The 144,179-nt window shown below is 39.2% G+C and overlaps 3 protein-coding genes, 1 non-coding gene and 1 pseudogene across 4 annotated transcripts; 2 read left to right on the top strand and 3 right to left on the bottom strand.

The window, feature by feature from the left end:
- Positions 1-31,807: 31,807 nt before the first annotated feature.
- LOC142521800 (uncharacterized) lies at positions 31,808-33,928 on the bottom strand. Its single transcript, XM_075624981.1, has 4 exons — positions 33,716-33,928; positions 32,977-33,490; positions 32,290-32,486; positions 31,808-32,152 (listed from the first exon to the last, which is right to left on the bottom strand). Exons 1-4 carry the CDS (start codon positions 33,926-33,928, stop codon positions 31,808-31,810), a joined length of 1,269 nt encoding a protein of 422 aa, XP_075481096.1.
- Positions 33,387-33,492, top strand: LOC142523508 (small nucleolar RNA R71). The gene has a single exon (XR_012814698.1). It is a non-coding gene; the product is annotated as a small nucleolar RNA R71 (small nucleolar RNA).
- Positions 33,929-46,139: 12,211 nt separating the features above from the next.
- Positions 46,140-104,172, top strand: LOC142523394 (IAA-amino acid hydrolase ILR1-like 6). The gene is made up of 5 exons (XM_075627176.1): positions 46,140-46,702; positions 46,990-47,115; positions 101,554-101,868; positions 101,972-102,100; positions 102,194-104,172. Exons 1-5 carry the CDS (start codon positions 46,184-46,186, stop codon positions 102,569-102,571), a joined length of 1,467 nt encoding a protein of 488 aa, XP_075483291.1. The 5' UTR covers positions 46,140-46,183; the 3' UTR covers positions 102,572-104,172.
- Positions 104,173-104,210: 38 nt separating this feature from the next.
- On the bottom strand, positions 104,211-105,288 carry LOC142521798 (SKP1-interacting partner 15-like; annotated as a pseudogene).
- A 13,340-nt stretch (positions 105,289-118,628) lies between these two features.
- Positions 118,629-119,594, bottom strand: LOC142521797 (uncharacterized). The gene has a single exon (XM_075624980.1). The coding sequence runs from the start codon at positions 119,592-119,594 to the stop codon at positions 118,629-118,631; it is 966 nt and encodes a 321-aa protein (XP_075481095.1).
- Positions 119,595-144,179: the final 24,585 nt, after the last annotated feature.

Below are 144,179 nucleotides of genomic sequence, written 5' to 3'. Positions count from 1 at the left end.
ACTATCTTACTCAATGAAATGCCTGCTTATACCTTATTTGATTGTGGTGCTACACACTCATTCGTGTCTAAAAGATTTGCTTAGAAGCTTAAACTCGAACATGATACTCTTAGTGAACCATTAAGAGTAGCAACACCGGCAAGTAAAATAATTGAGACCCAAAAAATGTATCGAAACTGTAAAATTTGTATCAGCAAACAAATTTTTGAAGCAGAATTGATTCAACTCAATATGGTTGAGTTTGGCATCATTCTTGGAATGGATTGGTTAGCTAAATACCATGCCATTGTGGACAGCCAAAAGAAAAATGTTAGACTCCAGACTCCTAATGAAGAAGAGATTTTATTCGATGGAAAATCAAAAGAAAGAAAATCTCTGTTATCTGCCTCACAAGCCTGGAAAGCCATAAGAGGAGGAGAAGAAATTTATCTGGCAGTGATCAATGAAATCAAAGAAGAAGAAGTCCCAAGGTTGGAGGATATTCCAATTGTTCAAGAATTTATAGACGTTTTCCCCGAGGAACTACCGGGAGAGATACCAGATAGGGAAGTAGAATTTGAAATCAATTTGGTCACTGGTGCTGCGCCAATATCAAAGGCACCATACCGATAGGCTCCAGCCGAATTAAAAGAGCTAAAGGAGCAACTGCAGGAATTACTAGACAAGAAGCAGATTCGCCCCAGTGCATCCCCGTGGGGAGCCCCAGTGCTTTTTGTAAAGAAAAAGGACGGAAGCATGAGGCTATGCATCGACTACCGGGAGTTGAACAAGATCACCATAAAGAATAACTACCCACTACCAAGAATAGATGATCTTTTCGACCAGTTAAAGGGAGCCAAGGTCTTCTCAAAACTAGATCTAAGATCTGGTTACCATCAGTTGAAGGTCAAAGCAGAAGACATCCCTAAAACTGATTTTAGGACAAGATATGGACATTACGAATTCACGGTAATGCATTTTGGTCTAACAAATGCTACTGCAGCATTCATGGACCTTATGAATCGGGTATTCAAACCATATCTCGATAAGTTTGTAGTTGTCTTCATAGATGTTATCCTTGTGTACTCACCAAGTGAAGAAGAACACAAAGAGCATCTACGTCTCACTTTGCAGACACTTCGAGAAAAGGAACTATACGCCAAATTCAAGAAATGTGAATTTTGGTTAAAAAGTGTGGCGTTCTTAGGGCATATAATTTCTGAATTAGGAGTGTCAGTAGATCCTAAGAAGGTAGAGGCAATCAAGGATTGGCCACAACCAAAGACAGTGACTGAAGTAAGAAGTTTTCTGGGATTAGCAGGCTACTATAGAAAATTTGTGGAAGGATTTTCTTCAATAGCCATTCCACTCACCAAACTTACTCAGAAAAATTCGAAATTCATTTGGAATGAAGCTTGTGAAAAGAGTTTCGAAACCCTGAAGACAAAACTCGCATCCACACCAGTACTCATTTTTCCCGAGGATGGTAAGAATTTCACTGTATACAGTGACGCATCAAAGGAAGGATTGGGGTGTGTGCTTATGCAAGAGGGTCAGGTAATCGCTTATGCCTCACGGAAATTGAAACCATATGAGCAGAATTACCCCACTCATGACTTGGAGTTAGTCGCAGTAGTATTTGCGCTTAAAATCTTGAGGCACTACCTTTATGGAGTAAAATGCAAAGTTTTTACTGATCACCAGAGCCTCAAGTACATTTTCACTCAAAAGAAATTAAACATGAGACAAAGAAGATGGATGGAACTTCTCAAGGACTATGACCTATCAATCAATTACCATCCGGGTAAGGCAAATAAGGTGGCAGATGCGTTGAGTCGAAGGAACCCTGGGAAGGTGAACTTAAATTCCCTATCAGTGCAACCAAACCTCCGAGAGACCATCAAGTTGAAGCAGAGTCAAGACACCTCCATCCTTAAAATTCAAGAACAAATCCAAGAATCAAAAGTTCCAGAATTTCAGATTGATGAAAATGGAATACTCGGGATGAAAGGACGATTGTATGTGCCAAACGTCGATGGAATTCGAGAAGAAGTAATGGCCGAGGCACATAAATCGAGATTTTCAGTACATCCAGGGAGTACCAAAATGTACAGAGACTTAAAAAATAATTACTGGTGGAACGGTATGAAGAAAGATGTAGTTGTCTTTGTTGCAAAGTGTTTGGTCTGTCAACAAGTCAAGGCGGAACATCAAAGGCCTTGAAGACTTTTACAACCATTGGAAATACCAGAGTGGAAGTGGGATAACATCTCCTTGGATTTCGTAGTAGGACTACCACGATCAAGGCAGGGTCACGATGGGATCTGGGTAATCATTGACAGATTGACCAAGTCTGCCCATTTCTTGCCAGTACGGATGAATTATAATTTGGATAAATTAGCCACTTTGTATATGGACAACATAGTGAGGCTACATGGAGTTCCAGCGAGTATTCTGTCTGATAGAGATCCAAGATTTGTATCAAGATTTTGGAAAAGTTTCCAGAAGGCTATGGGAACCAAGGTTACTCTCAGCACGGCCTATCATCCACAGACTGATGGCCAAACCGAAAGGACAATTCAAACCCTCGAAGATATGCTGATGGCATGTGCACTGGACTTTTCTAGAAATTGGAGTGAACAGTTACCCTGATCGAATTCGCTTATAACAACAGCTATCATAGTAGCATTGAGATGGCTCCGTATGAGGCTTTGTATGAAAGAAAGTGTAGGTCGCCCCTATATTGGGACGAGGTCGGAGAAAAAGCTGTTACCGGACCAGAAATCATTAAGCTAACCGTTGATAAAGTAGTAATAATCAAGGAAGGCAGCCCAAGATAGGCAAAAGAGCTGGGCCGACCTGAAGAGAAGACCCTTACAGTTGGAAATTGATGAGAAAGCTTATGTCAAGGTCTCCCCTATGAAAGGAGTAGTTCGATTCAGTAAATCCGGAAAGTTGAATCCGAGATATGTGGGACCATTCGAGATACTGGAAAAGGTAGGAACCTTAGCCTACCGATTAGCGTTACCACTGGACATGGCCAGAATACATAACGTTTTCCACATCTCACAACTGAGGAAGTATGTCCCAGACCCGAGTCATGTACACAAAGTTGCACCACTGATGATTGAAGGAAACCTCAACGAAGAACTCAAATACGAAGAAGTCCCTATTCGAATAGTGGACACAAAAGACCAAGTTTTGAGGCACAGGACAATACCTTATGTCAAGGTACAGTAGTCAAATCATACTGAAAGAGAGGCAACTTGGGAACTCGAGGACAAGATGCGGTCACAATACACTCACCTATTTGAATGATCAAGCTAATGCAAGTTTCGGGGACGAAACTTTTAATAAGGAGGGAGGGATGTGAGAACCCGAGATTTTACGATCCCAATTAAATAAGGTAAGAAATACACGAGCTTAAAACTTAGCTTAATCTAAGATCAGAATACTTTCATTCTAATTATAAACTTAATTATGAACTTAGATTTTCAGCTAGTAACTCGTGGAAGTAACTTCAAAGCTCAGGGATTAGCTCAACAGAAGGCCGAGCTGCAAATAACCGCATCCATCGGAGAATTGTCACGGAAGGAGTAAAACCCCAGCTCAAGGACACGATCTGTCAGCTCGAAGCAGCTCAACCAAGTTTGTCCTAACAAAACCAAAAAGGGAGCTATAAGTTGAGTCAAGAGTTCGGACAAATTAAATGTGCAATAAATGACCTTCGCGTTAAACCATGAAGGAGCTGCGGAAGGAGCTAAGAGCTAGGACATATTGATGATGCAGGAAATGACCTTTAGAAAATCAAGGTGACATTTAAGGATGCATGAATTTTTGAACCCACCATTATAACTAGTCTTGAACTTGGAGAACAAATGGAATTTTGGTCTACAATTAATCACACCATTATGGCATTTCTTGTGCTCCAAGTGGTCGACCAAGGCAAGGTGAAAGGGCAAGAATTTTCTATAAATACCACCTAAAGTCACATACAAGAATGCACTTCAAAAATCACTCAAAAACTCTCCCAAATTTTCGGCCCTCTCCTCAACCCTCAAGTCTCGGCCGAAGTCAAGGAAGAAGGAGGAAATATTTTCGTGCAGTCTAGTACGAAAACCTTGTGCCGAAGTGCTGCCCGATCAAAGAAAGTGTTTGTTAGAGTTGCGCCGAAGTGCTGCCGAAATTTCAAGAGAAAGCTTCGTACAAGAAATCAGTAAGTGGGCTTTTGATATATATTCGTTTGTATTTTAAAACTTGAATATGTATATCATGACATGCATGTATGTGTGTCTTCATTTTCGAAAATTGCTATCTGTTCTATTTAAAATTTCGATCGATTATGTGTTCTCTTTTATGCTTCGAAATTCGTTGATTCCGCTGTGTCCGTATGAAAACTCTGAAATCTGAAAATCTGAAAATTTCTGGCTGTTATTTCTGAATTCTGTTGCACTGTTACGATTTGAAGTTGAAATGGGACGAGAATTGTGATTCTGTCTGGCCCCCAATGGTGGGTATAAAATCATTTCTGTTTGGCCCCCAATGGTGGGTAGAAAACCATTTCTGTCTGGCCCCCACCGGTGGGTATAAAACCGAGTTCTGGCCTCACCCCTTAGAGGACTAACATATTGGGGACAATTTGACCATGGAAATGAGATGAGTAACAGTGTTTTTGTCTGTTATGAAATGATCTGAATTGTTTCTGTTTTGTTCTGAATCATTTGATAAGTTAGGTCTATTATTCGATACTTTTCTGTCTTGTCAAGTTAAGAATGTTAATTTTGAAAGTATGATAAAAAAAAGTTTTTTTAAGAATTAAGTTCTATATGTATCTTTGGAATCGATCGACCCCCACTTGCTGAGTGTTTTCCCAAAACACTCACCCCTTACAATTTCAGATAAAAATGAAGAGCAAGTAAACGAGGAGGAGCAAGAAGCGTTCTGGGGATGGTGATCAGATTTCGAGATCAGAAAATCGAGAATTGTACTCCTTTTCTTTTGTTTAGCTTCTGCAACTCTGATGTAAAAGTTTATTCTTTTGTCATTGTAAGACAAAACTCTATTTATGAAAAAGACTGGTTTGATTTGATACGAGGCTTTATTGTTTTTCAATGTAATTGTTAAACAATGCCGGATGCCACCGACACTTCGGACTCGGGGCGTGACAATCCCCCACTCTGAGATATATCACTGCCACGGTTAGGACACACTTGAGCATAGTGTCCCACCTGGTTACACAAGTGGCAAGCTCCCGATACTCCTCAACACTGATCGGTATAATTTCTACCACCACACTAACCACAAGTCGGGCCTGAATATCCAGTGCTCTGAACTGAACCAGATTGTCTCGATCCACTAGAACTCAAAAAATTAATGTCATGCCTCTTAAATTGCTTGCTTCTAGCCCTAAACTGCTCTCTTATGTTGCCACTATTACCGCCAATATTAGCCTGTCTGAACTGCTGTTGATTATGTAGCTGTTGCGGTCGTTGAATATACTGAGAACCTCTCTGCCTAATGATTACGGTTTCAGCTCCCTTAGCTCGATCAAGAGCCTCAAAAAATGTTAGGCCTTCCGGTATTAACCAAGGTAAATATATCAGGGTTAAGACCATTTATGAAGTGATCGGCCTTAGCTTCTTCATCGGATGCTACATGAGGTGCAAATCTCAGTAAATTTGAGAACTTAGCAACATATTCATCAACATTCAGATTTCCCTGCTTTAAATTTGCAAATTCGGCTCCACTGTCTTTCCTGTAAGAGGTAGGAAAGAAACGCTGATAAATTTAAGATTTAAAAATATCTCGGGTAACAGTCGTACCTCGACCCTCTAAAGCTTTCTTGGTCATGATCCACCAACTCTTAGCAACATCTAATAACTGATGAACAACTAACTTGATTCTACGATCATCTGGATACTTAAGAGATTCAAATAATTGATCCATATTCTCCAACCAGTTCTCACACTCTGATGCATTCTCGGTACCCTTCAACATTGGTGGGTGCAAAGACTGAAATCTGACTAACAGTATCTCCATCAGAGTCGGAGTTATATCCATCTGAGTATGATTAGCACTGCCCTGATCTTGTGCCACTTGTATGTTCTGTCTAGGTCTACCACGACCTCTACCTCGAGTAGCCATGTCTGATATACAATATATCAAACACATATAAAATCACAATATCATAATCATCTCAATCTTGTATCAATCATCTCTGGCTCTCGAGAATCAATAATCTCAAAAATCTCGAATAAAGCTCAACAAAATAATATCTCATGTCAAACTAAAGTAGTGAACCAAAGTAATCAAAAGATCATCAAATAGCTCCTAAGACCTGAGAATCCCACTCTAACTCGTATCTCCTCGCCTGGAGCTGGACTATGGCATCCCAAGTCTCGCCTCACCTACCGTCAAACACATGAAAACAAGAGGTAGCCGACTTGACGGTGAGTATAAACCCAGTATGACACAATCAATAATATATGAGAAGTGAAAAGACAAATAGCTCATATAAATTCATAAAGTTGCAATATAATGCAGTGCATGATCAGAAGTTAGGGCTATCAATAAATCTCAAGATCAAGTTAATCATATGGTCATAGGGTACCCAAGGAGACCTCCGCCATATCAAATCTGAATTGACAAGTGGCTCAATATGCAATGTAATGATGCAAATCAATATCATCATCTCAATATCACAACAAACTCATCTCAAGACAACAATCATCATCAAATCACAAGTAATTCATTGAGCCATAGAATTTTCAATTTAAAATAAAAATGATACTTTTACCTCGTATATTACCGATCATAACCTACCTTTCAAATATTACCAAAAGAGATCGAAATGTGTAGTTGAGAAGTCTTGAACCTCTGAAGTATACTATCTCAAGAACTCGAATTATTTATCATAACAGAGCAGTTTTTGTACAAAATTCATAATTAATTCAATACTACTTCAAATCAAGATCCGCAAATTGGATATGCAAGAAAACTCAAAGCCCAACAATTATTCTTCACAAACTTTTGTCAACAAAGTTATTTACTCAGTCGTTCATAATCTGAAACATACAACATCATTCCCACGAATTCTGCTTCAATGAATTTCTGGCACATTTTAGTATTTTGAGCATAACCTCCTCAATATCCAATGGAATCAATCCAATTTAGTATCATTATGAACCAAATTCAGAATCCCAACCGATTAACACCAGAATTCGAATAAACAGAAGACATGGACACAAACGCGGGATTCTAGATCAGGTTTAGGAAACATAGCATATTTCTTTCAGTGATTCATGGAACTGAGTGATTCTTGAACCAAATCGAAGCTAACTCGATGATATACATATTTGATGAAGACCCTAACTCCAAAATCCAAACACAACTGTATCATATACACGAAATACAGAAGTTGTAAAAAGTGTTCTTCACACATAAACAAGAAACCATTCTCATATCCCTTTTAAATTCAAACAAACTCAAATACAACATCTTCAACATTTTAATATCTCAAATATCAATTCTAAATTTCAACTCATTTCCAAACTTGAATAAAAATGGGAAATACTTACATTATCGTAAAGCCCGTGATGAGAGGATCACAAATCTACCTTCATTTCAAAATTTTCTTGAGCAAATCTGTCTTAGATTTAAGAAGAAATGTAGAGATGGAAGGAGAGAAAGGTTTTCGATGGAGAAGAAGGAGAAAATTGATTGGAGGTGTGAAGATAAGCTTACATAGTCAATTTTCATGTCTGCAGCGCCTCAGCGCCAAATTTGCTCAAAACTAGTGCCTAGGCGCTACTATTCTATCGCCGCAGCGGTTGAATAGTAACCTATGAACATTAACTTTTTTTCAGATTTTTTTTAAATTTGAGCATTACACTTGGAGTAGGTCCTCCAAAGTCTGAGCCATCCTCTCTGACTGTCCGTATGTGTGAGGGTGGAAGGCAGTACTGAATAGCAGCTTAATACCCAATGCCTGGTGTAGACTCTTCCAGAACGCAGACGTAAACCTCGGATCCCTGTTTGACACGTTGGATACTGGAATCCCGTTCAGTCTGACTACCTCTTTGATATAAATCTCTACGTAGTGAGTCATGGTGAAAGCCTTCCTGATCGGTATGAAATAAGCTGATTTGGTGAGCCAATCAACTATCACACAGATGGCATTAGATCTCCTAGTAATCCTTGGAAGCCCTGTCACAAAGTCCATGGTGATGTTCTCCCAATTTCACTCGATAATAGGGAGTGGTCTCAGCTTTCCTGCAGTCTCTGATGCTCTGCCTTGACCTGCTGATAAGTCAAACGCTCGGAAACGAATCGTATAATATATCGCTTCATGCCCGGTCACCAATAAAGAGTCTAAAGATCCTTATACATCCACGGGGCGCTGTGGGCCTCGCTCAAGATATCTGCTCTAAGGGAATGACTGTCAAGAATCTGAAGACGATCTTTATATCTGACTTTGCCGTCCACAACTGTGTACATTCTCTGGCCCTTAACCCCGTCCCTTTGTCTCGACTTCTGCAACTGCTCGTCTGAAGTCTGCCCTGCCTGAATTTTGTCTCTTAATGTTGGCTGTACTGTCAGAGTAGCAAGATTTGGGGCGTAGCCCCTGGAATAGACTTCAAGCTCAAATCTCTAAATCTCCGCCTGTAGCGGTCTCTGTACCAAAAAAAAAAAACAATCACTGCGTGCTTCCTGCTCAGAACATCTACAACCACATTAGCCTTACTCGGATGGTAGCTAATGTCACAATCATAATACTTTACTAGCTCTAGCCATCTCCTTTGTCTCATGTTCAGCTCTTTCTGTGTGAAGAAGTACTTCAGTCTATTGGTCAGTGAAAATTATGCCTTTCTCCCCATCCAGATAGTATCTCTAAATCTTCAAGGCAAATATCACTTCTGCTAGCTCGAGTTCATGAGTCGGCTAATTATTCTCATGTACCTTCAAATGTTTGGACGCATAGGCTATGACTCTGTCATGCTGCATCAGAACCGCGCCCAAACCGAGCTTCGAAGCATCTGTGTTAACCACGAACTCTCCCTGCCCTGATGGCATAGCTAGAACTGGTGCAGTGGTCAATGCTTGCTTCAGTCTGTCAAAGCTCTCCTGGCACTCAGATCTCCATAAACACTTGGCGTTCTTCTTTTTCAAGAGGTCATAGGCACCGCAATGGAAAAGAAGCCCTGAATAAACTTCCTGTACTACCCAGCCAATCCCAAAAAGCTACGGATCTCTGTCACGCTCTTAGGCACTGGCCAATCTTTGACTGGCTCGACCTTACTGGGGTCGACCTCAATACCATCCCGAGATACAATGTGGCTCAAGAACGCCACTCTGTCAACCCAGAACTCGCACTTACTGAACTTGTCATAGAGCTGTCTTTCCTATAGCGTCTGCAGTACGGTCCACAGATGCTGGCTATGCTCATCTCTGCTCGTCGAATATATCAGAATATTGTCAATGAAAACTATGACGAACTGATCCAAATATGGCTGATACACTCGATTCATGAAATCCATGAAGATCGCGGGTGCGTTAGTCAAACCGAAGGGTATCACCATAAACTCATAGTGCCCATATCGTGTCCTGAAGGATGTCTTATGTACGTCATACTCTCTCACCTTCAGCTGATGTTATTTGGATCAGAGGTCTATCTTTGAGAACAATGATGCTCTCTGAAGCTGATCAAACAAATTCTCGATCCTGCGCAACGGATACTTGTTCTTGACTGTGACCCTGTTCAGCTCTCGGTAGTCAATGCAAAACCTCATGCTGCCATCCTTCTTTTTAACGAGCAGTACCGGCGTGCCCCATGGAGAAAATTTTGGGCGAATGAATCCCTTATCTTGAAAATCATGTATCTGATCTTTCAGTTCTTTCATCTCGGCAGGTGCTAGATGGTAGGGTGCCTTAGAGATAGGCACGGTACCTGGCATGAACTCAATAGAAAAGTCCACCTCTGTCTGATGGAATGCCTGAAACATCGTCAGGGAAAACACTGGAGAACTCTCTGACCACATCGACGTCCTCTAGCCTTTGATTGACTGGCTTTGACACTGATACAAAGTTGGTCAAAAACGCCTGGCAGCCTCTCTTCATAAGCTTCCTCGCACACATGCAGGAAATGACGTGCGGCAACTGCTGGTGTCTGGATGCCTCAAATATAAACGGCTTACCACTTGGCCGTCGGACAGATACCAACCTCTGTCGAAAGTCTATGACAACTCCTTTCAAAGAAAACCAGTCCATACCCAGAATAATGTCAAACTTGGCAATGGTAGAACTATCAAATCTTCATGCACCGCATATTTCTGTAACCAAAGTTCCAATCCCTTCACTATCTTGAAGGTGAACATCTGATCCCCGGATGAAATCGATACTCTGAACCCTGAAGCCATCGCCACCGGTATGATTCCTAGTCTCTTTACGAAAGATTTGGATATAACCGAATGTGTAGCTCCTAAATCTAGCAATGCATGCGTGGCTACACCTGAAATATATATCCTTCTTGCGACAAAACATGCCATCAAATCTAATCGAGTTGAAACTTAAAAAAATTTCTGGCCAGTCATTATCCCAAAATCCTCAAAAATTCGTTGAATTAATCCTAAGTATCCCACAAAAAGTTCAAAATAATTCTCAAATTCGGAATTTTCATTTTAGCCCTTACAGTTTTGAAAATTGCACTTTGGCCCTTACCAAATTTTTTTCAAAATTTGCAGTTCGAGCTCCAAACATTTTCGAATTTTAACCCCAAAAATCGTAAAATTGTCGAAATATTAGAATTAAATCTTCAAAATTTCAGAAGTTTGGAAAATATCCCCCTAAAAATCTCGATTTTAGCAATTAGGTCCTCATATTATCAGTTATTACACTCAAGTTCTCAAATTTCTCAAATCACGTAATCAAATACTTAAAGCCAAACAGGTGGAACATGCACCCTAATCTTCTATGTTTGTAATTTCAGCAATTACTTCCCATAATAATCAAATCACTTAATGCATTCAAAACGGTAAACACATAAAACTTAAGCGTAAAAGTTATCGGTGATCAAATTAGAATCTGGATCTGCCTCTGCCTCCTTTGCATGCATCACATAGGCCATGTCAGTCTTAGGGCCCTTGTTCCTGGGCAATCAGCAGCCTTGTGGCCCTCCTCTTTGCATAAGAAGCACCAGAAGGAGCCCCACATGCATTTTCCGTAGTGCAATATGTTGCATTGCTTGCACACATGTCCCTCTACTGGCGTAGGAGCCCCGGGTGCCTGAGGTGGCCTCTGCTGTCCAGGCCTCTGAAACTGCCCCTGGGGCTTCTGCTGCCCCTACTGACTCGGTGGCCCTGAAAACTGCTTTTTCTGCGGCTGGGAACTAGACTGAGTCTGCTGTCTCTTTCGCTGCATCTCAAAATCAATGTCTCGCAGAGGTCTCGTCATAGCTCGTCGGTCTAATCAACGTAACAACTGGTTCAGGGTGTGTCTCAGTTCGTCCATAAAATTCTTCAGCTTCTGAGCGACATCTCTAGCGATAATGGGCACGGAATGGCAGCTCCTGTCAAACTTCCGGATAAAATCTGCCACGGATTAGTCCCCCTGTCGGAGACTCATGAACTCCCTCGTCAGGCGGCCCCTGACATCAGCTGGGAAATACTAGTCGTAGAATATCTCCTTGAACTTGTCCCAGGTGATAGTAGCCAAGTCCACTACATGAGCGGCTCCCTCCCACCATAGGGATGCATCATCCCTCAATATATATATGGCGCACCTGACCCGGTCGCCAATTCTCATCTGCAGATACTCATAGTGCAGCTCCAACGATCGAATCCATCCCTCTGCCAAGAATGGATCAGTGGCACCCCGGAACTCCTTCGGGTTGAACCGTCTAAACTGCTCATAAACATCAGCCTGAGGTCGGGGAGCCTGCTGAGTCTGCTCCAAAAGCCTAGTCATACCCTCAAGTACCCGGGTAGCTGCATCCAATGGCGGTGGTGGTGGTGGTACTCTGCCACCTCCAGGAATATCGTCCTGCCGGTATACGCTAGGGTCGCGTCTGCGAGGCATGATATCTGAACACAGTCCAATTGTAAACGTAACACATCAGGCTATTTAATCTAATTTTTAAAAAGGTAAATCCTTAAATCGTGAAATCATTTAAACATGTACTTTAAACCATTGTAAAAACGTAAATCATACAATGCAGGTGATAGCAGTAAAACATTTAAAACGTAAAAGCTTACAGACTTGATGCATGAAGACTGAGCTGCAGTAGCTGGCGGTGGCACAACCCTAAACAGGACCCTTGCTCTGATACCAACTGTCACGTCTGCTCATTTTAAAATTCAACTGAACATTTTTTTAAAGCTCGCATTATCAAAAATAAATATTCAAATATTTTGCATACATGCCACCCTACTGAAAAATATGCCATTTAAAAATAATCGTAAATTCTTTGCAGATAAAATAGTGCAGTTTAAAAAGATAGCTGACAAATAAAATATTACAGTTTCAAATTTGTCGACATGGACATAATACGTGTACGTAAAAATAACTCAAATAAACTTCCTGATAATCATCACCATAACAAAATCAACGTATCAAAATGTTCATGCCAACTCATACTCATAAAAAACGTGATGTGCGGAAAAGTGTGGTCCTCGGGTCGTGTGGGAACATCCAGCCCTGCCTACTCAGAATTCGGCACCTCTTGTCCCCTCATCGACATGCTCACCTACAACAATCACTCTTAGTGAGTCTAAAGACTCGACACACCTGTACCGTAAAAACAAATACATATACATATCATGCAGCAGTTAAAAATATCGGAATCAACATACATTTCATGATCATGAAAAAACGTATGCATAATTGTAACCTGTAAAAACATAATAATAAGCATAGTACATATCATCAAATCAACAAATATGTGTCCATTTTCTTAATTTGAGTTCCGATTATTAGTTGTGACTTTCGTATTATCATGTCAGTCGATGGATTCATCTACGTGTAACCGCGGTATCCGGCGGCGGGGACATAAGCGACAACATTACCCGCCCACTAAACCTTGGTCTTACATATCATCGTATTAACGTATTTGTATTAGTTACAACCAAATCCCTTCCTTCAAACATGTCATCATATTCATCACTTAATAAAACAATAAAACATGCATATACATAGACTTTTCATAAAATCAAGCATGCAACGTAATTTTCATAATTACATAAAAATCAGACCAGCCCTTACTGGACTCAGATGACTGTGACTTGCTGCCCCATGCAGCCCACACGACGCACGCACCCACTAGCTCCACCCAAAGCACACCCGAGCCAACACCAACGGCCCTCGCTCAAGCGGCCTCTAACCTAGTCCCAGCCACGTTCGAGCCACTCCAGGCCACGGTTCAGAGCCACCAGGGTCTGGTCCAGGGCTAGGGTTAACCCTTGCGTAGCCGGCACCCTAAAACCCTCCATGCTAGCCTCGCCGAGAACAACCCCGAGGCATACGCACGGCTCTCAATCAATCCTGGACTCCTTACTTGACTCCAGCCTATTGTGTCTTAAAACTTGGCATGATTCAGCCCCATAGGAACAGCAACCAACAGCCCCTTGCACCAACACATGAAAAAATGTGAGTTTGGAACTTGCAAAATGCGATTTTCGTGCCAAAACTTGAACAAAAACATAACTACATGTTAGATCAAACGTTGGACATGCATTTACATATATTTCAGAAATATTATGGAGTGAATGAGGAAAAAAACAAAATACAAGCATGCCTTCATATGTAGATGCTCAAAAACTCGAAGGAACGCGCGTCGGAGAAGCACCGGAGAAACGGGAAGAAAGCTTGTTTGAAGAGTAATGGAGGACCGAAATTTTTTTAGCAAGATGCTGCTGAAACTCACGAGAGAAGCTGCTGAAACTAAAGGGGATGGGCGGCCAAATTCTTAGGTTTAGGGTTAGGAATAGTTTAGGGTATATATAAATGTTAACATTGCACTAATGGGTCAAAAATAAAGCTTAAGAGATAACAAAAAGGTGTTGGGCCCATTAAGCACTAAATCAAACCCAACAAGCCCAAAAATGCTCCCGAAAATTTTTTTGTTTTGGTTTGGTTTTGAAATTATCGCCTGAGCCCTCAAAAGTCCTCTGAATCGTTAAATTTGTCTACCGGTCAAAATACAACTAGACAAGTAAAAATACCCACCAAAGCCCATTTTCGAAAAAACCCTTAAAAACAACTATATTAATTAATTAAAATTAATCATGTTATAAAAAATATTTTTTTCCCGATAATCACTTGTCTCCGTTGTTCGTCCGAGCGCGAAATGCATCTAGAAACCCTAATGCGTGAACTTTTAAAAATGTCATGAAATTAATCCTAACCATGCAATAATTATGCATTAAATGCATAAGAATAAATAAACACATGATTTAAATAAAATCTTAGATTGCAATCATTCAGGTTACGTAAATTTAAATTTCCTGGACCTTACAAAACATGTCATCATAAACGTATTAGTTTTCCCTTATTGAATTCAGATCATTATGTAACGTACCGTATTTTGAACTACTTGAAATTTGCGAAAAAATAAAAATTTTCTTAAATATAAAATAAACTTTCAAATTGTGATAGTAAATAAACTGTCCAACCAAAAGTAGTTGCAATAAGATAGATCACATATAAATTTAGCTAAAGAAAAATACTTGTTTAAACATCATAAACCAAAACGTAAAATCAGTGTAGTTGAAGCATTGCAATAAAAACTTAAAAACATGGGCGGTCCTCGGGTTTAGCCTCCCGCTCAGTCCAAGCCAGCTCACTGGTCCTCACCTCTCGTCTCCTCAAATTCATCCTCACCTGCATCCATCAATTCTAGTGAGTCTAAAGACTCAACATGCATAAATTGGAAATAACAAGTAATACGTAATAAAACCACATGCATATTTAAAATAAGACGTACATACTTGAAACTTGAATGTAATAGTATAAACGTACTTGAAACATGAACGTAGTAGCATAAACGTAGACGTGCCATCATCATAAGAACTTTCTTAAACAAACTTGCATCATACATACTTGAGCATACATAACATCATTTTGCGTAGAGATATATTTCAAAGCAAGTGACCCATACATAAATACGCCTGATCAGACTAAACCACAGTACTGGGCTGGCAGGGAAAGTCCCCGAGAACTCCGTAGGATTCATCCTCCTAAACCTTTCGTACACAACCCTTGGCCTGGGCCTCGCCCCCATGTCCACTGCCGCCTAGTTCCCCGCAAACTGTGCGAAGAACTGAGTCATACCTGCAAGAATCTGTGCCTGCATATCCGGCGGTGGAGGAGGAGGAGCGTCTCTCCCCTCCTCTCGAGCCTCTCTGTACTCATCCTTTGCTTCCCGGTTAATCATGCGTCTAGGAGGCATACTGTTCCAACAATTTACCCAACACGTAAAACCAATGTGCATGAATATAATATCAATAGCATAAGATGCACGTAATTTGAACTTAAAACATGGACATGCTGAAATCATGAGTTAATGCTTAATACATGGAATAATTCAAAACCTTAGAACTTACATACTTGAGGTGTGGCTTCGTGAGCTTCTCGCAACTGGCAGTAGGCATAACCCTTTACAAGAACACCGCTCTGATACCAACTGTAACGTACCGTATTTTGAACTATTTGAAATTTGCGGGAAAATAAAAATTTTCTTAAATATAAAATAAACTTTCAAATTGTGATCATAAATAAACTGTCCAACCAAAACTATTTGCAATAAGATAGATCACATATAAAGTTTGCTTAAGAAAAATACTTGTTTAAATATCATAAACCTAAACGTAAAATCAGAGTAGTTGAAGCATTGCAATAAAAACTTAAAAACATGGGCGGTCCTCGAGTTTATCCTCCCGCTCAGTCCAAGCCAGCTCACTGGTCCTCACCTCTCTCCTCCTCAAATTCATCATCACCTGCATCGATCAAGTCTAGTGAGTCTAAAGAATCAACATGCATAAACTGGAAATAACAAGTAATACGTAATAAAACCACATGCATATTTAAAATAAGACGTACATACTTGAAACTTGAACGTAATAGCATAAACATACTTGAAACATGAACGTAGTAGCATAAATTTAGACATGCCATCATCATAAGAATTTTCTTAAACATACTTGCATCATACATACTTGAGCATACATAACATCATTTTGCGTAGAAATGTGTTTCAAAGCAAGTCGGGATTTGACCTCGTTTAATCATTGTACTAAATCATAACATCAAACCCCAAAAAAATCCCTAAAAAAATAATAAAAAAAAAATTTTTAAATTTTTTTTAAAAGGGACACGGACCCCGTGTAAGGATCCGTGTCGGGGTTCAAGTAGATGCTGAAAAATCGCATTTTGAAGGAAAAATGGACACGGACTCCTTGTAGGGGTCCGGGTAGCCTCTGGACTTGTAAACTCGCGAAAATTCACTAACTTATTGATTCATTCTTCCAATCCAAGCCTAGGGACCATGAACCAACACCTCGAGACTCATCCTAGGATGATATTACATTGATTTAAACTCAAACAAACGCCCCAAAACAAATGCGCATCACAAACAACACAACTCAATCCGTGAACTCGACATTTGACACAAAAACACATCCTACCACTTCTAATGCAAAAAAGTGCCTATCGACGCGATCCGACACACCACAAACCATCCCAACATCATACTCAACATACTTAAACACAGCAGCGATCACCCGTCGGTCCCCAACGAAGCCTGCAACAATAAAACTTCAAGAACACATCAAGAACGTATTTTCCGAAAAACGCAGTTTGAGCAGTCCAACTAAAACAATCATAACTCACTCATTTCTTATCCAAATATTTCAAATTTACTGTCAAATCGAAGGTATCAAAAATTTCTACATTTTATATGTTGAAAGGTTTTCCAGAAAATCGGCCAAAAAGTCGCAGTATTTAAAATGACAGTAAATTTCGAGTTTTCAAATCTAAAATCGTTTCAAAACCGATCCAACAAATTTTTGCTCAAACTTTTTACAACATACATGGATTTTTACGCATAATAAACGTAAGGACATATAATATAACAAGATCGATGCAGAAACAAAAGATTATACATGTCTTTTGATATTTAAAAATACCGAAACGACGACATCGAAGCGGGATAGATGCGAGGGACGATCCGGGACGAACGTGGCACGATTTTCTTGAAGAAAATCCAACGAAATCGCTAAGAAAATCAGAGAGGAGAGGGGCGGCTGCTGAAGTTCTATGAACCCTAGGTTTTGTTCTCAAAAATTAAAACAACACAAATGACATATGTGTGTGTGTCTCTCGTAAGTTTAGTGTGTGTAAAAATATGTGTGTGTGTGTTTTTGTGTGAGTTAATAATAGGGTTAATTAGGGGCTAAATTGTGCTAAAATTAATAATTAGCAAACAATTAAAAATGCTAACCCACTTTTAACTTAATAAAATCCCTTAATTTAAAATGAAATGCACACTTGCTAAACTTTAAAAGTTTTAAAATCTTAAAATCACTAATTAAATCAATTAAGCTTTAAAAATGCTAAAAACTAAATAAACCTTTTAAAATACCCCAATCCTAACTTAAAATAAAATACCACATTTTAAAATCGCCATAATCGTCGTCGGTCTCTTTTCCTCGATCCCGCATCGAATAATCGCCTGAAATATGAACCTCAAGAAAATATTTAACGTGCATAACATAAACATAAATAATTAAAATAATGCAATTTAAATAGATCATGCATCGTTATACATCATTTTAAACTTAAATAAATAATTTAACAATTTAAATAAATGCATGGGTTTTACATGTACTGAATTTGGGCTCTACACATTAATTGTGACTTTCGTATCAGCTGTTGTTCGATGGATCCATCTACGTATAACAATGGTACCAGGTAGGGGGACATTTGCGACACTCTCACCCATCAACTGAGCCTGGGCCTTACATGTTTCGTGTTCTTATAGTCACGACCAAGTCACCTTCTTCAAACATGTCATCATATTCATCATTTCATAAAATTTTATGCACATACATAAATTTTCTTGAAAACAAGCATGCTACGTATTTCAGCATTTTTATAAAAATTCCATATTCATGTCAAATAAACATTTTAAACATGCATTACAAGGTGTCAGTAAACTAGCAGGACATCTTGAAAGCGGATCGGTTACGGTGCCCGGATACACAACGAAAGTTTCAAAACAAAATTTTTTACAAGAAAAACCGAGCACTCCTACATATAGTGTGTAACAAATAACATAAAACACAAAAAATGACATTCATAGTGTGTTTAGTATTTTACCTATCAATCACAAAGGATTGATGATGGCTCCAACTAAGTTGTTAAACAACTTAGCTCTTCAATGAATAGACAAATCTACAAGCCTCTTTTGAGCACTCCTTGCTCAAAAAGTAAGCCCACCACCAACTAGGAATATCCCCTCTAATTTTGCAATAGAAAAATTAAAGGATTTTTCTTTTGAGAATATTGTTCTATCCTCAACAATTGAAGAAGCAAATTTTTGAGGTAAAATTACATCAAAATTTTGGCCAAGGCTTGTGGCGAGAAGGGGAGGATATTTTCTTGGTTGTGTAAAAAGTTAAAGAGTAAAAATTGCATGTGCATGCCATGCCATTAACTCAAAAGTTACCTTCAACCATTCACTTTCCAAACATGCAATTTCTTTGAGCTTGTAACTATTACAAGGCACATGGACTTTTATTTAAATTTCTCAAACACATTTGAGACAATTTAAAGTTACTTGATTTTACTCAAACCCACTAGTTGAATAATTATTTCTAATTGGGCTTTACGAGGCCTAATGTTATGTAATTAATTCAACAATTGAATTAATTTAATTATTTGGACTCTACTAGGTCCACTAGTGTTTAATTAATTCAACATTTGTATTTAATTAAATTTAGTCCATAATAATGTTTATGAAAATCACAATTTTTAAATACATTATTTATTTGGCCAACCTTTAATTTAGGAACATTTCCACAAATTAAAAGTCACATTTCCCATAATCCTCTTATAGAAGTCATACTTCTATTTTGTTAGCGCTTATAAACTTCTTTATAAGCTGTTCAATACATTGAACTATTTTTCTTCTCAACGGGATCTAGAAAGTTAGTACTTGTGTGACCCTCAATAGTTCAATGATACAACTAGCCGTGGGTTCACATCTCAATGTGATTCGGAACTAAACATGTCGTTATATGAGCATACTCCAGTTGATCCATTCTTACTTATCAACTACTTGATAATAAGAACATCAGAACTCAAGTCTGATAATACCCAACCAATCATATTAAACACCTAGCAGCATCGCTTACATGATTCCCTAGGTATCAAATGATAGTGCCTGCAAGAACCAATCTATTATAGTTAGTGTACAGTACGGTCCCTTCATCTCATATATCCCAACCGATTCGACAACTATTGGTATATCGAGAGCTGTCAAAGAATCGATACTATGTGTCATGTCGTAGTTGCATCGATGGTGTAATCTATGAAACCCATTGAATTATTACCACCAACACTCTGATCAGAGATTTCAAACCACATACACATGAGATCACATAGGATATCCGGACCCGAAAGTAAGTGGTGAATCCCCGTACAATGCATCGACTCCTATATGTTTTAACAAAACACCCAACCTTGCCACCTGATGACCCCATGAGAGTCGGTAAACAAGTCAAAGTGCAATGCTAGCATATAGAGTTTCAATGTTATTCCGGGTCATAAGGACTAATGGTGTACAACCATAAACTAGGACGTTTCCACTCGATAATTGAGAACCACTTGGAATGTCCTTTATGGAGGGTTGTTCAGTGCACTCTACAAGAAGCACCTATCTGCATGTTCGGACATCACAATTTCCCCTACCAATGAAACATGGTACTCACATCGCAGATACTAGTCTCAAACTTGAGCAGCCTTTATCCTTCTTAACGGCGGCTGAATCGATTAGGAACTATTTAGAATATACAATATTTCAAATATGAGTTTCATGATACTCATCTTATGAGCATCTCATATTCTTTCTATTATTTATATATTCAAGGACTTTATCTATGCAACTAGCTTGGGTATATAGATAAAGATGTGTCAAAACAATAATTTCAAATATAATTAAAATAAAGATTTTTTATACATAGAGTTTCAACATGAATCCTCGTCCAACACTTGGCTCGACGAGCACCTACTCTAACAATCTCCCACTTGCTCTAGAGCCAACTACCCATATGCTTTAAACCCATCGATTCGCGATGCTTCTCGAACAATGGTCCAGGTAAAGGCTTTGTTAGTGGATCAGCAACGTTATCTGAGGATCCGACTTTGTCAATTGAGATTAATCCTCTTTCCACAATCTCTCGGAGGATGTGGTACTTTCTCAATACATGTTTGGGTTTCTGATGAGACCTTGGCTCCTTCGCCTGAGCAATGGCTCCCGTGTTGTCACAAAACACCGGGACTGGAGCAATTCCATTTGGAATTACGCCCAAATCTTGGACGAAATTCCTTAACCAAGCAGCCTCCTTTTCTACAGCTGATGCAGCAATGTATTCGGTCTCAGTGGTTGTATCCTCAGTACTGTCTTGCTTGGAATTCTTCCAACAGAGAGCAGCACCATTGAGCATGAATACGAACCCAGAGGCTGACTTTTAGTCATCGATATCGCTTTGGAAGCTAGAGTCGGTATAGCCTTCCAATTTCAGTTCTCCATCCCCATAGACCAAGAACAACTTATTGGTCCTTCTCAAATACTTGAGGATGTCTTTCACAACTTTCTAGTGTGGAAGACCAGGGTTCGATTGATATCTACTCACTACACTTAGTGCATAAGCCACGTCAGGACGTGTAGATATCATCCCATACATGATACTACCAATTTCGGGTGCATACGGAATGCGTATCATCGCCGCTATCTCTGCATCAGTCTTGGGAGACATAGAATTGGATAGGGACACGCCATGACACATTGGTAGATGTCCTCTCTTGGACTCATCCATCGAGAACCGCTTAACGATGGTATCAATGTATGTGGACTGGATGAGACCATGCAATCTTCTCGATCTATCTCTATAGATCTGTATTCCCAATACAAAAGATGTTTCACCCAAGTCCAGCAACGAGAACTTACTCGCTAAACATATTTTAGTTGATTGCAACATCCCTACATCATTCCCAATGAGTAGAATGTCATCAACATAAAGCACCAGGAATGTCACAGGACTCCCACTGACCTTCTTATACACATAGGCTACCTCAGGATTCTTAGTAATACTAAACTCTTTTATTGTACCATCGAATCTGAGGTTTCAACTCTTAGATGCCTGCTTTAGACCATAAATAGATCTCTTAAGTTTGCATACCATATTCTCACTTCCGACAGATGTAAACCCTTCAGGTTGAGACATGTAAATATCTTCCTTCATATCCCCATTAAGAAAGGCTGTCTTAACATCCATCTGTCATATCTCATAGTCATACCATGCAGCTATGGCCAACAATATCCTTATAGACTTGAATATTACAACTGGAGAAAAGATTTCCGCAAAGTCAACTCCTTGTCTTTTAGTATATCCTTTTGAACCCAATCGCACTTTGAAGGTCAATACATTCCCATCCATCCCAATTTCTCTCTTGAAAATCCATTTACACCCTATGGGAACAGTTCCCTCAGGTGGATCCACAAGATTTCACACTTGGTTCGAATGCATGGAATTCATCTCAGATTCCATTGCTTCTAACCTCTTGGATGAATCGGCGTCAGATAACGCTTCCTTGAAGGTTAATGGATCAATCCATTGTTAGGCTCATCACGGACCTCTTCATGAAGCAGACCTACCTCATAGGTGGTCTCGAGACTCTCTCGGATCTTCTAGGAGCTTGTATCTCCTCTCTTGGCTCTTCGAGCGTGGGTTCTTCAATTGTGAGTGTTTATCGAACCTCTTCGAATTCTAACATCTCCCCTTTTCTATCTAATAGAAATTTTTTATCCAAAAAGGTTGTATTCCTAGAAACAAACACCTTTGTTTCTTGATGATGATAGAAAATGTATCCAACTGAATTCCTTGGATATCCCAAAAAGTAACATAAATGGATCGACTATCCAATTTATCTCCCACTGTCTGCTTCACATAAGCAGGACATCCCCATATTTTAAGAGAAGAATATTTCGGAGGCTTACCCATCCTTATCTCATATGGTGTCTTATCAACTGCCTTTGAATGGTATTGTTCAACAACAGTGCCGCTGTCTCAAGTGCATATCCCCAAAAGGATGGCGACAACTCCGTGAACCCCATAATAGACCGAACCATGTCCATCAAAGTCCGGTTACGATGCTCCGAAACACCATTCAACTGCGGTGTAGTAGGTGGAGTCCACTGCGAGAGAATCTCAATCTCCCTAAGATACTCTTGAAACTCGGCACTCAAGTACTCACTACCTCGATCCGATCGAAGTGACTTGATGTTTACTCCCAACTGTTTCTCTACTTCACTTCTGAATTCTTTGAAGCTTTCAAAGACTTTAGATTTGTATTTCATCAAATACACATACCCATACCTCGAAAAGTCATCGGTAAAGGTGATGAAGTAGGCATGTCCATGCTTAGTGGTAATGCTAAGCGGACCGCACACATCGATATGGATCAAATCCAATAACCTTTTGGCTAGCTCCACGTGGCTCTTTAAGGGAATTTTAATCTATTTCCTTTCAGACAGGATTCACAATTCGTGAGATAATTAATATCAGACATATCAAACATGACTACTCCCATTATCTTGTTCATCCTTCTTAGGGAAGTATGTCCTAATCGAGCATGCCATAATTGTGCCGAATTTAGAGTATCTTGTTTTTGTTTGTTTGTTGTTGTTATTGCTTGGACATTTTTTAGTGGAATATCTTTCAATTTTAAGTTATAGAGATCGTTTTCAAGTTCTCCAGTACCAATTACACATTCATTCTTGTAAATGTTGCAAACACCTTTGCTAAATAAACAATAATATCCATCTTTATCAAGCATAGAAATGGAAAAAATGTTTTTAACCAAATCAGGTACAAACAAAACATCTCTTAAAATTAACTTAAAATCATTGTTCAAAAGCAAGAAACATCTGCAATATCCTTGGCAGCAAATCTTGCCCCATTGCCCATCCTCAAGAAGGTCTTACCTTCCCTTAGTCTTCTACTTCTTCCCATCACCTGCAAATCATTACAGAGATGTGACCCACAGCCGGTATCCAATACCCAAGAAGTAGAGTTAATTGAAATGTTTACTTCAATATAGAACATACAATTTCCAGAACCTTTCGAGGCAAGATATTCTCCGCAGTTACACCTCCAATGTCCAGGCTTCTTGCAGTGATAACAGATATCAGAAGTCTTGTCAGCCTTTACTGGTGTGGCGGCCACAACGGGATTCGGAGCTTGTCTCTTCAAGGGCACATTCTTTTTGGGGCGTTGGAAAGAACGCTTCTTTCCCTTCCCAGGTGGACCAGTCTTCGTATCAGATGAAGAACCCACATAAAGAACCGGCTTCTCTTTCTTGATGGTGGACTCAAAAGTAACAAGAATGTTGACCAACTCCTCAAGGGTAGGCTCTAGCTTGTTCATGTTGAAATTCACCACAAAAGGATCAAATGAGCAAGGCAGTGACAAGAGCAACACGTCGGTGGTCAACTCCGAAGGCAACGTAAGATCCATGCCAACGAGCTTGTCCACAAGCCCAATCATCTTTAGGCCATGCTCATGGACCGAGGCCCCATTTCGCATGTGTAAAGTTATCAGCTCCTTGACGGTAGCATGCCTAAGAGGTCGAGTCTTCTCACCAAAGAGCTCTTTGAGATGCAAATGAATGTCAGCAGCACTCTTTGCATCCTCAAAACGCCTCTGCAGTTCATCATTCATAGAGGCCTGCATATAACACTTAGGTCGCAAGTCATGGTCACACCAATCCTTGTAAGTCTGCAATTCCTCAGGAGTGCAGCTAGTCAGAGCCTCAACAGGGGGCGACTCAATAAGTGTATATGCTATCCTTTTCGAATTCAAGACGATTTTCAGATTTCTTAGCCAATTGAGGTAATTAGATCCAGTTAAAACGTGTTTGTCGAGTATTGCAGATAACGTATTGCGAATCGAAAACATTGTCAAAATTTGTACTGAAAAGTAAAACAGATAAATGTTAATAAATATTTTAAAATATTTAGTAAGATATAAAGTAAGAACTTTTACTTCATAAATTTTTGCTCCCACTGTATTGACATTTCTCACTACCCTCTAGTGAAAACGGGAAACTCCTTTCCTCAGTAGGTACGTAAGGTCCAATTAGCAAATTATGATCCCGAATAATATCAGTCAATCATAATTTCTAAAAGGTAGTTTTCAATTACATCTCCATGCAACCCTTTACGTAAACTTTTGTCTCACGTTTGATTAGGATCCAATAATATGACGTTGATCGAACAAAACTTGCACTTTGGAATACTTATTAAAAATATGATTTTGTATGCTCGAAAACTAATCGCAAGTACACGATGTCAAGTAATAGTATAATGTACGAGAGTACGAGTATCGTTCCACTAAAGACTGTATTTTACAATTATTACTTCCAGTTATCAAATCTTTAGCAACGAAATTTGAATGGTTGTTTATTACTACTATGCTCAAATAAACATGCAAATAAAAAGGTTCAGGAATTTAATAATGAGATATAGTATATAGAATGGTTTATTAAAATTTAATGAGAAATGAATTTGTTGGGAATTTCTGTTTACCGACCCCTCGTTCATTAATTAATTCGTTCGATAGTGATTTACGCTTCCGACGAGATTTCCTATTCGATTGAACACGCCCTCTCTAGCTATGCCAAACTAACTCTACTCAATGAAGTAATTAAATGTCTATAATTATTTATCAAGAGTGAGTCGCATGTCGATCTATGAAATCCCCTAGTTTTCGTCCTACCAGACTATGACTATCGGCGTGTATCCAATTTCATATGTCTATGTAAATTGTAGATCCACGGACTATGCTACTCGATCCTATCACAAGCTATTCTCCCGAACTCACTCGTAATATAAAATGTTGTTAAAGTTAGCTACACTTTAACAACACAATGAAAAACAGTAGCACACTCAAGAATAAAGCAAAAATCAAAATATAAATTAACTAAATCAAAGTTCGGGGTATGATCCCCTTAAATCCCAACAAATATTTTAGTGAGCTACTTGAATTCATAGTAAAAATAAATGAAACAATGTTTAAATGATGAATATTAAACAAGAAATACTAGACAAGACGAGATCTGTGAAGAACGATGCTCGGAAATCTTCGAATATTCAACTCCAAGCAATTTCTCCCTCTCTAGACTCCTTGGCTGCTGAATCAATCTAATTTTCATGCCTAGGGTTCTTCCATATCCTTCTCCATTCAGAAATAAGTAAAAAAATCGGCCAAGAATCTTTCAAAAATTACAAGCGCGCCCGGGCGGACATAAGTTTCCGCCCGGGCGGATGAATTTCGCAAATCTTGTTCCACATTTTAATCGACGCGCCCGGGCGGACATAAGTTTCCGCCCGGCCGGATGACCTTCGCGAAAATTTTTCTTTCTCACACCTTGCAGTCACCGAGCGGACATAAGTTTCCGCCCAGGCGGATGGCCTTCGAAATTTTCTCATTATTTTCAGTTCAGTAAGAATTACCTGTATTTTCAACCAAGAGCCTTATGAGCAACCAGAAAACATAAATTATGCTAAAATAACACAAAACGCATGTCATTTAAACGATATATGCAACACAATGAGCTATCACACAATATTGAAAACACGTAAAATCCACCTATATCAACCCCCCAATACTAACCTTTTGCTCGCCTTCGAGCAAAACAGGTGACATGACAAAACGGGACATGACACAAAGTAGCTCGACAGTGAATTCATAGTCATCAATTAGCCTCGGCGAAACTCAACATGTTTCCTTGTCGATCAATGTAAAAGCACAACTCTTCGCACTTTCCTTGGTCTAGACATTGTTTCAAATAAAACCTGAACGTGTATGTGTGTGTCGCTAGTCCTAGCATCAGAAATGACAGAGGGATCCATTCTGAACCATTATCAGAGATTTAAATCGGCCTGTTAGTGTGAATCTTACTCTCCTCTATTCCTCTGCAGTAAGTAATCACCAGCAGCTTCTCTTTTATCTTTTTTCTTTCTTTTTTTTGACTGAATTGGAATACAGTAATAAAAACACTACGTTAGAACCTTTCATTTCAGATTCAAATCCATGTGTTTTACAATTTTATCCAGGAATATGATTGCATTCCTCTATTCGGCTCCCCAACACCTTACATCTCCAACTTTAGCCAGGAATAGGATTCATTCCTTTATTCGACTCTCCCACACCTTACATCTCCATTGTTCTCTTTTTTTAACGCTGCTGATAAATACCTCGATTCAAGAGAATATATTCAAGCTCAATTCACACCTTCAAACCTCTTCGTTCCCCACTTTGGTTTTAAAATTTCACCATCTTATCATGCATGCTTCTAGTTCTAACATTCGTGCAAATAGAATTCAATGTTTTAAATAAAAGTTCATGTCTTCACCACATTATGTGATAAAGAAGTGCGAGTACACGACAGACAGGGCATGTCTCATCACCTCTTAATCATCCTTGGCTAACAAGTGCTACTTCGAACACTGTCGACTGACACACACACCAATGCAAAACGACTAAAACTAAATGCCATCAAATAAAACCAACAAAGCAAAAAAAAAAATTGAACACACAAAACAACACCCTTCGACCCCCCCAATACTAAAGTCGAGCAGTGTCCCCAATGCAACAGACGATAGAAAAAGAGACAGATAGTGCAATACAAAATGGATCCAAGATAACCCAAGCATGCAACATAAACAGAAATAAATAAAATGATCTAAACGAAATGCAAGAAATAAAAGAAGGGACAGAAGTGACTCCCCTCTCAATGATCATCCTCCTCGTACTCCTCCAGGGGAATGACGCCAGCTTCTGGCTCTGGTGCATCGGCATAGTGGAACTGAAACGGCGGTAAGAAGGCTGGCATAGGCGGTGGCATGAGGGCCGGGTCAATACCACTGTGGCTCAGGGACAGACGTAGCATGGCATCAGTAGCGGTCTGATAAGTCTAACTCACAGCCTGCCACTGTAACTGATGGTCAGCGAATGCAGCAAATCCATCCATCCGGTCCTGAAGAAGGCGACGTCGAGGTCGCGGGGCTGGTGGTCGGGGCTGCTGTGGCAGTGGATCGAACATCAAGCCGTCCCGTATAGGGCCAAACTGAGGAAAGGCCTTCCGCCGTACCGCGGTCTTCAATAGCCAGCTGGCGTCATCCAGGGCCTTGGTCAGTGGCAACCACTCATCGTCATCCTGAAAACAACCCCGGAGCCCGCACACAGCTCGGGGAAAATGTGGGGAAAGAATAATGCCACATTCGGGTTGTGGATACTCAGCTGGATCTGTGAATGAATAATTTTCCCCACATTGACTGGCATATGGGTTATTAGTGCGTAAAGCAACAGTCCCCTTTCCCTCTGTACTTCGCTAGTGTGCCCGACTGGCATCAATCGTGTGGCCAAAAATGCATACCACATCGCAGCCGGGACTAACAAATATTTCTCGGCAAAACAAGTGTACGATCCAGGTGTCTTTGAGGAGACCCCGGATAGCAAATTCTGCGCATCATCAAATCTAAGTCGGGGTCTGCAGCCCATTCCATATATACCGAATTATCCACAACCGGTGTCTCAAGCACCCTATTAATCTCCATTGAACTAAAATCCACCAAATTCCCTCGCACAATTGCTTTTTGATCGCTCCTCTCAGCCGCATTGGCGTAAAACTCCCGCACTACTGGCGCCGCCGCGGCTTGCGGTTGGCTACAAAATTTTCCCCATCTTCTATTTTCAATTTGATTTATAATAAAAATTTTTTACACAAGCTGGAAACCACGTTCCCGAATCGGGGCTCGATGTATCTTTGCATGTTCATATCGTTCCTTAGCAGCATTATTCACAAATAATTGGGAATTACGAGATGATGAGGAAGAAGCATCGTGACTTACTCGAGCTTTCTTAGGCGGCATAGTTTATGATTTGTGAAGAACAAGATGCCCGGAGTAAGTTGCGTGTTGCCGGAAGAATTACTCGCTGGAATCCGAAAGAGGAAGCGTCGTAGAATCACAGTGGCGGCTGGAAAGTTGCAGCGGTGGCCGGAGAAACAAAGGGGTGGCCGGAAAATTGACTTCTTGATGCTTGGTGAAGGTGGTGATGCAAGATTTTACCTGAAATTTGCACCAAACAAGTGATTTTAGTGACATTGAGAGAGGAGGTGGCGAAATTTTGAAGGAGAAGGAGTAGGGTTCGAATGGGGAGAAGAAAAGGGGTCTACATCTTAAAAAAAAATCGATACCCGCCGGGCGGACATAAGTTTCTGCCCGGGCGGATGACTTGTGACTTTTTGAATTTTTTTTAAAAGGAGGCGCGCTCGGGCGGACATAAATTTTCGCCCGCGCGGACCTCGTTCGCTGCCCCTCATTTTTTTTTGTAAATCGAAAAAAAGTAGAATAAATAAATAAATAACGAAATAGTAAAATCGAAATAAGTAGGGAGAAGAGGTGGTTCTCAATTTATAGTCGAGAGCTGGACTGTCGGTCAGTTTCAGTTCAGATTATCCTGGAACCGGGTGATTCCAAGTTGTGGCTCATTTGTTCCACCCATGTAGTGCTTCAGTCGCTGGGCATTGACCGTAAATGTCCCATCCTTTCCATTTTGCAATTCTACAGCTCCCGATGGGTACACTTTAGAAATCACGAATGGACCAGACCATCGTGACTTAAATTTTCCGGGAAATAGTCGCAACCGGGAGTTGTAGAGTATGACATTTTCGCCTTCTTTGAATTCCCTTTCGATGATTGGCCTGTCATGAGTCCTCTTTGTCTTTTCCTTGTATGATAGTGCGAGATCATATGCCAGATTCCGGAATTCTTCCAACTTATCCAATTGAAGAAGACGTCGATCACCTGCATAAGTAAAGTTAAAGTTTAGTGCTTTTGTTGCCTAATATGCCCGATGCTCTAACTCTACAGGTAGATGACATGCTTTACCAAACAATAACCTATATGGTGTAGTGCCTATAGGTGTTTTGAAAGCAGTCCTATATGCCCAAAGAGCATCATCTAACCTCATTGAACAGTCTTTACGACTGATGCCTATCATTTTTTCCAAAATCCGCTTGATCTCTCTATTCGACACTTCCACTTGACCACTCGTCTGGGGGTGATAGGGGGTAGAAATCTTATGTGTGACACATTATTTACTCAAAAGTTTCAAAGAGTTTGTTACAAAAATGGGTGCCACCATCACTAATGATTGCTCGTGGTGTCCCAAACCTGTTAAAAATATTTTTCTTCAGAAATTTCAGGACCACTTGAGCATCATTAGTGGCATATGCTTCTGCCTCTACCCACTTAGATACATAATCAACCGCAACAAAAATATATTTTTTCGTGAACGAAATGGGAAACGGTCCCATGAATTCTATCCCCCACACATCAAAAACCTCACATTCAATTATATTATTTAAATGCATTTCATGACGGTTTAGGATGTTACCTGTCCGCTGGCATTTATCACAGGCTAGCACACAAGAACGAGCATCTTTAAAAAAGGTTGGCCAAAAGAAGCCACATTCAAGTAACTTAGATGACGTCCTTGTTGGTCCGAAATGACCACCTACCTCAAGGCCATGGCAATGGTTGAGAATTTGACCAAACTCTTCCTCTGCAACACACCTTCTGATCATAGAATATGCACATATTTTTAACAAGAAGGGTTCCTCCCAAAAATAATATTTTAGGTCCGAAAAGAATTTCTTTCTTGGTGAATTGTTAAATTTGGGGGAGGGGTGAGCCTGTAACAAGAAAATTCACAAAGTTTGCAGACCAGGGACAATTTTTCACCACTAGCAGCTGCTCATCCGGAAACCAATAATCTATCTCATCGTTTTCACAATTTGTACTAACATGCTCTAGTCTAGAAAGATGATCAGCTACCACATTTTTTACACATTTTTTATCTTTTATTTCGAGGTCAAACTCTTGGAGAAGTAATATCCACCTAAGCAATCGTGGTTTGGCCTCTTTCTTAGCAAGCAGATATTTAAGGGCAGAGTGGTCAGTAAACACAATTACTTTTGACAAAACAAGGTATGAATGGAACTTGTTAAGTGCAAATACTACTGCAAGTAATTCTTTTTCAATGGTGGCATAGTTTAATTGCGCTTCATCTAGAGTCTTATTTGCATAGTATATAGTGTGAAATACCTTGTTCCGCCTTTGGCCAAGGACAGCACCAACCGCAGTATCACTGGCATAGCACATGACCTCGAAGGGTAGATCCCAATATGGTGCCACCAAGACAGGATCCGTCACCAAGCGCTCTTTCAAATCCTCGTATGCCTGTATACAGTCAGAATTAAAATCAAAAGGCACATCTTTCATAAGTAAGGAGGATAGAGGTTTGGCAATTTTTGAAAATTCTTTTATAAAACGCCGATAAAAACCGGTGTGGCCTAGAAAACTTCTAACTCCCTTTATGGATGTCAGAGGTGGTAAGTTCTTGATAACTTCCACTTTTGCCTTATCCACCTCTATTCCATGTTGTGATATCTTGTGCCCCAACACTATGCCTTCCTGTACCATAAAATGGCACTTTTCCCAATTTAGTACCAAATTCGTCTCCTCGCATCTCATCAACACCACCTTCATATTCTGCAAACATTCATCAAACGTTGCAACAAAGATAGAAAAGTCATCCATAAATATTTCAAGAAATGTTTCAATCATATCATGGAATATAGCAGTCATGCAGCGTTGAAATGTACTAGGGGAATTACAAAGACCAAAAGGCATACGGCGAAAAGAAAAATTTTCATAAGGACAAGTGAAAGTGATTTTCTCTTGGTACTCAGGTGCAATAGTGATTTGATAATACCCCGAATACCCATCTAGAAAATAGTAAAACTCATGCCCCGCTAGTCGCTCTAACATCTGATCAATAAAGGGAAGGAGAAAGTGGTCTTTACAGGTAGCATCATTTAATTTCCTATAGTCAATACATACTCTCCACCCCATAACAGTCCTCGTGAGAATAAGTTCATTCTTTTCATTAGTGATCACCGTAATCCAACCTTTCTTAGGCACACATTGAACAGAACTTACCCATTCACTATCTGAAATAGGATAGATAATACCTGCATCGAGAAGCTTAATAGTTTCGGTCTTCACTACCTCTTGCATCTTTGGATTGAGTCGTCTTTGAGGCTGCACGAGAGGTGAGTACTTTTCTTCCATTAATATCTTATGCATACAAACCGATGGATTGATCCCTTTGATATCCGCCACTTTCCATGCAAATGCGCTCTTGTGCGCTTTCAAGACTTTCAACAGTTTGTCCTCCATCACATCTGTCAAAGAAGAAGAGATAATCACAGGAAGTTTATTATTCTCGCCTAGATAGACGTATTTCAGATGTGGAGGTAATGACTTGAGCTCCAGAGTTGGTGGCTCCTCTAGGCTTGACTTCTGAGGGATCAAGTCTCTTCGATCCCCCAAGTCCTCTAATCTCATCCTTATTGGCGGCCTCTTCCATGGCTAGTTGGCATTGAGGTATGCCATTATCTCGGCTTTCTCTGCATCCAATTCGTCTTCTCATGATTCAGTAATGAGGGTGGCTTCTAAAGGGTCCCTAAGAGCATCCTGCACATAGTTGAACACAAGAGAATCAAAAGAATCAATTCTATAACAACTATCAGAATGCAGTGTGTGCTTAAGTGCATTAAAAAAGCCAAAAGTAATCTCCTCTTCTCCCACTCTCAATCTCAACTTCCCTTCCTGCACATCAATTAGAGCCTTGCTAGTTGCAAGGAATGGTCTCCCTAAAATTAAAGGCATCTCTATATCTTCCTCCATGTCGAGCACCACGAAATCTGCAGGAAAAATGAATTTGTCCACTTTCACTAGCACATTCTCAATAACTCCCCCAATCCAAGTTTCCTAAACACAGACAAAGGCATAAGATTAATACTCGCACCAAAATCACACAAAGCTTTATGCAAAACAACATCACCAATCATGCAAGGAATAGAAAAACTCCCTGGATCCTTAAGTTTCAGTGGGATCTTGTTTTGCACCAAAGCAGAGCAATTTTCAGTTAGATTAACCGTCATGTGATCATCCAATTTTCTCTTGTTTGCTAAGACGTCCTTCAGAAATTTAGCGTAGCTTGGCATTTGCATTAGAGTATCAGAAAAGGGAATATTGATGTGCAATTTCTTGAATATTTCTAAGAACATACCGAATTGCGCATCTAATTTCGCCTTTTTTAATGCTGCAGGAAAAAGTGGAGGGATAACAATTTTAGATTGTGCAGTGGGTGCTGGTGTAGAGTTAGAAGACTTACCTTTTGATGACTTAGTCTGTTCATCCAGTACTTGATTTTTTCTGGCCCTCTAGACTCTAAAATTTTTCCACTCTTCAACTCGATGGCCTTCACTTGCTCTTTGGATTGATCATTGTGTTACTTGGCAAGGTGCCCGGCTCTCTACTTGCTATCATCTTTGCTAACTGTCCAATCTGATTCTCTAGCCCCTTTATCGATGCATCTTGATTTTGGAGTCTAGTTTCGGTAGATGAGATGAATTTAGACATCATCTGCTCCAAATTGGACTTTTCTTCTATAGGAGGGTCAGATCTGTACATTGGTTGTTTTCCATATGATTGTCCTCCCTATGGTCGATTCTGACTATTTTGGCCACCCCATGAGAAGTTGGGATGTTATTTTCATCCAGGATTGTATGTGTTCGAATATGGATAATTACATGGACGATTTTGGACTCCCACTTGATTCACTGGTGCCCTTTCTTGCACATAAAAAGGACCACTGTCTTGACAGTCCTTAATATAGTGTTCTCCTCCGCATTTTTCACAAAATATCTCTTGAAGAGGCATAGCCGTGCAACCCATATTCAAGCCGTCCAATTTCGTATTCAAGACATCAAGTTGTGCAGTAATAGCGGAAATGTCAGTTACCTGATGAACTCCTGCACTTCTTCGCTGGTTGTTCCTTTCAGATTGAGGATGATAGCTGCTAACAGCCATCTCCTCTAATAACTCGTATCCTTCCTCAGCAGTTTTTCTCAAGAGGCTTCCACAAGCAGCAGCATCTATCATAGTACGATTAGGAGTAAGCAAGCCATAGTAAAAGGTTTGAACGACTAACCCAATTGGCAGTTCATGATGAGGGCATCTTCGTAATAAATCTTTGAAACGCTCCCATGCCTCATATAAAGACTCCTGCTCGAACTGAGCAAATGTGGTGATGTCTGCCCGCACCTTCATGGTCTTAGATGGAGGAAATTATTTAATGAGAAACGCTTTCGCCATGTCCTCCCATGTGGTGATCGAACCTACAGTAAAACAATTTAACCATGCTTTAGCTTTGTCACGTAAGGAGAAAAGAAATAAACGCAACCTAACAGCATCATCAAAAACTCCATTAAATTTAAAAGTATCGCAAATTTCAAGGAAATCTGCGATGTGCGTGTTTTGGTCATCTACTGCAGATCTTCCAAACTGGACTGTATTCTGAATCATTTGAACTATGGCTGGCTTGATTTCGAAGTGGTTTGCCCGCACAATAGGCCTCACAATGCTGGGGCGTGCACCATCCAAAGAAGGCTGGGCATACTCTAGCATCGGTATGCGGCGTGGCATCTCAACATGTCTGCCTTCATTGTGTTCCTCCTCATGCTCGTGCTCGTGCCTCTCCATCAGTTCCTTCAGTCTCTGCTGCTGTCTTCTTCTGCTGAAAGTTCTTTCAATTTCCGGATCAAACTGCTCAAGCTCCACGTCAAGTAACTTTGGCATGCACTGGAAAAGATATTTGAAATAGAATGTGGAGTGTTAGCTCAAGAAAAATAAAACAATGCTAAAGAAAATAACTAAAAATAAAATTTTGAATTAACAGTCCCCGGCAATGGCGCCAAAAACTTGATCGAGCAAAACTTGCACTGTTGAATCCTTAATAAAAATATTATTTTGTATGCTCGAAAATTAATCGCAAGTGCACGATGTCAAGTAATAGTATAATGTACGAGAGTACGAGTATCGTTACACTGAAGACTGTATTTTAAAATTATTAATTCCAGTTATCAAATCTTTAGCAACGAAATTTGAATGGTTGTTTATTACTACTATGCTCAAATAAACATTCAAATAAAAATGTTCAGGAATTAAATAATTAGATATAATATCTAGAATGGTTGATTAAAATTTAATGAGAAATGAATTTGTTGGGAATTTCTGTTCACCGACCCCTCGTTCATTAATTAATTCGTTCGATAGTGATTTACGCTTCCGACGAGATTTCCTATTCAATTGAACATGCCCTCTCGAGCTATGCCAAACTAACTCTACTCAATGAAGTAATTAAAAGTCTTTAATTATTTATCAAGAGTGAATCGCATTTCGATCTATGAAATCTCCTAGTTTTCGTCCTACCAGACTATGACTATCGGTGTGTATCAAATTTCATATGTCTATGTAAATTGTAGATCCACGGGCTATGCTACTCAATTGCAATATAAAACGTTGTTAAAGTTAGCTACGCTCTATCAACACAATGAAAAACAGTAGCATACTCAAGAATAAAGCAAAAATCAAAATATAAATTAACTAAATCAAAGTTCGGGGTAGGATCCCCTTAAATCCCACCAAATATTTTAGTTAGCTTCTCAAATTCATAGTACAAATAAACGAAACAATGTTTAAACGATGAATTCTAAACAAGAAATACTAGACAAGACGAGATCTGCGAAGAACGATGCTTGGAAATCTTCGAATCTTCAACTCCAAGCTTTTCTCCCTCTCTAGACTCCTTGGCTGCTGAATCAATCTAGTTTTCGTGCCTAGGGTTCTTCCAAATCCTTCCCCATTCAGAAATAAGGAAAAAAATTGGCCAAGAATCTTTCCAAAATTATAAGCGCGCCCAAGCGGACATAAGTTTCCGCCCGGGTGGATGACTTTCGCAAATCTTGTTCCAACATTTTAATCGACGCGCCCGGGCGGAAATAAGTTTCCGTCTGGGTGGATGACCTTCGCGAAAATTCTTCTTTCTCACACCTTGCAGGCGCCCGGGCGGACATAATTTTCCGCCCTGGCGGATGGTCTTTTAAATTTTCCCATTATTTTCAGTTCAGTCACGAATTACCTGTAAACTAACCAAGGATGATCAATCATCCCAAAAAACTAATGGCCCGTGTGAGCCAAACACGAGCCTAGGTCCAATCATAGGGAATGCATTGGATTCAAATGCACAATTACATAAGCCTCCAATATTTACATGTCTTCGATCTTCATAAGAATCATGGACACCATCTTCCAATCTTGATCTTCCACTATACTAATATTTACAAATAAATATCCATAGCAAATAGGGATACATCTCATGGGGTGGGAACGGGCTATAAACCAAGCCATTTATAAATTGATAATTATTACAATCATTCAACACAAAATATCCTAGCATACACCTAACAAATTGGGCTTGGGCTTTTGATCATCCTTCATGCATAATATCACATATCATACACCATCAATTAATTATCACAATAATTAATTGATCTAATATTATATATATTGCTCCAATTACTAACCGTCACGATTATAAATTAAATCAACAAAGTAAACAAACTCTTTTGCTTGATTTCTAATTAATTTATTTATAACCGAATTTCTTGTAAATAACAATTTATTATAAATAATTAAAGTCCAACTTCAATTATTTATTTTATGAGAAAATATATACAAATTTTGTGGATTTAAACTTAAGGGCCCAACAAGACATTTTTAACAAAAACATTTTGGCCCATTTAAATTCACAAATTGTGTTAGCCATCTAATGGTCCAACAACTCAAGGCCCATGACACTTTGATATTCAAAAATATTTTTGGAAACCCTAGTCGTCATCGCCATTGCCGGAGCTACGTCTCCGGATTCTGCCCGAAATCCTCCCAAAACCGGCCTTGATTTGTTGCGACGAATTTCTCATGCGGTTAGAAATAGGTTCTCAATATAATATCTTGTATTTGCTACACAAAATAGTAACCTTAGCTAATGATACCACTAGAAAACGGATCGGTTACGGTGCCCGGATACACAACGGAAGTTTCAAAACAAAATTTTTTAAAAGAAAACCGAGCACCCTTACATATAGTGTGTAGCAAATAACATAAAACACAAAAATGACATTCATAGTGTGTTTAGTATTTTACCTATCAATCACAAAGGATTGATGATGGCTCCAACTAAGTTGTTAAACAACTTAGCTCTTCAATGGATAAACAAATCTACAAGCCTCCTTTCAGCACTCCTTGCTCAAAAATTAAGCCAACCACCAACTAGGAAGATCCCCTCTAATTTTGCACTAGAAAAATTAGAGGATTTTTCTTTTGAGAAGGTTGTGATATCCTCAACAATTGAAGAAGCAAATTTTTGAGGGAAAATTACATCAAAATTTCGGCCAAGGCTTGTGGAGAGAAGGGGATGATATTTTCTTGGTTGTGTAAAAAGTTGAAGTGTAAAAGTTGCATGTGCATGTCATGCCATTAACTCAAAAATTGCCTCCAATCCTTCACCTTCCAAGCATGCAATTTTGTTTGGGCGTGTAACTATTACAAGGCTCATGGACTTTTATTTAAATATCTCACACATTTGAAATCATTTAAACATTACTTGATTTTACTCAAGCCCACTAGTTGAATAATTATTTCTAATTGGGCTCTACAAGGCCCAATGTTATTTAATTAATTCAACACTTGAACTAATTTAATTATTTTGACTCCACTAGGTCAACTAGTGTTTATTTAATTCAACACTTGAATTTAATTTTATTTAGTCCTTAATAATGTTTATAAAAATCACAATTTTCAAATACATTATTTATTTGGCCAACTTTTAATTTAGCAACATTTTCACAAATTAAAAGTCACATTCCCCATATTCCTATTATAGAAGTCATACTTCTATTTTGTTAGCGCTTATAAACTCCTTTATAAGCCGTTCAACACATTGAACTATTTTTTTCCCAACGGGATCTAGAAAGCTAGTACTTGTGTGGCCCTCAATGGTTCAATGATATAACTAGCTGTGGATTCACATCTCAATGTGATTCGAGACTAAACATGTCCTTGTATGAGCATATCCCAGTTGCTCCATTCTTACATATCAACTCCTTCATAATAAGAACGTTAGAACTCAAGTCTGATAGTACCCAACCAATCATGTTAAACGCCTAGCAGCATCGCTTACATGTTTCCCTAGGTATCAAATGATAATGCCTGTAAGAACCAATATATTATAGTTAGCGTACAGTATGGTCCATTCATCTCATATATCCTGATCGATTCGACAACTATTGGTATATTGAGAGCTGTCAAAGAATCGATACTATGTGTCATGTCGTAGTTGCATCGATGGTGTAATCTATGAAACCACTTTCATAATTACCACCAGCACTCTGATCAGATATTTCAAACTACAAACACATGAGATCACATAGGATATCCATACCCGAAGGTAAGTGGTGAATCCCCGACTACAATGCATCGACTTCTATATGTTTCGACAAAACACCCAACCTTCCCACCTCATGACCCCATGAGAGTGGTAAACAAGTCAAAGTGCAATGCTAGCATATAGAGTCTCAATGTTGTCCCGGGTCAGAAGGACTAATGGTGTACAACCATAAACTATGACGTTTCCACTCGATAATTGTGAACCACTTGGAAAGTCCTTTATGGAAGGTTGTTCAGTGCACTCTACAAGGAGCACCTATCTGCATGTTTGCACATCATAATGTCCCCTACCAATGAAACATGGTACTCACATCTCAGATACTAGTCTCAAACTCGAGCAGCCTTTATCCTTCTTAACGGCGGCTGAATCGACTAGGAACTGTTTAAAATATATAGTATTCCAAATATGAGTTTTATGATACTCATCATATGAGCATCTCATATTCTTTCTTTCTACTATTTATATATTCAAAAACTTTATCTATGCAACTAGCATGGTTATACAGATAAAGATGTGCCAAAACAACAATTTGAAATATAATTAAAATAAAGATTGTTTATATATAGAGTTTCAACATTAACTATCGGCCAACACTTGGCTCGATGGACACCTACTCTAACACATCTAACTCAATTCTAGTGCAAAATGACCATTTTTCTCTTGAAATCCTAGTTTAACCGTTTTACCCCTGGACCTTAAAATTTCGACTTGAATCCATCCAAACTTATTATAACACATTAAAACATACTTATAATCATTTCATAGATGTAAACTCGAGCATATGCATTACATTCAAACAATCATTTTAAAACATGGACCCTAGGACTTACCTGAACCATCCTGTACCGACCAAGCCCCTGGCTACAACCCCTGCTCACTAGATCGCTCGAAAGAAACAAGCATGACCTTCGCCCGGCTTACCCTTTTTGACCCAAGCCACACGTTACCACCAGCCGTACATGGGCTGTCTTGAGCCTCTGTCCAGACCCCCAGGGTCCGAACCATGGCTCCAGTCGGTCCCATGCACACTTACCCTCAACCCTTAACCGATTGAGCCCAAGAACGTGCCAAACCAATAAGATCCAATCGGCCACCTACGAGAACGTGTTCTAGATCTGATGTTCCACCTAAATCCATGATAAACCAGTTGTAAATCACCTTCACAATTCGATCCAGGCAGCCCATCCAACCATTTTAGAATAAATTCGACTAAAATTATTAAATTTTTTAGAATAAATATTTTCTTAACTAAAAATAAAATTTTAGTTTTAAAATCTTTAACATATTAATCATCTTCGGTCCTCCAGCCCCGTCCAACCATTGATATTCGTATGAAAATATTTAAATTATGGAATCAAACAAAATACACAATTAATAATTGAGTCACTCAAAATATATCATTCATACGTCCAAAATCATTTAATTAAATTAATTTCCTAATTTTATAATTTTCATGCATGGGGTCTACGTTGTTATACCTATATGTCTGCCCAAATATTTTCGACGATTTTATTTATTCCCCCAACAGTTTGCTGTTCCACGGAAGATTTCTTTTCTTTCCAAATATTTCTTCTGCAAAGCTTGTAGTTTTTCCTTTCATTGTACTTAATCGAAAATATCCATTTATAGAATTTTGATACAACTTAAACGAAAAGTTAACTTTGTCTATCTATGTGAGACAGAGCCATGATCCCCATGCTCGTCTAGTGAAGATGTCATCTTCAGTGAGTGATGAAACAAGAGGTGTTTAATTCTCCGGAGGATCCTTGATAAACTTCTGAATGTTCATATCTGGTCTTCTCAACTTGATGAAGTGAAAGGTCATGTGAGGCTTTCTTGGCTAGTTCCAGCGCTGTACTAAAAAAATAAAGCCCTCAAATATCTCATATTGACAAATAATGATTACAGATTATTTGTCCATGTTTCATAAACAGCTTCCTAGATTTTTGATAGTGCTGAGATTTCTGAGAAGTTGGGTGATGTAGTATAAACTAAGACAAGAGTCCCAAATTCATACCATGTTGTGAGTGTGAGTAAATCTAATTCTCAAAATATGGTGAGAGGAGAAAAAGATGATGAATATGATATGGAAGACGATATGAGAATAAGAATGAGAATTGGGTAAGGAATGGACGTGATCAGGGATTCGGGAGAAAAGAGGCTGTACGTGGGAGATACAACAAAGGATGTAGTGAACATGGTAACATAGGTAGAATTAAAATGAAGATTTTGTCATTTCATGGAAAATCTGATCCAGAAGCCTAATTAAAGTGGGAAAAGATGGTAGAGTTTTTGTTCGACTGTCACCACTACTCCAAACTCAAAAAGGTTAAGTTGACGATGGTTGAATTTTTAGACTGTGCACTTATTTGGTGGGATTAGCTTGTGATCACTATGAGAAGGTAAAAAAAAAAAAGACCAGTCAATACGTGGAATGAGATGAAGAGGGTCATGAGGAAGAGATTTGTGCCCACCCATTACTATCGTGAGATGTTTAAGAGGCTACAAAGTTTGATGCAAGTTACTAAGAGTGTCGAATATTACCATAAGGATTTCAAAGTAACCATGATAGAACCAACATATAGGAGGACGATGAGGCTACAATGACACGTTTTCTATGTGGTTTGAACATTGAGAGTCAAAGCCAAGTAGATCTTAGGCACTACATGGACTTGGATAAGATTGTGCAAATGGTGATCAAACTAGAGCAACAAATCAAGAGGCGAGAAGTTGATCTCACCAATCAAGTGGGAAGTTCATCATTTTCTTGGCGTCCAAACATTGAAAAACGTGAAAGTAAAGTGGTGACCAAGCCCAAATTCAAACCCAAGCAAGAAGAACCTATGCAAGGAGTGCAAGATAAATCTAAAACTCGTACAATAGTTCTAGAGATATTAAATGTTTTAAATGTAAAAAATTTGGTCATATTGTTATCCAATGTCCAAAAAAGAGAGTTATGACAATGACTGCCTATGAGTAGTTGGAATCTGAAAGTGAAGAAGATAATGAGGGTGATGATGATGAGATGCCCTAGTTAAAGGATCCTGATGAGGAATAAGAGATTGTTGTAGGTGAAGCACTTGTAATTAGACGTATCATGGGTACACAATTTAATGAGGAGGAGACTAATGAAAGGGAAAACATGTTCCATATATGTTTTGTGAATGAGAAGGTTTGCAAGCTTATCATAGATGGAGGGAGTTGTATCAATGTGGTTAGTTGTGAACTTGTGGGGAACTTGGGTTTGCCTACTTTGAACCATCCACAACCCAATAGATTAAAGTGGTTGAATGAATGTGCTGAAGTGAAAGTGAACAAGCAAGTTTTTTTATCCTTTTCGATTGAGAAGTATGTGGATGAGCTGTTATGTGATGTAGTACCAATGCATACTTTTCATATTCTATTGGTAAGACATTGGCAATACGATAGGAAGGTGGTACATTATGATTTCAAAAATAGGTACTCATTTACTCTAAAGAAGGAATCTATTACACTTCTTCCATTGTCTCGAAATCAAGTGTTAGAGGATCAAAAAAAAATTGGTCAAAAAAACAGTGACCAAAAGAGTGAGGTGACCATAGAAAGGAAAGAAAATGAGAGAAAAGAGGTCGAGAAAAATACTTATATGACCCAAAAAAGTGAGTTGAAACAAATCCATCACACAAATGATCCACTTGAGTTAATTATTTATAAGGAGTTTCTCCTAAACACAAGTGATATAGCTAGATTACTTCCGAGCATTGTTGTTTCCCTTTTTTGTAGGATTTTGATGATGTATTTCTGGATGAGCTATCACAAGGACTATCACTGTTGAGAGGAATTGAACACCAAATTGATTAGGTACCCAGAAGTGCCTTGACATACAGACCAACATAGAGGAGAAACCCGAAAGAGTCTAAGGAGCTTCAGCGGCAAGTAAATGAAATTTTAGATAGAAGATTTGGACTTAGTAATGCGCCAAGAATTTTTCTGAGATCGGTTGAATATGTTTTGTGTGCGCATATAGGAAAGTTTGTTGTGGTATACTTTGATGATATACTAGTGTATAGCAAAAACTTGAATGAACATGTTGAGCATTTGCAACTTGTTCTAATAACACTTAAAGTTGAAAAGTTTTATGCTAATATAAAGAAGTGTAATTTTTTCACAAACAAACTTGTTTTCCTTGGTTTTGTTGAGTTTACAAGATATACAAGTGTATGAGGATAAGGTAAGTGCTATTAGAGATTAGCCAACACCTATTACTATTGGTAAAGTTTGAAGCTTTCATGATATTGCAAGCTTCTATGGGAGGTTTGTAAAGGATTTTAGCACGTTAGCGGCACGCGTCACGATGGTGATTAAGAAGAACGTCCAATTCAATTGGAGCAAGGAGCAAGAGAAGTCTTTTAATGATATTAATTACAAATTAATTAATACTCCTTTACTTATTTTTCCTGAATTCGCTAATACTTTTGAAATTTAATCTGATGCATCAGGTGTATGTATTGGATGAGTGTTGGTCCAAGGAGGATGAATCATTGCATACTTTAGTGAGAAGCTGAATGGAGCAGCCCCGAACTACCCAACCTATGACGAGGAGTTATATGCTTTGGTGAGATCCCTTGAGACGTGGAAACACTACCTTAGGCCAAAGCATTTGTGTTTATACGGATCATGAATGTCTATATCACCTAAAGATGCAGCAAAATCTTAACAAGAGGCATGCCAAGTGGGTCATATTCATTGAAACATTATTTTACATGATCAAGTACAAAGAAGGTAAGGAAAATATAGTGGCCGATGCACTATCACTGAGGTACGTACTATGTTGGATGATTACTTTAAGGAGATTTTATAGACATGTATGCATGGTTCACATAATAAAGTTTACTTGCATAATGGTTTCTTCTTAGAGAAGATAGATTGTGCATTCGTAGATCTTCAATTCCTGAACTGCTTGTTAAGGAGCACATGTGGAGGTTTTATGGGGCATTTTGGTGTAGCTAAGACATTGAATACACTGCATGAGCACTTTTATTGGGCTCATATGAAACGTGATGTTGAACATGTTTGTGATAAGTGTATAACTTGTAAGCAAGCTAAATCTAGAACACAATCACATGGTTTATATACTCCACTTCCCCTTCCTAACGAACCTTAGGTTGACATTTCTATGGATTTGATTTTTGGGTTTCCTAGGACTAAGAAGGGGAGGGATTACATATTTCTTCTTGTCAATAGGTTTTGCAAGATGACACATTTTATAGCTGGTCATAAAACCGATGATGCGTCCAATATCACATACTTTTTCTTTAGAGAAGTTAGGTTGCATGTTATGCCTAGGACAATTTTCTCTGATCTTGATGCTAAGTTTTTGAGTTATTTTTGGAAAATTTTATGAGCTAAACTTGTAGTAAATTGCTAATTTCAAATGCTTATCATTCACAGACGAATGATCAAACTAAAGTTGTTAATATAACTTTAGGAACATTGTTACTTACCATAATTTTTAAAAAAATTAAAGAGTTGGGAAGAGCGCCACTAGTAGAATTTTTGGTTTTTACTTCGCCACTGGTTACTTCGACGATTATTAATTATATACCAATTAACTTCGGTAATAACACCGGCGAAGTAAAACATTATTTTTTATTTCAAAATTTAAAAAACACGGACTTCACTTCTAATTTTTTGTAACATTTACTTCGACAGAGTAGTTTTGATTAAGTAAAAAGTTAAAAAAATTAACATTTATATTTAATAAAGTAAAAAAATGAACCATACTTAACTTTTAATTTCTTTTAATTTCTTTTAATTACTTTGTAAAAGATGAACCGGTAGTTAACTTTTAATACAACCCAATAATTGTGAAGTCATTCTTTATTAATTACTTAACTATAATACAAAAAAAAGTCTGTCAAATCGACTAATTCGTCAGTAAATGTAAATTGTGAAGTAACAAAATACCAAATACATCAACAAATAAAATTATGGTGAAGTTATATAATATATTTACTTCATCATAGTTTCATAACAACGAAGTCGTTCGCATCAATTACTTCAGCATACAAAACCTATGAAGTTATACAAAACATTTACTTCGTCAATCAATGTAAACTATGAATTCACTACAAAAAAAATTATGAGGTAAAATCGGAAAATTTTGCGAAGGTTGTTACTTAGACGGTCGCTAATTAACGTACTTAGCTACGGTTAAATATAACCATCGCTATTTATAGCGACGATTTTTGGAAAAACCGTCGCAATTAGCGACAGTTTATTGAAACCGTCGCAAAATTTAGCAACAATTTATCGAAACGTCGCTATAATTAGCGATGATTTAATATAATTGTCGCTATTTGTAGCGACGATTTTTGGAAAAACCGTCGCAAGTAGCGACGATGTATTGAAATCATCGCTATATTTAGCAACAGATTATTTAAACATCCCTAAAATAACGACTGTTTAAATAAATCGTAGCTCATTGAGACCGTTTGTCCAAAAATCGTCGCTATTTTTTCAAAAATCGTCGCAAATTGTCTATAATTAATACCTTCCCACTAGGTTCATGTTCCTTCACACCACTTCACATCTGTGATAAATTTATCTTTAGGCGATTTTAGTTTCGATTTGCGGTAAGTTTTTTAGCTTCAATTTTTGGTAAATTTTTTATGTTGGAATCATGAATTTTGTTATCATGTATCCACTAATTATAAAATTAAATTTTTTATTGAATTATAAAACAAAAAATATTATATATATATATATAAAACCGTCGCTAATTAGCGACGGGTTTTGATATATTCAGTCGCTAATTAGCGATGGTTTATTTCAAAAATCGTCGCTAATATCTCTAAACCGTCGTTAATTAGCGATGGTTTTTTAAATAAATCGTCGCTTTGATTGCGACGGTGACTTTAAAGTTCCGTCGCTAATTACAAATTTTTTTTTGTAGTTTTATAAATGCTATTATTTCTGAACTTCACGAAATCGATAAAGTAAAAGACGTTGTTTTACTTCGGCACCTGTCTAATTCTGGACCGGTTTTCTCTCATTGAACCGGCCAAATACTTCGCTAATTTCTTGGATACGACTTCGGTTATAATGCGAAGTAAAATGGTACCATATTACTTCACGTGCGTCTACTTCGGCAATTTTCTACATATGACTTCATTGAAAATGCGAAGTAAATCAAAGATATTCTACTAGTGAGCATTTGACTTTTGTCGAGTTTGCTTATAATCGTAGTGTGCATTCTACTACGAATTTTTCTCCTTTTGAAATTGTTTATGGATTAACTCACTAATTCCTATGGACTTATTATTTTTTCTTATGAGTGAAACGTCAAACATGAATGATAAGAAAAATGCGGAGTTTATTCGAAATCATGAGAGAGTGAAGTCCAACTTTGAGAAGAAAAACTTGCAATACATGAAGCAAGCCAATAAAAGGAAGAGTAAGATGACTTTTGAACCGAGATACTGGGTGTGGTTGAACTTGAGGAAGGAAATATTTTCAAAAAAGAGGTGTTTGAAGCTCTTACCAAGAGGTAATGGACCATTCCAAGTGATTGAGAAGATCAACAAAAATACATACTGACTTGACTTACCAAGTGAGTATAATGTAAGTTCAATTAGTGATCTTTTGTTGTTTGATATAAGAGATGATCAAGATTTGTTGAAAAATCCTTTTTCAAGAAGGGGATGATGTTGCGATCATGGATGAGCCTCGAAGTGATCAAGCTTCTAAAAAGGCATGAGATCCATTTAAGTTGTCGGAATGACCAATAACGAGATGACGAAGCATAAAGTTTAAGGATGCTATTCAAAGACTCATGATGAGCATCCAAGAAGTGCCCACAAGCATGGCGTCGAGACTCGAATGGTTCAGCATTCATGAGAATCAATTTAGAGATCATTTAAATATCATTCAAGTAGTAAAAGTTGAAGAAGACAGCATGCCCCATGCTACCGCGTGCCCGGACCGCGCAGCCACGCACACATCACAAATTGGCTATCAAGACCGCTGATGCCTCGTAGTCGCGCACCAACGCCCACAAACAGTGTGGTCGTGTGTCCGCCTATCTGATGCAATAATTTCAATAACATCAACACACCTGAATGTTTCTAGGGCACACTGGCACACGATGACGCACAAAAAATATTTTTTTTATTTTTGACAATCTATACGATTTTACCTCAAAAATAAGAATACTAGAAGTGAAAATTTTAGATCTCAACGTAAAAGTTTTAACATCAAATAAAAATGTAATATAATATTAACATTTTAATCTGCACGTGACATATATCCTCGTACGATATTCTTTAATCTCTGATCAACACGTGTTTTTAAAGCAAATCCCCTTCCTTCCTTCCACCCTTAACCTTCATAGCCAGAATTTGATGATTAAAACTTTTAGCCATCTCCATTAAAATACTCCACAAATTTTCAGCCTTGTTCTTTTTCTCTCCATGCACAAGAGAAAAAATATGAGGATTTCCAGTGAAAAAGACCTTCCCATTTTCGCTCTTCTTCTCCTTTCTTGCATAATATCAGCAAAAACCCAGGAAAGATCCGCCGATCACGATGCTGTTTCAAGCGTAGAACACGCGCAAGCTGGCTCGATAAACCCCACTTTAAGTTCCAAGAATCTTTCAGCTTCTCTGGGGAAGAAGAAATCTCCATCCCCAGAAGTTGATCGCGCCGCGGATTGCAGCGTGTGGAGCGAGGCTTGTTCGGAAGAGATCCTGAGAATCGCGAGGAAACCCTGCAACGTGAAATGGATAAAGTCGATCCGGAGGAGGATCCATGAGAACCCTGAACTTGCTTTCGAGGAAGTCGAGACCAGCCGACTTATCCGCCGGGAACTCGACGAAATGGGAGTGCGTTACAAGTTTCCGGTGGCGAAGACCGGAATCAGCGCCTCGATTGGCACCGGCGGACCTCCTTTCGTGGCCATCAGGGCGGATATGGACGCTTTGCCCATTCAGGTTTCACTTTTTTTTTTTTTACCCTTTTTATGTTTAGGTTGTAATGGTCCATCAAACATAGGAATTTCACGAAAACTTGTGGATTTCCACTTTCCTTTCTGCTGTATGGTTGGCCTCTTTTGATGGTGTTTTTTCAGTTCTTTTTGTATTGATATTGATGATGGCTTTAAATAAGTAGAACACAAGGGGCCCATTAATGTACGTAATAGGAATAAAAGGACATTTACTTTGGTAAGTTTGGATGGCTGAAAATCGGGGGAATTTACTTTACATTTATGTCTTTCTAGGAAGAAGTTGAATGGGAGCACAAGAGTAAGAATGCAGGAAAGATGCACGCCTGCGGTCATGACGCGCATGTGGCTATGCTCGTGGGCGCGGCTAAGCTCTTGAAGACACGGGAAAAACACTTGAAGGTTTGCTCTCTTTTATTTTTCCATTGTCGATCATGCTGCGTCAAAACGATGTCTATCATGATGATAATATAGTACAAAAAATATAAAATAAAATAATCAATAAGAACAAAAAAATTCGCATTGTTCATCCAATATAGGCAAATAGCATCAACAGAGCTACTGCAAATCTTTATTAAAGAGAGAAAATTGCAAGTATATACAAAACATTCAATATTTTACAGTCTCGACCTGGGTATAACCGTGAACATAATTTCTCAAACTCAATGATAAATAAACTTATTTTTTTTCATTTGAGTTGCTCTCTTGAGCTTGAGATGCTTAGAAAGCTTGGATGAGATATCAAGCAAAATGATCAAATGAGCTATATAAGGCAAACTCCTCAAATGTGAAAACCAAATATAAATTCTAACTTTGCTAGTCACCATTTGGGTAGTAATGCAGATGTTCGCATTGGACGACATATGTGAACATAGACAAAATTTTCTTGCCTACAATTTTTGTAACGTACCGTATTTTGAACAACTTTAAAATTTGCGGAAGATTTAAAATTTTCTTAAATACAAAATAAACATTCAAATTACATTACAACAAATTTCTCATCTAAAACGATTGCAATAAAACAACCACAACCAAGTTTGTCAAAAGTAGTAATCGTTAATCGTCATAAACCACTTCATGAAATCAGAGTACTCGAATCAACATGGATAAAAACATTCTTAAAAACATGGGCGGTAATCGGGTTTAACCTCCTGCACAGTCCAAGTCGGCTCATTGATCCCCACCCCTCGTCTCCTCAAATTCATCCTCACCTGCATCAATCAAGTATAAAGACCCAACATGTATACACTGGAGATAGCAAGTACTAGATAATAAAACCACATGCATCTTTAAAGTAAAACGTACATACTTGAAACTTGAACATAATAGCATAAACGTAGACGTACCATCCATGCTTGCTTCATACATACTAGAACATACATAAACTTCATCATTTTGCGTAGAGATATGTTTCAAAGCAAGTCACTCATACATAAATGTGTCTGATCAGACTAAACCAAAGTACTGGGCTGACAGGAAAAATAAACTGCAACATACAAGAGATCTCCGGTCATGCTTTACCGGGTGGATTGGTCCCAGGTCATGCTTTACCGGGTGGATTGGTCCCAGGTCATGCTTTACCGCTTTCCAATCCTGATCTAAACCCGGTCATGCTTTACCGGGGTGGAGAGGTCCTTGGCCATGTTCACCGACTTCCAAACCCGTTCATTATTTGGTCACAAGACATTTAGCATACCACAAAAACATAAAAATATTTTCTTGTGCACGTCGAACATACTTGCTTGACGTGGAGAGATTCGTTGGATCTCGCTTGGGGCCACTGCTGCACGTACTAATATGAGTTCAAACACTTATCTTTCATAACTTAGACGTATTAGTCATGATCACACCAAAAATGACAAATTAACTTATGACGTTCTAAGTCTCTCGGGACTTGACCTCGTTTAATTATCGTACTAAATCATTACATCAAACCCCAAAACAGTCCAAAAAAAAAAATTATTTTAAAAAAGAATACACGAACCCCGTATAAGGGTCCGAGTAGGGGTCCGGGTAGGTTGTGGAAATTCAAGTTTCAAAGGAAAAAGGGCACGGACCCCGTGTAAGGGTCTGGCTTCGGGTCCGTGTAGGTGTTGGAATTGTCAACAAACGAAATTCCCTACACTTGTGACTTAATCCTGCTCACTCGATCATAAGGACCGTGAACCAACACCTCAAGACCCATCCTAGGATGCTAAGGCACTGATTCAAACTCAAACAAACACTCCAAAACAACTATGCATTGCAAACAACACAACCTAATCTGTGAACACGACATTTGGCACTAAAACGCATCCTACGACTTTTAATGCAGACAAGTGCCTATCGATGTGAACCAACACACCAAAAACCATCCCAACATCATACTCAACATACTTAAACGCAGCAGCGAACAACCGTCGATCCTCAACAAAGACTGCAACAATAAAACTTCATGAACACATCAAGAACGCATTTTTCAGAAAAATGCAGTTTAAGCAGTCTCACGAAAACGATCATAACTCACTCATTTCTTATCCAAATATTTCTATTTTACTGTCAAATCGAAGGTATCAAAAAGATCTACGTTTTAAATGTTGAAAGTTTTCCAAAAAATCGATCAAAAAGTTGCAGTAATTAAAATGACAGCAAAATTTTGAGTTTTAGATCCAAAAACATTTCAAAAATCGATCCAACATATTTATGCTCAAACTTTGTACATCAGACATGGATTTTTACGCATAATAATAATCACAACACATAATACGATGAGATCGACGCAAGAATAATAGAATATACATGCCTTTAATCTTTAAAGTTACCGAAACAACGACACCGAAGTGGGGAAGATGCGAAGGTTGATCCGGAACGATTTGTGGCTCGATTTTCTTGAAGAAACACAATGAAAATTGCTGGAAACATTTGAAGGGGAGTGGCTGCTGATGTTTTCTCTATGAACCCTAGGTTTTCTTTTAAGAGAATAAAATGAAATGGGAAGGAATGAAGTGTGTGTGTGTAGGCGTGAGTGAGTGTGTGAGATCGTGTGTGTACGTGAGTTGTGTAGTTAAATTAGGGGAAATTATTGCTTAATTACACAATTAAGAATGTTAATTAAAATACTAATTGAAATATTAACTCACCTTTAACTCTACTAACAAACCCCAAATTAAAGTTTAAAATACAAACTTGATAAACTTTAAAGGTTTTAAATTCCTAAAATCACCAAATGAATAAGTTTGAATTTAAAATGCTAAAAAACTAAATAAATCATTTAAAATGTCCCTTTATAACTTAAAATAAAATACCGCATTTTAAAATTGTCAAAATCGTCACCGGTCTCTATTCCCCGGTCCCGCATCGAATAATCGCTTGAAACATGGAGCTCGAGAAACATTTTAACGTGCATCACATAAATATAAATATTTTAAAATAATGAAATTTCAAAAATCATGCATCGCTATTAAAATTAAATAAATGATTTAACAATTTAATTAATGCATGGGTTTTACGTGTACTGAATTGGGCTCTACAATTCTTCCCCCACTTAAATAAATTTCGTCCTCGAAATTAAACTTACCAAACAGTTTCGGGTAACGAATTCTCATATCTGCCTCGGGCATCCAAGTGACCTCCTCCACTGCTTGATTTAGCCACCGGACTTTGACCAGCTTAGTCACCTTGCTCCGAAGTCTCCGCTCCTATCTGTCTAGGATTTGGATAGGTCTTTCCTCATACGACAGATCTGGTGCAAGATGCAACGGCTCATAGCTCAAAACATGCGAAGGATTCGCTAAGTATTTCTCAGCATCGAGACGTGGAACACATTGTATACACCGGCCAGATTCGGCGGTAGGGCTACACGATAAGCTAGTGTCCCAACTCTGTCAAAAATTTCAAACGGTCCAATAAACCTCGTACTAAGCTTGCCTCTCTTCCCAAATCTCATAACACCCTTCATAGGTGCTATCTTTACGAAAACGTAATCACCTATGGCAAACTCAAGATCCCTTCTCCTCTTGTCAGAATGACTCTTTTGACGACTATGGGCAGCCTTCATTCTGTATCGGATCTTGACCACAACATCTTGTTAGAGTAGGTGCCCGGAAAACCAACTTGTGGCTTGGGCTTTATTGACTATAATGTAAAACAATCTTTATTTTAATAATATTTTACGATTTTATTCGATTATGGCTTTATACTTTATCTGTATACCCATGCAAGCTGCATAGATAAAAACCTTGAATATACAATAGGTAACATGAGGTCTGCGTCGCAACGTAACATCATGAAACTCATTAGGAAGTGTATCGTATATTCTAAACAGGTTCCTAGTCGAATCAGCCGCCTAAAACAAGGATAAAGATCGCTCGAGCTTGAGACTAGCATTTGTGGTATAAACGCCATGTTTCATTGGCAAGGGCATAGAGATGTCCATTCACGCAGATGGGTGATCATATGATGATGCACTGAACAACCTTCCCTCAGACTATCCAAGTAGTTCCCACTTATCGAGTGGAATAGTCCGCAGTTATGGTTGTACACCATTAGTCCTTTAACCCGGGACAATGTAGGGGCTATATGTACTAGCATGCACTTTGATCCGTTTACCGACTCCATCGAAGGTCATCGGGTGGCGAGGTTGGGTGTAGTTTCGAAATACGTAGGTGAAAATGCATTGTAGTCGGGGATTCACCGTTCATCTACGGGTGAAGATATCCTATGTGATCTGATGAGTTAATAGTGCAAGGAGTCTCTGGCCAGAGCAAGGAGTCCCTGGCTAGAGCAAGAAATTTGCTTTAGGGAAAGTTGTTTCCCTAGTTGAACATGCAATGCCACTATTAGTAATCAAAGATAAATCACATCGTTATCGAATTCATATGCAACTCTCGATATACCAATAATTGTAGATTCGATCGGGATATATGTGTTGAAGGGACCGTACTGTACCTAACAATGACTAAAGGTTCTTGCAGGCACTATCAGTGATACCTAGGGGATCATGGGGCAATGCTACTAGACGCTCTTACCATGATCCGATGGGTGCAATCAGAAATGAGTTCTGACATTCTTGATCAAGGAGTTGATGAAAAGAATGGGGTTAACTAGGGTAAACCCGAATAAGAATAAATGTTATTCTGAATCACATGGAGATGTGAACCCACGACTAGTTGTATCCCTGAACCATTGAGGGTCACACAAGTATCGGATCCGTGTTCCCGTTGAGATAGTCGAATTTCAAGGAGTTGGAATTTGGCGACTATAGTTTGATGGAGATCAAACAGGAAGCTTATAAAGGAGTTTATGAGCTGATTCCATAGGATGGAAGAAGTGAAAGTTAACTTGATTGCTAAATAAGGAAGGAGAGTGGAACAGCCTGTTTTGTGAAGGAGTTCACTAAAACTAGCAGCTGTCAAATATGGTAACTGTCTTATATGGCATGTTCTAAATTTGGTAAATGAAAATTTTGATCTTCGAAATTTTCGATTTTCATTATATGAACAAGATTTGTATCCTTGGTACATCGGCGCTCTCGGATCGTCGTTCGGGGTTATAATGAGTTTGGAATCATTTTTTTAGTGAATTTGGAATTTACTAATTAAATTATTGTGCTAGTAGTGGTGACTACTAATATGCACAAATTCCCATAAATATTCTTGAAGAGTTTAAAATTAAATTAACCAAAAAGTTAGGTTATAAATTAAATAATAGTTATTTAATTAAATATACATATACATGTATATATTTTATATGGTGATATAAAATATGTGTATATGATATTATATAATGTATTATTAAAGGTTAATAAATACATTATATATTAATTATGTATGAGTTTAAATATAATAAAATTATTAGAGTTCTTGTGGGAGATGGACTCCTAATTAGATTAGGAGTCCCACTCTATAAATACACTATTAGGGTTCATTGTTGGGTGGTGAATTATTCTTCATACAAAAACACAAGAAAATTCCTTCCTTTTCTCCCTTGGAAGTAACGGCCAACACATAGAATTGTGGGAAGGAATTTTGGCAAATTGATTTGTTTAATTGTTGATTAAAATCAATAATTAATTGTTAATTAATTAATTATTGGTTAACAATCAATTAGCCAAAATCCATGTTTATGAACAATGATCTCTCGGCCATACTTTCAAAAGATTGAGAAAAATTTCGGCCAAGTGATTTTCTTCCACCGCCGTGCCACTTCGTCTCCGGATTTTGGAAATTCGGAGGATACAGTCTCAACATACAAATCGCTTGCAATTTCTAGTGCAATCCAAGCGAGGAACAAAGTTTTCGATCGTAGACCTAATTAGGCGATCAAATCTGAAGAAAAGCTCGTAGAAAATTACAAGAAGGACTATATCCGCTTAAACACCGGAATAGTTTGGAGTCCAAGCGTTGAGAACGCAAAGGTACAATTCTACACGCCCTATGAATGTTTTTGAACACACGACGCCCAAGCAAAAAAATTTTAAACTTTCGCTGCGTCTTGGGTGTGAGAATACGATATACCAACACGTCTGCAGTCTGCTGAACAATCTCTAGACCAAGTTCTAATCTCTCACTGACTTCATCCCAATGAATCGGTGATCTTCACTTCCTCCCGTATAGTGTCTCGTAAGGAGCCATACCTATAGACGATTGAAAACTGTTGTTGTAAGTAAACTCCACTAGAGGTAGCTTTGATTCCCAATTCCCATGAAAATCGATAACACAAGCTCTCAACAAATCCTCCAAAATCTAGATCACATGTTCAGACTGGTCATCTGTCTACGAGTGAAATGTTGTACTAAATAGCAACTTCGTCTCCATGGCTGCATTGAAACTCTTCCAAAAGGACGATGTAAATCTTGGGTCCCTGTCAGACACAATAAAAACTGGGATTCTGTGCAATCGGACTATCTCCCTGATATAAAGCTCCGCATACTGCGTTATGGAGAAAGTCGTCTTCACTGGCAAGAAGTGCGCTGACTTAGTGAGTCGATCCACTATAACCCAAATGGCATTGGATCCTCTGACTGACCTCGGCAAATAAATAACGAAGTCCATGGTGATATTCTCCCATTTCCACTCGGGGATAGGGAGCAGCTTAAGCATTCTTGCTGGCCTCTGATGCTCTGCCTTTGCTTGCTGACAAGTGAGGCATTCAAACACAAATCGATGGATGTCTCGCTTCATAACTGGCCACCAATACAGAATCTGCAAATCCTTGTAGATCTTAGTACCTCCTGAATGGATGGAATACGGAGATGCATGTGCCTCTGACAAGATATCTTCTCTGATCAAATCAACATTAAGCACCCACATTCTCCCTGTGTATCTCACAATACCATCAGATATTGTATAGAGTACACTGCCCTTTGCTTCATCCTTCAGTCTCCATTTCTGCAACTTCTCATCTGAAGGCTGACCTCCATGGATTCGGTCAAACAACAAAGACTAGACTGTCAGATTAGACAGCTTAGGAGCTCTGCCCTTAGGATAAACATCTAACCAAAATCTCTAAATCTCTGAATGAATAGATCTCTGTACTCACAGCTGTGCTACGACTGCAACTTTTCTGCTCAAAGCATCTGCCACAACATTAGCTTTCCCCGGATGGTAGCTAATTTCACAATCGTAGTCTTTCACTAACTCTAACCACCGTCTTTATCTCATATTTAGCTCTTTCTGTGTGAAGAAATACTTGAGACTCTTGTGATCAGCGAATATCTGGCATTTCTCACCGTACAAGAATGTCTCCATATCTTCAACACAAAGACGACAGTGGCTAACTCAAGATCATGGTTCGGGTAGTTCTTCTCATGCAACTTCAACTGTTTGCAGGCATAAGCTATGACCCGACCATGCTGCATCAAAACTGCGCCTAAACCGAGCTTAGAGGCATTGATGTATAGCACAAAATTTCCTTGCCCTGCTGGCATGGCTTACACTGGTGCTGAAATAAGAGCTTGCTTCAAAGTATCAAAGCTCTTCTGACATTCATCACTCCACACGAACTTGACATTCTTCTTGGTCAATGAGGTGAGTGGCACTGCAATCGAAGAAAATCCCTGAATAAATTTCCTGTAGTAGCATGCTAATCCTTGGAAACTGAAAGGATTGGTTAGAAGGTGATAAGTATTTAGAAGGGGAGGTTGAATAAACACTCACAGATTATGTATATTTTTCGAAAATTGGGTTCAGTTTAGTGACAAACTGACACTCGGTATCTCGTCAGTCGATAACAATCAGTTTAACTGAGAAAACAGTTGCGGAAGTAAACTGACTGAGAGATAGAATAACTAACTGAAAATGATAACTGAAATAAAATGTACACGGTTTGTTTCTAGATATTTGAATAATAGAATAACTCCTACGTCACCCCTTCTATCACGAATATAGGATATCCACTAAAAGACTTTGATCGAATACAAGAGTTGTACTGACCCACTTCAGTTTGGACTTAACACTACCAAAACTGAAACTCTTAGTTCACAAAATTTTTTACAGTGCGTGACTGAATTTAACACAATTGAATGAATCTATCAAAGATTTCAAAGTGTTGATAAGCTCGTAAATGTAGCCTCGATTGCTACTGATATATCTGATAATAGTGAGCTTTTGATATTTGAATACGAGTAGTGATTTTAGTAGCGTAACAACAAGCTTGAATAGAATAGTTGTTCGTTCTTATTTTCTCTGCTGCCTTCTTCACCAATTTATAGGCTTCTCTTCCAACGGTAACAATAAATATAACTTGAATTTTATATCCGTTGATTGACACGTAAATATTCTCTGACATTCGTACATTGTAGATTCTAAAACGCGACGTTCCACTCCGAATTGCAATCTGCTTTGTACTATTGTCGGTTGAATGTCCTTTTCAACTGATGACGTGTTGCAATAGCTTGTGTGTTTTCGACTGAATATATCGACTGATCGGTTTACGACTGATCAGTCAGTTGACTTGAAAATTCAGTTACGCTGGTATCAGTTGCCTTTAATATTATGCGCATTAATCTTCAGTTAGGCAACTGATAGTTGATTTGCGAAGCCTAGATACTTGATCAGTTAGTCCAATAAATACGATGCTTAGTTTGTCAAATAACTGAAATTTAGTTTCCAACAATTTCCCCATTTTTGGTGATTGACAAAACTTGGAACTTAATAAACTGATCAGCAGAAGTAGAGAGAATACTTTAAAACCTTGTAGATAAAATAATTTTTCTAGTGTACAGATTCGTACAAAGAAAACAAATATCCTTCAACTAATAACTGACAACAGTTGTCTCTGCAGTTATGATCCTCTCTTATTCCTTCATCAATCTAGCTGCTTCCCCCTTTTTGTCAAGCACATCGACTTTTCGAGATAAAATTCGACATCAGCTGCAATATCTTTGACAGCTGACAATACAGTGGTTTGCAGCAAGTCGATTTTATTTGAAACAGATATCTCCATAGATTCAACTCATTTGCTGATTGAGTCTTGAGATAGGGAGAGACTCTCAGCTAAGCCTCTGTTCCTTTTAAGTTCATCGATCGTAAAGGAGATAGAGGTCACAGCAGTTTGAATTGACTTCAGTTTCTCTGAATTAAATTCACTTGAGTAGTTCAGCTTCAGAGAGTGAGCAAGTTGAGTGTGTTGAATTTCCTTAATTTCTTTCATTATCTTTGACATGTTGTTCTGAATGTCCTGAATCTCTTCAAGTACTAAGTCCATTTCTGAGGATGAATGAGGAGATACAGATCCAGATGACCTTGGTTCTTGTTCGTTGGTATTTTGATCAAAGACCACCAAAGTCCTGTCAGAAACTTTCGTTTCAGCATGTATCAGCTCTTGTAGATTCTGGGGAGGAGAAGAGATAGTAGGAGGATCCAATGAAGAAGATGGTCCTTCAGTTTGTTGAACTATTGGTACATCAGTTTGCATATTTTCAGTTGAAACTGAGTTCAGTTGAGCCTCTTCTGTAGAACTAAGAACTGCCTGTTCAATTATAACCACCGACTGAATTGGTTCATAAAGTACTTCAAAATTAGCCATTTCGGCTTGTTCTTCAATTGCTTCAGCTTGAACATCTGCTGGTTTTTCAGTTGATGCAACATCTTCAGCTGTTCTGACTGTTTCAAGCTGAATGTCATTCGTAAAAGTTGAAAGAACAGTTGCTTTTTGAGAAGAAGTAGCAACGTCCCGAGGAGACTCTTGAACTGAATCTTCAGTTGAGAAGTCTTGAGTGGATGCTGGGATGATTAACTCTTGATTCATTTCCCAATGTTTGATTTCCATTTGTAGTCTGATAAGATCCCTTTCCAGTTGAGCATACACTGCTTTATCATTGAATGCGATTGGACTGGTCGGATCAAAGTTTTGCCGCAGCTTAGCAACTATCTTCTGTAGTCTCTGTACTCTCATAAGATCGAAGAAATACTTCTTTCTTTCAAGAACTTGAGTAATGGTCGATGCCTTTACTGTCTTCATCACCACTTTTTCAAGATCAATAAACCTCCTTAGTTTGGATTTCTTCTGAAGTTCTTTGGCAAAGACATGAGTCCTGAATCTGACCCATTCATCAAAAATTTTGAGCTTCTCTGCTGAAAATTCATTAATCTCCTGCCAAACGAGATCAATGTGTGCATGTATAGCATTTGTAGGTCTGGGCTCTTCTTGCATCTTTTCTTTGCCCTTTGGATCAGTCAGGATATGTGGAATGCTTAATCCTGAAGTAGGTTAATCGATACCTTCTCTGATCACTACACCTTTTGGTCTGGCAAAAGGTAAAGGACTATATCTGGAGATTTTGATCAGTGGAGCCGTAACTCCAACAAGCTTCTTCTTGTCACTAGATTCAGTGACTTTCTTCTGTAGCAGAATCTTGGATAGAGGTAACTGATCCTCAGTTGAGGGTTCAGCTGGGATTGCTTTCAAAGGGACAGCCTTGATGGGCTGTTGAGTTTCTGATATAGTCACTCTATCAGTTGGGATAGTGCCAACTATTTCAGCAGGCTTGGTCTTCAAAGTCCGTGGTTATTTGATGATCTTTGGAGATGGAGTCTTCTCAGATTCAGATTCAGTTACAATCAACTTGCGTTTGATTGTCTTTTTATGAACAGCTTTCTACTTTTGGACTGATTTGGGAGCTTGTTTAGTCCCAATCTCCTTCTTGATCTTCAAGAATTGTTCAGGAGACATTTCCAACTTTGATTTTGGTGGATGAACGTTTTTGGCGTTGAAAATTTTCAGTTTTGATGATCTCTCTAACTCGTCAGCCACCAGTCCTTTGACTTTCATCAAATAACTCAGCTGCACTGCGAATCCTTTGGACTTCTTGGTTGATTGAAACATATTCCTCAAGATATTGAAGATAAGATGCTTCCAGTTCAGTCTTCGACCAGCCATAATAACAGTAATGGCCTGAAATTTCTCCAAGGTTAGTGCAGCAAATGATCCTGCCTTCGCTAATAGCCCCTTGGCTACAATATCAGCCAACAAATGAACTTCTGGCTTCAGTTCCTTCTTTGGATCAGAAACTTTGATTTTCTGTCCATCAGCAGAAAGTAGAGTTTGCATCTCTTCGACATCAGATGCCTTAACTTCAGCAAGGTTTGCTAGCCCATCAGAAGGCAGCTGGAATGAGTCGCAGAAGAACTGTTCCTCGATGGCCAGCAACTGCCCATTCACAGTGGTGGTGATATGTCCGTTCTAATCGACGAAGCCATTAGCATAGAGATCTTGAATCTCTTTGGTATAAATTTCTTGGGAAGATAAACCCAGAAATTTCTTCAGTCTGGCCTATTCTAGTTTAATGAAGATGTTCTTCATTGCGTCATCAGGGACAGTCATAACTGAATCGAAGTCAATAGCCATTGCGTTCATGATGTGAGCTGGAATCTGATTTTTCATTATAACTGAATGATTTTCTGCGAAAAAGAAAGCTTGAATTTGCTTTTGCTCTGAGAATCTTAGGTAAGAGTAAGAAAGAAAAACTGAAATGGAGCGGGCTAAGTACTTATGTACGTGACTGTTCAAATTATTGGACACGTGTTAGTCCAGGAAATTTTGAATAAAAGACGTGTGTACGTGTAGTAAAAACGTGTGTTGAGAAGACATGGATTATATGGGTCCACATTTCAACCTAGTATTTGTTGAAAGACAGCATTTAATGCCTTGATAATCATTCACGTCACCTAATATAGAATATTTTTCGATTTATCAGTTAACGTATCGGAGAAGATCAGTTAAATTAGCTCCTGACTGACCAGTTGAGAACTTAGTCAGTTCAGCTGAAAACCACTGACTATTGTCTTCTCAGTTAACTTTTTAAATCGTCATTCCCCCTCAATAAATGCATATATAAATTACGAGAAATTAAACAAGGAGAATTAAAGTAAATCTTATGCTTAATCGTCTGCCGTAATGATTTCGTCCTTTCAGCTTCCTTGACCATGGGCTATAAATAAGAATAACTCGGTTAGTTTCAAACATATTAGCAAATAATTATCCAAAACTTATAATGGCATGTGCAAGTAGCTCGAAGACTCCTGATATGGCCGAAGCATTTATGAACGCAGCTCTGGAGAAAAGAATGACTGCTATTGAAGATGAGGTCTTCCACAAGATTCTCCGATACTGGGAAAAGGTTCAAGAACTTCAGTTCCTCCAGGAGTGTGGAATGGCGACCACCCTCAAACTGGTGGCAAAAATGAAGAAATATCGGCAGCGCTTGCACGTTGCTGATGAGGTGGACATCTTCGCAGATGACGGTGTCTACCTACTAATGTTCCAGAAGGAAAGGAAGATCTTAGAACAAATTGCTGAATCAGATAGCTTCCTTAAGACTTCCACCGGAGTTTTAACCGGTTGGTTGGCCAAGTGGAGGTCTGCTGTTGAGGAAGAATATTTCACTGTACTCCGTGCTTATTACTTTTAAATGAATAAAATGTTTATCTAGTTTATCTTTGTCTTTTATCTTCCTGCAAGAGTTAATCTCATCAGTTGATAAGTAAATCACGAACTGAACATAATAGCTGACAAATAACAAACTGACAAGCTGACATCAGTTAAAAATTAAGAACTGATGGATGACACAAATTAATTAACAATTGATATATTTGCAGTAAAACTGATTAGGATAAATCAATTAATACAAGTATATTGCGAAAGTGAGAAAACTTAGTCTCGGCCAATGGTTTGGTGAAGATGTCAGCAGCTTGTTGTTCAGTTGAGACATATTCCAGTCTTATGTCCTTCTTCAAGGCATGATCTGTGATAAAGTGATGCCTCACATCTATGTGCTTGGTCCTTGAGTGAAGAACTGGGTTGTATGTAATAGCAATCTTGCTTGTATTGTCACAAAATATGGGCGATTCTTTGGCACTAACTCCATAGTCTTTCAGTTGTTGCTGAATCCAGAGCAGTTGAGCACAGAAACTACCAGAAACTAGATATTCTGCTTCAGTTGTGGATGTAGCAATGGATGTCTGCTTCTTGCTGAACCAAGAGATCAGTCTGTCTCCTATAAACTGACATGATCCACTTGTACTTTTACGATCAAGCTTACATCCTACATAATCTGCATCTGAATATCCAACTAGATTGACAGAGGAGTCTTTAGAATACCATAACCCAACATTTTGAGTGCCTTTGAGATATTTTAAAATACTTTTGGCAGCTGAAAAATGTGATTGCTTAGGGTTTGCTTGAAATCTGGCACAAATACAGAAAGAAAATACAATATCAGGACGACTAGCAGTTAGGTACAATAATGAACCTATTAAACCTCTGTAAAGTGTCGCCTCAACTGATATTCCCCCTTGATCAGTGTCTAGTTTGACTAATGAACTCATGGGAGTACTTGTAGCTGAACATGATTCCATGCCAAATTTCTTCATTAACTCCTTTGTGTACTTAGTCTGACTGATAAAAATGTCTGTCTCCAGTTGCTTCACTTGTAGTCCAAGAAAAAATGTCAGTTTACCCATCATGCTCATTTCAAATTTATCCTGCATCAACTTATCAAATTTCTCGCATAATTTGGGGTTAGTTGAACCAAATATAATGTCATCAACATAAATTTGAACGAGTAAAATGTGATCATTCTTTGAAAATTTGAACAATGTCTTATCAACTGATCCAACAGAAAAATCGTGATCAGTTAGAAATTTTGAAAGAGTTTCATACCAAGCTCTTGGAGCTTGTTTAACACCATATAAGGCTTTGTTCAAATGGTAGACATGATCAGGAAAATGGTGATTGATGAAACTTTGAGGTTATTCAACGTAGACTTCTTCTTGCAACTGACCATTTAGGAATGCGCTCTTTACATCCATCTGGTAGACTTTGAAATTTTTGAATGATGCATAGGCAATAAATATTCTGATAGCTTCCAGTCTTGTAACTGGTGCATATGTTTCATAATAGTCAATTCCTTCTTCTTGCATGTATCCTTGTGCTACCAGTCTCGCCTTATTGCGCACAAATGAACCATCTTCATTCAGTTTATTCCTGTACACCTATTTTGTACCTATAACGGTTTTTGAAACTGGTCTTGGAACTAGGTTCCAGACATTGTTATGGGTAAACTGATTCAGCTCCTCTTGCATTGCATTTGTCCAGTTTGGATCAGCAAGAGCTTCATCAGTTTTCTTCTGTTCTAATTGCGATATGAAAGCTGAATGAATAAATAAATTGAGCACCTGATTTCTAGTTCTCACCGGATCAGATGTGTTACCTATTACCAATTCTGGAGGATGTGATTTCTTCCATCTGTATTCAATATTTGTTGTATCCAAGTCAGCAATTGCTTCAGTTTGCAACTGGGTGTTTTCTTCAGTTTCAGTTGCTGCTGTTTCAGTTGGTAATTGAATATCCTCAATAGGCTCCGCCAACTGATTATCAGGAACAGCTTCTTGTTCAACTGGTTGATCTAACACTTCTGGTTCAGGTGTTTGGAGGTTGTCTTGATTGATATGATTTTCTTCTTCATCATCATCTTCTAAATTGATATCTGTAAATCATCTTCTAAATTGATATCTGTAAATCTATCCACTAGCTCAACTGGATCAGTTGGCTTGTCAGTTAGTATAGTTTCATCAAAAACAACATGTATAGACTCTTCAACATTTAGTGTGCTCTTGTTAAAAACTCTATAATCTTTGCTGACTGAAGAATATCCCAGAAATATTCCCTCTGCAGATTTAGCATCAAAGGCTTTTAAATGATTTTTGTCATTGTCAAGAATAAAACATTTGCAGCCGAATATTTTGAAGTAAGAAACCACACTTTTTCGTCCATGCCAGATCTCATAAGGTGTTTTCAAATGATTTTTATTAATCATCGATCTGTTCTGAGTATAACACGCAGTGTTTACTGCCTTTGCCCAAAACCTTTGAGAAATACCAGAATCAGCAAGCATTGTTCTAGCAGCTTCTTTAAGGGTTCGATTTCTCCTCTCAGCTACACCATTTTGCTGAGGAGTTCTAGCTGCTGAGAGCTCATGCTTAATTCCAGCATTTTCTAAAAAATTTGAAAGAATTTGATTGATGAATTCAGTTCCTCGATCGGATCTGATTCTATCAATTCCAACTGATTTCTCATTTAATAGTCTTTTGAAAAGCTTGATCAGTTGTACAGCAGTTTGGTCTTTGGATTTGAGAAAAATAACCCAAGTAAATCTTGAAAAATCATCCACAACCATCAAGGTGTATTTCATTCCCCCTAAGCTCATGACTGGTATTGGACCAAATAGATCTATATGTAACAGCTCTAAGCATCGGGAAAAAGATTTACGGCCCTTGTTTTTAAAAGAAGATTTTACTTGTTTACCAAACTGACATACTGAACAAATTTTATCTTTGGTAAAATCCATTTTGGGCAAACCAGTGACAAGATCGTGATTACTCAGATATGCAATAGATTTAAAGTTCAGGTGGTTTAATCTCTTATGCCTCAACCAGTTTTTAGAAGATTTTGAAGCAATAAAACATACTGGTGCATAAGGTTGATCATTCCAACTGACTTTGTAAGTGTTTCCACACCGTTTGCCAGTTAGTATGACCTCATCAGTTGAGTCTTTGACTGAACAAAAATGTTTGTCAAACTGAACTGAGAATCCATTATCGCATAACTGACTGATGCTAATCAGATTATACTTGAGATTCTCAACTAATAAGACATCATTAATGATAAAGTTACCATGGATAAGCTTACTCTTACCCACAGTTTTACCTTTGGAATTATCTCCGAAACTGATGTTTGGTCCAGTGTACTTGATCAGTTGAGATAACAAGTTTGCATCTCCCGTCATGTGTCCTGAGCATCCACTATCCAAGTACCAGATTGATTCCTTGCTTGTACCTGTTATCTGCAATCACACACAAGATACAATTTTGGTACCCTTAGTTATTTGGGTCCTACACTGATTAGTCCTTTAGAAACCCAGACTTGGATCAGTCTAACTGACTGTCCAGTTGCTGTATTCCAGATGGTCTTTCTCGATTTGTGTGTGCTTGGTGTGTAGTGTGTAGATGAGACAATATGTGATTTAGCTTTGTTCAACTGATTGTTCAGCCGATATCTTTTCTGAACTGGCTTGTTGTTATAGTAATTGGAGTAGCCATTTGAATAATTCCTGCTGAATTTGTTTGACGACTGACTGCGTGAGTCAGTTAAAACTTTTAGAATATAACCAATACCATATCTTCTAGCCTTGTTCGTACTTTCAATAGGCTGTTAAACCAGTTTACTTGGCTCAGTTTGTTCTTGTACCACAACTGATTTGACAAAGTGAATGTATTTCCCTTTATCCATATTCAGTTTTGGTCGAGTATCATTGGAAGACATTTCATCTTGGTTACTGAACCCTAAACCAGTTTTATCAGTAACTGATTTCTATGAGTTATGTATTTCAGTTAATGCATCAGATGATTTGTTCCAAGCCTGAATAAGCTCAGTTTGCTTTGAATTCTCAAGCATCAACTTCTGAATCATTGATTGATTCCTGCTTCTTTCAGCATTGAGCTCAGCAATCTCCCTTTTTAGACTCAACACATCAACTGATTCATCAGTTTTAGTTTTATTTTCTATGGGATCAGTTTGCTTTGCTCTGGCCTTTTCAAAAGATAAGGCGAGCTTGTGGTATTCATTAACCATGTCGTGAAGAGTTGAAATAAGTTCTTCTCTAGTAAAATCAGGTGAGCTGAAGTCAAATACCTGTTGACTGCTTGACTCCACTTCTGTATTATCAGCCATTAGACACTTCACTTCCTCTTCACTATCACTGGAACTGCATGAGGTTTCTGGCTCTGACTCCTCGCTGTCAGTTTCTGCCCATTTGGACTTGCTTTCTTCAGCTAAGAGCACCTCATGCTTCTTCCTAAAAGACTTCTTATCATCCTTGGATCTCCTTTTGTGCTCATATGACTTCTTCTTTCTTTCAGTCGAGCCTTGACTGTCCTTCTTGATTTTGGGACAGTCAGCAATGAAGTGACCGGGTTTGCCACAGTTGTAGCAAGAATTTGATTCCTCTTTAGAATTGTTTCTCTGATAATGCTTCTGGAAGTTCCCTTGATTTTTCCTCATAAACCTTCCAAACTTTTTGATGAACAATGACATAGCATCATTGCTTAGTTGATCAGCAGACTTCTCGACTGAACCAGTTGGTTCTGTTCTGACAGCAGGTAAAGCAGTTGTGGCTGCTGGAGTAGAAGGTTCTCCTTCTCGAGTTTGCAGCTCAAACTCATAGGCCTTCAGATCAACAAATAGGTCATGAAGCTCAACCTTGTTTAGATCATTGGATTCCCTCATTGCCATGGTCTTAACGTCCCACTCCTTGGGAAGACCTCTGATCACTTTTAATACAACTTCTTTGTTGGTATACACTTTTCCAAGTGCATTTAGATCATTGATGATACAACTTACTCTTTCATCATACTCATGCATCGATTCTCCAGCTCTCATCTTGATGTTGTCAAACTTCTGAACAGCAACAGAAAGTTTATTCTCTTTCGTTTGTTCATTTCCTTCACAAAGCTGGATCAGTTTTTCCCAAATTTCCTTAGCTGTCTTACACATCTTGATTTTGCTGAAAGTTACTTTATCCAACGTTTTGTACAGTATATCCTTTGCCACATTGTCCAAATTTGCTTTTCTCTTATCCTCAGCAGTCCATTCATCTCTGGGCTTTACAATTCTATGAGGTTCCCCATCGGTGATTGCAACTGCTGTGTTGGCTTTCAATATTTTCATCGGACCTTCAGTGATGACATACCACATGTCATTATCTTGTGCAGCTAAGTGAGCCTGCATCCTGATTTTCCAATCATCGAAGTCTTCTCTGGAGAACATAGGGATTTTATTGAAAGATGCCATGATAATCAGTTTGAGTAGAAAATATTCTGAGACGAGATACAACTGCTCTGAAACCACTTGAAAGGATCGGTTAGAAGGTGATAAGTGTTTAGAAGGAGAGGTTGAATAAACACTCACGGATTATGTATATTTTTCGAAAATTGGGTTCAGTTTAGTGACAAACTGACAATCGGTATCTCGTCAGTCGATAACAATCAGTTTAACTGAGAAAACAGTTGCGGAAGTAAACTGACTGAGAGATAGAATAACTAACTGAAAATGATAACTGAAATAAAATGCACACGGTTTATTTCTGGATGTTCGGAGAATAGAATAACTCCTACGTCACCCCTTCTATCACGAAGATAGGATATTCACTAAAAGACTTTAATCGAATACAAGAGTTGTACTGACCCACTTCAGTTTGGACTTAACACTGCCAAAACTGAAACTCTTAGTTCACAAAAACTTTTACAGTGCGTGACTGAATTTAACAAAACTGAATGAATCTATCAAAGATTTCAAAGTGTTGATAAGCTCGTAAATGTAGCCTTGATTGCTACTGATATATCTGATAACAGTGAGCTTTTGATATTTGAATACGAGTAGTGATTTTAGCAGCGTAACAGCAAGCTTGAATAGAATAGTTGTTCGTTCTTATTTTCTCTGCTGCCTTCTTCACCTATTTATAGGCTTCTCTTCCAACGGTAACAATAAATATAACTTGAATTTTATATTCGTTGATTGCCACGTCAATATTCTCTGACATTCGTACACTGTAGATTCTGAAACGTGGCGTTCCACTCCGAGTTGCAGTCTGCTTTGTACTATTGTCGGTTGAATGTCCTTTTCAACTGATGACGTGTTGCAATAGCTTGTGTGTTTTCGACTGAATATATCGACTGATCGGTTTACGACTGATCAGTCATTTCGCTTGAAAATTTAGTTATGCTGGTATCAGTTGCCTTTAATATTATGCACATTAATATTCAGTTGGGCAACTGATAGTTGATTTGCGTAGCCTGGATACTTGATCAGTTAGTCCAATAAATATGATGCTTAGTTTGTCAAATCACTGAAATTTAGTTTCCGACAGAAACTGCGAATCTCTGACGCATTCTTCGGTTCAACCCATTCCTTAACTGCTGCTACCTTAACTGGATCCACCTCGATACCACTGCTAGATATTATATGACCCAAAAACGCTACCTTCTGCAACCAGAATTCAAACTTACTGAATTTTGCAAACAACTTGCGACTCTGCAAGACTTGCAAAACTGTACCCAAATGCTGACGGTGCTCCTCATGTCTTTTCGAGTAAATGAGAATGTCGTCGATGAACACTATGACAAACTGATCTAAATAGGGCTGGAATACTCGGTTCATTAGGTCCATAAATATAGCTGGAGCATTAGTCAGTCTGAATGGCATTATTAAGAACTCGTAATGCCCATATATGGTCCTGAAGGCTGTCTTATGAACATCTGTATCTTTTACTTTCAGTTGATGATACCCTGATCGTAGATCTATCTTAGAAAACACTGATCAAACAAATCCTCGATCCTTGGTAATGGGTATTTATTCTATCGTTACATTGTTCAGTTTTCGGTAATCGATGCACAGTCTCATGCTCCAATCTTTCTTCTTTACGAAGAGTACTGGTGCGCCCCATGGTGAGAAACTGGGGTGGATGAATTCTGTATCTAGGAGTTCCTGAATCTGCTGCTTGAGCTCTAACATCTCAGCTGGAGCTAAACAGTACGGTGCCTTTGAAATTGGCACGGTGCGTGGCACAAGGTCAATGGAAAACTCCACCTCTCTCTCTGGTGGAAGGACCTGTGACGTCGTCTGGAAAGACGTCAGGAAAATCTCTGACAATCGGTACCTCATATATTGACGGACTGGTTATGTCAGATGCGGAAACAATGCTGGCCAAGAAAGCCTGACAACCCTTATGAATAAGTCTTCGTGCCTGCATGCAAGAGATCATGCGAGGGAAACTCTTCCATCTATCTGGCTAAAAGAGAAACTGCTTCATGCCCAAAGGTATTACCAACACTGACCTTTTCTGAAAGTCAATAAGAACTCTAGTTCTTCGTCAGCCAGTCCATTCCCAAGATGATATCAAATTCTGGCATCGGCAGCACAATCAAATCGGCATACACTAGGTGGCCCTGCAGTTCAAGATCGATGTCTGTGACCACACTAGTAGCTGATAACTCTTCCCCTGATGGGACTATCACTGAATAGCTTACTTCGAGTCCAATATACTTGACTTCCAGATGATTAGCCAACGTCTCCGAAATAAAAGAGTGAATGGCCCCTGAATCTATCAAGGCCTTCGTGGCTACCCTCTTTATGAAAATACTTCCTGAGAGACGTTGGTACAACACAAAAACTTATATCCCAAAAATTTTAATCTTAACCTCAAGCACAGTAGAAAAATCTCTACCCAAGTCACCAAAATACTACTAGCACATTAATAATCCCAAATAAAATTCAAAACATGCATGACAAAAATTTAATATTCTCTGGGTTCGCCTGCTCTACCTGCATGGCAAACACTCTACCCTGGGTCGGCTGCCTCCACTGTGGGCAGTCCTTCAACATATGATCGTTGGCTCCGCACTTGAAGCATTTTCCCGATCCAAATAAACACTGTCCCGGATGCTGGCGGTTTCACTTCGGGCACACTGGGTACTCATCGAGTCTCTGAGGAGCCTTCTGTTGACGAATAGGACCCTTGCCTTTCGGCGGTCCCTGAAATGGCCTCTTCCCCTGCTGCCCCTGGAAAGGCCTCTTAAACTGGGTTCGTTGCTGTTGCTACTGCTGAGGTGCCTGATAGGGCCTCTTGCCCTGCCTATCGACCTCAATGTCCCTCTAGTCCTGCTCTGCCACCAAAGCTCTCGATACGGACAACTGCATAAGTCGTGGGACCAGCAACTCTCACATCACGGCGCAAGATCGGCCGCAAACCATCCATAAAATGCCTCAACTTCTCCCGGGCATCATTAGCAATCAGGAGTACAAAGTGACACCCCCTCTTGAACCTCCTCACGAACTCAGCTACACTGCTGTCTCCCTGACGCAACGTCATAAACTCCCTAGTCAGTCTGGATCGTACTTCCTCGATGAATTACTTGGAGTAAAAGACCTCCTTAAAGCCATCCCATGACAGAGTCTGCAGATTCACCGACACGACGCGCTCTCCCACCATAGCTGGCTTCCCCTGTCAACAAAAACGTGGCGCATCTAACCCTGTCTGCATCCTGCAGCTCCATAAACTCAAAGATTACTTCAATGGACTTAATTAATCCTTCAGCTATCATCGGTTCAGTAGTCCCCGAGAACTCCTTCGGATCCATCCTCTTAAACCTCCCATAGACTGCCTCCGGTCAGGGTCTCGCCCCTGTGTCCACTGCAACCTGATTCCCTGCAAGCGGTGCGAAGAACTGAGTCATCCCTGCAAACATCTGAGCCTGCATGTCTGGGGGTGGACAAGGAGGAGTGACCCTCTCCTCATCCTGAGCTTCCCTATTCTCATCACCTGCCTCACGCACAATCCTACGTCTGGGAGGCATATTGTTCCAATATTTACCCAACACGTAAACCCAACATGCATGAACATAATATCATAACATAAGATGCACGTAATTTGAATTTAAATATGCACATGCTGAAATCATGACTTGATGCTCACTACATGAAATAATTTAAAACCTTAAAACTTACAGACTTGAGGTGTGACTTCGTGAGCTTCTCGCAACTGGCAATAGGCATAACCCTTTACAAGAACACCGCTCTGATACCAACTGTAACGTACCGTATTTTGAACAACTTTAAAATTTGCGTAAGAATTAAAATTTTCTTAAATTCAAAATAAACTTTCAAATTACATTACAAAAACTTGCTCGTCTAAAACGATTGCAATAAAGCAACCACAACCAAGTTTGTCAAAAGTGGTAATCGTTAAACGTCATAAACCACTTCATGAAAATCAGAGTACTCGAATCAACATGCATAAAAATATTCTTAAAAACATGGGCGGTCCTCGGGTTTAGCCTCCTGCGCAGTCCAAGTCGGCTCATTGATCCCCACCCCTCGTCTCCTCAAATTCATCATCACCTGCATCGATCAAGTCTAAAGACCCAACATGTATACACTGGAGATAGCAAGTACTACATAATAAAATCACATGCATCTTTAAAGTGAAACGTACATACTTGAAACTTGAACATAATAGCATAAACATAGACGTGTCATCATCATAAAACTTTTCATAAACATGTTTGCTTCATACATACTAGAACATACATAAACTTCATCATTTTGCGTATAGATATATTTCAAAGCAAGTGACCCATACATAAATGCACCTGATCAGAGTAAACCGCAGTACTGGGCTGACAGGAAAAATCCACTGCCACATACAAGAGATCCCCGGTCATGCTTTACCGGGTGGATTGGTCCCAAGTCATGCTTTACCGCTTTCCAATCCTGATCTAAACCCGATCATGCTTTACCGGAGTGGAGAGGTCATCGTCTACGTTCACTGACTTCCAAACCCGTTCATAATTTGCTCACAAGACATTTAGCATATCTCAAAAACATAAAAATATTTTCTTTTGCACGTCGAACATACTTTCTTGGCGTTGAGGGATTTGTTGGATCTCGTTTGGGGCCACTGTTGCACGTACTAACATGAGTTCAAACACTTATCTTTCATAACTTAGACATATTAGTCATGATCACACCCAAAATGACAAATTTCCTTATGACGTTCTAAAACTCTCGGGACTTAACCTCGTTTAATTATCGTACTAAATCATTACATCAAACCCCAAAACTATCCCCAAAAAAAATTAATTTTTTTTTAAAAAAAGGAGTACATGGACTCCGTGTCAGGGTCCGAGTAGGGGTCCGGGTAGGTTCTGGAAATTCACATTCAAAGGAAAAAGGGCACGGACCCCGTGTAAGGGTCCGGCTTCGGGTCCGTGTAGGTGCTGGAATTGTGAACAAACGAAATTCCCTACACTTGTGACTTAATCCTGCTCACTCGATCATAAGGACCAGTGAACAAACACCTCAAGACCCATCCTAGGATGCTAAGGCACTGATTCAAACTCAAACAAACACCCCAAAACAACTACGCATCACAAACAACGCAACCCAATCCGTGAACACGACATTTGACACCAAAACACATCCTACGACTTTTAATGCAGACAAGTTCCTATCGATGCGAACCAACACACCAAAAACAATCCCAACATCATACTCAACATACTTAAACGCAGCAGCGAACACCCATCGATCCCCAACAAAGCCTGAAACAATAAAACTTCAAGAACGCATTTTTCAGAAAAATGCAGTTTGAGCAGTCTCACGAAAACGATCATAACTCACTCATTTCTTATCCAAATATTTCTAATAAACTGTCAAATCGAAGGTATCAAAAAGCTCTATGTTTTAAATGTTGAAAGTTTTTCAGAAAATCGACCGAAAAGTCGCAGTAATTAAAATGACAGCAAATTTTGAGTTTTAGATCCAAAAACATTTCAAAAATCGATCCAACAAATTTCTGCTCAAATTTTGTACATCATACATGGATTTTTACGCATAATAATCATCACAATACATAATATAACGAGATCGATCTAGGAATAATAGAATATACGTGCCTTTAATCTTTAAAGTTACCGAAACGACGACACCAAAGCGGGAAAGAAGCGAAGGTTGATCTGGAACGATTTGTGGCTCGATTTTCTTTAAGAAACCCAACGAAAATTGCTGGAAAAATTTGAAGGGGAGTGGCTGCTGATGTTTTCTCTATGAACCCTAGGTTTTCTTTTAAGAGAATAAAATGAAATGGGAAGGAAATGAAGTGTGTGTGTGTGTAGGCGTGAGTGAGTGTGTGAGATAGTGTGTGTGCGTGAGTTGTGTAGTTAAATTAGGGGAAATTATTGCTTAATTTCACAATTAAGAATGCTAATTAAAATACTAATTGAAATATTAACACACCTTTAACTTTCCTAACAAACCCCAAATTAAAGTTTAAAATACAAACTTGATAAACTTTAAAGGTTTTAAATTCCTAAAATCACCAAATGAATAAGTTTGGATTTAAAATGCTAAATAACTAAATAAATCATTTAAATACACCTTTCTAACTTAAAATAAAATATCGCATTTTAAAATTACCAAAATCGTCATCGGTCTCTATTCCTTGATCCCGCATCGAATAATCGCCTGAAACATGGAGCTCGAGAAACATTTTAAGGTGCATCATATAAATATAAATAATTTAAAATAATTAAAGTTCATAAATCATGCATCGCTAAACTCATTTTAAAATTAAATAAATGATTTAAAAATTTAATTAAATGCATGGATTTTACGTGTACTGAATTTGGGCTCTACAATTTTGGTCAAAAAACACATGTTCAAATCTTAATAATTCTCCCACAATTGAAAACTTGATTTCAATCATCTTCACACCATCAATGGAGTAGCTCATATATCATTTTTTATACTTGTAGTCCAAACTTCAGTTTGTCAATAGTCATGGACTTTGATATCGGCTAGATTCTTACATTCAGGAATCTTTTCAAGCATCATGATTTCAACTTCCTGTACTGATATAATGAAATTGTACCAAACCTGTATTTGATTTGTCCGAGCATGATAGACAGGATTTTTTCCTAAATGAATAGCACTCTGATTTTCACAATATAAATTGCTATTATTAAGCTTCTGACCTAGTTCCTCTAGAAAGTATCTCAACCATATCATCTCCTTGCTAGCTTCTGTAATTGCAACGTACTCAGCTTCTGAAATTTCTCTTACCTTTTACTCTAAATAAATAATACTAGAAAAAAATTTCTTCATTAAGACTGAATCATACCAAAGCATACATCCATATTTTTAAAAATCATAATTTTCGATAAAAATCCATAAATTATCGATCATAAAAAAAACATGAGTTAAACATACGAACTCCGGCGTCTAAACTTCTAAAAACGTAACAAAAATTCTCTATAAGAAAATCCTCAAAATCTTAATCAAAACTTTAATTATCATACTATTACAGAAAACGTAAGGTCTTCTGGAGTGTATTGTCATGTCCGATCAGCTTAAACATCCGCGCCTCCCTCCATATCATCATCATCTGCGACCATTCAAATCTAGTGAATCTAACGACTCCGCACGTCCAAACCATACATAACGAGTAATATATATACAGACACATGCATCTTTAAAAGAATACTTTTAATAAAATAAGCTGGCATAAAAACTCGTGAACATATAAACATTTTCGTAACTCATTTAAGCACATAATATCATAAAGAATTTCCTTATCATAAATAATTTTAGTGAAGTTAGATTCTTGAAAGTGACTATCCTTAATCCTTTATCATTTATTATCTGTTCGATTGATCAATCCATACGCCAAGTACCTGGGGCGGGGCTTAGCAACTCTCGTCACTAGGCCATGGTTAGAAAGTAAGTTTACCGCCCCTTCTTAAGATGGATCCACCCAAATCCTCTGTGTCGCAGTTAATTCACATCCTTCAAAATATTTTTCTTTTCTTTTTAATTTATAAAATATCATATCCTCCAAAAATCGTAAAATAAGCATTTTCAAGAAAATCGCTTAAATGTAGCATTTATCGTAACAATATCATAAATTCCATTTTAAAAATCACTTGACATGTATTATGACCCTTTGGGACACTGCAGGGCATTCAAACTACCCGGGACATAAAATAATCATTTTACCCGTGATCCCCGAACTTCACGTCTTTGACTTTTTTCCTACGTTTCTTGACTCGAGCCTATCTCAAACCATCATATAACCTTATCTTTTACTTCTACTAATTTTCTTAAACGTAAAATTGCACCCTTCGATTTATTCAACTTAATCGCTAAACCATAATTCCGTTTTGTAACACGCTTTAACTCAAAACTTAACAACTTTTTCCCAAACTCGAGACATGACTTTCTCGACCATAGACTACCTCCGTGAGCCACAATCCAGCCCCCATGAACCCACGGCCAGCCTCTTCCCTCAGCCCTAGCCAAACCGCACGTTTTTCCCATGATTTGCGTTGCGGCCCAACTTTACCTCGAGCCACCTTTGACCAGCCCCTAAATACACCAACTCTTGCCCCTTAGACACCCTCTTAGGACCCTACTAGATCTCTCATGCACCAGCTCCCGTACACAGCCCACCATGCGTCGTCTTTCTCCCTTTCTTTTCCCAAAACCGTGTGCCCAAGGCCCCAACCGAGCTCTCAACGCTTCCCTATCATTCTACCCTTGTTTCAAACCACACTAGGACTCTCTAGGACCATGAATCGACCCAACACAGGGCCTTGATCACTTCTGGACAGCCTGTATGTAGCCTTCCCTTGTAGGTGCCAAAACCGAACCCTTACATGCAATAAACCTTAACCGAGCGAGGCTCGGCACTTTCCCATCTCGTTTCAGCCCTTTTCTAACCTACATGGGACTCCCTTTAGAACTTCTAAACATCATCTTCCTTCCCCTTTGAAAGAGGATCGGTTACGGTGACCGGAAGCGCAACGGAAGTTTAAAAAACGAAATTTTGCTTGGAAATTTTCGGCCACCCCTTATAATGTGTAGCAAATACAATAAAATACAAAAATGACATTCATAGTGTGTTTAGAATTTTACCTATCAATCACAAGGATTGATGTATGGCTCCAACTAAGGTGTAAACACCTTAGCTCTTCAATGGTAGAAACTATCTTCAAGCTTCCTTTGAGCACTCCTTTCTCAACTATTAAGCCCACCACCAACTAGGTAGATCCTCTCTTAATTTGCATTAGAAAACTAAGAGGATTTTTCTTTGAGAAGTGAGTGTTTTCTCCAACAATTGAAGAACACAAAAATGAGAGAAAACTTGAGAGAGTTTTTTTTTTCAAAATTTCGGCCATGAGAGATTAAAAATTGGGAGAGGAAGACTTGTCTTGGTCTTGCAAAAGGCAAAAGTAGCATGCCAAGCCTTGATATTTGAAAAAGTTGTCTCCAACTCTTCACCTCCCATGCATGCAATATTATATGGTGTTTTTAACAATTAAAAAACATGGACTAAATTTAATTATCTCAAACATTTTGAGAGTAATTAAACATTACTTGAATTTACTCAAGTCCACTAGTTAAATAAATTATTTAAATTGAGCTCTACAAGACTCAATATAATTTAATTAATTCAACACTTGAATTAATTTAATTATTTGGACTCTACTAGGTCCACTAGTGTTTAATTAATTCAACACTTGAATTAATTTAATTTAGTCCATAATAATGTTTATGAAAATCACAATTTTCAAATACATTATTCACTTGGCCAACTTTTAATTTAGAAACACACATAAATTAAAATTTACATTTCTCTCATAGAAGTCATACTTCTATTTTTCTTTACGCTTATAAACTCATTTATAAGTCGTTCAACACATTGAACTAATTTCTCCTTTATAGAAGTCATACTTCTAATTTTCCTCACGCTTATAAACTCCTTTATAAGCCGTTCAACACATTGAACTATTTCTCTTCTCAACGGGATCTAGAAAGCTAGTACTTGTGTGGCCCTCAATGGTTCATTGATACAACTAGCCGTGGGTTCACATCTCCATGTGATTCGGACTAAACATGTCCTTATATGAGCATACCCCAATTGCTCCATTCTTACTTATCAACTCCTTGATAACAAGAACGTCAGAACTCAAGTCTGATAGTACCCAACCAATCATGTTAAATGCCTAGCAGCATCGCTTACATGATTCCCTAGGTATCAAATGATAGTGCCTGCAAGAACCATGAAATTATGGTTAGCGTACAGTACGGTCCCTTCAACTCATATATCCCGACCGATTCGACAACCATTGGTTTATCGAGAGTTGTCAATGAATCGATACTATGTGTCATATCGTAGTTGCATCGATGGTGTAATCTATGAAACCCCTTTCATAATTACCACCATAATCTGATCAGAGATTTCATACTACATACACATAGGATATCCATACCCGAAGGTAAGCGGTGAATCCCCGACTACAATGCATCGACTCCTATATGTTTCGACAATACACCCAACCTTGCCACCTGATGACCCCTTGAGAGTCGGTAAACAAGTCAAAGTGTAATGCTAGCACATAGAGTCTCAATGTTGTCCCGGGTCATAAGGACTAATGGTGTACAACCATAAACTGGGACTTTTCCACTCGATAAGTGAGAACCACTTGGAAAGTCCTTTTATGGAGGGTTGTTCAGTGCACTCTACAAGGAGCACCTATCTGCATGTTCGGACATCACAATGTCCCCTACCAATGAAACATGGTACTCACATCGCAGATACTAGTCTCGAACTCGAGCGGCCTATATCCTTCTTAGCGGCGGCTGAATCGACTAGGAACTGTTTAGAATATACAGTATTCCAAATATGAGTTTCATGATACTCATCATATGAGCATCTCATATTCTTTCTACTATTTGTACATTCAAGGACTTTATCTATGCAACTAGCATGGGTATACAGATAAAGAAGTGCCAAAACAATAATTTCAAATATTATTAAAATAAAGATTGCTTATACATAGAGTTTCATTGTGAACACTCGGCCAACACTTGGCTCGACGGGCACCTACTCTAACAATCTCCCACTTGCACTAGAGCCAACTACCCATATGCTTCAAACCCATTGATTCGCGATGCATCTCGAATAATGGTCCAGGTAAAGGCTTAGCTAGTGGATCAGCAACATTATCTGCGGAGCCGACTATGTCAAAAGACACTTCTCCTCTTTCCACAATCTCTCCGAGGATGTGGTACTTTCTTAATACATGTTTGGACTTCTGATGAGACCTTGGCTCCTTTGCTTGAGCTAAAGCTCCCGTGTTGTCACACAACACCGGGACAGGAGCAACTCCATTAGGAATGACGTCCAACTCTTGGACAAAATTCCTTATCCAAACAGCCTCCCTTGCTGCATCTGATGCAGCAATGTATTCGGCCTCTGTGCTGGAATCCACAGTATTGTCTTGCTTGGAACTCTTCCAAGAGACAGTAGCACCATTGAGCATGAATACAAAACCAGATGGTTGACTTCGAGTCATCGATATCACTTTGGAAGCTAGAGTCGGTATAGCCTTCCAATTTCAGTTCTCCACCACATAGACCAAGAACAATTTATTGGTCCTTCTCAACTACTTGAGGATGTCTTTCACAGCTTTCAATGTGGAAGACCAGGGTTCGATTGATATCTACTCACTACACTTAGTGCGAAAGTCACGTCAGGACGTGTAGATATCATCTCATACATGATGCTAACAATCGCAGATGCATAAGGAATGCTTGTCATCGCCGTTATCTCTGCATCAGTCTTGGGAGACATAGACTTGGATAGGGACACGCCATGACACATTGGTAGATGTCCTCTCTTGGACTCATCCATCGAGAACCGCTTCACGATGGTATCAATGTATGTGGACTGGGTGAGACCAATCAATCTTCTTGATCTATCTCTATAGATCTGTATTCCCAATACAAAAGATGCTTCACCCAAGTCCTATATCGAGAACTCACTTGCTAACCATATTTTAGTTAATTGCAACATTCCTACATCATTCCCAATGATTAGAATGTCATCAACGTAAAACACCGGGAATGTCACAACAATCCCACTGACCTTCTTATACACACAGGGTTCCTCAGGATTCTTAGCAAAACCAAACTCTTTGATTGTACTGTCGAATCTGAGGTTCCAACTCCTAGATGCCTGCTTTAGACCATAAATAGATCTTTGAAGTTTGCATACCATATGCTCACTTCCGATAGATGTAAACCCTCCAGGTTTGTGACATGTAAATCTCTTCCTTAATATCCCCATTAAGAAAGGTTGTCTTGGCATCCATCTGCCATATCTCATAGTCATACCATGCAGGTATGGCTAGCAATATCCTTATGGACTTAAACATTGCAACTGGAGAAAAGGTTTCCTCAAAGTCAACTCCTTGTCTTTGAGTATATCCTTTTGCCACCAATCGCGCTTTGAAGGTCAATACCTTCCCATCCGCCCCAAGTTTCCTCTTGTAAATTCATTTACACCCTATGGGAACAATTCCCTCAGGTGGATCCACGAGATTCCACACTTGGTTCGAATGCATGGAATTCATCTCAGATTCTATTGCTTCAAGCCATCTAGATGAATCGGCATCAGATAACGCTTCCTTGAAGGTCCTTGGATCACATTCAAGGTTAGGCTCATCATGGCCCTCTTCAAGAAGCAGACCATACCTCATAGGTGGTCTCGAGACTCTCTCGGATCTTCTAGGAGCTTGTATCTCCTCTCTTGGCTCCTCGGGTTTGGGTTCTACAACTGTGGGTGTCTCTCGAACCTCTTCGAGTTCTATCATCTCGCCTTTTCTATCTAATAGAAATTTCTTTTCCAAAAAGGTTGCATTCCTAGAAACAAACACATTTGTTTATTGGGGATGATAGAAATGATATCCAACTGAATTCCTTGGATATCCCACAAAGTAACATAAAATTGAACGACAATCCAATTTATCTCCCACTACCTGCTTCACATAAGCAGGGCACCCCCATATTCTAAGACAAGAATATTTGGGTGGCTTACCCATCCATATCTCATATGGTGTCTGCCTTTGAATGGACATTTAATGGAATATCTTTCAATTTTAAGTTATAGAGATCGTTTTCAAGTTCACCAGTACCAATCAAGCATTCATTCATGTAAATGTTGCAAACACCTTTGCAAAATAAACAAGAATATCCATTTTTATCAGCATAGAAATGAAACAATGTTTTTCACAAAATTAGGTACAAACAAAACATCTCATAAAATTAACTTAAAACTATTGTTCAACAATAAGTAAATATCTTCAACAGCCTTGGCAGCAACTCTTGCTCCATTGCCCATCCTCAAGAAGGTCACATCTTCCTTAAGCTTCCTACTTCTTCCCATCACCTGTAAATCATTACAGAGATGTGAGCCACATCCGGTATCCAATACCCAAGAAGTAGAGTTAATTGAAATGTTTACTTCGATATAGAACATACCGTTTCCAGAACTCTTCTGGGCCAGATATTCCTTGCAATTTCGCCTCCAATGTCCAGGCTTCTTGCAGTGATGACTAACATCACTAGTCTTGTCAGCCTTAACTGGTGTGGCTGCCACAACGAGATTCGGAGATTGCCTCAACAAGGGCACGTTCTTCTTGGGACATTGGAAAGAACGCTTCTTTCCCTTCCCATGTGGATCAATCTTCGTACCAGATGAAGAACCCACATAAAGAACCAACTTCTCTTTCTTGATGGTTGATTCAAACGTAACAAGCATATTCACCAACTCCTCAAGGGTCGGCTCCATCTTGTTCATGTTGAAGTTCACCACAAAAGGATCAAATGAGCTAGGCAATGATAACAGCAACACGTCGGTGGTCAACTCCGAAGGCAAGATCATATCCATGCCAACGAGCTTGTCCACGAGCCCAATCAACTTCGAGCCATGCTCATGGACCGAGGCCCCATCTCGCATGCGCAAAGTGATCAGCTCCTTGACGGTAGCATGCCTAAGAGGCCGTGTTTGCTCACCAAAGAGCTCCTTGAGATGCAAATGAATGTCAGCAGCACTCTTTGCATCCTCAAAACGCCTCTGCAGCTCATCATTCATAGAAGTCAGAATATAACACATGGCTATCAAGTCATGGTCACACCATTCCTTGTAAGCCTGCAATTCCTCAAGAGTGCAGTCAGTCGAAGCCTCAACAGGGGGCGACTCAGTCAGTGTATATGCTACCCTTTCCGAATTCAAGACGATTTTTAGGTTTCTTAGCCAAGTGAGGTAATTAGGTCCAGTTAATATGTGTTTGTCGAGTATTACGGATATCGGATTGCGAATCGAAGACATTGTCAATTTGTACTGAAAAGTAAAAACAGATAAATGTTGATGACTATTTTAAAATATTTAGTAAGATATGAAGTTTGGACTTTTACTTCATAAATATTTGCTCCCACTGTTTTGACATTTTCACTACCCTCTAGTGAAAACGGGAAACTCCTTTCCTCAGTAGGTACGTAAGGTCCAATTAGCGAATTATGATCCCGAATAATATCAGCCAATCACAATTCCTAAAAGGTAGTTTCCAATTGCATCACAATCCAACCCTCTACGTAAACTTTTGTCTCACGTTTGATTAGGACCCAATAATATGACGTCGTTCATCTTCACGTGTCAAGCCTTACCCATCGATGTTGAACCTTAATGGACGGTCGCCATGAGTTCCCCCAATAATATGAGCCGAAATCATGGGAGTTCCACGTAGTTCACATTACCATGTCAATGGATGTCACAGCTTTCCGGCACCCAAAGCTCCCCCAATAATATGAGCCGAGCCCTGAGTACGGGTAACGTTCATCATGCACCCATTGTCGATGGAAGACAAGAAAATTATAAACAAATTTATAATTCCCCTTTTCGGGCTTGATATTAATTTTGAATCTTATTCAAATTGAGGGTTTTTAATTTTGAAAGGTCTCATCATTAATTTTATTTAAAAGCTCGCCATGTTTGATCGTATGTTTGCTGGATTCATGCAACTTTGTTATTATCATAATAATAACGCACATACTCATTATTTATAACATATCATGCATATATTATAAACAGTAAACAAAACAAGGATGATCAATCGCCCCAATACTAACGGACCGTGTGAGCTAAACACGGGCCTAGGTCCAATTCTAGGAAAATGTACGGGATGCAAATGCAACTATTACATAAGCTTCCAATATTTACACGTCTTCGATCTTCATAATCATCATGGCCACCATCTTCCAATCTTGATCATCCACTATACTAATATTTACAAATAAATATCCATGGCAAATAGGGATACATCTCATGGGGGTGGGAACGGGCCATAAACCAAGCCCACTTTATAAATTGATAATTATTACAATCATTCAACACAAAATATCCTAGCATACACCTAGTAAATTGGGCTTGGGCTTTTGATCATCCTTCATGCATAATATCACATATCATACATCATCAATTAATTATCACAATAACTAATTGATCCAATATTATATATCTTGATCCAATCACTAACCGCCACGATTATAAACTAAATTAACAAAGTATACAAACACCTTTGTCTACTTTCAAATTAATTTATTTATAACCGAATTTCTTGTAAATCACCATTTATTATAAATATTTAAAGTCCAACTTAAAATATTTATTTCATGAGAAAATATTTGCAATTTTGTAATTTTAAACTTAAGGGCCCAAAAACTCATTTTTCACCAAAAACATTTTGGCCCATTTAAAATTCACAAATATGTTAACCATCTAATGGCCCAACAACATCAAGGCCCATGACACTTTGATTATCCAAAACACTTTTGGAAACCCTAGTCGTCATCGTCGTCGTCGGAGCTCCGTCGCCGGATTCCGGCAACAAAAATTTTTTTATTTTATTTTCGATAGAGGGGTTCGGGCAGCCTCTCGGGCAGCCAGGCTGCCCTTGCTGCCCGAAACGGGCAGCCCGAGCTGCCCGAAATACCCCTTTGTCATGCCTTGATTTTTGTTGCAAATTTCATTCTCATGCGGTTAGAAATCAATCTCAATATAATATCTTGTAAATGCTACACAAAATCGTAACCATAGCTCGGATACCACTTGAAAGAGGATCGGTTACGGTGACCGGAAGCGCAACGGAAGTTTAAAAAACGAAATTTTGCTTTGAAATTTTCGGCCACCCCTTATAATGTCTAGCAAATACAATAAAACACAAAAATGACATTCATAGTGTGTTTAGAATTTTACCTATCAATCACAAGGATTGATGTATGGCTCCAACTAAGGTGTAAACACCTTAGCTCTTCAATGGTAGAAACTATCTTCAAGCTTCCTTTGAGCACTCCTTGCTCAACTATTAAGCCCACCACCAACTAGGTAGATCCTCTCTTAATTTGCACTAGAAAACTAAGAGGATTTTTCTTTGAGAAGTGAGTGTTTTCTCCAACAATTGAAGAACACAAAAATGAGAGAAAACTTGAGAGAGTTTTTTTTTTTCAAAATTTCGGCCATGAGAGATTAAAAATTGGGAGAGGAAGACTTGTCTTGGTCTTGCAAAAAGCAAAAGGCAAAAGTAGCATGCCAAGCCTTGATATTTGAAAAAGTTGTCTCCAACTCTTCACCTCCCATGCATGCAATATTATATGGTGTTTTTAACAATTAAAAACCATGGTTTAAATTTAATTATCTCAAACATTTTGAGATTAATTAAACATTACTTGAATTTACTCAAGTCCACTAGTTAAATAAATTATTTAAATTGAGCTCTACAAGACTCAATATAATTTAATTAATTCAACACTTGAATTAATTTAATTATTTGGACTCTACTAGGTCCACTAGTGTTTAATTAATTCAACACTTGAATTAATTTAATTTAGTCCATAATAATGTTTATGAAAATCACAATTTTCAAATACATTATTCACTTGGCCAACTTTTAATTTAGGAACACATTCATAAATTAAAATTTACATTTCTCTCATAGAATTCATACTTCTATTTTTCTTTACGCTTATAAACTCATTTATAAGTCGTTCAACACATTGAACTAATTTCTCCTTTATAGAAGTCATACTTCTAATTTTCCTCACGCTTATAAACTCCTTTATAAGCCGTTCAACACATTGAACTATTTCTCTTCTCAACGGGATCTAGAAAGCTAGTACTTGTGTGGCCCTCAATGGTTCATTGATACAACTAGCCGTGGGTTCACATCTCCATGTGATTCGGACTAAACATGTCCTTATATGAGCATACCCCAATTGCTCCATTCTTACTTATCAACTCCTTGATAACAAGAACGTCAGAACTCAAGTCTGATAGTACCCAACCAATCATGTTAAACGCCTAGCAGCATCGCTTACATGATTCCTAGGTATCAAATGATAGTGCCTGCAAGAACCATTCAATTATGGTTAGCGTACAGTACGGTCCCTTCAACTCATATATCCCGACCGATTCGACAACCATTGGTTTATCGAGAGTTGTCAATGAATCGATACTATGTGTCATGTCGTAGTTGCATCGATGGTGTAATCTATGAAACCCCTTTCATAATTACCACCATAATCTGATCAGAGATTTCATACTACATACACATAGGATATCCATATCGAAGGTAAGCGGTGAATCCCCGACTACAATGCATCGACTCCTATATGTTTCGACAATACACCCAACCTTGCCACCTGATGACCCCTTGAGAGTCGGTAAACAAGTCAAAGTGTAATGCTAGCACATAGAGTCTCAATGTTGTCCCGGGTCATAAGGACTAATGGTGTACAACCATAAACTGGGACTTTTCCACTCGATAAGTGAGAACCACTTGGAAAGTCCTTTTATGGAGGGTTGTTCAGTGCACTCTACAAGGAGCACCTATCTGGATGTTCGGACATCACAATGTCCCCTATCAATGAAACATGGTACTCACATCGCAGATACTAGTCTCGAACTCGAGCGGCCTATATCCTTCTTAGCGGCGGCTGAATCGACTAGGAACTGTTTAGAATATACAGTATTCCAAATATGAGTTTCATGATACTCATTATATGAGCATCTCATATTCTTTCTACTATTTGTACATTCAAGGACTTTATCTATGCAACTAGCATGTGTATACAGATAAAGAAGTGCCAAAACAATAATTTCAAATATTATTAAAATAAAGATTGCTTATACATAGAGTTTCATTGTAAACACTCGGCCAACACTTGGCTCGACGGACACCTACTCTAACACCCTTAACGGCAGCGAGTCCCTAGTAATCATAACGCGAATCAAACATGCATTTAAAACTTCAAAACTTTAAAATAAAATATTCAAAACATTAATAAAACTTTATTATCGTGTTTTCATTCAAAATATCACAAATATACCTAATATGATTTGAATGATGCAAAAAGAAAGGTTTAGAACGTGCTTTTGCGTTTAAAACATTAGAAATACGAATATCGAAGCGGTGGAACGTCGGTGACGAACGGGGGACGATTCTCTATCTTTTTCCTTGACAAAAACCAACCAAACACCCATCGAAAACCCATCTTGGGATGCAAAGGTGAAACGTCCTGCTCTTTTTATTACTTTAAAAGCACTAGAAATTTTTTTTTTTTTTTTAACCTCACTTAGCATCGGCCGAACCATAAAATATTTTTGACATCATTTTAAAAATAAACATCCAACTGCTATTTAAAAATCCAAAGGAAAATATTTTAAAGCATAAAATCGTCAAACATTTACCAAACCTAAAAAGCAATAATTTGAAAAGTAAAGCACATACTAAACCTCTCAAAAATCTCTCAAAAGCATAAATAAATAATCTTAAAAATCTTTAACTTAAATCATAAAGCATAATGCGGAAAATGTAGCGCTGGTCCTCGGGTTGTGTGCGCCTTCAGTCCAGTCAAATCACCCATCAAGTTCCTCCCTCAATACCACCTGCATCCATCACACCTAGTGAGTCTAAAGACTCAACACACCATAATCTTGATAACGAGTAATACGTAATACAGTCAACATATAACGGTGAAAAATATTTGTACTTAAAATATCGTTTTCATGAAGATGCATAAACATAAACATTTCCATAAAATACTTTTTCATGACATGCAATCATAAATCTTAACTTTTTCCTTTTTTCCTCAACATGACATGACATAAAACATTTTAACTTGATCATAATCATTTTCCTTTTCATTTTCCTTTTCCTTTGTTGAATTCAAATCGTTAATTGTGACTTTCCTGATCATGTTTATGAGGGTCGATGGATCCATCTACATGAAACCACAGTACTGGGCGGCGGGGGACACCAGCAACACTCTCATCGGTCAACTGGGCCCTGGCCTATCATGATTCGAATAGAAATACGATCGTCGGGGCTCTCTCTGGGGTCTTTTCCCATAAATGGGCTCCATCTGGGGCCTTTTCCCCTCACGATATTCCCATTCTTCCGTTACCACAAAACCGTTACCACATCGCAATGATGGAAACACGATCGGCCGGCTCCCACTGGGACCATAACCCTCACGACGTCGCCAACATTAACGAATTAGTCACAATTATTTCACATCCTTCAACATTTTTCATTCACATCACTTTAGAAAAAAAAATCATGAATATCATTACGTTTTTCATTTTTGAAACCAAGCATGCAACATGTATTTTAAATGTCTTCTTAAGTCATAAAAATCCCTTAGACATTTAAAAATCATCATTTAATCATGAAAAATTCATAAACATTTAAAAATAATCATATTATCATAAAAATAGCATTTAGGGCACTGCCATGACGTTTACTAATTTTCTAGGTGCAAAGAGACTGTTTTACCCCTAGACGTAAAATTTTACCTTTTCGACTTTGTCCTTGATTTCATGACTCTAACATGTCCCAAATAATTATTTAAGCTTACGTGAATTTTTTTCATAATTTTATTTGGCTTAAATGTTAGACTTTTTCAATTATCTTTTCTTAATTATTTTGACGGTGTTTTAATCCCGATAAATCCCAAACTTTAATATAAAATTCCTAAATTCTAAATTTAGTCTTTTATATTATTTTAGCCCTTATGGACCCTGACTCGACCCCCGTGAGCCGGTTTCCAATTTTTTCTTCTTTTAAATACCCTATTTGACACCTAAACTTTGACCCCGAGCCAACTTTCGATTTTCACGAGTTACACCCGAACCATGTCGAGCCAAAAGATGCCCAACATGTTAAATTAACCCATTGGACTCTAAATTTACCAAGAAACCACCCCAAAACCCAAAAACGAAGCCCTCCCATGAGACCCATAGCTGGCCGAGAGTCCTTAACATACTAGGACTCTAGTTTCATGCACCTAAGGCCCTAGCCGTCTACCCAGCACCCGAGCCAACCCCTAGTGCTTCTTCCTAGGACCCTAATGAGTCACCCTAGCCCAGCCCACAAGCCCTGGACCGAGCCCCTATCCTATACTGATCGCACGAATTCTGCACCTCAAGGTGCAGCTTCTCGGGTGGGAGTCCTTGCTTGCAAGGACTCCTCCCTGCCCTTCCAGACCGACTCCTAGCATGGCTAGGAATCTCCCCTTGACACCATCAGACCCTAGGCTAGCCATGAGCCCCAGCCCAGGCCAGCCCTCCCATTAACACAAGAACACCGAACCCCTCAAGCTTCTTGACAGCAAAAACCGATTTTCTGTGTACAGCTTGTGTGTGCAGCAATTAACGTGGGTCTAGGACCTTCTAAATTCATGTAAAAACATCTCTTGATCATGTCATAACATCATGGCAGCCCCCTACATGCATTAAACAATTTGTGGGATTCAAAGTCATGAGTTCAACATACAATAGTGCATAAATCCGAAAATTTCACAAACTTTCTATATAATTTTCATGCATCCAATATTTAAAGAGTTATATGATATGATGGATGAGAAAATGAGATTAAGGTGTGCCTTTGCGTAGTGTACGCTCGAATATACGTTGAGGACGAAGAACGGGACGCGACGATGGCTTGATCTTGCTTGCCTTTTCGAAATCCTCTCCAAATTGAGTGAAGTGCCGTGAGGTTGTGTGTGTGTGGTGGAGAGTTTCAGATTATTGAGAGTTGGTGGCCGATTATGATCATGAAGTAGAATAGGGTTTTGATTTAATTAACACTTTAAATACTAATTCATTAACTAAGTAGGCTTTAGGCCTATTAAGCCACAAAATTCATGCCCATTAGCTTTAATTAGGATTAATAAAATTTTAACCAAAGTTTTGATTAATTAAACATGTGAATTTATTAGCCGGGTTGCCAAAAAGCTCGTATTTTAGTTGAAAAACCAACACCGATAAAATTTACGCCCCGGCGTATAAAATCACCTCAAAACCCTTAATTTCACAAAAATACTAAAAAGCATCGACCATCTTTTAAATAATTAAAAATAATTATTTAATAAAAAATATTTTACGTTTTCTTCAGCTCATCGGTCCCCGTTCCTCGATCGTCACATGAATATTCCTAAAAATACATTTTTTTATGCATGATGACAAATAAATCTCATTTAGCATATAAACAAGTACGTCACATAATTAATTAGCAACTAAAATCAATTAATTACTCAATTTTTCATAATTTCCTAGATTCGCATGCAGTTGGATTACGTCGTCTTAATTTTGGACCTTACAATTCCTCCCCCACTTAAATAAAATTTCGTCCTCGAAATTAGAACTTACCGAATAGATCCGGATAGCGACTCTTCAAGTCCCTCTCGGTTTCCAAGTAGCTTCCTCTTCCGAGTGATTCAGCCACTTGACCTTGACCATTGGAATGACTTTGTTACGCAATCGTCTTTCTTGTCTAGCCAGAATCTGGACAGGTCTTTCTTCATACGACATATTTGGAGTTAGTTGAAGAGGTTCATGATTAAGCACATGCGACGGATTAGACATGTACTTCCGCAGCATCGAAATGTGGAACACATTGTGAACTCCAGAAAGTGCGGGTGGCAATGCCACTCTATAAGCTAGTGTCCCAATCCTCTCCAAAATCTCGAATAGGCCAATAAATCTAGGACTAAGCTTGCCCTTCTTGCCAAAACGCATAACACCCTTCATGGGTGCTTATCTTCACAAACACGTGGTCGCCTACTGCAAACTCCAAGTCCCTTCGTCTTTTGTCCGCATAACTCTTTTTTCGGCTTTGTGCAGTCTTCATTCTATCACGAATCTTGACTACAAGCTCAGCTATTTCTTCAATCACATCTGGACCAATGTCTCTTCTTTCCCCAACCTCGTCCCAATGAATAGGAGATCTACATTTTCTTCCATAGAGTGCCTCAAAAGGAGCCATTCCTATTGATGATTGATAGCTGTTATTGTAAGTGAACTCCACTAGAGGTAATTTTTGTTCCCAACTGCCTTGGAAATCAATAACACATGCTCGCAGTAGATCTTCCAAAGTCTGTATAACTCTTTCTGACTGACCATCGGTTTGAGGGTGGAACGATGTACTGAACAATAACTTGGTCCCCATCGCTGCATGCAAACTTTTCCAAAAAGACGACGTGAACCTCGGATCCCTGTCAGAAACGATGGATACAGGAATCCCATGCAGCCGAACTATCTCCCGAACATACAAGTCGGCATACTGAACCATGGTGAATGTCGTCTTAATAGGTATAAAATACGCTGATTTCGTAAGTCGATCCACTATCACTCAAATGGCATTGAATCCTTTAACTGTCTTTGGCAATCCCACAACAAAGTTCATGGTGATATTTTCCCATTTCCACTCGGGAATAGGGAGTGGCTTCAATTTTCCCGCTGGTCGCTGATGCTCTGCTTTGACTTGCTGACAAGTCAAACATTCGGATACATATCTCATGATGTCTCTCTTCATGCCTGGCCACCAATATAACAACTGCAAATCTCTATACATCTTTGTATTGCCCGGATGAATGGAATATGGTGTGTCGTGGGCTTCCTTCATAATAAGATCTCTCAAAGAATCGTCACTAGGAACCCATAGACGGTCTCGATAACGGACTAAACCATCCACCACTGAATATAAATTCCGGCCCTTGGCTTCATCTCTTGCTCTCCATTTTTGCATCTGCTCATCAGTAGACTGCCCATCACGAATTCTATCTCTCAAAGTCGACTGTACTGATAATGTGGCAAGATTAGGGGCCTTGCCCCTACCATACACTGTAAGTTCAAACCGCTGTATCTCGGACTGCAACGGTCTTTGGAGTGATAAATGAGTGATAACTGCTGCTTTTCTACTCAATGCGTCTGCCACTACATTAGCTTTCCCCGGATGGTAGCTAATGTCACAATCATAGTCCTTTACCAATTCAAGTCATCTGCTCTGTCTCATATTCAACTCCTATTGGGTGAAGAAGTATTTCAAGCTTTTATGATCGGTGAATATTTTGCACTTCTCCCCATAAAGGTAGTGTCTCCAAATTTTTAGTGAAAAGACTACTGCTGCAAGCTCAAGATCATGAGTAGGGTAGTTCTTTTCATGAATTTTCAACTGTCTTGACGCATAGGCGATAACTCGGTCGTTTTGCATCAGAACTGCACCTAAACCTAGCTTAGAAGCGTCGGTATAAAGAACATACTCCCCTTGCCCTGAGGGCATGGATAACACTGATGCTGATATCAAGGCTTGCTTCAACTTGTCAAAACTGTCTTGACACTCGGATCCCCAAATAAACTTAGCATTTTTCTTCGTCAAAGATGTCAAAGGCACTGCAATAGATGAGAACCCCTTGATGAATTTGCGATAATAGCGAGCTAGTCCCAAGAAACTGCGAATCTCGGTGACACTCTTCGGTACTGACCACTATTTTACTGCCTCAACTTTACTCGGATCAACTTCTATGCCATCACTAGTAATGATGTGGCCTAAGAACGCCACTCTGTCAAGCCAAAACTCGCACTTGCTGACTTTGCATATAGCTTTCTCTCTTGTAATACCTGCAGTGCTGTCCTCAAATGGCGACTATGCTCATCTCTGCTCTTGGAATAGATCAATATGTCATCAATGAAGACAATAATAAACTGTTCCATATACGGCTGAAATACGCGATTCATGAGATCCATGAAGATCGCTGGCGCATTGGTCAACCCGAATGGCATGACCATAAACTCATAGTGCCCATATCTTGTGCGAAATGCTGTCTTGTGCACGTCAGACTCCTTGACTTTCAACTGATGGTATCCAGATCGCAGATCAATTTTAGAAAACATCGAAGCTCCTTGCAACTGGTCAAATAAATCCTCAATTCTTGGCATTGGATACTTATTTTTGATAGTGACCCTATTGAGCTCTCGATAATCAATACAAAGACTCATGCTACCATCTTTCTTTTTCACAAACAAAACCGGTGCGCCCCACGGAGAGTAACTAGGGCGAATAAAACCTTTGTCTAGCAATTCTTGAATTTGATCTTTCAATTCTTTCATTTCAGCGGGTGCTAGACGATAAGGTGCTTTAGATATAGGAACAGTGCCCGGCATAAGGTCAATAGAGAACTCCACCTCACGATCGGGTGGGATGCCAGAAACGTCTTCGGGAAAGACGCTAGGATAATCCCTCACAACATCAACATCCTCTAACTTCTGGCTGATGGATTCATGTGTAGTAGTGACACATGCTAAATACGCCTGACATCTATGCTTAATAAGCTTCCTCGCACATAGACAAGAGATAATGTGCGGCATTTGCTGGTTTCTTGCCGCCTCGAAAACAAAAGATTTACCACTGGGTGGCCTAATAGATACTGATCGCTGACGAAAATCGATCGACGCTCCATTCGCTGATAACCAATCCATCCCAAGTATAATATCAAATTCGGGCATAGGAAGCACAATAAGATCTGCCCGAACAACATCTCTGAATAAACGAAGCTCCAAATTCTTAACAATCTTAGATGTGAGCATCTGATCACCGGAAGGAATCGAAACTTTGAAACCCAAACCCATATCTTGAGAAGTAATATTCAGTCTTTTGATGAAGGTTTCTGATATGAAGGAATGTGTAGCTCCTGAATCTAGCAAAGCATAGGTAGCTACTCCTAGAATGATGATCCTCCCTGTGATGGAAAATGTCTTGTAAATCTTTTCATGTTGAAACTTAAGGATTTACTATCATTAATTCCCAAAGTTGAATGAAGATTTCGTGTTGAACTTTAACATTTCTTGGAGAAGTTTCGCTTTAGTCCCTCAATCTTTTAAGTTTGCATTATTGACCCATAATTTTCGAATTATTGCACTTAAGTCCCTTAAATTTTCGAAAATTGCATATTGGCCCCCCCCCAATAATTTCGAAACCCCCTTTTATGGTTTTCTTTAATTTTGGCCCTTAGAATTTTTATTCTGAATCATAACATCCTTCACATAAAATAAGGCACAAAAATTCGAATCATTTTTCAATGTTTTCTAAAATCATCGCTTAAGTCCAACTAAGTAGAACATGCAACCTAATTTATTCTAGGTTGAAACTTAATCACAATTCAATTCTAATAACCAATTTAACATTTCATGCAGAAATAAGCAATATAAAAATGTTAAATGACTAGGTTACCCGTGATGAGTGTAGTGTCTGCCTCTTCCTCAGCTTCCTCGGCATTCATAACATAAGCTCGGGCCGTAGTAGCTGCTTTCCTCTTTGGGCAATCAATAGCTTTGTGACCGGCCTCCTTGCAGTAGAAACATTTATATGATCCCAACTCGCATTTGCCAAGATGTAGACGGTTGCACTCCTTGCATGGTTGCCTCTCAGCAGGCTTTGGTGCTCCCGGATTCTGTGGCTTTGGTGGCGCTGGCTTCTTGACTTGACCTTGGGGCTTTTGAGGCCCTTGAGGTCTAGGAGGACCCGTATTTGGCTTCTTGTTGGGTTGATTGTTATTCTGATAGTGCTGCCTCTTGCGCTGAATCTCAAAGTCGATGTCCTTTAAGGACTGCTCATCCTGATATGCACAAGTAACTGCCATAGCATAATTCTCCGGACGCATCATCATAACTTTATCCCGAATGGTAGGTCGTAGGCCATCCTTGAAATGCCTAAGTTTTTCTTCCGCGTCCCCGGCAATAAGGGGTACAAAGTGGCAACCCCTATCAAACTTCTTCACAAAATCAGCAACAGGTATGTCTCCCCGACGGAGAGTCATAAATTCCCTCTTTATCCGGCTTCTGACGTCAGCAGTAAAGTATTTCTCATAGAATTTCTTCTTGAACTGTGCCCAAGTGAGTGTAGCAAGGTCAACACCATGCTCGGCTCCTTCCCACCATAAAGAAGCGTCGTCCCTAAGCAGATAAGTAGTGCACCTCACACGGTCGGCGTCTCCCATGTTCAGATAGCGAAAATGTACCTCGAGTGATCGGATCCAACTCTCAGCGGCAAATGGATCGGTGGTGCCAGAAAATTCCTTCGGCCCTAGCCTCCGGAACTGCTCATAAATATCCTGCGGTGGCCTAGGTGGCTGCTGCTGCATCTGCTGTAACTGCTGCTGTAACTGCTGCTGCTGTAACTGCTGCTCGAAGAGGCGAGCCATGCCCTCTAATGCACGAGTAGCAGGATCCCCAGGTGGAGGAGGTGGTGGTGGTGGTGCATTTCTTTGACTATTCCCTCGGCGATTAACACTGTTCTCTGCCTGATTCTCGATAACGGGTACGCGTCTAGGAGGCATTTTATCTGAATGTTTTCCAAATTCTAACGTAACCAACATGCATTTAAATCTAAGTTATCTAATCATGTAACACATCCTGACTTAATTAGCATTTTAAGCATGCAAGGCAATACTACTCAAAAAGCTATTAAACATGTATCATAAACATAATATCCATAACGTCATGCAGGTTAAATTATATAGAATCACATAAAGCAAGTAAATCTTACAACTTGAGGCTTGACGACTGATCTTCCCGGCGCTGATGGTGGCACAACTCCTTACAGGACCTTTGCTCTGATACCAACTGAAACGTCCTGCTCTTTTTATTGTTTTAAAAGTACTAGAAAATTTTTTTTTTTTTTTTAACCTCACTTAGCATCGGCCGAACAATAAAATATTTTTGACATCATTTTAAAAATAAACATCCAACTGCTATTTAAAAATCCAAAGGAAAATATTTTAAAGCATAAAATCGTCAAACATTTACCAAACCTAAAAAGCAATAATTTGAAAAGTAAAGCACATACTAAATCTCTCAAAAATCTCTCAAAAGCATAAATAAATAATCTTAAAAATCTTTAACTTAAATCATAAAGCATAATGCGGAAAATGTAGCGCTGGTCCTCGGGTTGTGTGCGCCTTCAGTCAAGTCAAATCACCCATCAAGTCCTCCCTCAATACCACCTGCATCCATCACACCTAGTGAGTCTAAAAACTCAACACACCATAATCTTGATAACGAGTAATACGTAATACAGTCAACATATAACGGTGAAAAATATTTGTACTTAAAATATCGTTTTCATGAAGATGCATAAACATAAACATTTTCATAAAATATATTTCATGACATGCAATCATAAACCTTAACTTTTTCCTTTTTTCCTCAACATGACATGACATAAAACATTTTAACTTGATCATAATCATTTTCCTTTTCATTTTCCTTTTCCTTTGTTGAATTCAGATCGTTAATTGTGACTTTCCTGATCATGCTCATGAGGGTCGATGGATCCATTTACATAAAACCACAGTACTGGGCGGCGGGGAACACCAGCAACACTCTCACCGGTCAACTGGGCCCTGGCCTATCATAATTCGAATAGAAATACGATCGTCGGGGCTCCCTCTGGGGCCTTTTCCCCTCATGATATTCCCATTCTTCCGTTACCACAAAACCGTTACCACATATCCGTTACCACATATTCGCAATGATGGAAACACGATCGTCGGGCTCCCACTGGGACCATAACCCTCACGACGTCGCCAACATTAACGAATTAGTCACAATTATTTCACATCCTTCAACATTTTTCATTCACATCTCTTTAGAAAAAAAAATCATGAATATCATTACGTTTTTCATTTTTGAAACCAAGCATGCAACATGTATTTTAAATATCTTCTTAAATCATAAAAATCCCTTAGACATTTAAAAATTATCATTTAATCATGAACAATTCATAAACATTTAAAAATAATCATATTATCATAAAAATAGCATTTAGGGCACTGCCATGACGTTTACTAATTTTCTAGGTGCAAAAAGACTTTTTTACCCCTAGACGTAAAATTTTACCTTTTCGACTTTTTCCTTGATTTCATGACTCTAACATGTCCCAAATAATTATTTAAGCTTACGTGAATTTTTTCATAATTTTATTTGTCTTAAATGTTAGACTTTTTCAATTATCTTTTTTTAATTATTTTGACGGTGTTTTAATCCCGAAAAATCCCAAACTTTAATATAAAATTCCTAAATTCTAAATTTAGTCTTTTTATACTATTTTAGCCCTTATGGACCCTGACTCGACCTCCGTGAGCTGTTTTCCAATTTTTTCTTCTTTTAAATACCCTATTTGACACCTAAACTTCGACCCCGAGCCAACTTTCGATTTTCACGAGTTACCCCCAAACCATGTCGAGCCAAAAGGTGCCCAACATGTTAAATTAACCCACAGGACTCTAAATTTACCAAGAAACCACCCCAAAACCTAAAAACAAAGCCCTCCCATGAGACCCATAGCTGGCCGAGAGTCCTTAACATACTAGGACTCTAGTTTCATGCACCTAAGGCCCTAGCCGTCTACCCAGCACCCGAGCCAACCCCTAGTGCTTCTTCCTAGGACCCTAATGAGTCACCCTAGCCCAGACCACGAGCCCTGGACCGAGCCCCTATCCTATACTGATCGCACGAAGTCTGCACCTCAAGGTGCAGCTTCTCAAGTGGGAGTCCTTGCTTGCAAGGTCTCCTCCCTGCCCTTCCAGACCGACTCCTAGCATGGCTAGGACTCTCCCCTTGACACCATAAGACCCTAGGCTAGCCATGAGCCCCAGCCCAGGCCAGCCCTCCCATTAACACAAGAACACCGAACCCCTCAAGCTTCTTGACAGCAAAAACCGATTTTCTGTGTACAGCTTGTGTGTGCAGCAATTAACGTGGGACTAGGACCTTCTAAATTCATGTAAAAACATCTCTTGATCATGTCATAACATCATGGCAGCCCCCTACATGCATTAAACAATTTGTGGGATTCAATGTCATGAGTTCAACATACAATAGTGCATAAATCCGAAAATTTCAGAAACTTTCTATATAATTTTCATGCATCCAATATTTAAAGAGTTATATGATATGATGGATGAGAAAAGGAGATTAAGGTGTGCCTTTGCGTAGTGTACGCTCGAATATACGTTGAGGACGAAGAACGGGACGCGACGATGGCTTGATCTTGCTCTCCTTTTCGAAATCCTCTCCAAATTGAGTGAAGTGCCGTGAGGTTGTGTGTGTGTGGTGGAGAGTTTCAGATTATTGAGAGTTTGTGGCCGATTATGATCATGAAGTAGAATAGGGTATTGATTTAATTAACACTCTAAATACTAATTCATTAACTAAGTAGGCTTTAGGCCTATTAAGCCACAAAATTCAAGCCCATTAGCTTTAATTAGGATTATTAAAATTTTAACCAAAGTTTTGATTAATTAAACATGTGAATTTATTAGCCGGGTTGCCAAAAAGCTCGTATTTTAGTTGAAAAACCAACACCGATAAAATTTACGCTCCGGCGTATAAAATCACCTCAAAACCCTTAATTTCACAAAAATACTAAAAAGCATCGACCATCTTTTAAATAATTAAAAATAATTATTTAATAAAAAATATTTTACGTTTTCTTCAGCCCTCGGTCCCCGTTCCTCGATCGTCACTTGAATATTCCTAAAAATACATTTTTTTATGCATGATGACAAATAAATCTCATTTAGCATATAAACAAGTACGTCACATAATTAATTAGCAGTTAAAATCAATTAATTACTCAATTTTTCATAATTTCCTAGATTCGCATGCAGTTGGATTACGTCGTATTAATTTTGGACCTTACAAAAGGAGTTGGGTGATCGTGGCTGGAAGGAAGAACGAGGAAGGAAAACTGAAGAATGAAAGAGAAAAAAATTCAAAACTTATTTGGCTTATAAAGAGGAATCGGCCGTTGTTCCTTCAATTCTTACGTGAATTTGTGTGTGTGTTTTGGGGTGTATGTGTAGGTCTTAAGGTTTTCTTTATTTTAAAAAACAAACAACACCTAATTTTACATAATTAACCCTAATTTTTAATTAATAAATTAGCCCATTAAGATAAATAAAATTAATATGCCTCAATTTAAAAGATTTAAAACACCTATTTCCAAATAAAACTCGCTTATAAATTACATAAAATTCATTGTCCCACAAATTAATTTAAATTTGACCTTAAAAAAACTAAAATTCTTAAAATATTTAAATTAAATATTTTCTTAACTATAAATAAAAATTTAACTTTTAAATCTTTAACATCTTAATCGTCTCCGATCCTTCGTCCCCGGCCAACCCTCGATATTCGCCTGAAAAAATCTTTAAATTATAAAATCAAGCAAAATTACACAATTAATCATTTAGTCAATCAAAATATATCATTCAAGAATCCATAATCATTTAATTAAATTAATTTAGCAATTTAATAATTTTCATTCATGCGGTTTACATAACTGAATTTTTGGATTTTACAACTTCAGTGGTCAAAAGCGCAACTATTTTTGCAACTTAGATATTCAGCTTACTTCGTACCACCTCGTGTGAACACCATGTCGGCATCAAAAAAACCTTGTAAGCTCAAATTTGACATTCCGAAGCATAAAGATAAACTAGCAGTACCTTTCAAGTACATGAGAATCCATTTAACTGCTTCCTAGTGTTTTTTTCCCGGATTGCTCGTAAACCTGCTCACAACTCTCACTGCATGTGCTATGTCTGGTCTTGTGCACATCATTGCATGCATGAGGCTTCCGACAACAGAAGCATAAGAAATCTTGTTAATATAAGCTTGGTCTTGCTCTGTCGATAGTTATTGTGCTTTGGTTAGTTTAAAATGACTAGACAAAGGAGTACTCACATATTTAGCTTTATCCATGTTAAATCTGCTAATCACATTTTTCATGTACTCTCCTTGAGATTACTTCAAGATTCCATTCATCCGGTCTCTTAAGATCCTCATTCCAAGGATTTTCTTTGCAGCCCTCAAATATTTCATAGCAAATTCTTTTGATAACTCTTTCTTGAGTTTATCAATCTCCTTTAGATAAGCTCATGCTATAAACATATCATCTACATATAGCAATAGAATAATAAAAGAACCATCAAACTTTTTCACATCAAACTTCAGCGCCTCGAATCTCCTCATCGATATGCTCACCTGTATCATTCACATCTAGTGAGTCTAAAGACTCAACACATCATAAAAGTTATACAAGTACATATACATAACATGCAATAGTGAAAAGTACTGTAATCAACATACATTTCATGATCTTAAAAACGTGAACTTAAGCATATTGTAACAAAGCATAACTTGTCAAAACATATCTCAACATATCATCATATACATGTTTATTTTCTTTAATTGAATTCAGTTCATTAGTTGTGACTTTCGTATCAGCTCTATCGTATCATCTCTATTCGATGGATCCATCTACGTATAACTATGATACCCGGCGGCGGGGACATCAGCGATAGTATTACCCATCCACTGAGCCATGGCCTTATATGTCATCTTATTCGTATTAGTAACAATCAACTCACATCCTTCAAAACATGTCATCATATTCATCACTTATAAAAATCATACATATACATAAATTTTCCTTAAAATCAAGCATGCAGCGTATTTTTCATATTTACATAAAAATTCGGGCTCATGATAACATATACATTAAAAACGTGTAGTTTTGTGATCGGGGCACTTTCAGAACTGCTAACTCGACTCGAGTGCAAAATGACTATTTTGCCCGTAGAAACCCTAATTGACTATTTTACCCTTGGACCTCAAAATTTCGACCCGAAGTCAACCAAGCACCTTAAAGCACCTCAAAACATAATTATAATCGTTCCTTAGACATAAACTCGAGCTCATGCAAGAACTTCTATAATTCGTTTTAAAACTTGGACCAGAGTCCCGGTTTTAATCCGAATTAATCCGAAACTCAACCGAAACTTTCCAAACTTAAACTATGTCTTAACCATACCCTACCAGTCCCTAAAACACCTAGATCAGACCACATAAGACCCCCGAACAGCCCCTGGAAGTTACTGGATTTTCTACACTTTGCTTTCCTACAAACCCTAACGCGTCAAGCCTCCTATATTTCGATCCTAGGGCTAACCGACTCGAACCAGCCTTGAGCCAATGCCAATTAGGACTAAGATCATGCCAAGGACACCTTACTGAATCAACCCTAGCCACGCATACTTCCCAAGCAAGCCGTTCCATGCTATTAACTCGTGACAAGCCCAACCTCAACTCTACTCGGCACAAGCGCAACGACTGACGCCTACAACAAGACCAGCCGCTGTTGAGCCCTTCTAGGCCACGTCTCAACCCCCTTAGGGACTGCATTGTGGCATGGATAGGCTCTCCTACAGCCGGTTCTCAACCCCAAGCCCAAACTAGCCGCAAACCTAACAAACATAGCCTATGTTCGATCGGACCCCACCATGGTTCATCCAACTCTCGACTCCAGCACTCACATACCTTAACCCTCGACGTGTTCACTCCCTAGCAACACAAACCGGCAGTCCCTTATATGACAACAAGAAAAACGTGAGTTACCAGCCAAAAATGTGCATATTTCATGTTAACCCTTAAAAAAACGCTACCACACTTGATTAAATAATTTCTCATGCAAACACACACACATCAGCAATAAGTAACGTGAATGATGAGCAAAACAAGATTTATGGTGTGCCTTTGCATTTAAAAGCTCGAAACCGTGTATTACTACGCGTAAGAGGAGCACCGGAAAGACGAGAATGAATTTCTTTGCAAAAACCAAGGGAGAACTCGAGTGGCTGCAGAAGATTATTTTGAAAATGATGCTGCTGCTGAAGGGGAGGGGTAGCCGAATGCTTGAAGTAGGGTTAGGGTTTGATAAGGTAGAGTTTAAGTAGAAACAATTATGCACTAATGGGCTTTAATGAAAATTAAAGGGATAAAAAGGGTTTTGAACCCATTAAGCAATAAAATAAATTCTTCCAGCCCAAAAACACTCCCGAAAAATATTTCGTTTAGGTACATCTTTGAAAATATTGTCCGAACGCTCAAAAATTCCGTCGACTCGTTAAAATTTACGTACCGATTTTAAATACAGTCCGACGAGTAAAAATATCCAACCAAGGCCCATTTTCGAATCTCTCATTTAATTACACCACATATTAAAGAATTCAAAGTAATTATTTAATAAAAACATTTTTCCTGATTATCTTCGATCTCAATTCCTCGTTCGAGTGAAAAAAGAAACTTAAAGCCCTAATGCATGAAACTTTAAATAAAACATGAAATGACATACATGTTCGAATTTCCTAGACCTTACACTGGAGTTTGTGGGTCATCTCATCTAGTGCAGCTGCTTCTTCATTTTTCTAGTTACTGTTTTTCGATTCAATCATAGAAATATTTGTCAATGACACTTTTTCAGTCTTCTTGTTTAGGACATTCATCTCCATCTCAAATGCTTAACTTGTCCTTGTATAATACTTTCTCATTGAAGATTGCATATATGTTCCGAATGATCTTCAGATTTTGGTCATCCCAAAAACAATAACCAAACTCATTATTTCTATAATCAATAAAGAAACACTTTTTGATTTCGGATCAAGCTTTGTTCTGATAGTTGAGTCAATATGAATATAGGATAAATACTCAAACACTTTCAGGATAGAATCCACTGCTACAGTGCCATAGGCTTGACTTAGTTTTAGAATCCACGGCTGCTAAAGTATCTCTGCAACTAGAAGTCGTATAAAGAGTCTCAGTTTTCTTCATCGAGCAACAATCATGGCTCCTTTGTTCACTTTCCATAAACTATCACCAAAAGTCACATTATGGCCTCTGTCATCGAGCTGTCACATTGAGATCAGATTATGTGTCAATTTCGGTACATGCCTAACTTTGTTAATTATTCAAACAGATACATTTGAAATCTTCATCCGGACATCACCCATACCAATTATTTTCAAAGATTTTCCATCAGCCAGGAAAACGTTTCAGTAATTGAAAGTGATTTAATTATTGTACATCACGATTATCAGTGGAATAAAACGAATATCTTGAGTACATAAACCAAGAATCAATCGGGCTTTCCATGGATAGTAATAAAGCATCATGTACCTCCTCAGTAATAACATTTCCATTAATCTTTGTTGATTTGCAGTTCTTTTTCAAGTGAGCAAATTCGACACAACTCCAACACTTCAAATGCTTTCCAAAGTTACTTTTGTCTTTTCCATTTTTTGGCTTCGACCTATCGCGCCATCAATTAGAAATCTTTTTCACTCCTATAACTTTCTCTGTTCTCGAGGTTTAAAGCAGATCTCGATGATGTTCCTTCACCCGAATCCATCCATTGAACTTCTTCAGCAAAAATTTGATATCTGACATTATTGAATTGTATCTTTCTTTTTCCAATAGAAATGCTAAATGCTGCTCGCATTGGTTCCCAAACATTTGATAAAAAGCCAAAAAAATAAGTGCACGAATCTCATCATCAAAATTAATTTCAACCAATGTTAGCTAAAAAATAATCATAATGAACTTATTGATGTGTTTAACTACCGAAGCACATTCTCCCATTTTCAATTTGAATAACTTTTACATCCACTTTTTTTTTGTTGGTGGCTTTTCGTTCATGTCCGATAAAATGGACATCATCCCTTATGAAGTTTGTGACTCCGCCACATTATGTGTCACATTCTTCATTAGGGTCAATCGTATTACACCTATGGTTGTCTGTTAAGGAGCTCCTAGTCATCATCCTCCATCTTTTTCGATTTTTTTCCTATAGAGGTTGATGCAACTTCTTGCTATACAAATAATATATAACCTGTAACCGCTAGAACGAAAATCTATTATGTTAAACTTGTTGATTCTCAGTCCCAATCCATCATCTCTGACATCGCTTCTCTAACCTTAGCAAAAAATTGAAAACATATTTTTTGATGTGGAAGAAAAAGCTGTAAACACAGAGCATACTCAAAATTATAAGAAATTTTACAACAAAGCTCTGATACCAGTTGTTGGATAATAAGCCAAAAAGATGACGATCACGATGATAATAATACTACCAAAAATGTGGAATAATCAACAAGAGTACAAAGATTTACATGGTTCACCCAATATAAGCTACGTCTATGAAAATACTACAAAAAACACTTAATATCTCATAATCTCAACCCGTGTATGACCGAGAAATAATTTCTCAAACTCACTCAAAAATAACATTCAATTTTTCTTCTCGCTTGAGTTGCTCTCTTGAGCTTGGAATGCTTAGAAAACTTAGATAAAATATCTAGCAAATGAGTAAATGAGTTGTATATATAGCAAGCTCTTCAAATGTGAAAGCCAAACATAAATTTAAACTTTGATATCCATCATTTGGAAGGCAGCGCGGACGTTCTCATTAGACGACATATGTGAACATAGGCACAATTTTATTGCTTACAATTCTGATTAAAAAAACACATATCCAAATCTTAACAGAACAAACTGGGTAAGAGTTACTTCACACGGGAAAAGAATCTGAGTAATAAAGTTTAACCATCAAATTGTTGAGCTTACTCTCCATCTATATGGTCAAATCTGCTGATCTTAAATGCCAGGGGTATCTTGTAGGGACTAAGAAATTAAAGGAGGAAACATGTCTTTTTAGTTTGCAAAAGGCCTCCATGGCATTAAGTATTCCGGGCACATGGTCCAGGAAGGAGCCAAACCACGCTCACATAATGATACCATATAATCAACGCACCCGCGGATTTTTTGTGATATCAGGCAGGGCGTTAGATTTTGACATAGGTGTGAATCGAACTCGAGTTCAAATCATTTTACCCAATAATGGGAGATATCAAATACTTTATGAATAAAATATAATTATGTATTAGATAAATATATGTCTGAATCTTTTGAGTATTTATTGTCGAAATCAAACTAGAATTTGAGCTAAAATTTTGAACTACCCGATCATATTCGGGATGTAGTGTATAGTTGGTTTGCACACAGCCAACAGCCGGGAGGACCACCAACTTCAGATGCAAACCTTAACACAAGATTTTTTTTTCGAGTCTCGCTCGGGATGTCATTCTAGTTTCTATTACGAGAAAGTAGGTAAAATAATGTTCCTAATCTGCTATGAGATGAAAAAAGTATCGACAAGCCCTTCCAAAAGTTTGATTTGGCTGCATGCTCGATAATAGGTGGAAAAGAAAACAGCTGGCTTTCTTGAAAGATTCCTTGCTGAAACTTCCATCACTGTCATATCCAAAATTTGGGTGGATTACGGAAATTGAGACTCAAGTTAAGGTACATAGACCACTGATATGGAGATCGGAATGCCTCTTTTGGCCTGCGTTCTTGTCCAGTTGGTGTAGTGTAAATAACCGGTCCCTAGATATAAGGATTGTTCATAATCTCAGGCCCGTTTACATCTTTGGTGCTGGTAAGAACTTTAGCTGCCGATACACATAGATCCAGTCGACCTATTGGTGCGTACCGAGTCATTGTATGGTCTTGATAATTGGTGCATTTATAATGAAACGTTAAGAGATATACATGTTTTACTGGAACTTGATAATGCCAATGCTTAAATGAGGCAAAAGCAGATTCACATACCTGGAGAAGTAAAATTTCTTGGTTCGTTCTTCTCATTATCAAAACTAAATTGATTCAACTTGCAGGGGACTGTAGTGTTGCTGTTTCAGCCGGCAGAGGAAGCTGGGAATGGAGCAAAAAGAATGATTCAAGAGGATGCTCTTAAAGATGTTGAGGTCGTATTTGCAGCGCACGTATCACATCTGCTCCCGACCTCTGTCATTGGGGCAAGACCTGGCCCTTTTCTGGCAGGTTGTTGCTTCTTCAAGGCAGTTGTTACCTGCGAAAAGTGCACTTCCGGGAGCTTCCATGACTCAGTCAACCCTGTCTTAGCTGCCTCAGCAGCAGTGATCAGCCTACAGGGCATTGTGTCCCAAGAGATGAATCCGTTGGACTCACACGTAGGCACATACTCAAACAGTTTCACATTACATCGAATCAGCTTCCATTTTCGAGAAACGTCATTTAAAATTATTTGTCAAGTATTTTTATTTCCCATCTTAGGTGATCTCTGTAACTTTCTTCAAAGGAGGCGATGATCTTGATCCGATGCCAAACCGGGTTGAATTTGGTGGCACTTTGAGGGCTTTTTCTAATAAAAGCTTCGACCAACTTCTTACAAGAATAGAAGAGGTAAGACATTTCATTACTAGTTATGTCTACCTCTGTTATCCCTTGACTAAGCAAACAGGATCGATCATTAAATACCTTGAACATTTTAAACAGATTATCGTAGCTCAAGCTTTGGTTTTCAGATGCTCGGCAACAGTTGACTTCTTCAAGAACTCAGATTCGATTTACCCACCTATGGTAAACGACGAGAAAATGTACACACACTTGAAGAAAGTTGTCGACGATCTAGTAGGACCCACAAATTTCCAACTTGTCGAGCAGATAATGGGGGCAGAGGACTTCTCATTCTTCTCGGAAGTGATTCCTGCAGTCTTCTTCTTCATCGGAATCAAGAAAGAATCTCTAGGATCAGTACACTCTGCCCACTCGCCTCATTTTTCTATAGATGAAGACGCGCTTCCTGTAGGTGCGGCAACTTATGCTGCCATTGCTGAGAGATATCTACTCGAGCGAGTAGTCTCACCATTATAACTAAGGAATTCACAGAACTGAAAAGGGATGCAAGTAAATAAATCTTCCTTTTGTAGTAGAAGTATTCCACACACAGAAGAATGAACATTAGTTCATCTATGTTTTAGGAGAGAAAATGAGAATATTCTTTCCTCCTCTTCTTGTATATACATGCTATCAAAGAGAAATCCACAACAATCGAATGTGATGCTCAAATTGCTATCCGAAGACTCAGAATTGTAATATTACTACTTTGAAATTGTTTTTAATACAACTAATTTGAAGTTCAACAGGCATTATAATGGAACTTAAATTCAAGATGAATGTATCTCCTCTCCACACCTGCGTTGCAGAGCAAAATAAGTGAGAATAATATTTGCACCTACCCTGCGAAGACAAATCAGACTCCATCATCACTTTCTCCTCGTCAATCATTTCAACAACACCTCCAGCCTTAATCATGGAGTGTTTACCAGAAACCTATGTAAAATAGAACAAAAATGTTAATTCAATCAATCAAATGTTAAAAATTGGTGTTCCGAGTATTTTCCCTCCACCAAGTTAAGAGGCTCAAGTTTAAAGTTTCTTTTTCCATTTCAAATCAGAATATAAACAGTGTCTCGTATTTATGCACAAGATTCTAAGATCATGTATGGTGGAGAAGGATGCAAGGTAGAAAATTGGTGCCCAATAGTCTCCTACTGCGTTTTTCTCTCAACTAATTACATAATAAAGATAGCAAATGCGTGTAAGATTTATTACAACAGAGAAGCTCCACGTGGCATGATTTAAAATGTATCATTTTGGATTTGTCATTTGTAGGATCACTCATGTACCTCATTACCAAGCTAGCTGGCAGTCACAATTTAACAAAAATGTTTATGACCATTCAACAGTCCAAACTCCAAATGCTATTTCTAATATGTGTTACATATATTACTGCACATGACAGTGTGGCCAATTGTTCCTTCTCAACAATGTCCATTCCAACAACTGTACCAACTTGAAACTCATATAAACCGACACACCGACATTTAACTTTGTAACAATCACAGCAGCCTCAAACACATTCATCACTCAATCCCATCTTAACAGGCCTGTATTTCCTTTGTCACAGGTTCTTAGTACCAGCACCCGCCGCACATTTTGGTTGGACGAGGGCCAACACAAAAGGCATCCCAATGCACCTGGTAGTGATGCTTTACTATCCCTGCAATTCCATGAATTTAGCATCGTCGAAGCCATAACCACAATCCTGTAAGGCTGTAATGATCTGAAAGTACCTGAACAATGTGTAAAAGAAATGGGGTCCAAAACCATTGTTTAATTCAAGAAAATAGTTCCAGTAAACTGTTGGGACTTTAATATAAAGGTGAATGCTTGAAGCTTGGAGAAGGAATAACTTATTAGTTATTCAAGGAAATGAAGATATCGTAGCATCACATATGAATAGCTAAGGTAAAGAAATTTATCACAAATCTAATCTAACTCCCCAAACATGTGAAATCAAGCAAATTCAGACTCAGTGATCGGAGACTTAACTAAGATGACCAAAACAAAAATCATATTTTTTCGACCAGTCAAGACAATCAAGCGAAAAGTATCCACAGCATTGATTTTCAGACAAAAACAATAACATTAATTACAAATAACTTGCACCCCTCGCTCCATCACGGCACAGCTTCGAGCCTCGCAACGAACACGAATCCTCGGCAAAGCCCGTCTCCATCGAAGGGAACGCCTTTCGCCCACCTCCACTCCGCCTTTCTATCCGCATTATGTTTCCACAGAGTCAATCTCCTAACCCTTTTCGCTAAACTTACTACTCTTCAAGAAACACCGGTACATCTCCACCTGCATTCGGCTCGCCTCCTCCCACTCGAGGCCCTCCAAGTCCAACCTCGATATCAAGATGGCCGAGCATCTGCAGCACGTTGGAGCTCTTCAATCCCCCAACCACGTACAGTTTCCTCTCATTCCCAGCATTCACCATCCGGGGGCGTCTCAAAATGTCGAAAATATCCCCCCATTCGCGCTTTTCCAACCGGTCTTCGCTGCTTCGACGGCAGACTAGAGGAAAACTTGAGCCAGTTATTCAACACACTGGAGCTGAAATTGTTACACTTCAGACTCCGATTCTCTGAATAATGCAGAACCGCAAGCTCTGTGAGGACTAGGACAACACTAAGCGAGCTGGCTAGCACAGATCCATGGCGGGACCAAGCGGATCCGAGCTGAGGAAGGATCTTGTACTGACTAGTCAAAGGGTTGCAGACCACAAGGGCTTTCTGCGAACTCTACGCGAGGGTGGCACAGGGTTCCTGCGACTTGGGTTGCGAACACCAGAGGTAGAGGAGCCCACGGGAGGAGGTAATGGGGTGGAACGAGGAGAACCTGAGCCACTGCTTTGACGAAGGGTCGGGTCGACAGCAAGATTTAAATCAAGCCCAAAAAATTTAAATTAACAAATAAAAGCAAAGATGGAAGCGTGCGAGTACGAGGACATCGTGTGAAGATCGTGACTGGAGAAATCGTTTAGAATTTAGAAGAAAAATGAAAGACATACAACTCAAACACGTCAAACTCAAAAAATGAAACAACATCAACTTTACAAATTTTAGTCCGTATTTTCAAGTTTTTTCATCTTTTTATTCTCATAAAACTGTGCAAACAAAATACAATGAAATCTGAGGGGGATAATACCCATTTTCTTCCTTTTCGTTAACCGTTTTTCCCATTTCAGTCCTTCATGATTTTTGACTGCTAAAATAATCCTTCATGTTTTCAAAATATTCCCGAATTGATCCCTACCGTTATCCTGACGTTAAGATTAACGTTGACTCATATCACGTGCCACTCACATGATCATTTGTTTATGAAGGCAGTCAGTCGAGCACATGATCATTTGTTTATGAAGGCAGTCAGTCGAGTATTTCTTTTCAAAATTACTCCCCCACCTGTACAAGAACCCTAATCCCCAAATCAAACGATGGAAGGAAAGGGAATGTCGAACTCGAAGAAAATGTAGCAATTCCAGATTCATTGATTCCATTACAACATCTGCCATGGTAAAGGCTTTTAATTATTTTCCATGATTTTGTTGTAGCTTCTCGATTATTATGTTCGTAGCATTCGTATTTTGTGAACTTTTATGTAATTTTGAAATGGAATATGTATGTATATATTGTATCTCAACATTTTCGAATTTAAATTTTGAAGGTGGTTTATCAATATTTTGGTAAATTGTTAGGATAATGATGAGGACCAACTCGAAGGTGGTTTATCAAAAATTTTAGGATATTTGTTAGGATATTTTTCTAATTTCGAAGGTGGTTTATCAAAATTTTTGAACAGAGTAGTAGCATTATTATTTTATTACAAATTTAGTTTGTATTGTATAACTTTCTCTGTGATTTGCTTACGTGATTTTCATGTTTACTTTATGATTTTTTTTTTTGCATTTGAAATTTCTTATTTAATGTAGAGGAAAACATATGTTGTATTTGTTGGACGAAAACCCGGTGTTTACGAGAATTGGGAGGAGGCTCAACTTCAAGTGAATAAATACAGTGGAGCTTCTCACAAATCCTATTGGAGTAGAGAAGAGGCAATGAAATCTTTTGATGAGTACATGAAAAAACAATCTGGTGGAGCTGCTACTTTTAACTCTTACGAGGCAAAATGTTCAAGTTCAACATGTGATGCAAGTTCGAGCGGAAAACCGAAAGAGTATGAAAGAATAGCCCACTTAGTGGAGGCTCAAATGGAATCAGAACGTGAGAATCGAAAAAATGCATTGAAAATGGAAGAGTTGTCTAAAGAGCTCAAAGAAATACTACAGTCTCTACACCTTGGTGAAGATAAATAGAGTTGTTGTTGCTTCTGTTGGTGGCGCAGCTAGTGAGGCACAGCTAGTGATGCATGTGTTTGTATCATTTTCGATTATCCTGCTCTTGTGTAAACACTGAAGCTTCTTTTATGTATTATGGGATTTGAATTAACAATGCAACAATCTGTCTTCAACAATGACTTGAGTAAGATGTATAATATTCATCTTGTGTTTGCAAGTGTGATTGTTAATTATTTGTGTCCATGTGAAGGCCCTAAAACTCCTTTCTTGGAAATTTGCGGAAAAATTTAAAATTTTCTTTTTAAAAGAACTTAAATGGCCTCATTCATAAAATCACTGGTGAATCAAGTCCAATATTTCAAAATATTGCAGCGGAAGAAAATCAAAGTTTTGCCAACAACAACGATTTAAAAATATCCAACAACTGATAAAAATTGTTTGCGAAGAAAATAACAACTGCTGCTCTGAGGTCCTCGGGTGCCACTACTGCCGACCCAAGCTGGCTCACTGGTCCCCGCCCTCGGCCCTGGCCTCATCAGTACCTACAACAATCAAGTCTAGTGAGCCTAAAGACTCAGCATGCATAAATCGCAGGTAACGAGTAAAAATCTGAATTTAAAATATGCATGAGATAAAATATCCTGTCCTGAGGCATACTGAAAATAATCTGTACTGAGCAATTATAATACGTGCATAACTGAACTGGAAGTCACTGTAAAAATATTTGCTCCTTGGAGCCTGTACTGAAATATCTGATAAAATTTTCTGTTGAGATTATGTTTTACGCCTGTGGCCACTGCACTAAGCTGAACTGATCGGTAACTGGCTACCGGGGAGGCTGAAACTGAACTGAGCTGGCCGGTCACTGGCGACCGGGTGGTACCATACTGAACTGATCGGTCACTGGCGACCGTATAAAATAACACTCCCACATAGTGAATGAACCACAAGCCATATCGCATAAATCTCAAAAATAATCATTTTCTATTTAATGCACGTAAAATAATTAACTGGCATAATGAAAATTCCTGTAATTTTACCAACTGGAGTGGATTGGATCGTTCCCAGGCTCGCTGCAACCTAACTGTGCCATGAAAAATATGCAATAGCTTAAACATGACCAACTATGCAATTTACGTTCAAAAGATGCGACTATGACGCCTAATGACTTCGCATTTAATCATGACTCCGAGCCAACCTGAACCGACACTGAACCGACGTATAGTCATGATTAAAATACGCTGAAAAATCATAAAATAATGTTCCTAAAATGGTAGGGTCGAAATCTAGGTGGAATGGAGGCCAAAACACGAAACGCTCTTTCGAGAGTCAATTTGGCACATTGCACCGTAAATTCTCGTACGACCTCAAAAATGATCCAAATGACGAACGGTCAAAAACATGACCTTCCCAACTCAATGAGGCACTGTCCAGTCCAAGGCCATGGGCTAAAAGCCAACCAAGAACTCAAACGACGCTTCTGAACAGCAGCATACTTGCTGTCAAAAAATACAGCAGCTGCGCACTACAAGACTTGCATTGGTTTCGAGACTATCGGCCATTAGGGGCGTGAACCACCGACCAGAGACTCTTACCAACATCCCAAGGAATGATTTGAACCATGGCTAAGGGCCCTAGGCCAGCCACAATCCGCATCACACCAAATCTTAACCGAAGGGTCCAACCGAGAGCAACGTGCATGCGTGTGTAGTGTTTATGCTATGATCGATGTCTTGCGTCGTTCCAGTGGCCATTTGATTGACCATGGCACGATCTAGACATCTAGGAGCATGATATGAACCGTGGCTAAGGGCCATAGGCCAACCAAGATCCACACCAAGCCACAAAAGAAACGAACCATATGCTGAAAAATGGAAGGGCCGAATGGGGAAAGGGGCTGTTCTTGTGGATTATTTAAAAACCGATGAGCCATGGACCAAGCCACCAAAAGGGCGACTTAGTCACGTCTTAGACATGCTAGGGAAGTGATCCAACCATGGCTAAAGGCCCTTGGGGCAGCCAAGATCAGATCCACAACCCTTGACACAAAACTGAAATTTTCGAACAACATTTCTGCACTTATGGGGAACTTGCTGTCATTTCGGATTTTCCAGCAAGTATGGGGCTGGTTTGAATGGACCAACATGGTCCTAATGCATCCTACTACATGTATACAAGCCGCCTTGGGAGCCTGGAATCGAACCAATCACCTGAAACCACAAAACTCAGAAAAACGTGAAGCTTGTCATGAAAGGGCCGAAATTCTGCATGTGTGTTCCAAAAATATTTTGACATGTATCTCGGTTTTTGCTTGCTAAAACATGATCATGTACTGAAAAATAAATGATAATATGACTTGATTGAGGTTTGAAAGAAATCTAGACATGCCTGGTTTCGTTTCGAAAGAAAACGAAAAGAAGAGACGAGACGGCGCGGAGGAGACGGAGTGGCTTGCTTCTCTACCTTTCTTGGCTCTCGATTTTTCTCCCTTTCTCCCTAGCTGCTATCCACGTTTTTTCTACTGAAAAGGGGTCTTATTTTCGGTGGAGGTGGAGGGGGGAGTGATGGTTATGAAGGTGAGGAGAAGGGTGCACAAAAATAGGATCATATCAAGACCAAGTCCACTCCCCTTTTGAATTTGAATTTTGAATTGATATCAAATGAGTTGGTGGATGCTTCTAGGAGGTGGTGGCCGAAATTTAGCTTGATTCTAGACTAGGATATGTCCATTTATTTAATTAAATTGTGCTCCCAAAAATCCTAGAATTATCCTACTAATTACATGCAAAGAATTGGTCAAAGTTGGTGAGTTGGAAAATGAATCTTCTAGCACTAAGGGTGGCCGAAAAATGCATGATAAAATAAAGGGAAATGTTGATTATCTAGTCAACTAATAATCCTTGAAAGCCTTACTAATCCTTTAAATAATTTAGTGAGCTAACCCCTTAATTTAATAACTTAAATGAGTTCATTTCTTAATCACCTCAAATAATTAAATTAAATCTTCAAACCTTCCTTTCTAACTTAAATGAACTTAGTTACTAGCTAAATTAACTTCTGGAAATATTTCTCAAATCTTAAATTCTATCTCAAAACTCCAACTCCGGTCCGGCCTCACTGAAAATACTGAAATGCTAAAAATCAAACTGCTGAACTGAAATAATAAATAATTAACTTCAAACAAATGCATTTAAAATAATCATGCAATGAAGTCAATTAAATTTAAAAATCTAGAATTATGCATGGCTTATACGTCTACTGACTTACGGGTTCTACAATCCTTCCCCCCTTAAATAAATTTCGTCCTCGAAATTAGAACTCACCGAATAACTCAGGGTATCGACTTCTCATCTCCGGCTCAGACTCCCACGTAGCTTCCTCCTCTGAATGGTTGAGCCATTTGACTTTGACTCGCTTAACCAACTTGTTCCGAAGTTTCTTCTCCTGTCTGTCTAGGATCTGCACGGGTCTCTCCTCATAAGATAAGTTCGGAGTAAGCTGCAACGGCTCGAAGTTCAGCACATGCGAAGGATTTGCCATATACTTCCTCAGCATGGAGACGTGAAAGACATTGTGTACTCCGGCCAGATTTGGCGGAAGAGCCACACGATACGCTAGCGTCCCAACTCTGTCGAGGATCTCAAACGGTCCAATGAATCTCGGACTGAGCTTCCCTTTCTTGCCAAATCTCATGACACCCTTCATAGGTGCCACTTTCACGAAGACATGATCGCCCACTGCAAACTCTAACTCTCTCCTCCGCTGATCGGCATAACTCTTCTGTCGGCTCTGAGCAGTCCTCATCCTATCACGGATCTTGACTACTACATCTGCTGCCTGCTGAACAATCTCTGGACCCAACTCTGCTCTCTCTCCTACTTCATCCCAATGAACAGGAGATCTACACTTGCGACCATACAGCGCTTCATACGGAGCCATACCTATAGACGACTGGAAACTGTTGTTATAGGTGAACTCTACCAATGGTAAGTTCGACTCCCAACTCCCAGAGAAATCAATGACGCAAGCACGGAGAAGATCCTCTAAGATCTGAATAACTCGCTCCGACTGTCCATCTGTCTGCGGATGGAAAGCTGTGCTAAACAGCAACTTCGTACCCAAAGTCGAATGCAAACTCTTCCAAAACGAGGAAGTGAATCTGGGATCTCTGTCGGATACGATAGAAACTGGAATACCATGGAGTCGGACTATCTCTCGGATATACAGCTCTGCATACTGAACCATGGTGAAAGTCGTCTTAATAGGCAAGAAGTGCGCTGATTTGGTAAGACGATCTACAATCACCCAAATAGCATTCGATCCTCTGGCTGACCTCGGCAATCCGGTCACAAAGTCCATGGTAACATTCTCCCACTTCCACTCGGGAATAGGGAGAGGCTTGAGCAAACCTGCTGGTCTCTGATGCTCGGCCTTCACTAACTGGCAAGTCAGGCACTCGGATACAAAACGCCTGATGTCCTTCTTCATTCCTGGCCACCAATACAATAGCTGCAGATCTTTGTACATCTTCGTACTCCCAGGGTGAATGGAGTACGGGGACGTATGGGCCTCTGATAAGATGTCTGCTCGGATAGAATCACTGCTGGGAACCCATATCCTATCTCGGTATCTCACAATACCGTCGCTGACTGAATACAAAACACTGCCCTTAGCTTCATCTCTCTTCTTCCACTGTGCCAACTGCTCATCTGCTGCCTGACCGCTGCGAATACGGTCAATAAGAGAGGACTGGATAGTCAAGGTAGATAAACGAGGAACTCTACCTCGAGGGTAAGTCTCAAGATCAAACCTCTGCATCTCGATCTGAAGAGGTTTCTGAATCGTCAAATGAGCCATCACTGCGACTTTCCTGCTCAAAGCATCCGCAACTACATTAGCTTTACCCGGGTGGTAGCTAATGTCACAATCGTAGTCTTTCACAAGCTCCAACCAACGTCTCTGACGCATGTTCAGCTCCTTCTGCGTAAAGAAATACTTGAGGCTCTTATGGTCGGTAAAGATCTGGCACTTCTCTCCATACAGATAGTGCCTCCAAATCTTCAAAGCAAAAACTACGGCCGCTAACTCCAGATCATGGGTAGGGTAATTCTTCTCGTGGATTTTCAGCTGTCGAGAAGCATACGCTATCACTCTCCCATGCTGCATCAAAACTGCACCTAAACCAAGCTTCGAAGCATCGGTATAAAGGACAAACTCACCAGATCCTGACGGTACAGCCAAAACGGGTGCTGAGATAAGAGCTTGCTTCAAAGTATCGAAGCTCTTCTGACACTCCTCGCTCCACTTAAACTTCACATTTTTCTTTGTCAGTGCTGTGAGTGGAACGGCAATAGAGGAAAATCCTTGGATGAATTTCCTGTAATATCCTGCTAGCCCAAGAAAACTGCGGATCTCTGATGCATTCTGAGGCACAACCCAATCTCTTACTGCTACAACTTTTGCCGGGTCTACCTCAATGCCACTGCTAGAAACAATGTGGCCCAAGAACGCCACCTTCTCTAACCAGAATTCGCACTTACTGAACTTTGCGAATAGTTTATGTTTCTGCAATGTCTGCAACACTGTGGTCAGATGCCTGCTGTGCTCCTCCCGACTCTTGGAGTAGACGAGAATGTCATCTATGAACACTATCACAAACTGGTCGAGGTACGGCTGAAATACGCGATTCATGAGATCCATGAAGATCGCTGGCGCATTCGTCAGACCGAACGGCATCACAAGGAACTCGTAGTGACCATAACGAGTCCTGAAAGCTGTCTTCGAGACATCAGCATCTCTCACCCTCAACTGGTGATAACCGGAACGCAGATCTATCTTGGAGAAAATCGAAGCTCCCTGCAACTGGTCAAACAGATCCTCAATCCTCGGCAGTGGGTATTTATTCTTCACTGTAACCCTGTTCAACTCCCGGTAGTCAATGCAAAGCCTCATCGAGCCATCCTTCTTTTTCACGAATAAGACTGGCGCGCCCCATGGAGAAAAGCTCGGGCGAATGAACTCCTTGTCGAGAAGTTCCTGGATCTGCTTCTTAAGCTCTGCCATCTCTGTCGGTGCTAGTACGGTACGGTGCTTTGGATATCGGAGCCGTACCTGGCATAAGCTCAACTGGAAAACTCCACCTCTCTCTCTGGTGGCATACCAGAGACGTCTTCGGGAAAAACGTCTAAGAAATCTCTAACAATCGGAACATCTGAGGCTGACTGGCTGGGTTCCTCGGGGACAGATAAAAGGGTTGCTAGAAATGCCCGACACCCTCTATGCATGAGCTTCCTAGCCTGAACATAAGGAATAATGCGCGGTAAGGAAAGTACCTGTCCGGCTCAAATAAGAACTGCTCCATTCCAGGCGGTCGGACAAGAACGGATCTCCGCTGGAAGTCTATCAACACTCTGTTCCTCAATAGCCAGTCCATCCCTAGGATGATGTCAAATTCCGGCATCGGTAGCACAATCAGATCCGCATAAACAAGATTACCGTGCAGCTTAAGGTCTATATCTCGGATAACATTGGTGGCTGCCATCTCCTCGCCTGACGGCAACACTACTGAAAAGGCTGTATCTAGCCCAATGGTCTGGATCTTGAGAAAGTTTGCAAAGACCTCCGAAATAAATGAGTGAGTGGCCCCTGAATCTATCAAGGCCTTGGTAGCGGAACCAGATATAAAAATTCTCCCTGAAAGAGCGGAGCTCTAAGTTGAATCCCACTACAAGATCTAAACTTATAGACATGCAAAGGTCTAGGTTCCTCTAGCTTAATTCCTCGAAATAAATCTGAGTAGAGCATGCAATCCTATAACAGTTCTAAGTTCAAAATCTAAATCCCGATTCCCAACATGCGGAAATTCAAATAATAACTTAAAGTTTAAAGGTACCTGTCAACAACATAGTCTCCGGGTTGGCTTCCGCGGCATGGAGAGCAAAAACTCTGCCTTGGGTAGGCAGATTCCTCTGAGGGCACTGCAGCAACATGTGGTCTGGACTGCCACACTTAAAACACTTTCCTGAGCCAGCCATACATGCTCCAGGATGGCGACGTGAGCACCTGGGACAGACTGGGTGCTCCTGAGTCCTCGGGGCTGGGCGTCCCCGCTGCTGCTGCTGCTGCTGCTGCTGGCCTCTGTTCCTGGGCGGTCCATGAAAAGGCCTCTTATTCTGCTGCTGATGCTGAAGAGGAGGAGGGCGGTGCGGTGCCTGGACTGGGCGCTTGCCCTGGCGATCCCTCTCGATATCCCGCAGATCCTGCTCTGCGGCTAAGGCCTTGGAGACGGCAACCTCATAAGTAGCAGGGTCAGATACCCTAACATCCCGGCGCAAGATCGGCCGTAAACCCACCAGGAAGTGCATCAGCTTGGCTTTGGCATCATTCGCTATCAGGGGCACAAAGTGACAGCCCCTCTCGAACTTACGGATAAACTCCGTAACCGACATATCCCCCTGTCTCAGGCTCATGAACTCGGTGGTCAGCCTGGTGCGAACCTCCTCAGCAAAATACTTGGAGTAGAAAACCTCCGTAAAGCGGGTCCAAGAAAGTGTAGCCAATGTCAGGGCTACCGAAGCTCCTTCCCACCATAAGCGGGCGTCTCCAGTGAACAAGTAGGTGGCACATCGGACTCGGTCTGCGTCCCCCAGCTCCATAAAATCGAAGATAACCTCGAGGGATTTGATCCATCCCTCGGCAACCATGGGGTCAGATGCCCCAGAGAATTCCTTCGGGCGCATCTTCATGAATCGCTCATACACAGCCTCGGGCCCTGTCGGCCTGGCTGCGGCTGCGGCTACGGCTGCGGCATTGCCCCCCGCAAACTGTGCGAAGAACTGTGCCATCCCAGCTAACATCTGGGCACTCATGTCCGGTGGGGGCGGTGGAGGAGGTGGTAGGTCTCCCTCCGGTCTATGCTCCTCTCTGTCCTCTCGGCGAGGCTCCACCTCTCTGTTGCGCTCTAAAATGCGTCTAGGGGGCATACTGTTCCAACATAACCCATACGTAACTAACATGCATAATTCCATACTTTATTTTAAATGAACTCTGAAATACTGAAAATCTGGAAGCATGCTGACAAAATAATTCATGCTATAACTGAAATGCTGAACAAAATGCTGAACTGAAAAAAACTTACAGACCAAAGGCGTGGCTTCGTGAGCTTCTCACGGTCAGTAGTAGTGAAACCCTATACAGAACCACCGCTCTGATACCAACTGTGAAGGCCCTAAAACTCCTTTCTTGGAAAATTTGCGGAAAAATTTAAAATTTTCTTTTAAAAAGAACTTAAATGGCCTCATTCATAAAATCACTGGTGAATCAAGTCCAATATTTCAAAATATTGCAGCGGAAGAAAATCAAAGTTTTGCCAACAACAACGATTTAAAAATATCCAACAACTGATAAAAATTGTTTGCGAAGAAAATAACAACTGCTGCTCTGAGGTCCTCGGGTGCCACTACTGCCGACCCAAGCTGGCTCACTGGTCCCCGCCCTCGGCCCTGGCCTCATCAGTACCTACAACAATCAAGTCTAGTGAGCCTAAAGACTCAGCATGCATAAATCGCAGGTAACGAGTAAAAATCTGAATTTAAAATATGCATGAGATAAAATATCCTGTCCTGAGGCATACTGAAAATAATCTGTACTGAGCAATTATAATACGTGCATAACTGAACTGGAAGTCACTGTAAAAATATTTGCTCCTTGGAGCCTGTACTGAAATATCTGATAAAATTTTCTGTTGAGATTATGTTTTACGCCTGTGGCCACTGCACTAAGCTGAACTGATCGGTAACTGGCTACCGGGGAGGCTGAAACTGAACTGAGCTGGCCGGTCACTGGCGACCGGGTGGTACCATACTGAACTGATCGGTCACTGGCGACCGTATAAAATAACACTCCCACATAGTGAATGAACCACAAGCCATATCGCATAAATCTCAAAAATAATCATTTTCTATTTAATGCACGTAAAATAATTAACTGGCATAATGAAAATTCCTGTAATTTTACCAACTGGAGTGGATTGGATCGTTCCCAGGCTCGCTGCAACCTAACTGTGCCATGAAAAATATGCAATAGCTTAAACATGACCAACTATGCAATTTACGTTCAAAAGATGCGACTATGACGCCTAATGACTTCGCATTTAATCATGACTCCGAGCCAACCTGAACCGACACTGAACCGACGTATAGTCATGATTAAAATACGCTGAAAAATCATAAAATAATGTTCCTAAAATGATAGGGTCGAAATCTAGGTGGAATGGAGGCCAAAACACGAAACGCTCTTTCGAGAGTCAATTTGGCACATTGCACCGTAAATTCTCGTACGACCTCAAAAATGATCCAAATGACGAACGGTCAAAAACATGACCTTCCCAACTCAATGAGGCACTGTCCAGTCCAAGGCCATGGGCTAAAAGCCAACCAAGAACTCAAACGACGCTTCTGAACAGCAGCATACTTGCTGTCAAAAAATACAGCAGCTGCGCACTACAAGACTTGCATTGGTTTCGAGACTATCGGCCATTAGGGGCGTGAACCACCGACCAGAGACTCTTACCAACATCCCAAGGAATGATTTGAACCATGGCTAAGGGCCCTAGGCCAGCCACAATCCGCATCACACCAAATCTTAACCGAAGGGTCCAACCGAGAGCAACGTGCATGCGTGTGTAGTGTTTATGCTATGATCGATGTCTTGCGTCGTTCCAGTGGCCATTTGATTGACCATGGCATGATCTAGACATCTAGGAGCATGATATGAACCGTGGCTAAGGGCCATAGGCCAACCAAGATCCACACCAAGCCACAAAAGAAACGAACCATATGCTGAAAAATGGAAGGGCCGAATGGGGAAAGGGGCTGTTCTTGTGGATTATTTAAAAACCGATGAGCCATGGACCAAGCCACCAAAAGGGCGACTTAGTCACGTCTTAGACATGCTAGGGAAGTGATCCAACCATGGCTAAAGGCCCTTGGGGCAGCCAAGATCAGATCCACAACCCTTGACACAAAACTGAAATTTTCGAACAACATTTCTGCACTTATGGGGAACTTGCTGTCATTTCGGTTTTCCAGCAAGTATGGGGCTGGTTTGAATGGACCAACATGGTCCTAATGCATCCTACTACATGTATACAAGCCGCCTTGGGAGCCTGGAATCGAACCAATCACCTGAAACCACAAAACTCAGAAAAACGTGAAGCTTGTCATGAAAGGGCCGAAATTCTGCATGTGTGTTCCAAAAATATTTTGACATGTATCTCGGTTTTTGCTTGCTAAAACATGATCATGTACTGAAAAATAAATGATAATATGACTTGATTGAGGTTTGAAAGAAATCTAGACATGCCTGATTTCGTTTCGAAAGAAAACGAAAAGAAGAGACGAGACGGCGCGGAGGAGACGGAGTGGCTTGCTTCTCTACCTTTCTTGGCTCTCGATTTTTCTCCCTTTCTCCCTAGCTGCTATCCACGTTTTTTCTACTGAAAAGGGGTCTTATTTTCGGTGGAGGTGGAGGGGGGAGTGATGGTTATGAAGGTGAGGAGAAGGGTGCACAAAAATAGGATCATATCAAGACCAAGTCCACTCCCCTTTTGAATTTGAATTTTGAATTGATATCAAATGAGTTGGTGGATGCTTCTAGGAGGTGGTGGCCGAAATTTAGCTTGATTCTAGACTAGGATATGTCCATTTATTTAATTAAATTGTGCTCCCAAAAATCCTAGAATTATCCTACTAATTACATGCAAAGAATTGGTCAAAGTTGGTGAGTTGGAAAATGAATCTTCTAGCACTAAGGGTGGCCGAAAAATGCATGATAAAATAAAGGGAAATGTTGATTATCTAGTCAACTAATAATCCTTGAAAGCCTTACTAATCCTTTAAATAATTTAGTGAGCTAACCCCTTAATTTAATAACTTAAATGAGTTCATTTCTTAATCACCTCAAATAATTAAATTAAATCTTCAAACCTTCCTTTCTAACTTAAATGAACTTAGTTACTAGCGAAATTAACTTCTGAAAATATTTCTCAAATCTTAAATTCTATCTCAAAACTCCAACTCCGGTCCGGCCTCACTGAAAATACTGAAATGCTAAAAATCAAACTGCTGAACTGAAATAATAAATAATTAACTTCAAATAAATGCATTTAAAATAATTATGCAATGAAGTCAATTAAATTTAAAAATCTAGAATTATGCATGGCTTATACGTCTACTGACTTACGGGTTCTACAGTCCAAATTTTAGATGTATGAGTACCAGCACTATTACGAATAGCAGTGTCAATTCAAATGCAAGCACAACCAGCACCATTAAAATGCTGGATCAGCACAACCAACACCATTAAGAGATTTACCAATTCAAATACCAGCACCATTAAAATGAAGAGATTTTCAAAACTACAACATTTACTTCCACAACCATTAAAATCCAACAAAAAATAAATAACGTATCCACAACCACTACTTCCATAAAATGTAGAATCCAACAAAACAAGATAACATGTCATCAACCACTTGTTCCAAAACCATCCTAGATTTTGATGATGATCCAGTACTTTCAAGATTTTGATGATGATCCAGTACCCTTTTCCTTTGCGGCATCTTTCATTGAACGAGATCCATTTGATTCTGTCGGTGTTTTTTTCTTTGATCATCCAATGAAGCTCTCAAACTAGACACAGTTACGAAGTTTCTTCCGCCTTTCACAATAACATGTGTTTGTTTGTTGAGTACTTTATCGACCTGAAAAAAAGATAAATAAACTCAAACATATCCAACTCACGAAAATAAATGTAAAAGGTTTATTTGCACTTATATTAACTGATGAGATTCTGTTAGAGCTGCCAGTAATTGTTACTCCACTTGCTCGTTGTCGTACTACCTGAAAATAAACATTTAAATCCAAAAACTTTTACATAAATTATTGTCACTTAAAATAAACATAAATACACAACAAGTAGTTTATAACTGTAATTTTTTCCTTTTTTTGAATGCTGCTTCAGCACGTTCAACAGTTTTATTGGAAATGAATCTTTCGCTTTAATCTGACGTTGTGTTGCCTTGTCCAGTCGCAACAAACTCGGCTTCATTGCATGTTTGTGGTGCAGATTCAATGTGACCTATTAAATGCTCAATATTATTTAGATAAAAATTAAAATACGAAACTTCAATATCATAAAAGTAACTCCAGAACATCACCTATATCCATTTCATTGTAATTTTGGAATCGTGCTGAAGTATGCCTTGGACCAGTGTTGTTCAGGTTTTTTACTCAACCAGATATAGGCATCATGATTGATCTTCTTCAAGTCTTCCATCCGCCTTTTGAACTCTTCAACTCTTGTTGCCCTAGCCGCAGCCCAAAGAGCATTTTTAATCCCCACACCTCTGAAACCATCGTGTTTCATGTTGGTGTATAGATGCCTAACACAAAATCTATTTTCGGCATTTGGAAACAAATTCTCAAAGGCAGGAATCAAGACTTTTTGCTTATCAGACATGAAGGTCCAACCATCTTCATTCTCAAAGCCAATATCGTTATTCAACAACTGCAGAAACCACATCCAACTATCCTTTGTCTCTCCTTCCACCAATGCATAAGCAATAGGAAAAATGTTGTTATTTGGATCTAGGCCAACTGCTGTCAACAACTGCCCACCAATATTGGTTTTCAAAAAACATCCATCCACTCCAACCACAGGTCTACAAGACTCCTTAAAACCTTGTTTACAGGCCGAGAAGCACACATACAGCCTCTGAAATCTTGGCGCATCATCTCCATCAGTCAGTTTCAGAATCACAGATGCACCTTCATCGGACCTTCTCAGTTCAGCACAGTAATTTCTTATTTGGCTAAATTGTTCCGCTATGCTGCCATCAACTAGCTTTAATGCTTTTTTCCAACCCAAATAAGCTTGTTTATATGTGAGGGATACATTCAAAGTAGATTTAACCTCTTCTCGGAACTCTCTGGTACCTAACTTAGAATTTGATTTCAATTTACTCACAAAAGTTTCACCTAACCAGCTTGACTTGATGTTTTTGTTCTTAACATTCCAATAGCAGTTTTTGTGCTCAGGTTTAAATGTCTTTATCTGCCAGCAACTGTCCTTATTCACTAGTGACACATGAATAACCCATTCACATCCTTCATTTTTGCACACACCTCGATGCATCTATCTCATTTATTGAAACAAATTCATCATGTTCAATATAAATTTCCACTTCAAAGTTTTTGGGGACGTGGTTCCTAATTTGAACCACATCAGCATCACTTTCCAAATATCTACCATTGTTCAAAGATTTACCGATTTTGTGCCAAAATCTGAACTTATCTTTCTCCACGCATCCTACTTGCTCAGCATAATCCCAGAGTTCAATCAAGTCTATCTTATCCATAACCACAAAATCAAAGTATTCAGTACTCCCACCTTTGTACGTTTTCCTCTTGCGATTGCTGTCCATTGAACCATTGTAGTACAATTTAATTGTAACAAGAGTGGGTTCTCGCATCCAGCCTAAAATGCATAAGAGTAACATAAGTAAATGTGATAAATCTCAAAACATTTTTCCTCAAATTCAGCACATTAAATAAGAGAAACATTACCATAATTCGGGGTGAATTCAAGAGACATTATACTTCTTTTAGCCATTACCGACTTCCACATTAGCAAATATACCAAACTGTAATTTCAAAAAAGAAATCGGTGGTGTTTCTTCGAGTTCGCCATTCCCTTTCTTCGAGTTCGCCTTTCCCTTTCCTTCATACGTCTAATTTGGGGATAGGGTTCTTGTAGAGTTTGGGAGTAAAAGGTAAAGGAATCAACGTTAATCTTAACGTCAGGATAACGGTAGGGACCAATTCGGGAATATTTTGAAAACATGAAGGATTATTTAAGCAGTCAAAAATCACGAGGGACTGAAATGAGAAAAGCGGTTAACGAAAAGGACGAAAATGGGTATTATCCCAAATGTGAGGGGAGTGAAAGTTCTACCAAACATTAAAAAAGATATGGTTGAAGAAAGTGTACAAAAATATCTGTTCAAGGCATAATTTAACAGCTTGAATGCCAACATCATATTCATGGTACATTCAATAAAATTCACAAGCTTGAAATGAGTGTAGGAGGAGGTACTGTAATTGAAGTGAAAGAATCATCAAAGCTTGTGGTTGATGGTATTTGTAACGCCTACTAATTTAAAAGTGCGGAAATATTTTTTTTAATAAAGCTCACATTTTGAAAATAAGAATTTGATTGAATTGCATTCATGCAGTCCTATTTAAAATATCTTTAAAAAAATAATCATTAGTAATTGCCAATAAAAATTTAACGGAACATAATCGAGTAAAATCTTAACATCCAACAGTGAAATAAATCAGCTAATATAAATACTCATATCCTCTCAACATCATAAAATCATAAATATGCGGAAAACATGCGGTCTCGGGTCGTGTCGCCCCACCAGGTTTGCCTACTCAGAGTTCGACACCTCCAGTCCCCTCAATATCATGCTCACCTGCATCACACATGCCTAGTTAGTCTAAAGACTCAACGCGCCTGTACTAGAAATAACAAGTACATATACATCGCACACAGCAGTGAAAAATACAATACACCATATGGATCGAAACATTTACATGCATTAACACACATTTCTCATAATTATGGCGTGAATGATACATAGAAGAGGATACATGTGTGCATTGATGAATTATACGCAAGAAGATCGAAGAACGAGCATCGGGAAATTGCCGGGTGAATTTTTCTTGCAAGAGAAGAGCTTGGCCAAATCTCGCTTCTATGGAGGTGCTGAAACCGAGAGAATATTGCTGAGTGGAGGGGGTGTCAGCTGGTGGGGGAATAGGTTTAGGTTTAGGGAGTGTTTAGGTATTATTAAATAGATAAAAATTATGCTAATGGGCCCTAACTTTGTTTTAAAAGGGATTAAAAGAGTTTTGAGTCCAATTTATTGCATGTGTCACATATTAGAATTAAGTCGCAGTAAGCCTGGGAACGATCCAACTCATCCGGTAATAATAAGGCTATAATTATATTACGTGCATAAAAATATAAAATGTTTATTTTTGAGATATATGCGATATGTCTTGTGGCCACCTTAAGTTATGGGTTTGGAAGTCGGTAGGCGCAACCGAGGACCTCTCCACCCGGTGACTTACGACCGGTTTGTGATTATGTATGGGTACGGACATCCAGTCCAAGGGCTGTGATTGATCTCTACCGCCCAGTATACTGTGGTTTAGTCTGATCAGGCACTCACGTTATATTATGGGCCACTTGCTTAGAAACATTATCTCTACCACAAAATTATGATATGATACGACAGAGCTCTATTGAGCAAAACTTTTACGTATGATTTTCAGATATGCACGTAGATATAATTATTCATGATACGATTTTCATCATACGCTTTACGATACTTTAATTTTTACGTCGCATGCGATTTTATGATATATTTACTTGTTATTCACGATATATACATGTTGAGTCTTTAGACTCACTAGACTTGATTGTTGTAGGTATTGATGAGGTCAAGACCGCGAGCGGAGACCAGTGAGCGATCTTGGGACAGCAGTAGTAAACCCGAGGACTTCATGATTTAATTTATGCACCTTTTATCATTCAAACTCGATTTTAACATGTTGGATTATTTTTAAATTGTTGTTTGAAATACAATGTTGACTTCCGCTGTTATTTTAAAGTTAAAATTATTTACATGTTTATTTTATAAATTGGGCAAGTTATTTATTTATTTAGAAAAATTTTAATAATTCCGCAAAATGATGAATACGAAATACGGGTCTTTACAGTTGGTATCAGAGCCTATGATCTTGTAAAGGGTTGTACTACTACTGCTCTCGGGAAGCTCATGAAGTCACGTCTTCGGTCTGTAAGTTTTACGATTACGCATTTATTTTAAAGCCTGAAATAATTCTTACATCATGATTGCATGAAAGATTTTATGTCAAGATTACGATTATGCATTATTTATTTAAATTTAAAGAAATAGTGAAATTATGCATGTTGGTTACATATGGGTTATAATTATGGAACAACATGCCTCCTAGACGCCGTGTTGGACGCCCGAGAGGTGATGATGAGCGCTGTCATGAGGACGGTGAGGATCAGAGACAAGGGGAGAACGAGGAGAGAGATTTACCACCACCCCCTCCACCAGACATGAATGCACAGATGCTAGCTGGGATGACTCAGTTCTTCGCACAGTTTGCAGGGAACAATGCAGTGGGAGCCAGACAGACGGGACCGGAGGCTATCTATGAGCGGTTCATGAAGATGCTACCAAAGGAGTTCTTAGGGACGTCCGATCCTATGGCTGCCGAGGGCTGGATTAAGTCCCTTGAGGTTATTTTTGAGTTTATGGGGCTTGGAGATGGAGATAGGGTTCGATAGGCGACCTATCTGTTCGGATGAGACGCTCGCCTATGGTGGGAAGGAGCATCAGTGGCTTTGGATTTGACTACTTTGAGCTGGGCGCGCTTCACCGAGGTATTCTACTCTAAATATTTTACTGAAGAGGTGCGTTCGAGGTTGACCACGGAGTTCATGATCCTGAGGCAGGGAGACTTGACTGTTACGGAGTTCATCCGTAAGTTCGAGAGGGAATGTCATTTTATACCCCTAATTGCTAATGATGCTGGAGCCAAATTGAAGCATTTTCTGAATGGTCTGCGGCCGATCTTACGCCGTGATGTTAGGGTGGCTGGCCCTACTACCTATGATGTTGCTGTTTCCAGAGCTCTAGCGGCAGAGCAAGACCAGCATGATATTGAGAGTGATCGTCAGGTGATACGAAACCTCGTACGAATGAAAAGCAAGCACGAATATTGAAATCGCACCCTCAATTCAATAATGAACAAGAATCGATTATGTTGTCCCGATGTTTTGAAACAAGTAACGATTTGTGATATTCACCTCTAAGCGATTATAACTTAGCAACAAATATCAACGATAATAACAATCGAATTTCAAACGAACCTTCAAAGAACTTGTTTTGACAATCCGTGCGAAAAAAAATCGACAAACGCCACAAAGATACAATCTTTGATAAGTTTGATTTGTGTTGAAGATCAAAGCAAAATGCCTTGAATATTGAGAGAAATCTCCAATAATATGTTTAAAGTCTGAAATTATTTCGTTCATGGTCTGATACAATGCATAAATAATCAATAAAACATGAAAAAGTAGTGTAAAAAGGATTAATTAAGATAACTAGCAAATTTGACACGGAAGTGAAGACCGCGGGTGCGCTGATGATTCGACCGCGGGTGCGGTGCAGCTTCGGGAATTTTTTTTAAATTCGATTATCATGGACCGCGGATGCGGTCCCTGTTTTAGCGCGGGTGCGCTGGACCTTCGGTAATTGCACTTGAATAACATTCCAAAGACCTCCAATATTATTCCCATGATTCCCAACCTCCTCTAATTTAGTCACCCAATTTGTAGATCCTCCTTGGAAGTTCATCATGAGTCCTTGAATTGCTTCTTTAAACTTCTTGCTACGTCCCCTCGTTATAGGTCCTTCGGGCAACTCCAACGACTCTCATGCTTTTTTTGGTGCTTGATCAACCACGTTTGCATCATTCTCCCCTTCTTGAAAAGGATTTGTCCTCAAATCTTGATCATCTCCTACATCAAACAACGAAAGATCATTAACATTAAAAGTAGAACTGACATTGTACTCACCTGGTAGGTCTAATTTGTAGGCATTTTCGTTGATCTTTTCAAGCACTTGAAATGGTCCATCACCCCTAGGTAAGAGTTTCGAACGTCGCTTTTTTGGAAATCTTTCCTTTCTTAAATGCAACCACACCCAATCTCCCTTTTCAAAAACCATCTTTTTCCTCCCCTTATTGGCTTGCTTCGTATATTGTAAATTCTTCTTCTCGATGTTATTCTTGACCTTCTCATGCAAACTTCTAACGAATTCAGCTTTCTTCTTGTCATCCATGTTCAACCTTTCACTCACAGGCAAAGACATCAAATCCAAAGGAGTTAAAGGATTAAAACCATAAAAAATCTCAAATGGTGAATAATTTGTAGTAGAATGCACGCTACGGTTATAAGCAAACTCAACAAATGACAAACATTCTTCCCAATTTTTCAAGTTTTTGAGTATATCACGCAAAAGTGTTCCTAGAGTTCTATTAACAACTTCAGTTTGTCCATCCGTTTGAGGATGACATGTAGTAGAAAACAACAATTTTGTGCCAAGTTTAGTCCACAAAGTTTTCCAAAAGTAAATCAAAAATTTAACATCACGGTCAGATACAATAGTCCTAGGCATACCATGTAACCTAACGACTTCCTTGAAGAACAAATCCGCAATATTTGATGCATCATCGGTTTTATGACAAGCAATAAAATGTGCCATCTTAGAAAATCTATCAACAACAACAAATATTGAATCCCTCCCCTTCTTAGTCCTTGGCAAACCTAAAACAAAATCCATAGAAATATCAATCCAAGGTTCACTAGGAACAGGAAGTGGCGTATACAATCCATGTGGTTGTGTTCTAGACTTAGCTTGTCTACAAATAATGCATTTTTCACAAACACGTTCAACATCACGTTTCATATGTGGCCAATAAAAATGCTCATGCAAACAACTCAAAGTTTTAGCCACACCAAAGTGCCCCATCAAACCACCACCATGTGCCTCCCTCACAAGTAATTCACGAATTGATGACTTAGGAATGCACAATCTATCTTCTCTAAATAAATACCCATTATGCAAATAAAATTTATCATGTGGACCATGCATACATGTTTCAAATACTTCCTTATCCATCGCATACAATTCTTTCACATGTTCAAATCCCAAGATTTTTGAATCCAAGGTAGATATTAGTACGTACCTCCGTGATAGCGCGTCGGCCACTACATTATCCTTACCTTGTTTGTACTTGATTATGTAGGGAAATGTTCCTATGAATGCCACCCACTTAGCATGCCGCTTGTTCAGTTTCTGTTGTCCCCTAAGGTACTTTAGAGACTCATGATCCGTATGGATCACAAATTCCTTAGGCCTCAAGTAGTGTTGCCACATCTCCAAAGTCCTCACAAGCGCGTACAACTCCTTGTCATACGTTGGATAGTTCAGCGCTGCTCCATTGAGTTTCTCACTAAAGTACGCCACTGGTCGTCCTCCTTGCATCAAAACTCCTTCAATACCTACACCTGAGGCATCACATTCAATTTCAAAAGTATTAGAAAAATCAGGTAAAACAAGTAAAGGCGCATTAATTAATTTTTATTTAATAATATTAAAAGACTTCTCTTGTTCCTCGCCCCAATGAAATGGAACGTTTTTCTTAATCACCGCCGTCATCGGTGCCGCCAGTGTGCTAAAATCTTTTACAAACCTCCTATAGAAGCTTCGTAGACCATGAAAGCTTCGAACTTGACTAACATTAGCAAGCGTTGGCCAATCTCGAATAGCACTTATCTTGTCCTCATCCACTTGTATCCCCTGTGAACTTACCACAAAACCAAGAAAGACAATTTTTCTTGTACAAAAATCACATTTCTTAAGATTAGCATATAAATGTTCATCCCTAAGTGTGATCAGTACAAATCTCAAATGCTCAACATGCTCTTCTAAATTTTGCTATACACAAGAATATCATCAAAATAAACCACAACAAATTTCCCTATGTAAGCACGCAAAACATGATTCATCAACCTCATAAAGGTACTAAGAGCATTAGTTAAGCCAAAAGGCATGACCATCCACTCATATAACCCATATTTGGTTTTAAATGCCGTTTTCCACTCATCACCTTCCCTCATTCTAATTTGGTGATAACCACTTTTTAAATCAATCTTACTAAAAATACATGCACCATGCAACTCATCTAACATATCATCTAGTCTAGGTATGGGATGCCTATACTTGATGGTTATATTATTGATTGCCCTACAATCTACACACATTCGCCATGATCCATCTTTCTTAGGAACTAATAAAATAGGTACAGCACAAGGAGACATGGACTCACGCACAAAACCCCTATCTAAAAATTCACTTACCTGTCGCTGAAGCTCCTTAGTCTCATCCGGATTGCTTCTATAAGCTGGACGATTTGGCAATGCACTTCCGGGCACAAAATCAATTTGGTGCTCAATCCCCCTCAATGGTGGTATACCTTGAGGTAGCTCCTCCGGAAATATATCATCAAACTCCTGCAAAAGGGAAACAACAATGCTCGGAAGATTTCCGGCTATATCACTTGTGTTAAAGAGAATCTCTTTGTAAAGAATCAACACAAGTGTATCATGTGTGTGCAACAATTGTTTCATATCACTCTTTTGGGCCATATATGTTTTCTTTTTGACCTCTTTCCTCTCATTTTCTTTTCCCTCTTTTTTTATCTCTATGGTCATCTCATAATTTTTTTATCACTTATTTTTTTGACCATATCTTTTTCTTGTTTGTTTAAGGCCACCTCACTTTTCTTTTCACTCTTTCTTTCGGCCTCATCTCTTTTTTTCTTTTGTCGTTGGTCTTCCATGATTTGTTTTGGGGACAAAGGAAGTAAAACAATGGGTTCTTTCTTGAGTACAAAAGAATATCTATTTTTAAACCCATCATGTGTCACTTGCCTATCATATTGCCATGGTCTCCCTAACAAAATATGACAAGCATGCATTGGCACCACATCACATAACACCTCATCAATATACTTCCCAATCGAAAACGCAACCAAGACTTGTTTGTTCACTTTCACTTCAGCACAGTCATTCAACCACTGTAGCCTATATGGTTGAGGATGTTTCAAAGTAGGCAAGCTCAATTTTTCAACCATCTCAAAACTAGCAACATTGGTACAACTTCTTCCATCTATAATAAGATTGCAAACCTTGCCATTGACAAAACACCTAGTATGGAATAAGTTTTCCCTTTGGTTAGTTTCTTCTTTCTTGACTTGGGTACTCATTATACGCCTAGTCACTAATGCTTCACCCACAACTGCCTCATATCCCTCATCAGGATCCTCTAATGCAGGCATCTCATCTTCATCCTCTCCATCATCTCCCTCACTATGAGATTCATACTCCCCATAATTATTCAACACCATCACCCTTTTATTGGGACATTGGCTAGCAATATGACCAACTCCTTGACACCTAAAACATTTAATATCTCTAGAACGATTAATAGGAGTTTCAGGTTTACCTTGCACTCCCTGCTTAGGCGCCTCCTGTTTAATGTCAACTTTGGGTTTGACCACTACCTTGCTTTCTTCATGTTTAACAACGTTGGAACGCCAAAATGTTGATGTATTCCCATGTTGTGTGGTACGGCCAACTCCTCTCCTCTTGAGTTGTTGCTCCACTTTTATCGCCATCTGCACCATTTCATCTAGATCCAAGTAATGTCTAAGCTCCACTTGGTCTTGAATTTCCCTGTTCAAACCACACAGAAAACGAGCCATAGTAGCCTCACTATCCTCATCTATATTTGTTCTAATCATGACTACTTCCAACTCTTTATAGTAGTCCTCAACACTCTTCACACCCTGTCTCAAAGTTTGTAACTTCTTAAACATTTCTCTATAGTAGTGATTTGGTATAAACCTCTTCCTCATTACGCTCTTCATCTCAGCCCAAGTTTCTATAGGCCTCTCATTGCATCTTCTCTTAGTGGTTACTAATTGATCCCACCAAATAAGTGCATAATCAACAAACTCAACCACGGCCAACCTAACCTTTTTGAGTTCAGAATAATGGTGACAATCAAATACAAATTCAACTCGCTTTTCCCATTCTAAATAAGCCTCTGGATCCGACTTACCATGGAACGACGGAATTTTCATCTTAAAGCTACCTATGTTATTATCTTCCTTATTCCCATCATCGTACCTACCCCGTAAGGCTTCTCTTCTTCCCCTACCAAATCCTCTACCTCTTCCGCTCCTACCCCAGTTCTCGTTTTGACTCTCCTCTTCTACTCCTAATTCATAATCATCATCTTCTTCTTCGACTGTACCCAAACCTTTAGGTTTAGATTTATTTTCACTAGTGCTAACTTCAAGCCTATCCAACCTCTCATATAGAAGATCCAACTCGGCCCTCATCATTCTACTAAAATGCCCAAATAACGCCTCCATTTGAACCTTAGATAACACCTGGTTCGAACTTTCTCCTACTTCCCTCTCCATTTTACTTTCAGATTTTGTACCTGCAAGAAAATGTTAGTAGAAATAAAAGATGTTGCTCACCCAAATTCTCACAATCACTCCAAAGAAATAATACTCGCACTCAAATATTTTCACTCGAATGTGATAGTTCTCTCAAAGATGTGATCAATCTTTATATTTGTATACCAAACTATCAAGATTCAACTCGTGACACTTGCAACTGTCTCACTTGGATTGCACAAAGCCAAGAACACTAAAATAACACAGATTTGAAAACAGAACAAAGGATTACACAGATCTGAAAACAGAAACGAAGGAATAACACAGATCTGATAACAGAATGAAATTTATATTTTTCTTTTCTTATATATATATATATATATATATTTATATATAAAAAGATTTGACAAAAGAAACGAAAGGATACCACAGATCTGATAACAGAACAAAATTTTAGACAGATCTGAAAATTAAGATCAAGATACTTACTTGAATTCAATGAGCCAAAGCTCTGATACCAAATGATACGAAACCTCGTACGAATGAAAAGCAAGCACGAATATTGAAATCGCACCCTCAATTCAATAATGAACAAGAATCGATTATGTTGTCCCGATGTTTTGAAACAAGTAACGATTTGTGATATTCACCTCTAAGCGATTATAACTTAGCAACAAATATCAACGATAATAACAATCGAATTTCAAACGAACCTTCAAAGAACTTGTTTTGACAATCCGTGCGAAAAAAAATCGACAAACGCCACAAAGATACAATCTTTGATAAGTTTGATTTGTGTTGAAGATCAAAGCAAAATGCCTTGAATATTGAGAGAAATCTCCAATAATATGTTTAAAGTCTGAAATTATTTCGTTCATGGTCTGATACAATGCATAAATAATCAATAAAACATGAAAAAGTAGTGTAAAAAGGATTAATTAAGATAACTAGCAAATTTGACACGGAAGTGAAGACCGCGGGTGCGCTGATGATTCGACCGCGGGTGCGGTGCAGCTTCGGGAATTTTTTTTAAATTCGATTATCATGGACCGCGGATGCGGTCCCTGTTTTAGCGCGGGTGCGCTGGACCTTCGGTAATTGCACTTGAATAACATTCCAAAGACCTCCAATATTATTCCCATGATTCCCAACCTCCTCTAATTTAGTCACCCAATTTGTAGATCCTCCTTGGAAGTTCATCATGAGTCCTTGAATTGCTTCTTTAAACTTCTTGCTACGTCCCCTCGTTATAGGTCCTTCGGGCAACTCCAACGACTCCCATGCTTTCTTTTGGTGCTTGATCAACCACGTTTGCATCATCAGGGTAAACGACCATTTCAGGCACCACACCGCCCTCCTCAGCAGCAGCATCAGAATAAGAGAACTTTCCACGGCCCGCCGAAGAACAGAGGGCCGCCGCAGCAGCAGCAGGGACAGGCAGTCCCGAGGACAGTGGAGTATCCAGTATGTGCCAAGTGCTCACGTCGTCATGCTGGGACTTGTATGTATGGTTCGGGAAAGTGTTACAAATGTGGTAGTACTGACCACATATTGAAGAATTGCCCTCAGAAGAATCTGGCCACCCAAAGCAGAGTTTTTGCTCTCCATGCTGTGGCAACTAACCCGGAGACGATGCTCATGACAGGGAGAATCTTTATAGCCGGTTCAGCTACGAAAGCATTGATAGATTCAGGGGCTACTCATTCGTTCATTTCAGAAACTTTTGCAAATTCTATCAAGATCAAATCAATTGGGCTAGACATAGCGTATTCCGTAGCATTGCCTTCTGGAGAGGAGATGACAGCTACTAATGTGATCCGAGATATAGACCTTGAACTTCATGGTAATCTTGTGTATGCAGATCTTATCGTTCTGCCGATGCCAGAATTTGATATCATTCTAGGGATGGACTGGCTATTGAGGAACAGAGTTTTGATTGACTTCCAGCGGAGATCTGTTCTAGTCCGACCGCCTGGGATGGAACAATTCTTATTCGAGCCAGACATGTATTTTAATTTACCGCGTATGATATCTTGCATCCAGTCTAGGAAACTCATGCATCGAGGGTGCCGAGCATTTTTAGCTACTCTTGTATCTGTTCCCGAGATGCCCAAACAGTCAGCATCCGATGTTCCTATTGTCCGGGACTTTCTAGACGTTTTTCCTGATGACGTCTCTGGTTTACCACCTGTGAGAGAGGTGGAATTTTCTATTGAGCTTATGCCAGGTACAACACCGATATCGAAAGCACCATACCGATTAGCACCGACAGAGATGGCAGAACTCAAGAAACAGATTCAGGAACTTCTTGACAAGGAGTTCATTCGCCCGAGCTTTTCGCCATGCGGCACACCGGTCTTGTTTGTGAAGAAAAAGGATGGTTCGATGAGGCTCTGCATTGATTACCGGGAGCTGAACAGAGTTACAGTGAAGAACAAATACCGACTCCCGAGGATTGAAGATTTATTTGACCAGTTGCAGGGAGCTTCAATATTCTCCAAGATTGATCTGCGTTATGGTTATCATCAGCTGAGAGTGAAAGACGCCGATGTTCTCAAGACTGCTTTTAGGACTTGTTATGGCCACTTTGAGTTCTTTGTGATGCCGTTCGGTTTGACAAATGCGCCAGCGATTTTCATGGATCTCATGAATCGCGTATTTCAGCCATACCTTGATCAGTTCGTGATAGTATTCATAGATGATATACTCATCTACTCAAAGAATCAAGAGGATCACAACAGACATCTGACCACAGTATTGCAGACCTTACAAAAGCATAAGCTATTCGCGAAGTTCAGCAAATGCGAGTTCTGGTTAGAGAAAGTGGCGTTCTTAGGCCACGTCGTTTCTAGCACTGGGATCGAGGTAGACCCGGCGAAAGTTTCAGCAGTCAGAGATTGGGTTGTGCCGCAAAATGCATCAGAGATCCTTAGTTTCCTGGGGCTAGCAGGATATTATCGGAAGTTTATTCGGGGATTCTCCTCCATTGCAGTTCCACTCACATCATTGACGAAGAAGAATCTTAAGTATGTGTGGAGCGAGGAATGTAAGAAAAGCTTCGATACCTTGAAGCAAGCTCTTATTTCAGCGCGAGTGTTGGCCATGCCTTCAGGACCCGGAGATTTTGTTCTGTATACCGATGCTTCGAAACTCGGGTTAGGCGCAGTATTGATGCAGCATGGGAAGGTGATAGCATATGCTTCTCGTCAGTTGAAGATTCATGAGAAGAATTATCCTACCCATGATCTAGAGTTAGCAGCCATATTATTTGCATTGAAGATTTGGAGGCATTATTTGTACGGAGAGAAGTGTCAGATCTTCACCGACCACAAAAGTCTCAAATACTTCTTTACACAGAAGGAGTTGAATATGTGGCAGAGGCGTTGGTTGGAGCTATTGAAGGATTATAACTGTGACATTAGCTATCATTCTGGCAAAGCTAATGTAGTTGCGGATGCGTTGAGCAGGAAAGTCGCAGGGATGGCTCATTTGGTGGTTTCGAGACCTCTTCCGTTTGAGATGCAGAGGTTTGATCTAGAGACATGTCCTCGAGGTAGAGTTCCTCATCTATTTACTTTGATGATCCAGTCTTCTCTCCTAGATCGTATTCGCAGTGGGTAGTTAGCAGACGAGCAATTGGCTAAGTGGAGACAGAGAGATGAAGCCAAGGGCAGTATCTTGTACACAGTTAGAGACGATATTGTCAGATATCGAGATAGAATGTGGGTTCCGAGTAGCGATTCTATTCGAGAGGATATCTTATCTGAGGTCCATATGTCGTCGTACTCTATTCATCCAGGGAGTACGAAGATTTTCAAAGACCTGCAGTTATTATATTGGTGGCCATGAATGAAGAGGGATATCAGACGATTTGTATCCGAGTGTCTGACGTGTCAGCTAGTGAAAGCGGAACATCAGAGACCAGCAAATATGCTCAAGCCTCTTCCTATTCCCGAGTGGAAGTGGGAGAATGTTACCATGGACTTCGTTGTCGGTCTGCCAAAGTCAGTCAGAGGGTCGAATACTATATGGGTGATTGTTGATCGTCTTACGAAATCAGCTCATTTCTTGCCTATTAAGACGACTTTCTCCATGATCCAGTATACAGAGTTATATATCCGGGAGATCGTTAGACTCCATGGTATTCCCGTTTCTATAGTGTCTGACCGAGATCCTAGATTCACTTCATCATTTTGGAAGAGTCTACATTCAGCTATGGGTACGAAGTTGTTGTTTAGCACAGCTTTTCACCCACAGACAGATGGTCAGTCCGAGAGAGTTATCCAGATTTTGGAGGATCTTCTTCGTGCATGTGTTCTTGATTTTTCCGGGAGTTGGGAATCAAAGCTACCGTTGGTGGAGTTTACCTATAACAACAGTTTCCAGTCGTCTATAGGTATGGCACCATATGAAGCACTGTACGGTCGAAAGTGTAGATCGCCTATTCATTGGGATGAAGTAGGGGAGAGAGCAGAATTGGGTCCGGAGATTGTGCAGCAGGCTGCTGATGTAGTAGTCAAGATCCGTGATAGGATGAGGACTGCTCATAGTAGACAGAAGAGTTATGCGGATCAGAGAAGGAGAGATTTAGAGTTTGCTGTTGGTGACCATGTTTTCGTGAAGATTGCACCGATGAAAGGTGTCATGCGGTTCGGGAAGAAAGGAAAGCTCAGTCCGAGATTCATTGGACCATTTGAGATCCTCGACAGAGTTGGGACGTTAGCTTATCGTGTTGCTCTTCCGCCGAATTTGGCGGTTGTACACAACGTGTTTCACGTCTCCATGTTGAGGAAGTATATGGCGAATCCATCGCATATCTTGAACTTTGAACTGTTGCAGCTTACTCCGAACTTGTCTTATGAGGAAAGACCAGTGCAAATCCTAGACAGCCAAGAGAAAAGGCTTCGGAACAAAATGGTCAAGCTAGTGAAATTCAAGTGGTTCAATCATTCGGAGTAGGAAGCTACATGGGAATCTAAGCCGGAGATGAGGAGTCGTTATCCCGAGTTATTCGCTGAGTTTTAATTTCGGGGACGAAATTCTTTTAAGAGGGAGAGTTGTAGAACCCGAAAATCAGATTACGTATAAGTCATGCATAATTGCTACTATTTAAATTAAAAATGAATTTTTATGAATATATTAGGTGTTTTAATTGTTTTAAAAGTAGATGTTTAGTTTTATATTTTTAAGATAAATACGCGAGGTCGGACCGGAGTTTGGAGATTAGAGATAAGAATAATAATAAGAAAATATTCCTAAGTTTAATTTAAGGCAAAGAATAATTTAATTTAAAGAAATAGAATATTTTAGGATTCATTTAAATTAATTAGAGCTAAGTTATTAAATAAAGTTCTTTAGGTTAATATTTAATTAAAGCTTAAATAAAAATATGTAAACATATGGGGATGAATTAGTATAATTTATTCAAGAAATTAATAATAGAATTTGAATATTTAAATTTGAGGTCATGAATGCCATGCAATAATCTATCCTAAATTTAATGTGTAAATTCACTAAAATATATAATGAGAGTGCTAAACTTTAAGCAATTAAAATACAAGATTTAAACAATAAAATACCATGAAAATTAGTAATAATAATAAGTTTGGGTCCAACATTTAAAATAATTCAAAGGTTGATAACTCTCCATTCAAACCATTTCTAAGTACAATTCATGGGGTATTCATTTCTCATTTTAAATTCTCTAATGGGTTGCAAATTTAAATGCAATAAAACACCTCATTTCTACTCAACCTATTAAACTAAAAACCGTTGAGAAGGCAGCAAGAATGAGGACAAGGAAATCGGCAGCTAAGGGAATGAAAATGCATCTCAAAATTCCATTCAAATTCTCACTTGTAACCTTCAACTAAATGCACTTCAAGACCCATTAATCCCCACTTATAACATTCATCTTCATTACTTACATATCCTACACTAATATGCTCGAAAAATCAGAAGGGAACAGCTGAGTAAAAATCGTGAAAGGCAACGGCAACAAGAGAAGAAGAAACCATTCCACTCCTTGACTTGTAACTCCTAACTAAATGCATATTATTACCCCTTAACACCTCCTATATCATACACCTTTGTCCCTAACATCATCTATACCCATATGCTCGAAAAACATCAGAAAGGATAGCAGTTTATGATCGAGAACAGCAGCTGTAACAAAGAAAAGAAATCCAACTCAGTTCCGTCGCGTCGTATTGTTGTTTTGATTTGTTTTTTTTCAAAACAAATTCCAAGCATGTATATGTTGTTTCTTTTCTCTTCAATCAAGTCCTATAGATATTGTTAAACCTCCATATGTTCATCATTCATGAAGCAAAACATGAAATTTGACAGTAAACACAAGTGCATAATTCGAATTTTCCATTTCCTGTGTTAGTGTGTTTTCGGTTTTGGGGTGTGTTTTGGATTATGGTTGGCTCCTAGCCCATAGCCATGGTTCATACAACACTCCATCATGTCTAGATCGAGCCATGGTTGATCAAATGACCATTGGAACGACCCAAGACAGTAAAACAAGTCAATACATCACACTAACAACAATGGGTGCTCTCGGGTGGGAGCTGTGATTGCATCAGAAAATGGCTTGGTTTGTGGTTTGCTTTTAGCCCTTAGCCATGGTCCAAGCCATGCCTTAGGATGTTGGTAAGAGTCTCTGGTTTGTGGTTCAAGCCCCAATGGCCATTAGTTTCATAAATTGATCAAAACAAGTACAATAGTTGCTGCTGCTATTTCTGGTTTTTTGACAGCAACTTGAGCTTCGGTTTTGGAGGTGGGTTGAGTTCTTGGTTGGCTTTTAGCCCATGGACTTGGACTAGACAGTACCTCAATGAGTTAGAAAAGTCATGTTTTTGGCCGTTCGTGATTTGGTTGAGTTTAGAGGTCGTACGAGAATTTACGGTGAAAGGTGCCAAAATGACTCTCGAAAGAGTGTTTTATGTTTTTGGATTCCCTTCACCCATTTTCGTGTTTTACCATTATTATGCTTATTTTTCAGTATATTTGGGGTATTTTAATAATGGTTAAACGTCGGTTTAATGTTGGTTCGGGTTTGTACGAAGCCATGATTAAAAATCAAGTTATTAGTTCTAATCGTCTCGTTTTTAGTGCGATTGTTAAGTTTTTTTTGTCAAGTTAAGATTTATTGCATGTGTCACATATTAGAATTAAGTCGCAGCAAGTCTGGGAACGATTCAACTCATCCGGTAATAATAAGGTTATAATTATATTACGTGCATAAAAATATAAAATGTTTATTTTTGAGATATATGCGATATGTCTTGTGGCCACCTTAAGTTATGGGTTTGAAAGTCGGTAGGCGCAACCGAGGACCTCTCCACATGGTGACTTACGACCGGTTTATGATTATGTGTGGGTACGGACATCCAGTCCAAGGGCTGTGATTGATCTCTACCGCCCAGTATACTGTGGTTTAGTCTGATCAGGCACTCACGTTATGTTATGGGCCACTTGCTTAGAAACATTATCTCTACCAGAAAATTATGATATGATATGACAGAGCTCTATTGAGCAAAGCTTTTACGTATGATTTTCAGATATGCACGTAGATATAATTATTCATGATACGATTTTCACCATACTCTTTACGATACTTTAATTTTTACGTCGCATGCGATTTTATGATATATTTACCTGTTTATTCACGATATATACATGTTGAGTCTTTAGACTCACTAGACTTTATTGTTGTAGGTATTGATGAGGTCGAGACCGCGGGCGGAGACCAGTGAGCGATCTTGGGACATCAGTAATAAACCCGAGGACCTCTTGATTTAATTTATGCACCTTTTATCATTCAAACTCGATTTTAACATGTTGGATTATTTTTAAATTGTTGTTTGAAATACAATGTTGACTTCCGCTGTTATTTTAAAGTTAAAATTTTTTACATGTTTATTTTATAAATTGGGCAAGTTATTTATTTATTTAGAAAAATTTTAATAATTCCGCAAAATGATGAATACGAAATACAGGCCTTTACACACCCACATTCTACCTCTGTATCTCACAATACCATCGGACATGGTTTAGAGTACACTGCTCTTAGCCTCATCCTTCAGTCTCTATTTCTGCAACTGCTCATCTGAAGACTGACCTTTACGGATTCGGTCAAACAACGAAGACTGGACTGTCAGATTAGACATTTTAGGAGCCCTGCCCTTAGGATAAACCTCTAATCCAAATCTCAGAATCTCTGACTGAAGAGATATCTGTACTGACAACTGTGCTACGACTGCAAATTTACGGCTCAAGGCATCTGCCACAACATTAGCTTTCCCTGGATGGTAGTTAATTTCACAATCGTAGTCTTTCACCAATTCTAACCACCGTCTCTGTCTCATATTCAGCTCTTTCTACGTGAAGAAATACTTGAGACTCTTGTGATCAGTAAATATCTTACGTTTCTCGCCGTACAAGTAGTGTCTCCATATCTTCAACGTAAAGACATCGGCAGCTAACTCAAGATCGTGAGTCGGGTAGTTCTTCTCATGCACCTTAAACTGCCTGGAAGCATAAGCTATCACCCGACCATGCTGCATCAACACTGCGCCTAACCCGAGCTTAGATGCATCGGTGTATAACACAAAATCTCCTTGCCCTGATGGCATGGCTAACACCAGCGCTGAAATAAGAGCTTGCTTCAAAGTATTGAAGCTCTTCTGGCACTCGCCACTCCACACGAACTTAGCATTCTTCTTTGTCAATGAGGTGAGTGGCACTGCTATCGACGAAAATCCCTGAATAAATTTCCTGTAGTAGCATGCTAGGCCTAGGAAACTGCGAATCTCAGACGCATTCTTCGGCTCAACCCATTCCTGGACTGCTGCTACCTTAGCTGGATCCACCTCAATACCACTGCTAGATATTATATGGCCCAAAAACGCTACCTTCTCCAACCAAAATTCACACTTACTGAATTTCGCGAATAACTTACGACTCTGCAGAATCTGCAAAACTGTACTCAAGTGCTGACTGTGCTCTTCATGGCTCTTGGATTATATAAGAATGTCGTCAATGAACACTATGACGAACTGATCAAGGTAAGGCTGAAATACTCGGTTCATGAGGTCCATAAAAATTGCTGGAGCATTCGTCAGTTCAAACGGCATCACTAAGAACTCGTAATGCCCATACCTGGTCCTGAAGGTTGTCTTGTGCACATCTGCATCTTTCACCTTCAGCTGGTGATACCCTGATCGAAGATCTATCTTAGAGAACACTGTAGCTCCCTGCAACTGATCAAACAAGTCTTTGATTCTAGGAAGTGGATATTTATTCTTGATCGTCACCTTGTTCAACTCTCGGTAATCGATGCACAGTCTCATGCTCCCATCTTTCATTTTCACAAAGAGCACTGGTGCGCCCCACAGTGAGACACTAGGGCAGATAAATTCCTTGTCAAGAAGCTCTTGAATCTGTTGCTTGAGTTCCAACATCTCAGCTGGAGCTAATCGGTACGGTGCCTTAGAGATTGGCACAGTGCCTGGCATAAGATCGATTGCAAACTCTACCTCTCTCTCTGGTGGGAGACTTGTGACGTCGTCAGGAAAGACGTCTGGGAAGTCTTTGACTACTGGCACATCTGATAATGACGGAGTGGGTATTTCAGGTGCGGAAACAATACTGGCCAAGAAAGCCTGACATCCCTTGGAAATAAGTCTCCGTGCCTGCATGCAAGAGATCATGCGAAGGAAACTTCTCCATCTGGCTGGTTCAAATAGAAACTGCTCCATGCCCAACGGTCTAACCAATACTGATCTATTCTGAAAATCAATCAGGACTCTGTTCTTTGTCAGCCAGTCCATTCCCAGAATGATATCAAACTCTGGTACGACAACACAATCAAATCGGCATACACTAGGTGGCTTTGCAGCTCGAGATCGATGTCCCTGACCACGCTAATAGCTGACAACTCTTCCCCTGATGGGACTGTCACTGAATAGCTCACGTTGAGTCCAATAGACTTGACGTCCAGGTGACTAGCGAATGTATCCGAAATAAAGGAGTAGGTGGCTCCTGAGTCTATCAGGGCCTTCGTGGCTAGTCTCTTTATGAATATATTTCCTGAGAGACGTTAGCACAACACAACTTATATCCCAAAAGTTCTGATATTAACCTTAAGCAATGAAGGGCACCAAAATACTAGCTAGAACACTAACAATCCCATAACACAATAAAAATGCATGCATGGCAAAATTTAATACTGCTGAATTAAATGTGTTACCTGTCAACAATGTCGTGTCTTGGTTCGTCTCCTGAGCATGCATGGCGAACACCCTGTCTTGGGTCGGCTGCCTCCACTGAGGGCACTCTTTTAGCATATGGTCACTTGCTCCGCATTTGAAACATTTGCCCGACCCATACAAACACTGTCCTGGGTGCTGGCGGTTGCACTTCGGGCACACCGGGTGCTCTCCCGGCCTCTGTGGCGCCTTCTGCTGTGGCATAGGACCCTTGCCCTTTGGCGGTCCCTGGTAAAGCTTCTATTCTGGCTGCCCCTAGAACGGCCTCTTAAACTGAGGTCGCTGCTGCTGCTGCTGTGGAGCCTGATAGGGCCTCTTGCCCTGCCTGTCAGCCTCAATATCCCTCTGATCTTGCTCTGCCGCCAAAGCTCTAGACAAGGCAATTGCATAAATAGTAGGACTAGCTACTCGAACATCACGGTGCAAGATCGGCCGCAACCCATCCATGAAATGCCTCAACTTCCCTTGGGCATCATTAGCTATCAGGGGCACAAAATGACACCCCCTCTCAAACTTCCTGACAAATTCTGCAACACTGCTGTCTCCCTGTCGCAGTGTCATGAATTCCCTGGTCAATCTGGATCGTACTTCTTCAGTGAAGTACTTGGAGTAGAATACCTTCTTAAAGCCTTCCCAAGAAAGGGTTTGCAAATTCGCTACTACGGACGCGCACTCCCACCACAGTCTGGCGTCCCCGGTCAGTAGAAATGTGGCACACCTGACCCTATCTGCATCTTGCAACTCCATAAAGGCAAAAATCACCTGGATGGATTTAATCCATCCCTCGGCTATCATCGGGTCGGTGGTCCCCAAAAACTCCTTTGGGCTCATCCGCCTGAACCTCTCGTATACTGCTTCTGGTCTGGGTCTCGCCTCTGTGTTTGCCGCAGCCGGGTTCCCCGCAAACTGTGCGAAGAACTGCGTCATACTTGCAAGCATCTGCGCCTGCATATCCGGAGGTGGAGGTGGGGGATTGGCCCTCCCCTCATCTCGAGGCTCTCGGTCCTCTCTGTCCTCATCCCTTACTTCTCGGTTAACCATACGTCTAGGAGCCATACTGTTCCAACAATTTACCCAACACGTAAACCAAATATGCATGAACATGACGTCAATAGATGCACTTAATTTGAACTTGAAACACCAACATGCTGAAATCATGACTTAAGGCTTAATACATGAAAAATTTCAAAAACTTAAAACTTACAGACTTGAGGTGTGACTTCGTGAGCTTCTCGCAACTGGCAGTAGGCGTAACCCTTTACAAGAACACCGCTCTGATACCAACTGTAACGTACCGTACTTTTTACTACTTAAAATTTGCGGAAAAATTTAAAATTTTCTTAAATAAAAAGTAAACCTTCAAAATTTTGATAAAGTAAACCGTTCATCCCACAACCATTGTAACAAAAGATCTCAAAGTAAAGTTCATCGAAATATTTGCTTAAAATTTCATAACCAGTAACGTAACTCAAAATATTTTAAACATTTATAAAAATTAAAACATGGCGGTCCTCGGGTTTAGCCTCCCGCTCAGTCCAAGCCAGCTCCTTGGTCCCCACCCCTAGTCTCCTCGAAATCATCCTCACCTGCATCGATCAAGTCTAGTGAGTCTAAAGACTCAACACCTATAAACTGGAAGTAGCAAGTAATACGTAATAAAATCACATTCAACTTTAAAATAGAACGTATATACTGGAAATTAAACCTGCATACCCAAAGCTTGAACATACGTGCATACATACGTAGACGTGCCATATCATGAAACTTTTCTTAAACATGCTTGCGTACTTGAACATACATAAACTTCATCATTTTGCGTAGAGGCATGTTTCAAAGCAAGTGACCCATAACATAAATCGCCTGATCAGACTAAACCACAGTACTGGGCTGACAGGGAAAAATCCACTGCCACATACATGAGATCCCCGTTCATGCTTTAACGGGTGGATTGGTCTCCGTTCATGCTTTAACGCTTTCCAATCCTGATCTAAACCCGTTCATGATTTAACGGGGTGGATTGGTCCCTGGTCATGCTTTACCGCTTTCCAATCCCATACATAAATTGGTCACAAGATATTCAGCATACCTAAAAAACTTAAAATATTTTCTTTGCACGTCAAAAATACTTACTTGGCGTTGAGGGATTCGTTGGATCTCGTTTGGGGCCACTGCTGCACATACCACATACTAAAATGATTACAAGCACTTAACTTTCATAGCTTAGACGTAGGTACTCGTGCTCACCACCGAAGTACAAAAATAGCTTATGACATTCTAGATCACTTGGGACTTGACCTCGTTAAATCATCGTACTAACCAATGACATCGAACCCCGAACAATCTCTAAAATGATGTGCGAATATTTCCCAAAAAATAAAAGACAGGAACTCACTATTGAACTTGAAAAGAAGAAAGAACCAAACATTTTTACAGATGGGGTCACGCTCAGGCGGTAAAACTTTACCGCTCGAGTGCCATGTCTTCTGGAGATTACCCTCGGATAGAAAGAGTGGCGCTCGGGCGGTAAGAAACTACAGCTCGGACGCCGAGTTTTCTGGACTCCGCGACTCGAAGCTTAATACTCCTAACTAAATCATGCGAATCGTGAACCAATCTATCGAGACTCATCCTAGGACGCTATGACACTGACTTGAATCCATAAAACGTCTCAAACGACGACGCACACCAAACAAGCAACAAATCCGTAAACTCAATTTTTTACACCAATTGATTCCTACGATTTCTAATGCAACCAACGACTATCGACACGAAAGAAAGCATCAAAACTCATCTCAAACTCATAATCCATATACCTAAACACAGCAGGGATCACCCGATGGTTCCCAACGAAGTCTGCAACAAATAAACTTCAAGAACACTTCAATATTATAATTTTCAGAAAACGCAGTTTGAGCAGTCCCACGAAAATCACCATAACTCACTCAATTTTTATCCAAATACTTCGAATTTTATATCAAATCGGAGGTATCGAAAAGTCCTACGATTTTCATGTTGAAAGTTTTCTCAAAATCGTGACTGAAAAATCACAGTTTTTAAAAGAACAGCACAAACGAGATTTTCAAATCCAGAAACGTTCAAAATGCGATCTAAACAACTTCCGCTCAAACTTTACACATCACACCTGTATTTTTACGCATAAAAACAACGCAACACATACTATGACATGATCGACGCAGGAAAAATAGAATATACGTGCCTTTTGATATTAAAATTTATCGAATCGACGATACCGAAGCGGAGACGGAGCGAAGGTTGATCCGGGACGATGGTGGCTCGATTTTTTTTTGAAGAAAATTCACCAAAACTTTGCTGGAAACTGAAGGGGAGGGGCGGCTGCTCTCTTGTTATAAACCCTAGGTTTTTTTTCCTTCAAAATTTAGAAGTGAAATGAATAAGGGGAAGTGTGTGTGTGCAAGTCTATCGTGTGTGTGTGTGTGTGATACAATTGTAACGTGTGTGTAAAGGTGTGTGCGTGTGTTATGCTAGTAATTAGGAAATAAAAATTGGCTTAATTCTACCATTAAGGTGCTAATTAAAAGTTAACTCAATTAACAAATTAAATAAAATACCATCCCTACTAATCCTTAAATAAAAGTCCCCGAATTGAAATAAAAGGCACAAACACTAAGTCTTTAAAGGTTGTAAAATCTTAAAATCACCTAATTAATAAATTAGGCTTTTAAAAATTTACTAAAACTAAATAAATTATTTAAAATGTTTCATCCTTAATTTAAAATAAAATACCACATTAAAATTGCCAAAATCGTCACCGGTCTCTTTTCCTCGATCTCGCATCGAGTAATCGCCTGAAACATGAAACTCGAGAAAATATTTTATGTGCATCACATAAACATCATTAATTTAAAATAATGCATTTAAATAAATCATGACTAGCTAAAACTCATTTTTAAATTAAAATAAATGATTTAACAAATAAATAAACGTGTACTGAAATTGGGCTCTACAATAATCCTGGATACCAACCTTTAGATTTTGAAAATGGGATCATGTATGGATACCAGGAAGTAAATGCCGGTGCAAAAGCTTGAGGGGGCACAAGAAAACAAGGAGAAATCACAAGGCATAAAGTATTGTAAGTACCATCATGCGTTTAACCATAATGCCAAGAATTGTTGGACGTTCGAGAATATTTTTCAGAAAACAAAGGAAATAAAGAAATATTGGATACAAAATGACCAAATGTTTGAAGTCACTATGAGAAAAAATGATGAAAGGTTGAAATTTATTCAACATAAATATTCCAAAAATATTGACAAGTCCACGGTCTTTGGGCCGACGAACCGATACTTCTTGACAATTTCAATTAACAAAAACCAGTGATTTCAAGGGGAGTCATCTCATCAAAGATTCAGAAACTACCAGGACAGTAGGAATCCATCTTACTTCAGTATCTAGAGTGTTAATTGGCAATGGCTCAACATTGAATGTCTGGTTGGTGAGACTTTGAGGAAGTTTGGGAAAACCTGAAGAAGACTTAAACCCCACATAAGTTTCAGTTGCTGCATTTACGGAGAAAACCACTAAGACCATTATGGAACTCCCCACTGATGTTACTGTCAGGAGTACATCGTTGAGCGCTTTTTTGTGGTAAAATAATATGCCAACTTCCAAGTATTGTTAGGCAAATATTAGATCCATGCAAACCAATGCATCCCATTCTCGATGCACCAGCTAATATTATTTTGGAAATGAGATGATGTGGAGATCGAGAAACCCGATTAACAGCCTTATCAAGCTAGTGCAAGTGAAGTTGAGTCTAGATACTATGATGGGGATTTTGGGGCCATTAAGATTTGTAGCAAGAGTAAAAGAATGAGTCAAATGTACATGCAAACACCAAGCTTGGTGTTGGAAAGAAATTTCAAGCATACTGTTATCTTGCCGCCTAGGCCGATAATTCAACCATTTATTGAGGAACTTCATGCTTGAGTTAAACCAAAGGGAAAAAGAGGTAGTTGCAACCTCTATGTGGAGGGTACCATGTGCAACAAATACTGAATAAACTAGAAGATGAGAAAGTATGGGACACCCATTGTAACGTCTACTACTAAACTACTGAATTTTTTTAAAAAAAAATCACTAAGTCTCGGCCGAATATATATACACAAAATACGTATAATATTCGAACCATGAATTTTATAACAATCCAACTACTAAATAAAATAATTATAGTTAAAAACCTTAAAATTGTTAGAGTAGGTGCCCAGCAAGCCAACTTGTGGCTCCGGCTTTATTGACTCTGATGTAAAGCAATCTTTATT

The sequence above is a fragment of the Primulina tabacum genome, chromosome 13 (assembly GCF_025594145.1).
Source record: "Primulina tabacum isolate GXHZ01 chromosome 13, ASM2559414v2, whole genome shotgun sequence".
In the NCBI taxonomy this organism is placed as follows: Eukaryota; Viridiplantae; Streptophyta; class Magnoliopsida; order Lamiales; family Gesneriaceae; genus Primulina; species Primulina tabacum.
Note: the sequence above shows the minus strand (reverse complement) of the source record. Positions and strands in the feature narration are given on the sequence as shown.

Excerpts from the sequence above, each read along its gene's own strand:
- LOC142521800 (XM_075624981.1), bottom strand. The coding sequence starts at position 33,928 with ATGGAGAGGCACGAGCACGAGCATGAGGAGGAACACAATGAAGGCAGA. Across the intron at positions 33,491-33,715 it reads TCCAGTTTGGAAGATCTGCA|GTGCGGGCAGACATCACCAC; the intron begins GTAGATGACCAA and ends AAGACCATGAAG. Across the intron at positions 32,153-32,289 it reads CTGAAAATTGCTCTGCTTTG|GAAACTTGGATTGGGGGAGT; the intron begins GTGCAAAACAAG and ends GTCTGTGTTTAG.
- LOC142523394 (XM_075627176.1), top strand. The coding sequence starts at position 46,184 with ATGCACAAGAGAAAAAATATGAGGATTTCCAGTGAAAAAGACCTTCCC. Across the intron at positions 47,116-101,553 it reads CACGGGAAAAACACTTGAAG|GGGACTGTAGTGTTGCTGTT; the intron begins GTTTGCTCTCTT and ends TTCAACTTGCAG. Across the intron at positions 102,101-102,193 it reads TTCTTACAAGAATAGAAGAG|ATTATCGTAGCTCAAGCTTT; the intron begins GTAAGACATTTC and ends CATTTTAAACAG.
- LOC142521797 (XM_075624980.1), bottom strand. The coding sequence starts at position 119,594 with ATGCATCGAGGTGTGTGCAAAAATGAAGGATGTGAATGGGTTATTCAT.